This window comes from Sparus aurata, chromosome 13, assembly GCF_900880675.1.
Source record: "Sparus aurata chromosome 13, fSpaAur1.1, whole genome shotgun sequence".
In the NCBI taxonomy this organism is placed as follows: Eukaryota; Metazoa; Chordata; class Actinopteri; order Spariformes; family Sparidae; genus Sparus; species Sparus aurata.
In genome coordinates this window covers 18,397,631-18,541,809 of record NC_044199.1, presented here as the reverse complement: position 1 = coordinate 18,541,809, position 144,179 = coordinate 18,397,631, and the positions used below count along the sequence as shown (strand labels likewise).

The following is a 144,179-nucleotide window of genomic DNA, read 5'->3' as shown; positions in this document are numbered from 1 at the left end:
CATAAGTTCAGTTTCCATCTAGTCCATCAGTCTCTAGTCTGTTGGTCTATTATTTGGCCTTTGATCAGATCCATCTCAGGTTACAGTAACATTGTCATAAGCGGGTACATATAATCAGACATGTGAAGAGCTCAAGTGTTATATTGACAGTGGAAAGGTGAACACAGGCATAAGAAGTTCCACCGGCACAAATAATCAAAAACTGTCATTGGCAAAGTCACGCATCATTTTTGGAGAGCAAATAAAAAAGAAGGGTTCACTGAGCGATCAGAAAGATGTACTTTGGTCTGTCAGCTGGCTATATGTGGGTGGGGGGGGGGGATACCAGCACGCCAGGCACCTGGGTTACCAAAAATAAATCACTCCTTCATTCAATGTCTTGTAAATAACTTTAACTTTGCTCTGAGAGTTTTTAAATTGACCATTTCCCTTCAACTTGACAGACATTTGAGTGAAACAAGACTTCCTACCGCTGAGCCGTCACAGTAAGCTGGGGGAAAGTTGCTCTCTTCCTCCGCTAAGCCCACCGAGGGGTCACATGTGCGGCTGCGATTGAGGAGCATTAGTGCTCCATGGTAATCAAAGGCGGAGGATAGAGAAGGAGGGAAGCAGGGATATAAAGGGACTCGGTTGGGCGCCAAAGCGGCCCCCTCTGCACCCAGTGCCTTTTAATTAGGCTCACAGCAGGAGTGCTGCACCTACACACACGCCGCTCATCATTCACACACAGACGCATGCACGTGCACATTTAAACTGACAGTCTTGTGGCTTTTTCTGCTTCATTATTCCAGAGTATGTGTGATCTCCATTTCCTGTTAAATTGGGGGTTGGGATGTCTGCTGTCCCCGTGTTGTCAGGGGAGCAAAGAGGTTGTGTTCTGATGTTCTTTTCTTTCAGGTAATCCTGCTATGTCATGGGCTTTTTGTCTAACAAAGGGATTAGAGGTGTCATATATGTTCAGAGGCATCAATTTATGACCTCTAAGGTATAGCAAAGTCTGTATCTAATATCTGCCTCAGAAATGTGTGAATGCACATTCTAATTAATTTGATTGACATGTCTTCAGTTTGATAACTTATGGGCAAAACAATGTCTTGATTTGGTCAAGATGTGGAAATGATCATATTCTGGCTCACAGCTTTGAATTTTTTCCCCATGATAATTTGTTTTTTATTTAAATAAAGATCTGGAAAGTTGTGTTTTATGCTTTGTCAGTAATCGATCATTAAAAGATGGCAGGTCAAATCTTAGCTTTCTTAACAATTAAAGTGAAAGGGTCTACATCATTAATAGTGAATAGGAATTAACCCATAAATTCTCTTCTGTCTTGAAGAAGCCATCACAGCTGCATAGTAAAGCATAAACTTTAGTATGCTCGACTCATTAGATGTATTGACAGGATACATTTTTTTTTTTTTTTTTTGTACAACGAGCTTGCCATCTGCCTGGACTTCTTTGTCCACTGACATTTGCTCAATGACCTCTAACCTTGCAGGGAAATGTCACGACACTAAAAGTCACCCTGATACAACAGACCCCTGAAAAAACTTGTAAAAAAAAACAGGATAGAGTTGAATCCAAATCCACATTAAAACACATTTTAGAATAATTTCCCCATTGTAGAAAAACATCCCCTGACTAGAACAGTTGACTTTGGACGGTGGTAGGTTATAGCGGGGCTGTGATTTTTTTTCATGCCAGGTGCACACTTCATAGTTTATATCAGCTGAAGAGTGCTGACAGTGAATTACCATGCAGGCAGCAGAAGGAGGGGGGGTCTTCGATACATGAAGGTCATAACTGATACACTTTTATCCGTTTAATTTTCGTCACATTAAGGGGGGATTTAGTGTGAACACTCGTGAGATCATCGGAACTTTTCTTTGCGGACCTATGGGGAATATGAATTCTGAGTATAAGTGTATAACAACATTCGCTCATCTGTATAATTATTCAGCAGAGACATTAGCACCATCCAAGGCCATGTCAGTAACTCAGTTATTAGATGTCTTTGTACTCACAAGTGTGGAGCCAGTGGGTGGTGCAGAATTAGTGTCTGAACAGCTGAAGCCTGCTGGTATATTGTTTGGCTTTTATTTAATCAATCAGAGCTATTTCTTGTCCTTCCTCTGAACTCTGACTTTTAACCAGAAGCTCAGTTTATATCCAAAAAAAAGGGCACGTTCATTTATGACTTATTTATTGTCAGGTCGCTCTGTCATAAGTTTCGTCATAGTTATATTGTTATTATATGTCATTAGAAGTCCTGAGGCTGTTTTAATTAATTAATTAATTAACTAATTATAGGTAAAACCGTAAGAATATATTCATTTATTTTTAATTAGGTTCATTGAAAATTTCATCCAGGGGCCATCCTTTATACCTAATTATTCCATTTGTTCAGCTTCATCTTTCATGCTCTTTCTATAATAACATGACAGTGAAGCTCTCTTCAGTCCTTCTTTTTTTTTTCCTTTTTAGATTTTAACATTGAATGTTCAAACATAAAGCAGGTCACATCACACACACTGTTGGCCTTAGCTGTTAAATAATCACTCTGCACTTTAATTGTCATCTCAGATGCTTTCACCTCTTTTAAGTCTATAGATGCCAGACCAGATTTTTTCAGTCAAGCAACATTTCAACTGAATTCAGTACTCGAGCAGTATCTTAAACTCCTTTCATCAATTTTATTCAAGTGATACTTCAGCTTTACTTAGCATTTACACTTGAAATTAAATGTAACTCATTTTAGCACTTCTAACGGCTATTTGAACTTTTTTCTGGAATTTGAGGGCCCAACGTGGCCAGCATGAATCAATAATATGATATAAGTCATGCGGCTGGGCAACCAGCTGTACTGTAAATGTGCTGATCTAACTTAACTACTAGCTAAAGTTAGAGGGAATTTCTTTGCCATGCCAGGACCCGCAGAAAAATTGGGACGTCATGAAAGACGGAGTTGGCAAGCCAAGTAAATACATAATGACATAATTTTATTAGCACAGAAAGCTGCACCCAACAGCCTGGCTGAAGAGGCAAATGATGGCCAGGAGGCAAACGTTACAGATAACTTAAACAGCCAGGAGGAAGCTAGCGTCAGTGAAGGAGCAGCCACCTCCTGATAAAGAGGTCGATTTAGCAAAGATAGCAAAGACATTCATCAATCAATCAATCAATCAATCAGTCTTTATTTGTATAGCGCCAATTCACAACAAATGTCATCTAACGACATCCATGTGGAAGGAAGGACCCATTTACTGGAGCTTTTCTGGGGCCAGCCTGAGGCAAGGCGATATTCATGCAGCCTAGTCATACACAGAAGCAATTCAAAGTGCTTAACATATAGCCAAATTCAACATTCATGTTCAGCTCACCTGCCATGTCTGACTAAAAGACTCTTAGTTGTTATAGTAGTTAAATGGAGTTAATACATCTTAAGTGTGTAAGTGTTTTGTTACTTTGCTCCACTGTCAAACTTTTCCCTATAGTAGGCACCGATTATTGTCTCTTCCAGAGGGGGACAGCAGACAGCGAGGTGGCCTGGTCAGGTCAGCTGCAGAGGCTAATGGTGTATTGAGCTGTGGACAGGCTGTGGGTCAAGAGGCCTTGGTTGTTCAGCTGCTCCACACCTGTGCTCCAGCGGGAATAAGGTGGGGGGTGCGGTGGGTGGAGGATCTCAGCACTCCACCCCACTATAAAGACATACAATGATCCCCGGAGTCCATCTCTTCAACACCCTCATGAATCAGCCCCCCCAAAACAACACGTCACCGAGGGGGCTGCGGATCGAGAGACAGCGATGACCATTAGCAGTTCTTCAGTCATTCATGTCAACTGTTTTCCTTTGTCTTTTCACCGACGCCTGACATTCGGGGAATTGCAGCACAGTCCATATCGCCGACCGCAGGGACATCTAATGAGGGAGCCTGATTTGAGAGTAGACATTACCAAAGCTCTTCCTAAAATGAGGTACATGGGGTTGCCATGCCATGCTCAAAGTGCTGTCTAGCAATAACAATCAAAGAATCCAAATGTCCAAAACACCACGTTTAAAATGTGATTTATGAGTACAATTTGTGATGACATTGCAAACTATATCATCACCCACCAATTATTTGCTTCTTGGCTTAACATTCATGAGATGTTAATGAGATGAGGAATGTTCCTAATTCAGAACTGCCTGCGATGTTTAGATTTAATTTGGTAATTGTTCTCAGCTGCTGACCATTTTGGGCTGCGTAAAAACTTTCAGCTGCATTGGTTATGACACCATTTGCTTTTATCCCCAATCATGCAAAATAGCTTCACAGACAGGGAAACATCTGGAGAAAATGTTGATTTTCGGGAGAGGTTGGCCATCACTTTCGGTGCTTTAAGATTAACACAGATTCAAGAAGTTTTAAATCATTAGGTAGCTCACAGACAAGGAGCATGATCCATTAATTTCAACCCAGTTCACAAAACCACCCACCAGAAAAAGTATGGATGGGCTAGTTTTTGAAGTACCCAGAAGACAAAGGGCAGCTCTTGACTCCAGTGTGCTGCATTGTCACTCCCCAGTCTTCTTCTCGAGTGCTTGAACTTGGATTCCCTCACTCCCTCTCCCCCCCTCCTGCTTCCCTTCAAAGGCAGGGGGGCGTGACATGACTTTGGCCCTGACCCTGGGCCCTACCTGGATGTTTTGTTTGGAGCGGGTGGAGATCAGATGTTTTTGGTCATTACACCGCCTCTCATTAGGTCTCCTGTCTCGTCCAAATAGACCTAATGAGACAGTGCTTAATGTCCAGAGTCCCTCCCCGCTGCTGATTTAAGGAGGGTGTGTGTGTTAGGGTGCGTCGAGCCAAATTACCCCAACGTCTCGTTCAGTGATGGCACCTGGGCCCCCTTGTCGCTCGGGGGAGGTTAGCTCAGGGGTAGGGGAATCCACTGGGGGGCAGAGGCTGGGCCCAGCTGGAGGAAGTTAAAGAGCTAAATGCTGATTGGGGTGGATTGGATGAAAGGGGCGTTTGAGTTTCAGCATCAGGAGAGTCAACGGGGGACTCGTGGGGGTTCTTTTGTTTGAGGACATGTGGGAGAATCCGGCACAACTGTCCGATGGAAAATTCCAGAGTTGAGGAGAACGCATTGATTCAGAGTTTGTTGTAAAGGTTTAGCAAGAAAAAGCAGGTTCAGTGTTACTGAGATGCCAAGAATGTTAGTTTCACTCACGTACATAAAAAAAAAGAAATTATAAAAGGAAAACAAAAGTCATCACCATATATTTGTGCATTGTCAGAGAAAAGCGTTATAGTAATGTTCAACAAAGGGAACAAACACTTTAATTGAGTTGTTGTTCAATTATCGATTGGTCCTTTAAATCATTCTTTGAAGTATTTTTGGTGCACTTCATGACTTTAGTAGAGCTGACAGGGAAGGAGGAGAGACAGAAGCCCTTTTTAGATAGAAAAGACGGCACATTTGCTCCAAGGTAAGGACGGCAATTGGCGCCTCTGTCTTTCTAAAATGGAGGCGTAATATTCCTCCTTTTCCAAAAGCCGCCTCTGGGGTAGGCGTAAACATGTGACGTGACGTGAAGCACGATGTTAGGCTGTGAACAGTGACAACGAATTTGTCTTCAAAATAAGAGCTTTACATTGCACCCCATTGGAGTTTAGAACTGGGTTCTTAGCGGGGGGCTTTTAATTTGAAAGTGGTGACCATTCCCAGCTTGCCGCTACAACAACAAGCGGACAATGAAGACAGCTACAGAAACCGAGGAGACGCTAGCATCTCCTGGATCTCAGCGGCTGTCCAGTTGCTCATCTTAATGTCCGCGGATGAAGTGATGGACTGGCTGCTGTGATCAGCTGTTTCCTGGTTTTAAAACTCCCCAGCTGTGGGTCGCACAACAGTGCTCGTCATCGACACCTCCGCTCCACCCAGCTCACGCAGGGGCCGGCACATTGACGCCTCGTTTTTAGATAGCAGACGAGGCGGAAATAAGTGTACCCTCCGAGGCGGCAAATCGCCTGACAAAAACAGACCCCCAATTTGCCGGCCTCTGTCTAAAACCGCGGACGGAGCCGCCAAAAGGACGGGCAAATTGGCGGCTTGCTGCCCTGTCTAAAAACGGCTAGAGAGAGAGGAATGACATGCGACAAAGTAGCACCAATGACTTTAAATAATACTGTCTTTTCAGTATAGGAAGGTATGACATGCTAAATATATTACAGGAACAGTTCACCTAAAAATGAGAATTCCATCATGATCTACCTCCCAGTTGACCCCCCAAAACTGATTTGGCATTCAATTTAAATGACATGCTGTATGGAGCCATTTAAGTATGTTTGTATTGTTGCTGTTGATTTTATGTTTCAAAACAAGCCCCCCAGCTATTTCACTTCTTTAGGATAATGCTGCAACACTGTTCTACTGTGAAGCTCCAGAAATGTTTTATGGACTAAAGAAATGTCATTCCTCCTTCCATCTGCATAGGGGTGAGTAGATCTAGGCAAACATTTCTTTTAAACACTGGAGCTGTAGTTGAGGAGGGCACTGTGAACACTGACTGCATGTTGAACACTGACCTCAGGGTTGCTGATTCTATCCCCAGCACCCATGGGGATGTGTCCTTGAGCAAAACACTGAATACCTCATTTCTGTCGATTGGTTGGCCAGCACCATGAATGCTCAAACATGTAACAGAGATATAAAAATGCTTTGGACAAAAGTGTTATATAAAGGCAGTCCATTTAACAAGAGTGCAGGGCACACTAATAAGATACACAGGTGTTGAGTGTACGTAAAGCTTCATTATCCACTTAAAATATGAAGCTGTAGGCTACATGAAGCTGATAATTATCAAATCAAGGAATTACTTTGCGTATGTGTGCTGGTGCTACGTAAATAATCAGAAACCCTACCAACTTTACCAACTTTTAAATTATTGTTAACAAGCTCCAACAGTTGCACCGTGTCTGTGCAAGTGAGTGTCAGCAACAACATCAGCTTGGTTTCCTGTTGGAGAATCTAATTGGCCACGAGCGATGCAGTGCTGCACAGCAGGGCGCATTGCACCATTTTGAGCCCAATGCCCCATTTCTATTTTCATTCCTGTCACTCACGTCGGGCATTTTCAAAGCATAAAACTGGCTGAAGGGAGAGCACCAGGGGGCTGAAAGTTTCTGGTATGAGAACACACCATCTGTACGTGCTGTTGGCTGTACTGCATGTCATTTCATCTAAATATCACACACGAATAGTGTAAAATGTCTGTTTTCTGTTTATGAAGTAAAAATGTAAGAAGGAAAGCTACGGTGGCAACCTCGCCAATCTTTAGTGAAGAGTTTTAATCTCCAACCTGATCTCCAGCACACAGCTGATAGGTACCTGGTTTGATTTGGCCTACATTACATAACAGAATGCATATTTGAAGGGGCACTATGTAATTATGGAGAGGAAATTCTGAAAATCTGAATTTTAATATTTACAATATTAATGAATAATAAATACTCGAAAATAAAAATAAAAATCCATAACTGAATAATCATGCTGTTCTCAGAGGAAGATGAGGTCCCAAATCACTGTTTGAAACCAGAAAGATGGCCGGGTCTGCCACATATAAACAAAGTAAAACGGTATAAATTGTACTTTAAGGTCAGTTTGTTTATTCAGTTCTTTCAGTCATGAGAACAAAGACAGTTTGTTTATTTAGTTTGATTGGGCATAAAAATAAAAAAAAATCAGTTTTCCCCAAAACTACATAGTGCACCTTTAACATAGAGCGTCAATCTGCAGCAGTGAGTCAAACTCCACAGGCAGCAGGAACAGTATCCATATGCAAGGCACCGAGTCTACTGTCTGACTGAATTAAGCTAAGCCTGAAGCACCCGAGCAGTCTCTTCAGTATTATTTAGTGTCCAGGCAGCAGTTTGAGATTTACAGGAAGTGTGGAGGGTAGCCAGTATGTACTGTACAGGAGCTGGAATCAGCAGCAGTTGAGTCATTTTGTAGGGGTTGGTGGTACTGCACGGCCTCAGCAGTGAGAGCGCTGCGAGGAAAACATTTTATCAGCCACCACCTGCACTGCTTAAGGCAAGCTAAACTGTTCTCTTGAGTTTGTAACGGTATTTATGGTTGTGACACTTTCTCTTTGAGCACTGGCAGTTAGTTTGGCAAAATGTAAAAGCAAAAAGTGTTAAAAGCAAAAAGATTCTTCCTTTTTCTGCCAGCACTACAACAACGGATATTGCAGTTAAGTGTGTTAAACCTCCAGACCACCAGGCTGCACTTTATTGTATGTAAATGTAGATTTGTGCAAGTTTTCTTAGTCTTGTGTGAAAGTATAGTTACATGTTACAGCAAAAAGCACAGTTCAGAAAAGCAAAGTGCTCAACTACTTTGACGACTTTCTGTCTTAAGGACAGACTGCTCTGGCCTTTGTCTCAGGGTGATTTCCCCATCTGCTAGAAAGGCAGGGGGCGAGACATGATTTCTGCTGTGACTGCTCTGTCTCAGCCCGGTGTGCTTAAGATGACATGTCTACTGCAATCAGTATCAAGGAAGCAGCCCAAGTAATGGTCATTTCACACCTATCTGGTAATGATCCAATCAGAGCACTGGGATGATGGGGCATGAGATGACAGTGTGAAAAGCCTTCTCTAACACCGATGGCTCATACTGAGACACTTCATGGAGACAGACTGAATATGCATTAGCATTAAGTTTTTTTGTTTAAATGCATAATCTTTTTTTTTTAAATTGCTTTTAGCACCATTTTGTATTTGGATGAATCTTTAATGTGATGATACAAGAGCACACTGGTCTGCAAGGTCGAGAAGGCTTCCCCACGATGTTGGGGAGTTTAGCCGCGTGGACTGATCAATGAATCAGTTGATCAATAGTGCACAATCTATCAACTTTAGAAAGAAACTCATAAGGATTTCTTGAACTAGTTTCTATGGCACACTGCATTTAAAGAGCAGGATCCATTATGACTTATCAGTGTACCTGACACAACAGTTTAAACCCAGTCTTCACTTGCCTGAGGCTAATTAATTTCATACATACATGCACAGAAACACACTGAAATGCAACAAAAAAAAATGCAGCAAAGAACACGTTAAAAAATAAATATGATGAGTGTAGGTATTAAGCCATTCACATGAATATTACATTCCTGTAGAGCACTAATGGCACCATGTCACGCAGCTGCAGCCTAGAAACCATTCCACATTAAGACTTGTGAGTATGAGAATAGGCCGCCGTATCAAATGTCATTTGAATGCGTTTGTCTGATGACTTTTACCACCTTGAACTAAACAATAAAAGACCTGCAGGTGCAACCCTGACCATCCGATGGGCGAAGAAAGCACCGTCAAATTGAAGCTGACAGGCCGCACTTTCACTTCATAATCATCACCTCACGTCGCACATGTAAAGTAATGACTTTGGAGCCATAAGTAGGACTGCACTCAGATACGCTTAAATGAAAACCCTTCAGGGCATCCCTGGCACTGTCATTAATACTGAGGCTCATGGGTAACAGATGTGGCCCAATCAAAGATGAGCATTGAGACAAAATTAATCCATCACCCGACGGGGAGGGGAAAATTTATCTTGCAGCCTTCAGCAATACAAAGGTTGATTTTAGACCCCTTTTCACTTCAGTATACATTCCAACTTATGAAGATTGAATTTTTCAAATACAACTCAATATCATAATTTCACACCTATTAAATTAAAACTCAAAATCTCAATTTAAGCTTTGAAAATAATTTCCCGCATTTGAAACTTGAAAACTCAAATCATAAGACAATAGCTGTCCTTTCTCGCATAAATGACATTGCACTGATGAGGAAAATTACAATTTTCTAATGTGTAGTTGCAGAGAATAAGAACGATTCTTCCCACATGAAACTGAGCAACACAAAATTATGTCTACAGTCCACCTAGAGAAAATCAACAGTCGACAAAACTGATTAAGCACATCATCTCTCTGATGATAAGCCCTGGATTATGATCACCACCATTCTCTAATTAAAACAAAAGCTATTCTCAAAATTCCAATTCATGAGGCGTCAGCCGAGCTGCTGGTAGTGAAAGGTGAAGCCGGTGTCCTGAACATGTGCAAAAAAAGTCCCATCTCATTAAATTTAAGTTATGTCTGGACATGTCCATGTGATATAATGGCCATCTCTTGATGGTACATAGATTAACACAGATCCTCACTATTTTGTTCTGATGTGCTTTTAGGAATATTAAAATACAAATGAGGCCACAGAAGACTTGACCTTACCGATTTTGAATGTGCCAATTGGCAAATCCAGGCGCGGCACACTTTTCTAACACCTTCAGTAGTTCTCGTGGAGATCTCAGCTGATAATGCAGACCAGTACGCTACTTTAAAAAGGTGATTGTGAGTCTGAGCATTAAAATGAAATTAAGAAGAAAATAGTTCGCATGGCTTCGATTAGAAACACGACCTGATAGGAGAGTGCAAGAGGGAGTCTCCTAATTGGACAAGTTAAAAGCAGTCCACAATTTACATTATACACAATCCAAGGCTGATTTGAAAGTGAAGACAAAGACAAAAATTTCTAATTATTACCAGAACTTTAATTTGATTGGCAGAGCCACTTGCTGATTTCTGGTGTTTGGTTTTAAAATGCAATGAACAACTATTTATTCTAGGTATTTAATCTGCAAATACTTTCAGTTTAAATGTTAAAAGCAATATTGTTAATGTATCACACGTCAGTGTCAGAGGGGTTTGAGGGCAAAATTCTAGCAGTATTCCACTACTTTGTTAGTTCCATATCATTAAGCATATCGCTCTAGGAGTTGTCGCTGATGGGTTTATCCCCCTGCACATGTGGAGTGATGATTTTTTTCTTTGCGCCACTTACTGTACACATCCCTCTCTCAGCTCCCCATGTACGGTATACAACACCATCAGGACCTTAGCTCTGCTCCCAAAAGTCTGCGCTTTCTTCAGCTAATGCTGGTGCAGCACGGGTCCTAGGTCTTAGAGGGCTACGATAGCGCATGCTCAGATAGCGATTGAGATAGTCATTCTGATTTAAAAATATCAACCTCATGGTGGCACTAGAGGAAAAGTCAGGGATCACTAAATTCGTTAAGATTTATCCTTTGGGAACAATGTATGTCTGTGCAAAATGGCATGGCATTCTACCCAATACGAGTTGAGGTATAGTTGGTGTTGTGGAATTTTGGCTCACTTGACCGTTCAGGAGAGATGAAGAAGACTCAGAGACACCAAAGGCTTACTGCACAGAGTGTTGCCATGTTAATCCTAACGAGTCTTCCCAAGTGCAGTGCTTCCATACATGGTTATCAGTTTGATAACATAGCGAGGGAGGTGATGCAGCATCTCTCCCCTCTAACCAGAGGACTAAGAGGTAAAATAGGTCAGAGACACTTGGTCTGCTAACATAGATAGATCAAAGGCCTCCTTACGAGGTTTACGCAAACAGTTACCTTGGCTTGGAGAATCACATCTCTTCCGCAACAGTTGGTACTCCCAGCTAATAAATGTCAACCTAATGGTGAGAATGGTGAGGAAAAGTCAAAGGATCACCAAGGTCAGTAAGATTTGTCCAACTGATAAATGTTATCAAGTCCATCTGGTTGCTGAGATATCTCAGTCTGGACTAAACCTGGTCTATATGTTTTTAATACATTTCGGACAAAAACAAATCAAATCAATTTTGTTGTACAGCCCAAATCACAATCACAATAGATGTTGTGTGTACAGAACAAAATCACAGTGTATAAAGATTTCATTGAAAGCATATCTGATACAGGTAATTATATAGGTAAAGAGTCTGGATCCAGAAGACGATTGAGCAGACCAGGACATTGCCAAGTGATAATTGGCAATAAAAAGAAAACATCAGAATGAAGATGCATCACATTTCAAAGAACACAGATATTAGCAGAAAGTAAAACATGATCCATTGGAGCCTAGGGCATGACGATATAGATCCGTCATCATCTGAAGCAGTGGGAGCCAACAACAATGGAGCGTAAGAGGACGAGGATATATCTGGCTTTGGATACACACACACATGCTGGTTTTAATCTTTTCAGAGGACATGTTGACAATAATAAAAATACAGAATGTAGTTGGAATCATCATTTTATTTCAATCTCAATATGTATCACACTTTCAGGAAGTTTATCCAGCCCAAATGCAATCTGTCGTAAATAATACAAGATATTTCAGGCACCTTTTATCTCCTCCTGACAGCAGACATGACAGCTCACTGACAGCTAGAGCTATGACATGTAAAGGTTAGACTGTCCAGTGTTTCCTGTCTTTGACCTTTATTGGACAGCTCGAGTGTAGGCCTCATCTGAAAGGGATCTTACTGTCCCTTCGGCCAGGTCAGGACCTCACTGACCACACACACACACACACACACACACACACACACACACACAGAGCTAAACTCTGGACAGATGGCAGAGCAGGCTGGAATGAATTGGAGTCCCCGAGGGAAGCCAATCAAACATTGTCAAGGAAAAGATGAAGTAAACAATGACACAATCCATCAATTGGGCCATCAAATGAGCAATTACACTCAAAATTCAATAAAAGGTCTCATTCACTACCCAGAAGTGACAGTGACTTGCTAGATAGATTCAGCTCATATATGTGTTAAGACTTTCTAGATGAGTGTATTTGATGTACTGTGATACAGGTTATCTAGCAATTTAGATATATTGAGTTAGATATACTGTTTGTAGTAGTATGACAATTAAACAAGGGGCTGCTTTTGAGAGTCAGTGGTAGTCAGTATTGAAGTAAGCATGCATGCTGTGGCAGTTGCTATTGATATTAAAGGAGGGGAAGGGAGCTAGGTAGGTTGGGATGCCCTATATATGTCATCACCTAGTGAACTCTGTCTAAATACACTAGTTTAGCGGTGGAGCGATGTCACTCATGTACCATTTTGACGGTTGTTTTGAACACTTTTTTTTTTAGAGAAGACAGGGTTTTTTTGTTTGTTGACTATAGTATAGGCCTTGTTTTGTTTTATTGGTTTCATTACTTTGGCACTTCACCTCCCTCCTTTCCTCCCCCACATTTTGAAAAACCACGCTGTGAGTTTAAGTTCATCCTCATTAAACATTTAATGGATAATAACAAGGGGACACAACACCAGCTAATATTGCTATTAACAGCAAAAAATCCAGCTCGGCAACTCCAGTTTCTGGTAGCACTGCTGTCAGAGATTCTCCAAGTCTGTGAACTCACAGTTCTTCCAAAATGGATTCCCGTCATTTGGTGTTTTGATGGTGGAGAGCACTTTCTAACACCAAAACCCTTTAGTAGACCAGCTGGGTTCAAATCAAATTACTGTGAAGGCCTAAACATATGATTCATATCATTTTCATCTTCATCAGCCCATTTAGGCGCTCATTCTCTGTAAGGAGCATCAGATATATACTATCTTTTAGCGGGCAGTCACCCAAGACTTTAAACTAACTGCAATTTTACAGACGACAAACATGTTTAACAGCTCCTTATATGAAAAAAGAATACATTTACATTCATCAATATGAATAAATTATATTAAATGGATTTTTATTTTCATCATCATGAAAAATGAATCACAAGGAAACCAGTTATATAAATTTAATGTTGCAGCTGTTGAGCGGCTGACAATAAAAGAGGCTCCTGTAGCGCCTCCTGGAGGGTAGGAGGTCAAATCTCCTCAGGAAGCAGAGCTGCTTCAAGTGAACCATCAACAGTGGGAGGTAGGGTCCTTCCAGGTTGATCTGCAGTTGTTCATCTACTAACACGGCCTCTGTGAGAAAGAGCTAGAGGGCTCTAAGTTTTGGCTCTGGCAGTGGACAGTGAGGAAGTCAGTGCAAAACTTTACAGTTTCTCAAAGACTGGTTCAACATACTGATATGACAAAGGGATACAGCAGCAGATAAAAAGGGTTCTACAAAAACACTATGGTAAGGCCATGGTCAAGGTCTATCTGATCATTTTTTGATTACATTTTTGACTTTTGATATTTCATTTTTTTTCCAATTATATGACTAAATTACTACTTTATAGAATCTTTAATTGATTTTTGTTGTATGGTGTCTTTAGCCAAGAAATGTAGCATAACCTGGCAGTCGGGAGGATTGCAAGGTAACAACAGTCAATTAAAAGACTGAGGAACAAGAGGCAGGGTCTTTACCAAGCTGATCTCAGCACATGAGGAGAATTCACACACGGAAGAGCAGACTGACTGAGAGGTGTGAGGCAGCAGGGAAGTAGACCCTTTCACTGTCAAATGTGTTCTTTGATGGAGACACATGGCTATGTTTTGGATGTTTGCTTTTTTTTTTAAATCATCTAAAAATCATGGAGGATCAAAACTCAAACAAACTTCTGTTTCATGTTTTTTTCAGGCTTGAAGGACAGCAACTTTTGCTGGGGTTGGGAGGAGCATGATGAGTCAGTCAGTCAGAATATTTAGTAACAAGAGCCAGGGCTATCCACAGCAGAGAATGACACACACATATCAACATACTAGAAAGACGTAAGCTTCTGTTGGTGCTGTTTGGAGCAGAGAGGAAGGACTGTAGTAAACTGACAGGATATACTTTCTAAGATGTTTCCTGCCTGAGCTAAATCTAGTCGGATTTTTGTTGTATGGTGTTTGATGGCAAGAACTTCTCTTTTTCTGACGTCGGGAGGATTTCAAGGAGACCACAGGACTTAGTAAAGAAGACTTTTTCCAGGTTGATCTCAGCAGAGAAGGAGAACTGTCGACACATGTGGATCAGTAGAACAGCATGACTCGAGGGGGGATGAGGACAGTGTGGGAGGAACTTAAGGAGGATTTATTTTCCCAGGTTTTGTTCTCAGCAGGGAAGGAGAGCTCCTGACATGACTGAAACTATAACCAGGTTTGGGTAGAATATTTGAAGGACAAGGCAGAGCTGGAGAGGTTGTCGGAAGCTTTGTCCATCTTTAAGTCAGAGGTCACTGCATTGTCCACAACCAATTGGAAGTGCCTTGACAGCATGGCAGTAATAAGGATCTGTTTGGGCAGCAGGGACTTCCCACAGTCACAGAGAAAAACCTCCAAGACAGTAGTTTCTAACAGGAGGGAGAGAGGGAGGGGACAGGTTATGGTAGATGCTAAAGCAGGTTGCGGATATTGAGTTGCAGCGAGCCATTTTCAAGCCTAGGGTGAGCTGAAAAATGAATGCGTGCGTTGCAGGCATCGTCCATGTTGACTTCGACTGCAGACAGGTGGGAAAGGTTTGAAAGAGGGCTCTGCAGGAAGAAGTGCAGGGGGACTCAGGGTACATGTCTTCTGCCCCACAGAGGTAACTGAGGTAGTGCAGAGTGCTAAGGCACCTTACAACACCCGCACCTACCTTAGCAACCACACCAAACCACCTAACATTGTTTTTTAATTACTTTTCCCTCACCTTTCATTTAAAATTAACCAAACATTAATATAAATATTTTCGATATATTTACTAGAATAAGAGACTTGGTTTCGCATAGTGTGCCTGCTCGAAGTGGTGCTGAGGTCAAGTATTTGTGACTGTGCCTGCCTTAGATTGTCCTGAGGTTCTGCAGGGGGATCTTACCCGTCATAGGTGAACAAGACTTCCACACTTGACCTCTTCAAATTTGTGACATGGCCCTCTTTAGATGTGTAAACAATTGGAAAAATATCAAAACCAGTACTGCTTGAAGGAGAATCTAAAAGGGCCTGCCCTGATCAGTGCAGAAACAATACTTATGTGACTCAGCATCTCCCAAATGCCTCACTTTCTTCAGGTCAAATATGTATCAGCAACAGGTGTCTAAACTGTTGCCTTCATACTGACAGATATTTGGTCATTTATTTGTTATAGGGCCATTTCTGCGAATATTATGTTCGGTTCAGTGTCTTCTTGAAGGACACTTCACCTTTGCTGGTGAAGTGCTCTGGTAAAGAGGAGGAGAGAGCTGAAATACCAACAAGACATTAACATGTAAAGTAACCCAGGAGGATCTGCTCTATTAAGTAGTGATGTGGCAGTCATGTTTATTTTCTACTGCTTGGGGCTTCCCGGTTGCTCACCTAGTCGAGCTTGTCAGGTTAGGTCATGTTTTAGGTAAGGTTAGCTTAGGTCAGGTTAGCTTTACCTTATTTTAGCATTAGTGTGGGTTAGGTTAGCATCTGCTCAGTTAGGCTCAGTTATCATTAGCTTAGCTTAGGCTAGGATAGCATGAGCATAAGCATAGGCTAAGTTAGCATTACCTTAGGTTATGATTAGTTTTGGCTAGGGTGACAATTGGTTAGGTTAGGATAGGTCAGGTTAGCCTTAGGCTAAGTTAGATTAGCATTAGGTTTGGTTAGTTTAGCATTATTAGGTTTAGGTTTGGTTTTAGGTTGAGTTAGTTTGGGTTAGTTTAGGTGGTTTTAGGCTAGGTTAGGTTAGTATTATCATATGCAGGTTGTTTTGTTGTTTTGGGCTATCTTTGCTAAGGTTAGGTGGAGATTAGGTTATCTCAGCATCACCTTAGGTTAGCATAAGCTTTGGATAGGTTAGCATTAGGTTAGGAAAACTACTGGTTGTTTCATTATTTCTAGGTGGGTGCAAAGGTCTTTTTTAACTTGTATTCTTTGGCTTAAATGCAATGTATAGGATTTTGTGGCCGTATCATATTTTCATCTGGAATATTGAGTTGCTGGTAGAGTTGTAATTGTGGCCTCCTCTGGGACACTGGTTGTCCCTCTCTCTGTTTCAACCTTTCTCTTTTCTTCTCTCTCAGCTCTTGCCATCTTGCCAACTCCTGTCTGCTCCTCGTATATTGTTTGCAGTGTCCTGCAGGCCAATAGTTTTTGCTCCTTCTCCTGGTCAGTGCATCCTGAAACTAACAGCATTCACTCTTTGCGTTCCTGTCTTGCTGCTGTGGAGGCACAGAGGGAAATTTGCACTAAAAACACTTTAAGTGGAAGGTATATACTTGATTTGTAAGACATCTGAAGCATCACATTAGCTTTAGCTGAACTTTGGAATGTTTTTTTGACCCACAAAAGGCTGGTCTAAAGCCAAAGGTGCCATTACTTTGCTGCCGTTTAAAGGGCACATTACTCAGACGTGTGTGACCTTTTGATGTAAAGTCTAACATAGAACAGTAACTAACATGAAATACTAACCAATTCCTGTCGGCTAGTCAGAAGTTTTAAATAATTGATGAAGTGTATCCATTGTTCTTCATTGGCATGTTAAGGGGGAGATACGCATATCTTGAGGAGGAGGATTACTGCAGATAATGTCATTAATATTTTCCTCATTACAGACGTATTTCACCCACCTGCATCCCACCAAACTTTTAGGACCCATCTCACATTAACATTACACACAGAGGGCGACCAGCAACACTCTTCCTCAGTTAAATATCACTGTATTGTCTCACTTGCAGTCAAACAGAGTTGTTTAATCAACAGAATATTGTGAAACAATGGGGGCAGAGGGAGCATCCAGCAGCCAAAGACTAGACTAGACTCACCAGACTTGTCCCTCAGTGACGAGAGTGCCACTGTGTAATAGCAACATGGCAGTCCCTGGTGCACCCTGCCTTTAGAGCAGGGTGCACCAGGCGACGAGACTTGGATTGTTGCATTTCATGTTACGCCCAAAACACACCCATGACTAATTCAGATAAATGCTGCAGCTAGAATCTTTACATGAAGAAGCATATTATGCTAATCCTATCTCTCTCCATTGGCTTCCAATACCTGTCAGATCAGACTTTAAGGTACTGCTGATGATCAACAAAATTGTAAATGGGCTTGCGCCTGTCTGCCATCATTAAACCTTATTTATATTCCACCTTGTGCATTACACTCTCAGAATTCAGGGCTCCTGATAGTCCCCAGGGTTAGAAATAGGTAATCTGGCTGCAGGGCCTTTTCCTATCATGGCCTCTTCCTATGGTATCACCTCTCTTCATATATTAGACATCCTGACTCTATTGAGCCCTTTAAATCCAAACTAAAAACGTATTTAATTAACCTTTAATTAGTCCTTAATCTTCAATTGCTCAGCCCTAACACCTGTTACGATTACCTTTTTCACTTGGTTGGTCTCAGTCTCAATGACTCTCTTAACCTTATATTGGATTTCATGTTGTCTTACAAACAATAAAACAACAATCTTTCCACTTCTGCTAAACACTGCATTTCTCCGACTTGTGCTTTTGTTCGGTCTCTTTCCTTCTCTCTCTTTCTAACTTTATTCTCCTCCTCCTCCTCCTCCTCCTCCTCCCTCTCTCAATTCATTCAGGTTTTTTTCTGCTGGACCACCACGCCTCTGGAACCTCGTTCTCTTCTGGCTCTAACTGCCTCACATATTGACACTTCTGGATGGTCATACATATATCTATTGCTAATTATCTTGTGTGGCCTGTTCTCCTCCACGTCACCACAGTGGAGAGGAGGTTGTGTGACTGAGGCACCACTCGGCCATGTCTTGGCCTGCTCAGGCGTCCTCCTGGATCCACATTCTTCACTTTGATTTCATATAATATACATGTTATCAGATATTTCTGTCATTGAATTCTGTATTCACTGTGATTTTGTTGTACTGTTCTGTTCACGCAACATCTATTGCATGTCTGTCCAACTTGGAACAGGGATCCGTCCTCTGTGGCTTTATCTGCCTCTTCTATTTTTGTTTTTCCTGCTACATGTTTTTCATTTTCTCTTTTTTTCTGGGGAATTTGTATCCCAAGTATCAAAAGTACAAGTAAAGGTAATTTGAACATATATTTAAATGTATGTATGTACTGTATACTATGAGTCGATTATCAGTATTACTATAGAATCTGATATTTAGTATTTTTCTGATCATCTGAATCTTTTTTTTTGTATCTGATTAACAATAAAAAATGTAAAAATAAAAATTAAATTAAATGTGCTACTTTGGTTTTGATCTGATGCAGCATGGTATCTTAAACGTTACAGATAATTCCAAAATGTAGTTGAGTGGGAGTGTACAAAACAAATGAAAATACTCAAGTAAAATAAGCTACAATTACATCAAAATTGTACGTAATTAATTATAATAATTAGGTACATATATTCAGTTACATTTCAACACTGGTAAAAAAAAAGAAAAAAAAAAGAAAAGAAAAAAAAGGTGTTTTACCTAGCCCATAGACCAGTAAAAACAGTTCGCATCTTCCCGGGTGAGATGGCTGTCTGCCACTCTGGACAGTGACACCTGTCAGTGACGTGTGTCATTGCTGTCATGGCATCAGCACTGACTGTCACTGGCTCACATCTGCGGATATGAAGCAGGCCCATGTTTCTGAGGGGTTGTCCCACATTCATAACTACGCTCTGATTCATACAAGAGGTGAAATAAGGCGCCTGTTTGTCTGTTGTTGTTTTTTTTACCTGGATTGACAAACTCTTTCTTGGTTTCGACCTACACGGCTCCTCTCAGATCCACGCCGTGTCTTCCTCCATGCCTTGCAGCGTAAAGCACCGCACGTTCCCTTCCCTCCCCCTCCCCTTAGCAACAGAGGCAACATGGCGGCGTCCAGTAACGCGGAGCATTCTCCAGAGATATCGACGCCGTTAAAGATACCGAAAACCGAGGTGCCATCCCCCGAGTCGGAGGATTTGAGTGACAGTAATCAATACCACTCCAATTCCTCGACCCCCAACCGCTTCTCGCCTTTGAACGTGGGCTCAGGGACCGCGGGCCGGACGGCGGCCTCATCCTCCAACAGCTTCACGGCTTGTCGGGGGATGTCGTGGACACCATCCGAGACGAACGCCCTCATCGCGGTGTGGGGCAACGAGAGGCTGACCGAGGCGAGGATGCAGCAGCTGGAGGTCGCGGGCACCGTGTTCTCCGGTAAGGCCCCCGGACCTGCCATGTACGAGCGGGTGTCTAGAGCCTTGTCGGAGCTGGGATACGAGAGGACACCGTCCCAGTGCAGAGAGAGGATGAAGGTAAATAAGGTTGGCCGTACGTGTTCATCCTCCATCACCAGGACCTCCAGCCTCCCTCCGCTGTGAGACGGAGCCGGTGTCGCTAACAGCTGCTGGCCGGGGCTGGCATTATAGGCTGTTAGAGACCCGTAAGACTCAGAGAGGCTCACTGAAATAAGTCCACTCACATTTACATGATGCTCAGTAGTTGACATGCAACTGCAACACACTAAAGTGTCAGTCTGTTGACACTGATACATTTCTATTAGGCTTCGCCTGCTTTAGTTCACCTGACACTGTGTGATGTCTGCATACATCAGAATAAATAGTGGCCAAGTATTGCAATAAATACAACACAGGGTCTCAACTGATATGTATGCATTGTTCTAGTTAAGTTGAGCTGATGAGCTTAATGATGATCACCACACCAGTATCATACTTAACTTAACTTATTCTTTACATTTACCACCTTAAACTAAAGCTTTTGGTCATTCATCGAACCACCCACATATGATCAGAAAAGACAGCCAAAGGTTGTGTCAGTACTCCACATGAATGTGACATATCCATGAAATTGACACAGGTGTGTTAGATGTAACCATACCTTATTATCTTCAGCACTTCAGACAACATATTCTTTAACAGCTGAGGTCCGACAGATTAACATAAATTAGATTTAAGTAGATGTCCAGTAGCAGATAATTACAAAAAAAACAATCTAATTTCACTTTACATATTATTGTACGGAGTAATGATCTGATACTATTGCTATCTTTTTTTTTTTTATAAAGAAATGTATGTTTCTTCTCTGCATGGAACACCCTCTCATGCACTCGTGTAAGGGTTTAACTGTGAAAAAAAGAAAAATCTCAGCTGACACACCACCATGTTCAACATTTTTACTGGTGTTGTGAATGGATGCCGACCTCGGAGGCAACTAACGTGAATCGAGCGAGATTGCAAAAACCAGGTGCACTTACAAGTTCGTACAGCGGCTAAAGAGGGCTTACATTAAAATAGGAGGAGTCTCATAACAATCGGTGCATCTACAGGAGGGATGTAATACCATAGAGCGCCTCCGTCTCTCTGCAGAGCATGTGTGCGTGACGGTAGAGGAGAGGGAAAGAGGGAGGGCAGATTGTTTGCTTGTAAACAGAACATGGATAGCATCGTTCTCTTGGCCAGATCTAAGAAATTTAAGGTATGAAATGCAAAAATGAGTCGCCAAATATACTTCGGCAGCTGTTAATATACCTGGGCACTCCCGTCTAAGTAAAATGTATGAGTAGGAAACACTGGATTTGTTTGAGCTTCATTGTGCAGAAAATCATCATGAACACATCTGAAATTTCTATTACTGGCGAATCCCTCCCATCCTTCTCTGCAGTTTATTAAGTTTGGCTTCAACAGAAGCCAAGAGTATTGTTAGAGATGATTCTCACCCAGCAGCTCTTCTCTTTTGAGGATATAGCCCCTGGGAGGAGGTTCAGCCAACACTGTTTTACTGTAAATCTGAGCGCTTTGAAGTACATTCAAAGCTCCTGCAAAATACATTCCTTCAATAGTAAACCTCTGTCACTTTAACTGGGCTCTGTGTAACAATTTGTAGCAATTTATATGTATTAATCACCTTTTATTGGCCATATTAAAGTGGGTTTTAACCTGAGACCTTCCCATCTCTCTCAGTTGGCAATACAAGCCTGTGGATGATTTGTTTAAGTTGTTGAATGCTGCTGGACTGTGGATTTCTTTGTGAACTTGACAGTCCAAATGATGTCATTCTTTGCCCGTCCTTGAGTGCCTCTCTCCGCTGTGTTAACAGAGAGCAACAGTAGCTAACGTTGGTTTAAAAAAAAAACGCGGTCCGCTAACCCTCACTAATTGAGGGTAGAACGTGGAGAGAGATGTGGAGACACAGCCACAGCTTTACCACCGTAACAGAGTATTGGATAATCAATACTATTTCTCCTAATGGAGCTCAAGTGTTCTGCTTCATTTTGCCAACATGAAATAACCCACAAAGACATTTAATAATGTAAATTAGATGAGATATGGAACATGTGATGACATCACTGGTCCACTGAATTGCGAACCTCCGCATCGTTTTTATCTTTTGTATTAATGATACGTTCTTATGTATATGTCAGTTTTATTAGTAGTATGTTACGCTGAATGAGCTCATCATGGCCAATATGACATGTTGATTGAAAAGTCAAAAAGGTTAACTCATGTCAGCTTGCATTGTCATTCCAAGTATTGCCAATTTTTATGTCTGTGGGGGATCTTTTTAGAGTGAGTCCTAGTTTTCTGAGCCACTCTACTTTTATTGAGCTCTGTTAAACAATAAATGTAATAAGATAAAACTTGACATTGCTTTACCCTTATAATGTTTTCAAACAACTTCCTGAGAAAAAGAGGGTAAAAAAAATGACCCACGTTTCTTTCACAACTGTATTCAACACATACAGGAAGTGCTGAGTAATGACAGTAGCATTACTACCATGGCCTGCCTAATACCTGCTCCACTTGATAAGGTCAGTCTTTGGGAGAGATCAGATTCATACATTCCAAAATATTGTAGTCTAGAGGTAGACAAAAGAAACCTTTCTCCTTTTTAGACTTGCTGCAAGTGACCCTCCTTATAATGCCGTCATAGTGTAAAGTGATATCTCTAATCTTTCTGACTCTTTCTGTGACCATACTGTAGAACTCTCCCAACAAAGCTGACAGTGACTGAACAACAGCTGAGCGATTGCTCTAATTATCCTCCCATCACATACAGACGCTGCGCCGCTGCTACAGCCGAGTGAAGGAGCACGGCATCGGCAAGAGGAAGAGCAGCTACACCATAGAGCAGCTGGAGAAGGTGTTCGGTCAGGGAGGCTGGGACTCCCAGAGCTGTGCCCCAGTGCTGATCAACAGCAGTGGGCTGTATCAGGAGATGGAGTCCGATGGCAGCACCCTGGAAGACTTCTCCCAGGAGGATTGGTGCAACCAGGTGCTGGACTCTGCCTTCCAGGAGGGAGACATGGAGACTGGTGAGTGTGTAAGCAGGCAGAGGATAGAGAGAAATATGAATTCATGGGTTTGAGCTAATATGTTTGTTGTTTTCTCTCCAGACGAAATCCAGATGCCTAAAAACAGAGCTTTGCAGATTCAGGCAGAGCTGTCAGAACAAACCCAGTAAGTCAACTAGAGCAAAGTCTGACTTCCCTTTGAAAAGTAAAATGTTAGATGTGTTAGAAGTTGGGAATCGGCCTCATCATTGCAAATTGCTGTTGAAAAGCCGTCACTGTAAATTGTCTGGCATTACTCAGAATGGGTTGTAATTAGAACTGTTGCAGTTATCTCTTCCCAAATGAATTCTCAATCTGCCAGTTGAAAGAGATCAGGACCCTTTATTCTAAATACCGATGATCATAGTGCATAAAAAAAGAATGGAACAAAGATGGTCTTGGCTAAGTTTTTTTTTATAGAAAATGGGATTGATTCAAATTATTCTCAAGTTTTAATTCAAGAGCACTGCTGTCTGTCAGAGTGTCTTTTTTTTATACTACCACTGGGGGTCGCCAAAGTTGTTAAAATTCCTACATGCATCCACATCATGACCTCTTGGTGTTCTTTTGTACTCTAGCCCCTATAAACTGTGTAAAAATGGATCAAAAAGGGCAGAGATATAATTTGGTGGATCATTTTCTTTCACACATAAACTGAGTTTATCATAAGTAGAGATACTGATGTACAAATATTATGGGGGCTGAGCTCTTAAAAGAAAAATCTGGTGGCTTATTGAGCAAAAAATTAAACCAATAAATTGGACAGAGGTAAGAGAAATAATTTAATTATAACAACATGCATTTAACTTACACTGTGTGATTGGCCACTGCTTATATAGCACTTCTAGAATGGGAAAAGGTGTTGTATTAGCTTGTCATTGTTATGCATCTCGGCTTCTCTGCAGGAAAAGGGACATGATGCAGACTGTGATGCGCATCCTCGAGTCAGTGCAGCTGACATGGGAGCCCTTCCAGACATGGACTGAGTTCTCCCGGCTGCACCTTTCAAACAAACTGGCCATCTTTGGTGTGGGCTACAACACACGCTGGCGTGAGGAAGTGCGTTACCACTACGCTGAAATCAGCTCACAGGTGCCGCTAGGCAAGAGGCTCCGCGAATACTTCAACCCTGAGAAACCAGAGGGCCGCATCATCATGACCAAAGTTCAAAAGATGAACTGGAAGAGTGTCTACTACAAGTTTCTGGACATTACCATCAGTGAGGCGCGATGCCTAGAGCTGCACATGGAGGTGGACTGGATCCCTGTATCTCAGTCAAGGGTCGCAGGCTGCAGCAAAGGCACATCCCACTACCTCCTTCCTGGGGACATCCCCAAGTCCTATGGACTCTATGCTATTGGCTATGAGGAATTATCTTCCTCTAACAAGACCGCTCAGACCTCTTCCCAAGGTAATAGTGAAGACCATAGCTTACCTCAGTGCGAGTCAGAAAACGGGGCACAGTCTGATGGAGAAGGTGCAGGGAAAAGTGACAGGACTGGCATTAAAGTCACTTACTGCTACCTAGGCATAGCTGAGGATAGAACCATCCAGCAGTGTCTTTTCCAGCACTTTCAGGGTTCTGGAAAACACTATGTCCATGGTGAACCCTCCGCTGTGACGCGTTTACTGCAGGAGAACTGCCACGCTGCCGTCACAAGTCAGGATGAAGATGGAGGTGAAGGGTCACCTCAGTGTTTTGCCATTTACATAAAATTCATTGAGGTGGAGCTGGACTTCCTCTCAGCAGGCTCCCTGGTGGAGTGCCTCGAAACTGCTGTTGGTTATTCCTTGAAATACAACAACAAAGAAACATTGTAACTCCTCTCAGTGTTTCAGAGTTGACTAAAGATATAATTAACAAGTGTTACAGCCATTAAGGCAACATGAAAGGTGACCAATTGTTTCTGTTATAAAGCATGGATGTGTGCAAGAGTCTGGCATATTTTTGCAGCCTTTTCAGCTCTGTTTAACTCATTTTCATGAGACCATAATTAAGTCCAAGAGAATTACTTTGCGCAATATGACAAATGTATTGTGTAGAAATATGGGCTTAAATATTACAGAGCTGCAACATCCAAAAAATATGTACTTATTATTTTAGGCTATTGTGCACTAAAGGTTTATGCTGCTTGTTTAGTGTAGATAAATATTGCCTCATCAGGAAGTATGGGGATGGCAAGGTGACTACTGCAGTATGCATCTGTCTACCTCAGTAGGATGTAGCAAACAAGGCAGCGAGGGGACCATAGCTTGTATTTATTCTAAAACTGCCTTTACTTTGACTATTGAGGTCTGGACCTGAATTCACAACGGCTGATTCATGCCTTATGTTTTGCACTTGTGACTGGGCTGCAGCTGGGGATGCTTCCATGCAAATGACGGAGAAAATCGAAGAATTAGTTTTTGCCAATGCTGTGCAGATGGTTTTGCCAATGTAGATACCCTTTTATCCAGCAGGGTGAATGCTGGGTGCACTTCAAAACCCAACTGTCCGGCTGGATATGTTTACCTCTCCGTTTCACTTTCAGCACACAGAATGACACATGACACTGATTTGAACTAATTAACAATGGCTTACCATGGCTGAATTCAAATGGAACAGGTTCTGTTGTGTCCTTGTAAGGCTTATAAGCTGTAAAAAGATCACGTCAAAGTTTATCAGAGCGTCTCTACCACCTGCTGCCCTTTTATCGGCTGAGAGAGATTCACTTCTGCCTGTACTTGATTTAACTGGGGTTCCTTCCCTGGCACGATCAGATGGTCGGCATTTTTAGGCTATCTTGGTCATCTGGTTAGCAGCGCAATCAACCATGCTGCTGTTGTTCCTGGAACATCATAATTAATGTTTGTCCAGGACCATCATTGAAACTGACCAATCGTGTTTTTGGTAATCTCGTAACTTTGCGACTTGAGGAAAAAGGCTGGAAACATATACATGAGGGAGAATGTTAAACACATGTTTATTGTCTAGAAAGGGTGTGTTTTAATCCAACCATGTTTGCCTGAACCTAGGTAAGTACATTTGTCACCTAAACCTAACAAAGACTTTCTGTTACCTAAATCTAATATCTGAACAGAAAGAGCGACTACTGCACAATCTCCAATGCCATAATGGCTTGCTCCAGATGTGTTTCCCCAGCAATATGAATAATGGCACGGGGATATCAGATACATAGCTCTCGTGCTGATTCTCGTGTTTCTTTTATAGCTCTGATACACATTTCACATATCAAGTACTTGACTTGGTTGATGGTATATGAGTTTTGTTTCTGCACATGCAAAACATGTTGTAGACATCATTGAATTTGCTAAAATGTATGAAAGACTACCAGATCAGAATTGACATAATTGAAATGATACATTATTCCAATATGTGCTGGTGTTCAAGCATCTCTAGCTGCAGCTGTTGGGTGTTGGGTTTCAGTAGACTGACACTACAGAAGCTGTGTTGATGAGTTACCAGAACCTCCCACATTACTGACACGTTTAATGTGGTCTTACAGTTAACACACAATCAGGCCTGCGATTTTGGTAATGTACTCGCTTACAGGTGTGAACCAGGTCCAAGAGCACTGATCTAAGACTTGTTGACAGACTAAGACTGTAAGCTACAGAGGTTAACTCATCCTTGACCAACAATCAAACTGAATTCTTTATAAACATGGTTCCTGAGGTTATGTGCAATGTGCCAGGAAAAGGACTGTGTTGAGAAGAATCAAACAATGGATGAGTCCATATTGAATCTATGTATATGAAATCTACCTTATATATATATATAAATATATCTATAATATATATTTAAGAATATCAATGTTCTTGAGCATTCCGGCTTTTGCAGACTTGCAATTTTCATTTGTTTGGGTATACAGTATATAAAGATAAATATGATATTTTCTATTTTATTGGTTGACACCATGTCTTGTATGTGATTGTTTGGAAGTCACCGTCTTGTATGTTTACATGTTTGAAAAACAATAAATGGGGCACTCACTGTCATTTGCCACACAGTGAAAACGGGTTTGTGTGCATTTTTTTTAGCTGTAGGTTGGCTTAAGTACAGTATTGTACCTAGATGCTGTTAGATGTAGCATGTGCCTTTAGAAAGTCAGAATTACTTACTAATGAATTGTTCTATGTAATGTCCTCAATGTATTAAAGTATCTATCTATGTCTATTGAAATGCGTATACTTGGCTGAAAAAGGTGAGTGATGAAATGCCATGCTGATAGGAGTTGTTTTAGACATAGTCCTCAAAACATTGCTGGAGCAGTGAAATAGCACTATTTATGAAATATAAATGGTCCATACAGCTCATCCAGTGTGATCAAATTCTCCAGAAACCCCAAACTGATTCGAGAAGAAGTTCACACCCTCAAAGCATGGTCGAGCTCGAGACGGGTGCGTGATAATGCTTTTAGCTTAGCAACGACCAGCACACCTGCTTCCTCTCCTGAGCTCTATTTAGAAATAATAACCTTGTGTGAACCCACTGTCTTAATTGTTTTATTTGAAGTTCAATGAATGTTATGTGCGTTGGGTGTAATTTACAATGTGGCCATGAGATGGCCATATATAGCTATTGTTGAAAATCCTCAGATGAAAGAGTAAAAATGACTCTTGCCACTGTGGAATCTATTGCTTTAAAACTGATAAATACCGAACAAACACAAAACACAGGTTGACAGATTCGGAGTGCTGACCAAAAATTTCAAGGTTCCTCTGAGGAAGGCAAAGGCAACTGACACTGTGTATGTCTGTGATGTATGTGCAGAGAGACAATGCCACTGACCTTTTATAAACTCACCTTTGGAATCCTGGCTCACATCCAAAAAGCATGAACTGTACTGCCCTTTTGTTATAAATGAAAAGCCGCCGTCAGTTGGTCAATAATTGCGACATTAGAAAATATTTTTGACTCATACCTTACATACACACAAAGTGAATAAACATTTCATCATGCATTGCTTTTCTATATTTAATAGGCCTGTTTGCTTTCATTCACAGTGGTTTTCATTCATGCAGTATAATATTAAAGAAACACCTCCTGTAAATTCTAATCATCCATATCCCAAGTGTTTTGTCATCAATGCATTAGATTCATAGATCAAATTTATAATATGTTGTTTTCTGAACTGTGGATTATTGAAACCAAAATCTATTCTTAATTGTTTTTCTAGGGCAAACAGTAAAGACAAACGCCTCGAGAAATTAATCAGCTGGCTTTGAACGTAATTGTATTCTATATCTAAAAAGGAAATCACCTGAAGCTAAATGAAACTATACGCCTGAAGTGATCACAGTTCCTCTGCAGAATCCTCTGCATTTATACAGTATGTCCATGAGAAGAAGGACTGGTCTCGATCAGTTAGCAGGTCTGTGGCCTTTAAACCATGCTACTGTATCTAGGGCAGCGATAACCACTGTAAACCAATGATACTTTTATGCAGGTCTATGTCGATTTTGTGCATCCAGCATATAGAGTATAATCTGAGATAATCTGGTCAAAAAAACAATAGATTTGTCACATTGTGGTCCTCATACTGTTTCATCATCATCTGCTTATTTCATATTTGATCAAAGAAGGAATTCAGGTTTCAAATTGTTTATGTTGTGGGCATGCAACAGTCCAATAAGATGTTACTGTTCAACTCTAGAATGCACAGGATCAAGTAAATCAAGAATGTTTGCCATGAAATAAGTCTATAGGCTGGTCCCAAGCTTGAAATGAATAACATCTTTCCATGACCAGTGAAATTCCCCTGCACATCAGCACTCCTACCTCTCCAGGCTGTATGGAGCACCAGTCTTGATTCTCTTGAATAGCAATGGGCAACTACATATTCATGGTTTCTTCCACTGTATTTGAGACCACAGTGATATCTTCACTTTAATATAAATGCAGTTCTTCATTGTAGGACTTTCCATGGATATAATAAACTAGCTCCACAGGTGTACCACAATCATTTTATTTTAATGTTCGATGCTTAAATTAGACGTTAAACAGCAAACGACCCATGGTTTTGTTTGTGCTCACAATGTGCTCTATTTGTATGTGTATACAGTTGTTGATGGTCTTGCATGTATCTGTACATGTCATGCTGTTTAAACATGTGGTATATAAGGTACTGATAAGGTACTGATGCCAATAATTTGCTTGATTTTAAAAGTATAACAGAGTAGCTACAGTAGGTACGGAAAATGTCTCACACGTTTTGTGTTGATATTAGCAGGGTATGGTACTCTTTCGAAATTATACAATTCAAGGACTTTTCGACCACTTCTCAAGGGCAAATTATTTAAAAAACGAAGGGCCAATAATACATACAGATATTCACATTTACCAATCTAACACAGCACAATAATCAAGGGGGTCACACTGTGCTGAAACGTGGTTCGAAAGGTAGAATGGGGAGTTGCAGGCTTTTAAACTCTGTGTAGGAGAGTGAGCTCTGAGTTTCAGAGTTTCAAAAACTGGTGGGGACACGTCTCAGGCCTTCCCAGTGTAAATGACACTAATACTTGCTCCTAAACCTTTTGCTGCTATTATGCTCTGATTTAATATCTTCATATCTTATATATAACTATTCTCTGGAGTGGAGCCTCCTAGCCAGAGAATTTCACACTATTTTCCAACCACAGTTACACAAAGCATCTTGAATCCTGAGACTTCTGTTATTGACAGTAATGCTGTCAGCTCTGAGCCACTTGGCACTTCTTCCTGCAAATGATCTCTTTATTCTTATCAGAAAAGAAAGAAATTAGATGATGAATTGCCATGAGCAATATGTTTGACCTCCAGGTGTCAGGGCTGCTCATCATTCCACTAGACTTTGCTTTGCGCTTGGATTAGAAGTGTAGTTCAGAATCCAGTAAGCCTCTCTGCTCGCCCTGCTCAAATAATTTTTGCAGCAAAATAAAAACAGGCCTGTTTTGACAGCTCTCCCCTGACTGCTGTAGGTTTCAGCTGGAGGCCCCGATGCAATATACAACAACACAACAAAATCCTACTCACATAAGGCTTGGACCCTGCTTCTTTGGATTTAATCACAGGAATAACCCTTGCTCACCTCTCATAATTGAGCAGTCCTCCTGCATTAACCTCACCTTTGTTGCTGAGGCAACTGGGCAACCTTAGCAAATGAAATAAAGGGGTCTGACCACGTCGGAGAGCACAGGTCAGTCCATATTTTTACATCAGAGGGGTGAGCTCGCCTTGGGAATTCACGTCAAGCTGAGTCCAGTCTATTTCTCCGCTTTCAGACCCACGCCTCTTCACACATGATAGAACAGGAGCTGAAGATTTTCAAGGGGAGACTGGGGAAAAGGATGGAGCTTTAGTCGTGTGGGTTTGGAAATAGGCTTATTGCTGAAAAGCTTGAGCCAGGCTTTTCAAAACTGGCAAGACACACACGAATATGCCGGCCTAGAATCTGACGATACATCCTCCGTCTTGTTTAGAGGCAAATTCAAGTCCTAACAGGTCAGTGGTGGCAAATTCGAACTGGGACAGTGTTGGTGGAACGTGATTAAATTATTTCATAATCAATTCATTTAGCCTAGTTTCCTTTTTTATTTCTGACAGTGGTTCTCAAATTGGGGTTCAGGGACATCCAGTGGCCCTTGAGGGAGTTCCACAGGGTTCAACAGCAAAAAAGGGAAATCATTTATTTTCATTTAGGTCATGAAATTTAACCACTTTCTGTAAAAAAATATCTAAAAGCAAAAATCTTCCCATGTCAGATAGTGGGCCGTAGTGTAATTTGAGAAACTTGTCTTGGGTTAAGAGAATGATCTCCCCTGCCACTATAACAAGACTTGAATATCTGAGCTTCAGGTCTCCAAAGCATTGACTAATACATAAATGTAAGTGGGCTTGTCAGATATTTTGGATAGAAATGTAGCTTGACTGAGAGCTTCATGCTGAATTTTCCATGCTCTTTCCTATATGCACAGAGAAACTGGATTATGCCTGTATTAGTCCCACTGTCACTATGGCTCATAATGTTTTTGGTTTTGAGGACCACTGAGACACCCCCCCCCCCCCCCCCCCCCCCCCAAAGAATCGTTTTTGACATGTAGGCTAATCAGACTGTTCATTTTTACAGTCATTGTATCACACGCTTCATTGTGAAAATCTGCAACTGATAATTTTTAGAGCATGTTCAGAATAATGATTAAAGCTGTACGTGAAAATAAGTTTTTCCAGCTGCACATAACAAGAGGACAGGTGTACCTGCGTCAAGCTATACAAATACATGTGGCAAAACAACGGATGTCAGTGAATTAAGCTTTCAAAATAAGAGCGGGAAGTCTCCCACAGCATTCACCGAAAGGCTCTACATGAACAGGGAGTTTTTACTTTCGAGCTCGTCACCGGAACTTGTCATTCACATCGAGGCAAACTCGACGCCAGCTCGCGCGCTGAGGTGGCACTGCTCTCTCTCCCCCGTTCTCGCTCTAGGTCTCTCTCCCCCGCTCGCTCCCTCTCAGGAGGGGACACAGGATGACAACTTGCAGAGTTGTACTCGCCGCCGTCTCGATAACGACGGAGCCGCGGATGCACCCGAGCAGCAAGAGGAGGAGAGTCGCGGAGGACCCCCAGTGTCGGAGGTGCTGAGCCAAATTCACACATCACTTTATTAACCAGCTCAGAGGACAGATTCCAGCGGCGGCGGGATTAGACGGCGTCCACGTCCCCCCTTCACCTGAAGTGTCCCTTACCTTCTCCCGGAGAAGGTCTGTGTCGGGAGATTGGAGGGGGAAAAAAAAAAACTTGAAGGACTTGAAGAGCTTTGCCCGAGGCGACACAGAGCCCGCATACATAAAGCTGGGTGAAGGACATTAACACGGTGAGAAGTGGAAACTGGGGCTGCAGCGACCATGGAGGTCTGTACCACTTCGAGGAAACTTACTCTGCTCTCCTTCACCTTCCTGCTGGGGTTCTCAGGTCAGTGAGGAACTCATTTTACACATTTATTCAGAGGTGTGTTTTTTATACACGAATACATACACTTCACACACATTTATACTTTACATATATATTATAAACATGTTAAAACTAGACCTAAAACTGGACTAATGATGTGTCCCATGTATCCACATTCAGCAAGTGAAGGAGTGACAACACTTAGTACACTTTATCCATTTTAGCCTACTTTTTAAAAATTATCTCCACATTCCACTCTTCAGTATGTGACATGCATATTCTCAGATGATTGGTACCGAAACCATCCCCATCACAGCCTAATAACTAATTAAGAAATAACAGAAAATGTCAGTGTCTGGGGTTTTTGCTCTTGTATGTGTGCCATAGGATGGAGAGGTGGATTTAAAGCTGAAACACCTGTTTGTTTTTCGCAGGATTTGAAACAAGTGTGTTACACATGATTATGTCTTCCAGGGAAGAATAATCCCCTTATAGCCGCTGCAACATTGGCTCTGCCGTCACTCTCTCTAGCAATGTATTAAACCCCTACTTTCACTGATAGCTGTACAGTACACGCAGCCTACTTTCCCCCCATGTCTTTGATTTAGAAAAAATTGGGGCATGGCACAGCTGCTCAAGCATTTTGCAAATGTTTTAAGGAATGAGGAGTTTTAAATGATTAATTCAGGTGAAATTTTTAACAGCGCTGTCTAGCATCATTCTACTCTTTTACGGGGAAAGATTATGAAGATTTTTCAAAGGATGTTCTAGACAGATTTTCTCGAGAGAAGTTTTGTGAGTCAAATTTCGTCTCCATCACCAGAGGTCATGCAGAGGTACATTCAACAGACTATCATCTTCTTTAAATAGCAACAAGGGATATCTGTAAGTTCATATTCGTTTGGTCATGAATCTTGAATCACCATTTTATCGTTCCTCTTGTCTCAATCCGACTCTCAGCATGAACAGAAACTACACTTTGGGTTGATGGCGGTCATGAATACCTTGACGGTTCACTCTAAACTTGGCCGTAGACTTATATCAAGACTCTCTCATATGGAAGAACAGGAGATATCCATTTAAGTTAGACAGCTCTGTCTGCTCCAGGTGAGTGCATATTAGTTCCGACAGACAGGCTGGTGACTTTCATTCGGCCTGCGAGACATGAAAGCAAGCAGGAGCTTCACATTTTGCCTGTTTTTTCTCTTGGCTGCCCAAAGCCTGTGTGTGCTTTTCTGCCCTGTTGCCAAAACAATCACATGCGCTGACACAGGCAATCTCAGGCGTGCTTGTTACGCCCAGAGGGGAGGGGTATTACCTGAGAAACGCTACCATTTTACCACGCAGGCCCCTATTATGACATTATGGTTTTCACACCTTTAAGGCATTCCAAGGAGTGATTGCTAGTAATGTGTCCTTGTGAGTAATCTGGTGTTTTTTAACACCAGGCTGTGATTCAGTGTCACAGCACACCAGGACAATACAAGCACAGGAGCTGACCTTGACCTCAGCGTTTGACTCACCATCAATCGCCCTGCAGGTGTGTCCTGAAAACACTGAGCAGTCAAGATACAGAGAGGAAATGTTCATGAATAGCAGCCTGTGGCAACAGGAAAGCTGAACACTCCTTGTGTTCCTGATGTAGCCAAGCGCGTTAGAGCAGGAAGTGAGCGAATGTCCTCTTAAAAACACGATAGAACCTCATTTGATGTTTAAAGTAAAAAATCAGAGCGGTGGAGAATGTTATCAGACTGTCGACGTCAGAAGAAATTGATGAGTGATTTGTGATGACGTTAAGAAAAAGTCTACACACACTGACTTTTGACTGAGTGACTTACTCATCTGCATACTCTTTATACTAGAGTATGTGTATATATGTGTGTGTGTGCTTATATGTTATATGAAATATCATTCATTCACATTGGTTAATTTTACTCATTACGGAGTATAATTTAAAAAAGATATTTACTAGACAAATAATACACTTTTACACAATACTTAAGGAAGAAGAAACGCCTACCTTCCCTTTCTTAATGATAACATAATATATAGTAGATGCGAAATCTCTTCAAAAGCACTTCATAAATGCTAGGTCTGGACATTAAATTTGATCAAAAAGATATTAATATTGTGTCAATAATGTAGGAATTATTTTTACTTTCACTGAATATTGACAGTGATATTTTTGAAAGTCATCAATAAAATTGATATAATGACAGTCTGATAAGTTCAGAAAAGTACATCACTTAACTGAAATGCAGCCTTTAAAACCAGGAAAGGTTTTTGTTTGAGTGTCATATCATGATACTATAACAAGATCCAAAATCCTAAGACCATATAAAGTCTTATATCATAATAACTATATAATGTTATGTTGATATATTGCCCAGCCATAGAATAGAACAAATATAGTACATTTTACTCACAAGAACACGTGATAATCCTGTAAACAAATAAATAAACAAATAGATAAATAATTACCTGCCATGTGTATTAAAGACACGATGTAAGACTAACACTGTGTCCTGGTACATTGTTCAGGTAGAAACAGGTTACACACACAACACTGTTGGACACAAGAAAGGACCGCTGAAAATATACAGATTCACTCACTTTTTCAGTTCATTGTTACTTTTCTTAATTTGATTTTATGCCAAACTTCTTTCCCTCCTCCCAGCAGTTATGTCTTTTGTTGAATTCAACTTTTATTGCATAATAGTTAAATTTGCTTCCCAAACGCATGAACCCATTAGAATTGTCTCAGTAGAGTCGTGTTTGGATCAGCTAATTTGATTACATTAGCCTAGGTTCAATAGGCCGTGTGCCGAATTAAGCACTCTGTTCTGATTGCTTAGATGAATTTGCCCTCCTGTCAATTGTTCTTCAGCAAATTAACTCAAAAACCATCTACAGGCAGCATTTCATCTTTTTTCTAGTATTATTTAAATCTTGCTGGTAATTTTTGCATTAGAAATGTCTGGTTCGGGCTCATTCATGTTGCCTGGACAGCCTGATTAAATTACTTTAATATATGTCAGATAGTTAGAAAGATGGTGTGTTAGACAGGATAATAGTGGAGCGGTTTGAGTGATTACATTGACATTTGGTCTCCAGAAGTCTGGACAACCCCAGTTTGTACTATTTTTAGATGTTCCCAGCGCCAATAGTGTGCACTGGAACAATGTACATTTTTATTCCTAACATTGGCACTGTGTTTTAGTGGTGTGTGTGGGTCTGTGTGTGTGTGAGATGTGAAAGCATTTACATGAGCACAGGCGGTAATCTTGAAGCTAGACGTCCATTATCAAAGGCCAGTTGTTCAAGGCAACGATTTATAAGCCATGCCTTATCTCTCGACCGGCGATTGGACAGTTGCTCTTCTATTCTGGACACACCATCTGGCAAAAGAACATCTTCATTTGTTTTCCAGGTGGGTCCCACCGTGGACTTTACTTATTTAACAAGGTCAATCCATACAAGCTTCAAAGGCTCCATTGGAAAGGGAGGAAAGGAAAGCTGTGCTGCTGATGATTTTCAATGTCAGTGCTTGGTGATGGTGCTCAGAGTGGTGAATGAGAGGGTTGCAAGTGTTATTTTTAGCTGCATGTATGAATTTAACGCAACCTTAAACCTGGCTTAAAGCTTGGCACACTGACTTACTCTATAAATGACAAAATGACAACACTGGTTTGTTTCCTGTTTCACTCCCTATTGTTACCCTGACAACATTTCATCCTAGAATATATCATATGTCCCCTCAGACTGTAAAAGGGAGGTCCATGGAATGCAGTTTGCCCCAACTTACAGCTATGGCCTTATCTCTAATTGCCTATTTCTTAGAATAATACTAAATGGATGTGCGGCAAAGCCCCTTTCCACTTTGAGCTGGGATTACAGCAGTTTTGAAGCCAGTGGTTCTCATGTATGTGTCCCTAGCAACTGGTGCAATTTTGATTTGAGGAAGGAGATTGAGGGATTTATCAGTACATACGTAATGACAACGGTGCACTTTTTCCTCTCCGGTGGGGCAGTTTGCTGTCCAATCGTCAGTCTGTGCAAGTGTGCCAATGCCTCTTGTAATCCCATGTATTTACACCCACTGGCACTCTGAACAAGGCCCAGGAGAACAAGAACCTGAAGGGAGATTAGTGCAAGTTCATCCTCACTGACGGGTAAAGAGAGATCCATCACGGTGCAGGGGACATCATACATAGCTGCAAAATCTTACCAAGCTTCTCCATTTCTCGTATTATCTGAAACCCTCACCTTTCATTAACACGATTTGTTAAATCTCTTTGTTTAGCTTGCTCCTACACAGCCCGCCTACTTGTCATCATTTTGTGATTCTCTGTAGTTATTTATGATTCTGTGTTCATTTTGCATCTCTTTGTGGTCATTTTGTGTTTCTTTTAAGTGATTTTTCATTTCTTTATAGTCATTTTGCATTTCTTTGTCGTCATGTTGTGATTCTTTGTAGTTACTTTGTAGTTCTTTGTAGCACCTCTTACTAGTCGTTTTGATTCTTTGTATTCATTTTTTGTTTTAATTTGATTCTAAAAATACTGCAATTAAGCCCAGGGTCATGTAAACACCTTAATCTAATTATATTACCTTAATTAAAGTCACATTCACTGGATTAATGATGTGATTAAAGAATGTGGAGCACTCCAGCATTAGCTGCATATTTTAAAGGCTGCTCTGACCTCTAAAGACCATGTTCAGGCTAACCATCAGAGGTTTGACAAGTTGCAACTCCTGCCCCACATTCACTGAGTTACTACTATTTTTAAGTATACACATTTATAGTCTCAACATGAGATAAACTGTGGGAAAGCAGCATATGAGTAACAGTAACTATTAGCATGCTGCTTGGAGATGTCTGGATTGGTTACTGTCACTTGTGACTGCATGAAAATAGGAATTTGTGAATCACCTTCTATTGAAGTGCTATCAGCAATTATGTGATTGTGTGCCTGCAAACGCAGACAGTGAGTGAGAAGTGGTGACTCAGTGCCCTCCATGATATACATGTTGGGATGTGCAGATATGTTGGTTGTCCCTTTCCTGGGCTTTCTATGATGTCTCATCCATGGACCCAGAAGGAAAAAGGCCTTCCCTCAGGGGTCATGAGAAAGGCACTGGGCGACTTTCCCAACATTTGGCCCTGGCCTGGGGACTCTTAAAGGCACAGGCACACATACTTCCTGACTTCATCTTTCTCTTCCTCTTCCCCTTGTCGCTCTTTCTGTCCCTCCCCGTCTTCCTCTCTTGAAAAGGAAGAATCCAGCATGGGCAGAGGGTGTTTATATATTTTTTCTCCCATGAGTGATTGATTGATGGCTGGAGAGATGCCTGCAGGCTCTGATAGAAATCTCTGGTGGACAGTAAAACATGTTTTTGTGTATTGTTTTGCATATGGGCTACACAAACAGAGTTATTCCCAGCTGTGTCCTAGCCATTTACAACAATAATAGTTTCCCTCAACAAGGCGTCATGTAAATACAGACATACAGTGTATTTATAGAGACATCATCAATTCTGTTGGGTTTGTCCCAAGTCATAATGATGGCATGTGCTGCTCAATTGCTTAAGAGCAGGTAGTGTCTGCATCATCCTCATCTCCAACTAATTTGGGGTTACCCGTGATGCTGCTGTAACCAGGCTTTGACTGTACACTCGCCAATGACTATTAAAAGCCAAGCCAGCCATGGGAGGCTCATCAGGTTGTTCTTAAGGTCATTCTGGCTAATTTTCTGGGTATTCCCTTCTTCTAGCGGACTCTGCTTCTGGCTTAGTTCTGGAGTATAAAAGTAACCACTAATGATAACTGTTAAAACTATTGCTGCTAGGGACTTTAAGTACTGTAGAAGGATCCAACTTATAGAATGTAGTTAATTTAAAAGCAATTTATATATTGTAAAAAGTTATCACATAGAATATTAGGGACATGGTACATCCAAACAACGAGGTCAACAGAACCTGGAAAGGCTGTTGGAAGTGTTCTGAAAGAAGCAAGACGAGTTAGAGTGGTCAGAGAGAAAAGAGCATAGTATGCACTCCAGAGGAGTGAATCTTCACTGGCTTAATGATTCGATTCAATTACCTCTACTTTTTTATCATTTAGTACAAGTAGTGAGATAAATATAAACCTCTTTTATTTTGGAAGGCCCTTTAAAAATCAACTACTTCTTTTCAATACCAGTATGTCTGTGGTCCTTCTTAGTGCAAGAATATTACCAAAACAAAACATAAATCGGAAATAAATAATTTTCAAAAGCTCTGATTGAGTTCAGGATTCATCAGGACGCCTGCTTAGCTCCAAACAATTTTACTGTATGATCCTGAACCTTTTGTGTGACCTTTCGAATGTGTAAAAGAGCACAGAACATTGATTAACATTAGATCCTGACTAATCCCGTTGGCATGTTGGGAGATTTAAATAATTAATGAAGTTAAGCTGCTGCGCCTCATGTGTCTCTCTTAATAGGGTAATTGGAGTCTCATTTGTGTCTGCTCATTTGTGCCTGACAAAAAATGAGGTTATGTCCACATTGTATAGAATGTAATATTTTCCACATTAATGATGTATTACTTCACCAACCCACAATCCATTGTCTATTAATCTGAATGTTATTTATGACCTGACCCGACCTATCCGTAGTGGCTGCTGTGATCCAGACATCACTATAAGCAACTTATCTGTAAGAGTAAGAAAAATAGAACATAATAACCCCCAAAGTGCTGTGTGAAAAAAATGGCCAACTGACAAAAGTGGTATGTTAAGTTGTTGAACTGACACTGTAACCTCAGGAGGACAGGAAGACAATATTGCATTTTTGACGAAGGCTGTGAAACCACAACATGTCTGCTTACAAAAAAAAGCAAAGTGTTTTGTTTTGTTGAACACCCGTCTCAGTTATCTAATGGGTTTTGAAAGGGTCTCCTGAAGTCAAAGTTTTAAGATTTTTTTTTAGCCACAGGGGACCCCAGTTACCAAAACTCAAGGGCGTAACCATGGTATAGATATTTGGGGGGTCCAAATGAGAGCCCTTCCCCCAAATTTTGTTTTTTAAAGTACATTTCCCACAATTCTATGATATTTTATATATGAAAATTCACACATTTAGAAGTTTTGAGGACAACATTGACCATTTGAATTCACATGTAAAGGAATATTCTGTGAAATTGCATGGATTCCTACAGAATCAATATAAAGCTTCTCTTTAAATTCCCATTAAGTGAAAATCAATGTTTTTATCTCAAAGGTTTTGCTCTATATCTCACCTAGATGCCAGTATCAGGCCCAATGTTACTAGTTTTATTTACTGCTGACATGTAGGCCTAGGTCAAAACTAATGTTATCATGCTGTTTAAGTTCTCATTCAGATTTCTCACCTGATCATCTGTATCTCCAGAGCATGTCCCTGCCTGGCCACTGCTTTCACCGTGCCTCTCCCTGTGTCTCTGTGCTGCCTACACTGTGACCAGATACCATTATTTTACCAGAAGAACAATGGCTGAACTTGATGATCATTTTAATTTAATACATTGATTTTTCTGCTTGTGTTACTAGTTTATTTGTTTTAGCTAAATAGTAAGTGCATAAATAACAGTGTACAATGTACAGTAGTGTAGCCCCTTTCACACATGCACTGCTATTCTGAACTGATCTGGACATTACCTGGAGGAGCTGTATGTGTAACAAATGAGAGCAGTAACAGGGATGAGTTTATGTAGGAGATTTTCTTCATTGAAAATAAGGTTTTAAGCTCCAACAAACAGCTTTAAATTACGTAAATTAACACCTACATGGCATTAATGCCAGAATATGAATGTACTCTGTCACATAACTCCACTTACATGACAATTTGACTTGAAAAAGAAGTCAATCTTCTGCTGCCTCTTCCTTTTTGGCATTCATAATCATGCTGAATAATATCAAAATCAGTGGATGTTTCTAGAAAACTATCTGTCAGTTACCATTAACTTTGCCTGGCTTACCTGGCTTGGCCTAATCCATCTGGCTTGCTTAATATTAGCTAACATGCCACGAAGCAAGACAAAGTTATTTACAGACAAAATTCTACATTATGAACTAGTTAAACAACAGTTTCATATCCCCACTATGTTCGCTGTCTGCAGCAGCGAGTGACGGCAGCTCCGCTAGCATGTTATTGTTTACTTTCCCGGGCGGCCGGGACTAGTGGGTTTGATCAAATGGCTGTGATTGGCTTGATGGTTGTCAATCACTGTAACTTGACCAATGGGTTTTTCATGTATGGGGGAGCGACTCAGCTACTGAGGTGCGCTCCATTTCAGTATGCTATTACACCGCGAGGGCGAACAGTTTAATACCTTAGGATGGGCGCAACCAAGTTTACAATTGGGAGAGGGGGGTTCACACAATTGTGTTTTCCTTAAAAACGGAAATAAATATAAGAATAAATAAGAAATAACGAGACAGATGTTTTGACAGGGTTTATAAAAGAGTGCATATTTAACATATTTTTTTCTATATATTGGGGGGGACAGATTGCCATTTTCTCAATATTGGGGGGGACACGACCCCCTCAAAGAATGCATGGTTACGCCCATGCCAAAACTGGACTTTCAAGATGCCTGATATTGCTGAAGACTTTGTGGCAGCCATGCCTCCGAGTCAGACAAGATGACATCATGGCTGCGAACAAACGCAGCTTGCTTCCAGTGCCGTTGACAGATGTTGCAAGCAGAAGTCAACAACTGCAGCCACATATCCTCCTGACCTGTCCTTCAAAAAAAAAAAAAAAAAAAAGTAAATAAAGCTGTGGACAGACGGGAATTGAGGGCAGGGGCTTAGACAAGATAGCCTGTGTTAAATTATTCTTACTTGGAGGTACTTAGGTGGGGGTGGGGGGGTTAGAGCCTGATGCACTTATGACTTAAGAAACATTGACATAATCCTGGTTTTCTTCTTTAAATGTTTGGGCAGCTTATAATCACACTCTGCCAGTGAAGTATCCATGTGTGAGCTGCTGTGTTGTTTTATTTCCATTTCCCCTCTTTTCTGTCTTTCTTAAGAAGCTTTTAGAAAACAGCTCCCACATAAACCGTTCCGGCTAATCGTAGGGATGGACAGGTCAACAATGTCTGTTTAATTGTTGACGTACCATATCGAACAGCCACTAAATTTGTCCTCTTGTGGGACATGCTTATTTATACATCCAGAGCAGTGTCAGTAATAGGTGTGTTACCAATGTACGTCACTGAAGCCAAATTGGAAAGCTGTCATTGTATTCCATTGTATTCCCTTCCTGCTCTTACAGTTGAATAGCGGTGCTGAATAGAGGTGTTTTCCTGAGCAGTGAAAGAAAAAGGTCCATTAGACAGAACAGTGACATTGATTTGTGATATTGCGGTATCCAGGCATGTAGTTTTTATTTTTAAATCATTACCTGCAGGGTGTCCCTCAGGAAAATTTGCTCAGTCTAGGCAGTGAACTCTCTCATTTCATGCAGAATTGGGGTACGAATGGTGGTTGCATAAATCAGACTCATGTATCAGTTCTCTGTTATGCATCGGTTATTCTTTGCACAGTCTTTCCTGACAGGTTGACGTGCTGTTCTGATTTATTACTGAGAAGCTGAGATCAAACAATTGACAATCTGCTGGATCTCAGTCAGATACATTCTGATGCTTCTCACCCTCTTAACAATTTAGTTACTGGATGATGGTTTGAACATTAATGAGAATTTCCCAATCAAGTTATTTTTTTTTTGGCCTTGATTCCTTTAATATCCGCCTATACCAAGTCATATACCGACGTTTACCTCAATGACGCAGGGCAGCTGTGTCATAATCCCTTTTGTCATAAACAGGAACTGACACCTGTGTGCTGAGAAAAATGTCTTTGACATTAGCGGAAGTATAATTACAGTGTCCAAATGAGAGCCAGATGGAGGAATTGTGTATGAGGTGACACTGGCGGCAGGCAACTATGTGGAAAAAGTCATCATACTGAGACTATTAAGCCGAGAACCTGTGGGGCATCAGAGCTGTATTGGCGTTCTCAGCGAGGCAGAACGAGTGAAGGAGAGCCCTTAGAAAGACTGTGGGAGACACATGCTAGGTTTATGCCACTTGTCTCCTTCGGATACCACAAGGGGAAATCCCTCCCTGGACACTAACACTGCTAAAACTCATTGGTCTACAGCATCATGTCTAAGGCTCTCAAGTAGACATGTTTGATGCAGCTTAACCCCCCTCTCCTACTTAATCATTTTCTACATCTCCATGAATTTCATGTGTCAACCCGAGGGTTGGCAGTGGGCTTGTTATATGTACATTATATATTGTTGTACACACATGAAATGAATGACTTGCACAGAGGTAACAGATGCTCAGTCTTACTCAATCGAGTAAAGCATCCCCATGAAAAACAGGAATGTCACACACTGTAATGAGCACGTGTCTGGCAGTCTGATCAGAGGCATTTGGTATCTTTTACAAATCAACATTTTCTCATGTGACCGATCTCCAACTAACTTTAAAAAATCTGGCAGTTGTATACATTCGCTTAACCCTGCCTTGACAAGTACCTCCATCCCCAAACGCTAAACGCATGAATTTGGTTTGCAAGTAGTGTGATGCCATAAAGAATGAATACAGCATTCAGAGGCCACACTGAGAAAACCCAAACGTTCAAGTGATCAGGGGACAGGGACAAGTTTTTCCCATAGCCAAAAACCTTTTTCAAATAGGCTGCTGGAAATGTCTGTCTGTCTACATTTCCTGGTTTTAAAAAGCAAGCCCCATTGGATAGCCCTGCTGTTGACCCTACTTTCACACTGTATGCCACATGATGGCACTTTGCCAGTGGTACAACATGTTCCTGACACACACACACACACACACACACGTTTCTGTATTTAGTTAAACTTGACTGTGCTCAAGTGGGAGGAAAGGTGCATTCAGGAGGATGTTGGTAATGATCAAGCAGTACAGTGCAATTTGGTGTCAAGGATTACTGAGACCTCTCCTCCCCCCACACACACTCAGAAAAGGCCAAAGGCATACAGATCAAGGAGTCATCACATTCAGATCTATTTTGGTTGTTTAAAGCTTAAAGATCATATTAAATGTATCCAAGCTTTCAGTCAGAGACGTTCTTTACAGGAATAGTTTTAACTATACTTATCTGCATCCCTGCTCAGGGTAAGATGAGAGGAATCACATCACTCTCATGTCTGTACGCCACATATGACACTGCCAGCAGATTATTAGCCTAGTGTAGTATATGGAATGGAACCTTGTTGTTTTTACATTCTGGTTTCGTGCAGATTGAATAAACAAGATTTAATGTGTTGATTTGTGAGCTTTAGAGGTGCTGGTAGGGATTCTGTTTCTATTGTCATTAGATAGCTAGATACTTGCAGCTACCGATTACGTTACTTGCCCACCGCCTCCACTTCCATATTGCATTTCATTTTTAGTCGGACGACAGACAATGAAATTATCACCTGAAGGTGTCCGCTCCGTGCAGGAGTCGCACAGGAGTCAGATTCAATTTATCACGTGAATTCAACATTCACAATCATTTGAGTTTAAAGAAATGTGCAGAACTTGTCAAGTCAAATAACAGTACATACTATAGTTATGTTTCAGTGTTGAGGCAGCACACAAAAGCCATCAATTACACATGGTGCATATAAATTGCATTGTGAATTTGACTATGAATCCTTTAAGACCATATGTGGCAATTCTGCCTTTCCTGTACCAGGACAACTATTTGCCTTTAGAGAAGTCTTATAGTGGAAATGCTCCAGATTGTTCTTTCTATCGCAGCATTGCATTTGTGAAGCACACTGGCAGTTAAGATGAACAGGTGATCTGTACAGTGTAATTGCAATGAGCAAAGCTCTACTGACAACATTTTCCAGCACACTTCCAAATTAGGGCTGTCAAACGATAAATTTTTTTAATCACGATTAATCGCATTTTGTCCATAGTTAACTCGCGATTAAATGTACCTTAATGTATTTTTTTCATGTTCTGAATACTTTTAACAACATAAGAAAGGGCAAATATGCTTGCTTTATGAAAATGTATATTTAACACTCAGTCATTCAGGAAAATAAAAGGCTCAAAAAATATCCCCTTACCCTAAATGGGATCAAAACATGGTGATGTCAGCTCTTGGCGAGGTGGGGGAGCGGTGGGCTCTCTGCATCGGCGTTAAGAGGATGTTGCGTTAACGAGTTATTAACGGGTTAACTTTGACAGCCCTATTCCAAATACAACAAATGTAAGGTTTTGGGCCATGAAATCACCAAAGATAATTCCCCTCACCCTGAGACCTCCCTCTGTGTGGGACACACCATTGATTAAAGAAAACAGATCTACTTTCATTTGGTCTGTCATCATGTCCCACAGACTGAGGTGTCATTCACACACCCCAGGATGAGAAACACCATCCGTCAGCATGATAAATGACTGCACTATCAACCCAGAAAACTACAACCACAGCTCGTGCCCCTTACACTTAGCCCTACACCTCTATTTAGCATGTTCATGCCTATGGGTTGGTTGTCCTTATTCTTGGTGGGATGGATGCTTAGGGTGAAGTGTTGGTCCACATGGCCCTCCAAACAGGAGGTTTTTTGAGGCTCACATGAACTTCTGTCCTTCCAATGTATCGCAGTCATTTTCTATATATCACTACCAGATTCTTGATGTCTTGGGAGCTAACATGCTAGCTAGTTAACGTTACTTTTTTATTGCTGGCATTGATGGCATATAATGCCCAATTTTTAGCTTAACTCTAACAGTGAAACTGCTGCATTACCTGATTACTCTGATATAAGTGCAGTGGCAGGTTATGAGTACAGGTTGCTAATGTTAGCCTACAAAGCGCTGCTAGGGGCCATAAGGATTGTTACAATACCACAAAAGAAATCAACGCTGCTGAGGATGGTATATTAGAAATGTCCAGTTGTCATCAACGATGACCGCTGGTGTCTGACGGTCTTAAGGGCTTGTCCCTTTTCATAGCAGGAGATTTGAACCACTAACTCTTGTAAGGGGGCAAGGAGGTTCTTGAAAATTAGGTGTAAGGGTAAAAATTTGAAATGAGATTGAGCCAAACTGTCTTTAGCTTATCAACCAGATACTCCACAAACTGTAGCAAAGGTCTCTGCATCTCCGGAGCGAGAGCTCAGCTCACCTACGTGATTAGAGATAACAATGAAACTGGAGCCTTTCATGTAGGACTTGGGTAAGCCAGGGTTTTTTGTAGTCTCAGACCTTAAACTTCCATGCCCACCAGCATGGAAAAGTAGCCGCTCTATCGATCACGTAATTTCACAAGCTTGTGTCTGTGATGTTCCCGAGGGCAGGACCTCCTGTCAGCTCAGCACTCACTGCATTAAATGTGGCTCTGCTCTCTGCTGCACCTCAAGCCATTTCATTAATAATGTGCTGTCATTGCTTAGTGATTGAGAAAGCGTACGTTGTGTACATAAATACATACAATATATACCTCCTCTTTATTTGAAAGAAAAAAAAACAAACTGTGTGGCTTTTATCGGCATTATTAAATCTCTACCTCCTCCGTCCTCTTCCTCTTTGCCCTCTTCTTTTCCTCTTCATTTCCGTCCAAACCTTCCTCCTCCTCCTCCTCCTCCTCCTCCTACCCTTCATCTCATCTCTCCTGAGGGCTGCAGCTCCAGCATCTCATCAGCATCAGAGTCTCGGGTCAGCCGGGAGGGTTAGAGGAGGGGGGCTTTGTTACACCAGCATATGTGTGTGTGTGTGTGTGTGTGTGTGTGTGTGTGTGTTGGTCTGCAGTATATGACTATAGTGTGAATTCAGTCCTTCATCTTCAGTCCTCAGCCCAAAAATGTGATGTGTTTATTCCTCATTCTCTCAGATAATTTCTCCCTCCATCTCTCTTCTCTCTCCACTGGCCCATGCCTCCCTGGGTGGTGTATGTAATTATAAGCTCTTATCTATTTTTCTGTCACACACAACTACACTCCGGAGAGAGCTCAGTTGATGTCATTATCTCCAATAATGGCTCAGAGGTGCAGTCTCCCCTTCAGCCCTCCCTCCCCCATCCTCACCACACTCTGTCATATATACAGTATAATTGCTATTTATTGAAAATATCTCCCAGATCGCCGCCCTCCCCTGTACTTTCTTTTGGCCATTGCACCCTCTCCCATAGTCATTCATAGGAGTGGATATGTTTTAATATGCTGCTAATATGCTCCTTCTTCCAATATGTAGGGGGGATCTCCGCCAACACTGTCATAATTGGATTTCTCTTCTTCATTTTCAGTCCAAGTGACAACAGCCCTCAGAGAAAAAGTGTTTTCAACAGCTTATGTGCCAAAGTGCTTGAGACAGACTCCATGACACAAACGGACAGTGATTTGCACAGTCCATTTATCCATAACACGTCCACCAACTGAAATGACAAATCAAGGGGTTTGTCCGTGTTATCTACAGTGTATACAGTGTATTCTGATCTGACCTCCCGTCAGCAGGAAAGACTTGGTGCTGGGTGCATCCCACATCTGTTACAAATCAGCGTCAGTTTCTACACAGGAGAGGCGCTCAGAACTCACAAATATAGAAAACAGTCATGATTATGCACGTATAGTGTGAGTGAAATGTGTGTAGACAGTTGACTAATTGTGGGAGCGTATGCATTCATGTTAGTCACATATGTGACAGACAGCTGTAAAATCATGTAGACATGCTGTTATCTGAAGGCACATACAAAGACTTTGGGTTTGCAGAAAAACGGTTTGTGTTAAAATGACCATTGTCAATGGTTACAACACAACCCACATTGACTATTGGTTAGAAATCAGAGACTAACAGCAGTCCCCTGTTTTAAACTCCAATGCACTCATCCACTCCGGCCTCTTCTGTGCATGGACATCATCAGTCTATTACAATCACGATAACCACGCTCGCTAGAGGACCTTTTCACCTACATAAACTTTCACTTAAATAATGTTTTCAAATGACGACTGATTCTGTGTCCTTTTCGAAGGGAGCGGTTTTATTTGAGTTGTATTTTTGTCCTTGCAGGGAGACTTCCCATTACTTGCAGTAAATCCCCTCACAAAGCTAGTCCTCACATGCAACCATTGTTAATTGTGAGAGTCAAACAAGGATCTGTTGCCTACGGAATGGCTAGATTATTTTTCTCACATGTCTGACGCAAGCTCTATTTTCTGATTCTCCAGCCAAGAACAATGGCAACTAAACTGCCATGCAAGTACATCACAGGAAAGTGGAAAGGAGAACTTTGACTGAATGCTATGTGTTGTGTTGAATTTCGGCCCCCTCAAAGTGTCACAGTTGCCTTTGCTGTGTCCTCTACTGCCAGAAACACAAACATTACTCCTTCATTCATCTCTATTCTCTTGTATCTGTATGCAGTAGCACTACTGTACATGGGCTCTGACATACAGTACAGCAGAGCCACACAGAGCCCCCATAATCTCCCCTGCACATGTGTTTGAAGAGGTGGAAGTCTCTCAGCTGAATGCTAAACAGGATCTGTTAGGATTAGGGTTTGAGGCAGTTTAGCTTATTGCTGACTGTGTTTCAGAACTGGGATTGTGAGAATTGTCGCCACTTGAGCCACAGATTTCTCTAATGTCGCATGCAGAGTCGCGCTGAGCCACTCCAGGAGACATGGGCCCTTTTTCGTTTTAGAAAGCGCCAACAGACAGAAAGCCTTTCAGTTGAGTATCATCATTGATGTTTTGAGTGTTCATTAGTGACTGGTCATTATGTTCACTGATTTCCTGAGGCCAACCATCCGTGAGAGGCCATTAACCCCAGACATTAAGAGTAATTAGGCAAAGTACTCACTTTTTGTGCAGATATTTTCCGTGGATTGTTTATGTGGATGTATGCATGACATCCTGGAGGCAATTCTACATTAGTTAGGCAATTGACCTCTGGGTTTTCTATTTCTGTATTCCCAAGAACCTTGAATTCCTATATGCAGTGATGTAGGTTTGACTCAGTGAAAGTAAACGGTATTAAAGGGGAAAAAGGATGAAACATCAGTGGATGTATTAGTGCTAGGAGGGATCCTGTCAGATGGTGTAGGCCACACTCACTTGTACATATATTCTGCATGTATACATGCACACAAAGGCCTTATTAAATGTCTTCATCACTGTCATATGAGATGAAAATCCTCATTTAGATGCAACATGCTTTTTGTCCCTTTTGGAGACCATGCGCTGCGCTCACTTCACTCTCCCTTACTCTCGTCGCACACCCCCATATGGTTTCCGCGACACTCCCGCCAAATTCCCTCAATGGGAGCGCTTTAATCACGATGGCAGATTCATATATCCCCACCCCCTCTATCCGTGTGCTCACACACACACACACACACACACACTCACTCCTTTTAACACACATCCTCTGGGAGGACAAAAGGCAAGCCTCGTCTGATCCGTAATCGCTCTCTCGAGTCTCCCCCTCTCCACGTGCCTCCTCCGCTATCAGGATCATCAGGAAAATAACTTTACAGATTCTGTTTAATAACAGCATCGGCACGCACATGGAACCCACAGAGGAATACTGGTTTCTGTCTCATCTCCCCTCCTGACATTACCTGTCAGTGAGCAAGACATCACACAGCGAGGCGCAGGAGAAGCGATCAGAACTCCCCTTAACCGCCAAAACTTGTCGCTCATCTGTCTTTTACCTCCTCCCCCTGTTAAAAATAGACCCAAGCTGTCAAGTGCCAACTACAATTTTTTTCCATCTTTCTCTCCCCCACTCTCCTTCTTTTACTCACTTTCCTCAGCTGTCCATGAATCGCTGGCTGCAGCAGTTTTCCTGGTCATTACAAGCTAGGCGACAGTACCGTACACGGCTCGTCATTATAAACTGTTTTTCCCATTTCTCTCCATGTCGATCACTGCTAACATGTCTGCCTGTCAAGGCAGTGTGCAGAACAAGACAAATGACTTAAATATAAGGCACTATTAGAAAGAAGGTAGCCCGGCAGCCACACCTCTGATGCTGAATGTCAGTAAAGTGTCAGCTTTAAACAAGGTCTAATATATATACAGGTGAGTCATCAAGGCAACATGAGATGACTGACAAAGCTTCAAAGAAGTCAGTGCTGTGGTCCCGTAGGGAAAGTTGTGGAGCTGAAGGTGTGACATCATTTTCCACCTACTTAATTCAAAGAAATATTGTGCAGAAAGCTTCACACCTTGTATCCCATGGAAAGCAAAAGTGATACTGATTTTATTTGATGATTTGTATGTAAATGTAATTTCACAGCTACAGCGTACTTACGCACATGTGTACATTGATACTTGCAAGAGGGCTGTCACTTTCCTCAACAGTTTTGGTTGCATTATTCTGTTGTGCTTCATGTATAATACATAGATTTATTTTGAGGACAAACATATGTGGTGTCGTACCTAATATTGACATGACTGCATGCCTTCACTTAAGCTAAGAGTTTGATGAGCTGCTGCGCAACTGGCCACAAGAAATAAACGCAGCATAAAATAGTATTAACAGAAACATAAAAAAGTCTATTTCCTATTTTTATATAATCAAAAACCAAACAAAAAACATGCTCTGCACATGTGTTTGTTCATTACTGTTTTTTTCACGCTGCCTTGCGGCTTTTATTCTGTCAGCCCTGAAAAAAGATATGGCCTATCCCTATACAGTAGATATATCAGCCCATGCTGGTTATAAGATAATATTTATAGTGTTTTTTTTTGTTTGTTTGTTTTTGCAGTTTTGAGTAAGTCGGCAGCAGCTGAGCCGTTTTACATGCAGTAATATTATTTCCATGTAAGTTTGAGATTTAACCATATAAAATGTACTACATCTGTCAGGTGTTTATTCTAATCATCAATAAGCATGTGTGCCCCCCCCCCCCCCCCCCCCCCCCACACACACACACACACACACACACACATTTTCTCAACTGCAGCTTCAGTTTGTGTGTGTTGTGTGTGTTTCGAGCGGACTGATGTTATCTGTGGTACACGTGCTGCTCCTTAAAAATACAAAGCTGAGAATCAAAGTGAGGAAGGAATGTCCGCGGCTTTCATGAGGATAGCTGCTGATAAGGCTGTTGTCCTTCATCAGACATCTGTTTATTTTCCTCCATTAAAGTTTAGGACAGGAGTTATGCAATCAATTACTGGTACAAACAGCATGCATAATGTGTGATAAGACTGGAGACGTGTTCGCTCTGATGTACTTGTGAAGACCTCTGTGTACGCCCAAGTGTACAGATACAAACTTGTGGGCTTAGAAACACACACAGACACACACGCACACAGAATTTTAATCTTTGATTGTTATCACTAATGGATGGCTCAATTATCTTCCCGTCAGTCTTTGATGAATTGGTTATGTAAATGGTGGATGTCTGCATGTCCAGACAGATGCATGTGATTAATTTTAACACTGCCTCTGAAATGAACCATTTGTGAGTTTAGAGTTTCTAGAGCAACGTTTTATTAGAAGCCTCTAGTTGTTCTCTGTTTTCTAATCGGCAAACAGTTTAAGCTGTCAGGTCAGGTCAGGTCAGGTTTTGGCATTTAGTCAGGTAATAATGAGAAGATGTACTTTGCAGATGAGTTTGCAAAGTTCACAACGGAGTCTTGCAAAGTGCGGACGTTTTTACCATGAAGACATATAACAGCGTCCAACTTTGCAATTGTGATAAATTGGCTTTGTTAAAAAAATTATTATGAATGTAAAAAAGGAAAAAACATCCAGAACTGATTGTGACATTTAAAAGACGTTATTGGAGAGTGTGTCCAGAGATTATGCATCCACCCTCCCTTCGCTGTTTGTAGATGGACTGAACTATGTGTGGCCTCGTTTATGTGTTCCACCATCTCATTATCTGCTGACTAGATGGGAGTGGACTGAGACTAAGTGCGCTGAGGTTGATATTCTCCAAGCCGTGTTTAACTGGTGCTCAGTGGACTGATTTCAGCCCACAGTTACGCACACAGAGGTGGTGCGTGACACCTCCCGATGCTTTTCAATAAATCATAACCCCACAGAGAAGAGAACAGTTGCTGGTGTGATGTAAGACACGAGAGTAGGTCAAAACTTTGTATATGGCTGGACTGTGTAAGGTCAGTGTGCTCCTCAAGATGTGATTCTGATCCTGATTTAGATCAGTTCTATTATATTATAGAATATATATTAAAGAGCTCTAGACAATGGGAGAACTCCAGCACCCGATCCACACACGATTCTGTGCTACAGTAATGTTAGTACAAGTGTTGAAATGTTGTCATATTAAGCGACTTCCTCAGCAGATGTTTGCTCAGTATTCACGAAGATGATTTAGCTGCTGTCATGAGAGTTTCTGAAATTCCATCAAGTGATAACAGGTGATCAAACAAGGGGTAGCTGGACAAAGATGATCTTTGAAATTGGATATGAAATTGATCTTACTGCCTCCTAGTTTGGAGGCCTTTGACCCCTTCCCAGATAATGCTGTGAGCAGTCTGACAGCTAATGTTTATGATGTTCAGTCTTTCGTCATGGATCGCTCATTTCTTTCATACATTTTATTGATTTATTGAGTGTTACAACAAATCAATGAGAAAATATATCATGTGTAGCTACCCTCTAGACCAACACATAAAAGTGTTTTCTGATTTGACTCCACGTTCAACAGAATATGACTTCTGTGTCCAAAACTGTTACAATTTACTAGTGACATACATTTTATCATGTGACAGTTCTCTGGTTAGGGTTTAGTTAGGTTAAGGGAAAGTTTTTGGATGTGTTTAGTTGAAGTTAGGGGAACCTTCATCCTGATGTTATTATAATAACCATGTGGTTAACAGAGCAAACATGTTACATTCACAAAACGACAGACATTATAAACAGAGTGTGAAGAAACAACTGGTTATGTTATGTTTTGGTCCCCGGAATTACAGTTCTGGTCTAAGCCATTGTAAATCACCTCTGTGCTGTTTCCCCTGTCTTTAAAATGACCTCTGTCGATGGTGTTCAGACCCGATCGAGCCCCCTTGGCCACCGTTTCTTCACACGTTATGCGAAGTTGTGGTGCAGGCAGACTTCAGATCATCTTACCATAGATGTTCACACTCAGCGAAAAGGGCCACAGCTCCACGGCTAACTGGGCAACTTGCTAAAGGCAGCTAGGTGCTACAGCCAAAGATAGCTAAAGCAAAGAGTACAACAGCAGGTTTTGCTGCCACTTGTAGTTTTGGAGCTAACTCTGATTTCTGGCCATTTCTTACAAATTACACCTGTCAGGTTACTGGACAATCGTTTAGAAATCGGTTTAAAAAAAACATGTTTACTAATTGAAAATGGGAAAAACAAGCAGCTGTAAGCTCTTATGTTTGTTGACCCATCCATCCACCCCTATTTTGCTATTACACAGACTTGATCGCTCTACAACATCACCTGACCTCCCTCCTTAGCTCATGACACGCAAGAGTCAGAATTGCCATGACGTCTAGAGAGATTCGTCACTTGGAACGCAAATAAATGTATAAATTAAGTGACGGCTCCTCTTCCAAACTGTAATGGGGAAACTCTTCAGTCCTTTTCTCGCCTGCATGGCAAAATGCTTTTTTTTTTTTAATTTGAGGAGACATGACTCACTAAACTCATTGAAAGCCTAAGCTCCAAAACCTATGCAGTAGGATTTTTCTTAAAGAAGATTTTTTTTTTAAATGAAGGAGTTGAAAAGCTCTCTCCTCCCAATGTACTCCACACAACCTCCAATAAAGGAAGACTTTATAAAAGACTGCTTTTGGACCGACGTAGAAAACTGCTTAACCAAAGAGAAATTTGAAATGTAGAGGAGGCTGGGGTACATCAAGAGTTTTGGACCTAGTTTGCCAAAAGTATCTCGAACACCTCTGAAGGTGACCTCGTGGTCAAGCTGCTTTGGCAGAAACACAGTTTGCATTTTATCTGAGACAGAGGAAAGATGCAACAGAAGCATCTTAGTGAGACAGAAGCACTGAGGGAGGGAAAGAAAAGGAGGCAGACGACGCAAAAAAGATAAAGAAGATTTTGTTGTGAGTCAAGAGGTGGAGTTGAGGGCATGGAAAGAGAGAGAAATGAAGGGCAGGGGGAAAGTGGAGGAGGAGTGAGTACAAATGAAGAGTGCGGCAGATAGAGCCCGATACTGAGCTGGAGATTTGGCTGTTTAATCGAGTCGGTGAGGATTAGAGCCGGATTATGTAGGAATTGCTACATAGCAGCAAATTAGCCTGGTAGCTTTAATCTGAGAGGCGGACAAAGCCAAAGTACTTGACCAGACAGCAGTGTGTGTGTGTGTGTGTGTGTGTGTGTGTGTCTGTTATACATAAGTAATGAGGTGACATAGTTTATGGTGTCTGTTTAAACATACTGTGTCGAAGGAGGCAGTGACACAGACACACATACATGAAGTGATCCAGTTCTCCATTTGGACAGCATCAGAATCCTAACATTACATCTTACTGTTCATGGCTGTTACAAAATCTCTTTCTGTCACCTTCTCAGAAATATTTGCAAAAGACATTTCAAAGTGAAATCTTAGCTTTATACTGTACAAATTAAGGCTTCATTCACAGCTGCATTGGATTAGTTTATGGACAAGACGATGAATCAACAAGAGCTCAGGAGTGACCAGCCACTTTTTTAGTGACTCTCCCCCATCCTTTTCCCCCATTGCCCTTTCAGATATTCCTTATATAAAGACTTTTTAGCTTGGAACAAAGTCAACCAACTATGAGATGAATTGTGACCATGCATACAATTACTAACATTTGATTCAGAAATTTAGGAAAATCGAAGAAAGTAGTTATCTTATTTTGATATGTTATGCGAGTAGCATCACATACAATAAGTGGTATGAGTCATTTGCATAACATTATAATGTAATGTTTTAACCCAAAGTATGATCTTTTCCTAACCATTATCGATTTTTTTGGTGCCTTAACCTAACCAAACTCTGACCGTCACAACTAAAAGTAATATGTCACACTCTCTGAACTGATTGTCCGCAAGCTTTATCTTGACAGTCTAACTGAACCTTGTGTATTCTGTATTTTTGCTTTCTTGGCCTTTACTTAAATTCTACTACAACTGGACAGTGCATTTTAGGTTTATTGCTAACGTGATTGCTGAGACCTTAAGTTGCAAAACTGATGCTAGCTGACCAAACTGCTGTATTTGAAGAGTTAGGAGTGAGAATGTGTTAACAATAATTTAACAAGCAAAAGTGATTGATCTAGAAACAAATATGCAGATTTATCAATAATCAAATTAATGTATAGTTGCAGCCCTCTGGATTGCAGTGCATAAGTTATTTGAAAATAATAAGGTCATAATAATAAGGTCACAGACTAATATTGAATTAAAGATGTTACAGCAGCAGAATAGTAGGATTTTAGCCTAGTTCCTCTGATGTACAAACCCACAATCTGTCGATTACACCTTTAAAGATCATGAGAACTACAAGTCGAGAGAAATGTCCTGGTTTTATTTTTCCAGGTTATTAACTAAGTTCCTGTTAGAGATTCACTCCTAAAAACACTATATTTGGAATCTTTCCATAAACCACTGAGCTGTAAATGCGCTGGGGCAGCAAAAATTACCCCTAGTATCGACCTAAAACGAAGTGAGTAGTTCCAGTCCTGTGAACAGTCGAGCCCCAATGTAACCTGATCAGAGCAGGTAGGTCAGGCGACCATGGAGGCAGAAACAGTCCTGTGAGTCCCCCATACACATATATAGTGTAATCAGCATTGACATGCCACACACACACACACACACACACACACACACACACACACACACACACACACACACAGTGTAACACCCTCTGCTACACTGGTAGCAGGTTTATTGGCGGTGGAAGAGTAACATTGCCTGCCACTCACACCAACCTGACTGACTGTGCACCTCTCTAAATGAGGATAGATAGGGTGAAGAGGGGAGCAAAACATCTGAGTTATGACGTATTAATGCCTCAAAGATGTGTGTATGTGTGTGTAGGGGGTTATTACAGAGGAGAGGATGAAGTTGCTTACATAAGAGCTCATTTCCAGCCAACAGTAGCACCTTGAGCTGTTTTCCCTTGTGCTTTGCCTTAGTAGAGTGCCTCGTAGCCGTGGAGTGGCGACCGCCCTGTGTCCATTTAAATCACAGTCCCTTTACTAGGACCCAGCGTGTTGGAATTCCCGCCTCAGCGCTCGGCGGGACTTGCTAACAGTCTGCCGACAGCGTCTCAAATTTGCACATGCCACGCCACGCACACTTCACCACAGGGCTTGTGGGTAGTTGTTTTCTCAAGACCATGCCAAGGCAACTTATTCACTGTTAGCCAGGCACGTTTGTTTGCCGATCTTCCAACCCATTCTTCATCTTCTGTGGTGAGCTGGAAAGGGACAGAAAAGACTTGAGAAAGCTACAAGAACTATCAGAGCAGCTCTTTGTTAGTTCCCTTTGGGCTCTGAAAATTCAAACTATGTAAGGGCAAGACCCCCCGGAATGTTTTGAGTATGTCAGCTGATGATGTCACTGAGGCTCTTCCCTGACCACAAATATTATGTGGTTTAAAGTTCCAGCGTGTAGGATTTATGATGTTCTATTGGCAGAAATAGAATTGAATATATAGCTATAATCATATTAATTATGTTTCCGTCAGTGTATAGTCACTTGACAATAAGAATCATTGTGTTTTTGGTACCTTAGAATGAGCTTTTTATTTCTATGGGTGCTCTTCCATGGAGTCTGCTGTGTTTCTACAACAGCTAAGAAGAGACAAACCAAACACTGGCTCTGGAGAGGGTCTTTTAAATTTTCTGCACCCATCGTAGGTTCCCCCACACACTTTTCTAGATAGAGAGTTTATCATGTGTATTTTAAGGAAGATGGATTATTCTATTCCTTAATCCTGTGATGTTCTAGGCTTTACTCCTAATTGCATGTGCATCTTAAAATGCTGAATGTTTTTCGGATTAAAACTGAATTGAATATGCACACAACAGCTGTGCTCAAAATATGAGCCAAGTTATTTTCATTATGTGAGAAACATGAATGGATACGTTTTACCTTTACATTTACATTTAGGGCATTTAGCAGAGTGATCCTATGAACCATTGTATTGATTCTTAGACACAAGATATATTGATTCTTTAGGTTTGGACATGTGATTGGAGAAGCAAACAAAAGCCTCAAACATTTTTTTAAGATAGAGCTGTACAATTAGCCACGAGCGACAGGATTAGAACTGTTTGTACATTTCACTGTGTATAATGAGTGTAATTGCCTGCATACGACCACAAAGGATGTACAGTATTTTCAAAGCCCAGGATCCTATCTCCTAGCTGCCGAGGCCAAGCCTCTGCCTAGTGCCTTTCTCCACTGCTGATTTGTTTAACAGTTAAACAGCATAAGGGTAATTCCTCCACCCTTGGGACCCAGTGGGTAGATCAAGTGCGAACAACTCACTTCTGAGGCTGGAGCAGGATATAGCTATCACCATTGCCAATCGCGTAATTACAAGCACCTCCCAACGGATGCTCACTGTCGTTGGATGATCATTGTCTATGATGGCAGGCGTATGAACTGTGAGCCCCAAATGTTGAATGGCTTTTTAGGAGGGACAGCAACGTCCTGGAGAGTCCAGAGTGCTTGGTTCACTGGAAGGAGAGTGTCTTGCATTATGCATGGTGGTTGTTATTTTCATCACATGGGGCTGTCAGGCGTCATTGTCGTTCTTGCCCCGTCAGCACAAATTGCACTGTGTTCACAGATTGCTGTTTTGGTGTCTACTTCAGCCCTCTCCCCCTCTTACCCGCTCCATTTTTTTTCCTTCCCTCTTTACTTTATTTCACTCTGTTATGGAAATGGAGTCAGAGGGCCCTGTGGACTCCATTAACTGGCCCTGGCTCCAGAGTGGTTGTGGATCCTGGTTTCAGGGGGGCTCTAAGTTGAGCTGGTTATTGTGACAAAGCTAGCCCTTGCTGTCAGGCCACTCAGGAGAACGAGAGGGAGAAAGTGGCCCTGCTCTTGAGTCCATGCATTATTTCACACAGCAAGTGACAGCCCAGCACACAGGCACAAATGCCAACAGACGCCGGGGTGTCAGCTAGAGGTGTGCGTGTTGATGTGTGGATGTGTGTGTGTACACAGCATCCTGAATGTGAGTGTCGGTGTGCATGAGCTTCCGGCTTTACGATACTGTTAAATCTCGCAGCATACAGGACTCTTTGCTGCCAAATAACCTAGATTAAGGCTGGACACGATTTAGTGAAGTTGTTGGAAGAAATCTTTTGAGACCATGTCCGGGAAAAAAAAGAGCGTGTTGCAAAAAGAGCTCTTGCCAGGTCTCAAAGCACTCTTTACCAAAGTGTGGATAGCTTAAAATACAAGATGAGATACAAGCTTACAGGCAAAAATTTCCATGTTCAGTTGCCACTTGGATCCAGTTATTAGTCTTTTACTCCAGGTTCAAATTACGTTGTTTATTTCTCTGCAGCGAGCATTTTCTGATAAAACCTGTTTCCTGAAAGCATTTGAGAAATGACCTTCATCCTCTGAGCTATCTGTTTCTGTGCTGGTCTATAAAGGCTCATTTCCTGGAAGAGTACCTCATTCATTTGAAATGAGAATATGATGCATCATTAGCTTGTGGCTGCTGTGGCAATTTATGCCATAATTGGGGGCGAAACAGTAATGTAACATACTGATGAAATAGCTAACTAAAACAGTTATTTTTACCCTCATTTAACATGTTGTTTGGTGCAATGAAATCCTTTATCAACAGAGCCCAACTAAAGGTTTCTTCAATTACTGTTTGATTACTGAGTTAATCATTTATTTATTATGGTCATTTGGCCACAGCATTCAATCTCACGTTATCTGCAGGGAAGTTTTTCAGAAATAAGTACTAAGGAATAAAGTAATTGAAGAAACATTAAATGAAGTTTGACAGATTATTACTACTACTGTACACTTATCCAAATGAAAGGAATAGCCATAGGAAAACATGGTTGTATGGGTGTAATGAATGCTTGATTTGGACATAAGGGCATACTAACATCTACCCATGCACACAGTTGACAACATGTTGTATTCAATTTTCCCTCGGTTTGATATTCAGTAGACCTTGAGCACCATTATGCTGCAATCTCCCTATTTGGCCACCCCTTCAATTTGTTCCACCCAGAACCTGCTGATAAAGACACAAGTAAATAGAACTAGAGTGGGGAAAAAAAAGAATTGGGTGATAGAGGAAATAAAAGTGAAATCACAGTGACAGGAGAGAGATGGGTGTTGTCTATCTCCCTAGCATTGGCGATTAAGCAAGAAGGGCCTGCTGCTTGGATGTGTGTATTTGTGCACGTCTAACTATATGTGTGTGTTTGCACATTACATCCTAGCCTACTTCCTCTTTCCCCTCCTGACGTTCCACTTCCCGTCGCAGTGGCCTGGTGCTCCCAGATAAGGCCTTCCAGTGCATTCCTCCTTCCTGTCGTCGCTCTCCCCTCCATCCAACACCAATTCCAGCCCACAGTGATCAATCCCACCGATAACAGTTAGCCACCAACAAAAATAAATACATTCTGTCTTCTCCACATCTCAATACGAAAGGCACGAGGCTGTTTGTTGAATAACAGCCTCTATTGTAGAGGCAGGGTGGAGAAAATAACAACCAATCTTGGGGATTTTTCGAGCAGCGACGTATGGAGTTGTGAATGTGGAGTCTGCTGGCAAGTGCGACGTCTGAGTTGTACAGACCTCAGCTGCTCAGCAAGAGCAGATCAATATTACGTAACCTTTTGCGGGCAATTGTGGGCTACATTAAGGAATGGAAAACTTACATGCTGAAAGTGAGTTCGACCTCCGTCCTCCTCACTCAGCGGGGATTGTTAATGTGGCCGGTGTAACGGTGACACCACGCCCATCCTGCAACTGGATCTCTGCTGTGGTAGCTGGAGAAGAGACAGAAAGGGTCTGAACTCATGGGGAGAGTGTGTGTGACTTTCTGTCTCCTGTGTCTGCGTATGTACACGGGTGTACAGGTGCTTGGTAACTGGAGTCAGACCCCATTGTCCATTGTCCTGAGGGATTCTGCGTAGTAGAGCTGGCTGTGGCACATACAATGGCTTGATTTAGAAACAGGAGGCGTTTACCTGGACAGGAAAAGTATTGAGATAGTTACTTCTGCTACTTCACTGGATCAAACAGCAGCTGCTTCTCAAGGACTCTTTAATAGAGGAGTGAGGAGAGTGTTGGTGTGTGGGGAAGCAACTTGTGTTGTAGCCTGTTCCTTTAAAGAAGAGAAGAGGATCATTATCTAGCAGACTACTGAAATGGATAGGGGGGTATATAGTTCTTTGCTCATTACCCACATGTAGGACAGCTATTCAAGCCATGAACATTTCTGCCTGACATTTAACTGATATTGACATTTTGCTTTCCTTCATTAATCATTTCACTTCTTGTTTGAGGGAGCTTGTAACGGATGTTATCGAACCAGATTCGAGCACAGTACAGAATCTGGGAGTTTGTATTAAATGTACCTTAAATGCAAAGTAAAATAACCTTGCACTGGTGACCAAAAGAGTAAATTTGATGTTCCACCATTTTTTATTTTTTGCTCAACTGTACAAGCACAGGAATAACCCCTAGATAAGTAATGTTGGCATTACAAATGTCACTACCCCATTTCTGTTGTTTGAGATAGAGAACAACTGGCATACAAACATACCTGTATCTGTTGGTCATTCAGCTATCAGCTGATATAGGTTTATCATAGATATACATCAGCATCAGCATATATGTTCTCCAATATGCACTAATATAAAAACATTGTTTTTAAAGATTACAATGCAGAAGAAGATGCTTGGGGTAATTTATAATTAGGTAAGTCATTTGAGACTGTAAAAATTATTGAAAAATTGTTAAAAATCCTTCCTGTGTTCTGTATCTTTGTCATGAGTGTATGATAACCACAGCTGAGGGGAAAAAATTACAATCTCGTTGTACATTAGCAAATATAGGTATACTGGAATTTTTTCTCCTAATATCAGCATCACCCCTTAAAGTGGAGGACCAATAGGGCTCTACTTTAAGAGCACAGACGCCTCCTTTACTTTATTAATTTATTCATCATGGACAACAAATTAACAGAGCTAAGTCATTAAAGAGCGCTTCTGTGCTCTTGAACAGTCTAAATTTTGATAAATTAATCGGGGACAGTTGGGCTCCTGTGGCGAGGTAGAGTTGGTCATCTACTGATCACAGGGATGGTGGTTTGATCCCCGCCCCCTCCAGTACACATGTCGAAGTGTCTTCCGGCAAGATGCTGAACTTTGGGTTGCTCCCACGCCACTAACGTTGCACAAGCAAACTATGTCCCTAGTTGCCAATCCAAAGCCAGGCTACATGTTAGAAATCAGAATGGCTGACCAGCGTAAAAAAAAGGGTTCCTATCATTAGATCAGATTTCCATGCCAGGTGGGGTTGGGCCCAGTTTACCAGTGAGATGGAAACGGATGGTCGGCTGTGGTCTCTCCTTACAGGGAGCAGCCAAAGAACAGAAAAACATTTATCAGGGACAACAAACATTAATTTGCATCAACATGATGTACAGTTGTCAAATTTAGCCAACAGGCTAATTATCATCGACAGTCCCTCGGTTGGTTGATGTTGTCCATTCAAGTCTTCACATGACATGTGATGCATGCATTCACTCTTGAATATTTTATTAGTTATGTCAGCATGTATGAAAATTCTGCCGTACCATAAATAAGCCACACGTAAGACATGTGCCAGGTGTCTTATGTAGCAAAAATCAGAATGTCTGCAGTGTATACAGACAGAATTTCAGTCATTACATATCGCAGAACCCCTTTAATGCGGACCTGTTCTACTACTTGTAGCCTATAACCTTGTTTCATTCAAAAAAGAACCTTCTTCAACATTTACTCATTCAGTTGCATGGGCAGTGAGTCACGTCTGCCTCTTCCAGCTCTTTATTCTTGCCTCTGTGAGCTCAAGACACCACAGCAATGAAGTCTGCTCATGCTGACAGATCAGATCACATCACGGCAATTCTCATATAACCTCATGGGTTACCTGTTGTTCTCAGAGTTCACTCTCAGAGTTGTCTTTTGAAGCACAGATTTTATCTCTGAACTTGTAACCCTTTGTGCCATGTAAGTGTGACCTTGGAGACCTACCTTTTAGAGAGGCTCCCTGCAGGGAAAATCAATATCACCGTTTACATTACTTTATAAGATCTGTGTCAACAGACATTTGTTTAATGTAATGTTTTTTTCCACAGTTGTTTCTGCTGTTATGAACTCTTTTGTGTGTAACCTTGTTTCTGTTATCTTTTGTGTTTTCTAGTAGTACAGTGCAATATTATTTACTGTTGCTCCTGCTGACCTGTTCATTTCTTAAACCTTGTTTATGTCTTTTGATTTTGAAGAATGTTTTAACTTTACCTTCAAAAAGTGCCACACAAAAAAAACGCAAAGATTGCCTTCATGTTGCTGACTGATGGAAGGATCACACGAGGGAGGTGTGCAGCTTACAGTTTTCATCTGCGAAAATTAGCTGAATTTAAAGCTGAGAACTATGCCTTTTAACCATCCGATGTCTCTGATGCCTTGTGAACATAGAGTTACAGAGTGAAAGCGACACTTTGTAATGATTTGTAGTAATTTAAATGCATTAATGACTTTTTTTAACATGAGAAATTAGACCTTACCCGTCTCTCTCAGTTGCCTGTACAATCCTGTGGACAGTTTGTTGAAGTTGTCTATTGCTGCTGGACTTGAAGGACTCGCGTGAGATTTTCCACAACAGCCCAAAGGATGTGATTTTATGCATGCTCTCGAGTGTCTTGTCTCGGCGCCTCTTTGCCCCTCCAGTGGAGTCAGCTAACATAAACTAACAACTGTTCCACAGAGCCCCTTCAAATAATCCTGGTTAGCATGGTCAAAACTGTAGACTATAGAGAACCAGAGTCTACAGTTTTGACCATGTTTAAAGCATAAATTATAGCAATAATATCTTAAAAAAGATTTATTAGCCATGTTAGTGGTATGTCAGGCTGTTCACCACTTTAATCCACCACTGAACTGTGGAATGAATTGTCACTGACATTTAAAGTGAAACTCTCGCCAAAAAGCAACAGAGCCTTTATTTGTAATTGAAAATGAGTCAAACCTTCATGTAAAAGCATAATTACGACGAAATGACGGTGGCGCGCCAGAGATACAGCTACTAACGTGAGTTGTTCAAAAACCTTCTTTTTAGTAAACTCTGTGTACACAAACAATGTTCTCAATGCTTGTGTTCATGTGTAGAGACCCTTGTAATACTACGAGCAAAGTTTCATGGTGTGTCGAGCCTCTTAGTGTTTTAAAAATAGCGATTTTGATGCTAGCGTACGAGTGTCCCTGCACTCCATTGAAAATTAGCTTGCACGAAAACAAAACTACGGTAAATCTTAAAAGTGCCTCTTTCATCGTAATTATGCTTTTACACGAAGGTTTGACTCATATTCAATCACAAATAAAGCCTCGGTTGCTTTTTGGCGAGTTTCACTTTAAGTTCTGCACAGGAGGAACTGTAGTAACTCAGGGAATACCTTGGCCTTCCATGTAGTGCCATCATTACATCAAATTTTAGATTTAAATTATGATCAAATAGGTCTACCTTTAGAATTTACATCAGCTGTACTTGTGCTTTTTGCTAAATAGCAAGTGATGTAGTTCTTAAAAACACTAATAGATATTAGCTTAAATTTGCTAAATATAAGCATATTGTCAATGTTAGCATTTAGGTGGAATCTCTACTGTGCCAGAGTAGAGGCCTACCGAGTTGTGAACTGAACACAGAGTCAAGTTTTTCTTCCTTCACTCTCTACCCGCCCTGCTTCCATGTGTTGTTTCTGGCTACGTCACAGCTGTTATCTCATTGTTTGCACTTTGAAAAGGTCAACAGCCGCTGAGGTCACACTTAAAATATTTTGAACTTTGAGCGGGGCGCTTAGTGACAATTTCAAACTGTGTGCCATGCCAAGGAGAGTAGTTTTATGGTCTAGCTGGGCGCCACACCTCTCCCCATATGGAGAAAACCTGCACTGTTAGATGGTAGTGACAACAATTTTGTATTTATTTGATGGTGTAGCAAAATACACAACACACAAAATTCATGTGATTACTTTTTTGATGTAAAACCTGGTATAGCTGGCTTGGGCATATGTGCACGGAAATCTTCTGCAGCATTAATTAATGATGACCGATGATCTCAACATGTTAAGCACTCACAGCTTCAAGTGTCTTTTAATTTTTCTCTTTCTTCTGTATCTTGTTTGTGCTTTTAGAGAAAAATTATCATCTATCTCACTCACTCTTCATTAAAAGTACATCTGCTGATGACAGGCCAGCAGCGTGCTTGATGATTGATAACGCTTGACAACAGTGCAGCAAGGCTGTTGGTCTTAACTGTGGCAGCAGCAGCTAATATTTCTCATCGCAAGTTTGATTTCCATCAGTGACATGTTTACTGTCAGTCACTTTTATTTATAGCTGCTGGGGAAGTTTAATCAGTGACATGTGTTAGCAGGTGGATGTCAGGACTCAGTTCAATGTGGCTGTATGTAGGTGTCTGACTCCCAGTCCGTCTGTTGCTACCATCCCTCCACCCAACACCAGATGTGCTTGTCTCTTTGGGGAGCCTTACCTTTAGCACTGCCTTTGAACACTGATAGGATTAGCACTGTTGAGGCTTAGCACAGAGTCCTCGCCGCTTTGCCATCTAACCCAATCAACGCTGAGTGCAGAAGAGATGAGAGGAAGAGCTACCATGCCAACACCTCTGTCCACACACTTTTATATTGCAGCCACTTGCACACAAACTAAAATATACTATGCATTCTCACTCAGGGGAGCTCAGAGCAGTGTTTTTCTCTGTGAAATCAAATGTTATCATGTTTTTGCTTCATCTAGATGACTAAAGTAAGACATATCCTGCTGTGTTTACATTGATAAATGTGTACATGGATTTAAGGTGTCAATGCCAATATCCTGTAATTTGTCTGTGAGGCAATATACAGCTAGTGTGGCATGATAACAGCAATGCGGTGTAATTTTGTAATCATGTTAACTATGAGGAAAAAATATCACCTGTAGCCTAAAGCTATGTGATTGTTGTGTTACATTTCATGATTTAAGTTCTATGACGGTCGTATGTGTCTTCACATGTCAATGTATAACCACTGACATTTCTATTTTAACGGCAAATATCCTAAGTCTACAATTTAGACCTGTGTTGTGTTTTTGTATATTATATTAACAAAGCAAAGGAAGCAGATTACATTAATCTGCACCCAGCCCGTTATTGTCTCAGGTATATTATTCAGACACGGAGCAGTGTCCCGCAGAAGTACTCAGTTGGAAACAGGAAACATTTTTTTTGAAGAAAATGAGTGTGACTGCTTTGTAAATTGATGTTGATTGGCATAATTTTTGGATTACTTTCTAATGGTATGAAATCTAAATTGGGGGCTTATTTCTTAGGAATATATTCAATAGTGTAGTAGTATTATGACCTAAATTACATATAATAGCCTCAGACTATTATTTATAATGAAATAACTCATTAACTGCATGTGCTATCATAATGAGTTTATGTACAGTTGATTAGTGTGAAATAATGAGCCAGAGCTTTCCATAAGTGGCAGCTGCTGGCCAGACAGCAGACTTCTCGTTTAAGCCCTGCCAGCCACTTTATTATATTGATCTTTTACTCTAAAATAGTCTTGACTAACAAGTCACTTTAAAACAATGACAGCATGATGATGGACACCAGGGCTGCAGAAGAGCTCAGTGTAAGGAAAGCTCCTTCAACTCTTGCCAAACACAATGCATTGGAGATGAGAGCTGCCACACATTCAGAAAGACAGCATCTGATTCGTCGACACACTCAACCCAACAGATTATTGAATTGCCAGTGGATGGCAAACAACAATGCTCACAACAATTATAACAACGATCAAAACATCAGTTTCCAGTAAATTACAACATGATAGTCATCGTGGTATGTTTTGATAAACCTTACAGGCAAGGTGTCAGTAAGAATAAAAATGATAAAAAAAGGTCTAATAATTGTAAATACAAAAGTTCTGATGAGTCAGGAGTAGGTGTGAGTTCCATTGTTAATGGCTATGTAGAGACAATGTGGGCTGAAATGCACAAGGAGCCTCATTCTTTATAATAATTCATTAGATGTTTACAGTCAGGTAGAAAAACTCATTACAGTATGCTATAATTAATATCAGACTATGCAGTGGAATAGTTGCATTAGAATATGGCAGAAGCCATCAAATTTGGGCTTGTAAGGTTAACATTTTTCTCTGAGAGAGCAGAACGTCAGACTAACTAACGGCTGTCTACTACACATCCTTGAAAGCCCTGATGAGCATTCTGTACTGTATACAGGCGCTGACTTTGACACTTCTGACATTGTTTCTGATTTGGCCTACATGGAGGAGCTTGTGTAATTTTGATCAGGGAAGAACACTGAGCCCTCAAAAATATGAATGGAATCCATAGCTAAGATGTATATACAATAAATGTCTGTCTATCATGAGAATACAGAATGATAAAGTGTTGATTCTGTACTATGATCAGTGTCACTATTGTGTGCATTGCCATTAGTGTGGTAATGTCTGACTTTATGTCAGCGATATGGGCTGCATCGGGATAATTATAACCTCTCCAGTAACAACAATAATTACAGCATGAATATAGGTGCCCTCTCCAGGGGTTCATTGTATACAGTGTTCACAAATGCCTTTTATGGCCAGGCTGACCCGAACCCTCCTGAGAGCCACAACATCTATATGCAGCCATATAATTATGTAGCAGAATTGCTATTCTTATAATCCATTTTTCATACATTATCCCAGGGATGCTTATTATGACCTATGAGCCACACCCAGCTCCTGGACTCAGTCACGGAAAGGCAAACACTACTTCAGCTATTGACGCAAATGTTAAGCTTTGTGTGTATTGCCGAAATTATTTGTGACAGCCACAAAATCCGCTGAATACAGTGATAACATCAGTTATCTGCAGACAGACTGAGCCAGAGAGCAGCAGCAGTGAGTTTACAGTTTGTTATCAATTTATGAGTCTGATTCATTGTTTTCAAAACAAGAATGGCAATGCTTGTTTTACTGTAAGGCTCCAGAAAAGTATGAACTAGTCCAAGTTAAAAGTAAATTACAAGTATGTGAAATTACACCTTAACCCTGTTACACCTGTTAGTGTGAAACAGGTCATGTCAGTTTTCTTTTTGAGCCCTTGATGCATACACTTTATTTATACCAGTTTTAAGTCGTCTTGTGTAAAAAACACAGACACTGGAAAAAGATCTTTATGATCTTGTTATGTTTGAACTTCATGGAGTACAGTATATAGCAGCCAGTTATTGTCTCTGTATGTGTGTGTCTGTGTATATATATATATATATATATATATTTATACATATATATGTGTCGTCACTCCTGGCCCTCTGCCAACACATAGTTGACACTGAGCAAACTGGTATTTTTCTGTAAACATTCCACACAGTTCACAAATTTAACTTTGTCAGAGACGGATGTCCCTCTGAATAATCCGTCCACAAGTAGCTCTTAGATAGCTTATCATGAATACTCAAGGGACTGTTTCTCCTCTGTTTTCTCACTGTCTCTGGAGGCTAATACTCATCAAATATCCCAGCCATGCTGATTTAAAAGCTCAATCTTCCGTTTTTTGTTTTTTCCCATTTTTTGCTCAGATTCACTGTGGGCAAAGAAGATGATATTTCCATTGCACTGAGGCTGGAGGGGATATCAGAAACCAAACAGCAAAATAACCTTTTCCTCCAGGGACAGCGAACTTCGCTTGTCACTTCCCGCCTCTGAGAGGTCTTTTGTTTGTTTTTGATACCCCCACCCCCACTTGCTCTCTCTGGGATCGTGAGCTCACTAATTGGGATATGCAATGTCTTCTGTAAAAAGGAAAGACAGGATGTTATTGGAGGATGCTTTAGGCGCCCTAGTGCGGTATGGTGACATGATAGATATAACGCCGAATCAGTCAGCTAATCCCTCTGTATGTCTGTCACACATGTGAAGCAGCACTGATATGTAGGTTAGCTCTTTCTATGCAATTTCTTTACCAAAATTTGTACATTTGTGAGGTTTTCCTAATCAAGGGAAAACCTGCCAAAATAGGCAATTGACTCTTTTCCTGTTGCCAGTAAATGAGTTTTCCTCGGTTATTCAGATATGTCGTGTTCAACATCAGGAACATGCTGGGAAATAGAGAACAGTAAAACGCAGTATGGAGCAGGGTGGGAATTCACTTTTTTTTTTTTTTCAGGGGCACCAAGGCCACATGACAGGGCACAAAGAGCATTGAGTAAAATTCGATGATTTACCTTTCAGATTGATACCATAACATCCTAATATATAATAAGACATGAATTATGTGTTAAAACATTTTTTAATACCAATAAAATGTTACATTAGATAACAGTTTTTTTAAAGTAGGGTTAGGGTTAGGTGATTTTCGTGACACTACACTGAATATTAGTGAAGTTATTGCATATTTCTCCCAATGGAAATTCCCCAAAATTATGGCAATTTTTATGAAATTTTTTCCAAACAAACAGTTGTATAATAACCAGCATACAACCCAAACCATTGTTGTGTGGAGGGATTTTGGTGACACTACACTGAATAATAGTGAAGTTATTAAATATTTTTTGTAGTATCTATTTTTGGTGTTGCACTTTGTAGACGGTCCCTGCGCCCTCTTCTCACGGACGGCTGACCAATGTTAATGTCCAGCCGCTTGTTTAGATGAAAATACGGTTGTAGCTCGTTGTCTGCCTTACTACGGTAGGAAAGAGTCGCGATTGTGTTTTAACAATGTTTCGCTTATGAGTTATTGATCCGGGAAGTCTGTGAATATATTTCCAACTTTACCGGACTAAATCCTACCACATCAGTCAGTTATGTATCATATCAAAACCGGCTGAGCTCGCTTGCGCACCTGTGCTTTAAGTGTCGTTCTTTCGTTTTGAGAAGCTGCTGCTGTTTGAGAGGCTTTCACGTGAGATCATTAATGTGATGATGAGACTCCACCTGCACGAACCGTGAACTCACTGAAGTGACTGTAAGTGACTACTGTGCACTCAGGTGGCTGTAATTCAAGGCAAGCCCACTACACTGACCGGGCCAGGGGCACCAAGGCCACTGTGGCCGTATGATGATTTTTTTTTCTCAGGGCATCAAGGCCAAAGTGCGGGGCCGTGAAATTCCCACCCTGGTATGGAGGCCAGTGATAATGTTATGGTGGATTTATGTGTTTTTTAGTCCCTCTGTTTGAGCACTGCTTGAACAGAGACTGATGAAAAAGTATTTACAGTGCCTGGAACTTCACAAGGTGAAACATTTGTGTGTCAACTTGGGTGTAATTTTTACATCACTGCTGATTGGAGATGAAGCTTGGATATTTAGAGATGTTTTTGTACGTTAATTAGTGAGCTCTCAATTGACATGCTTGTAGGTGGATTTTTTTTACCTTGGGAAAGCACCAGAATAGCTGTGTCCCCGGCACATAATCATACCCAAACAACTGACTAGATCAATTTCCAGTAACATATGTTACCTAAGTTATGTTACGTAACATACATGACCGTGTCAGTAAGTTAAATCAACTTGCTGTTGACTTTTAGCTTCACACTGGGCATTAAAGTACTGTGTTTGTTTGAACCATCCATCTGTTCCCAAACTCCTCCTTATGCAGACTTGCCTTTTATACTACTTCATGTGACTTACTCCTTTGCTGCCGTAATAGTTACTACGGCCACTAGAGGTCACCACCTAACAAGATGTAAATATGGGTCATAAAAAGCTGCTTTCATGGTTTGCTTATATGGTAGTGTGGAAGTGCTCAACTTTGTATTTATATTTATCAGACATAGAACTCATTCTCTGCAAGAAAGCACGTTTTCCAAAATGTCAAACTTTGCTTTTAAAGCTTTATTTTCAAAATACCCTTAACAGCTCTGACAATTTTGTCCTTGACTAAGCTGCACCACAAGATTCCACATATCCACAGTTAGGGTGATTTCTTCTACACTGTGGTCAGTATTTCAAGCCTAATTGTTGCAGCAAACATACTGTTTGCACTCTAAAACTCACCAGTAATCCTCTTTTTAAGAGGCTTGATCCTTCTGTAAAGATTACGCTGTGTGTGTGCGTGTTTGTGTTTGAGTGTGTGTGTGTGTGTGTGTGTGTGTGTGTGTGTGTGTGTGTGCGCATGCGTGTGTGTTTTTACTAAAAGCATCACTAAAGTGTTGTGACATAGTGTGGGAAAACCACTGCATTTCTGAGAATGTAATAGAATCCAGCCCCTCATGATGGCCTGTCTCGTGCTCCTTGTTATGGTGGTTCTCATTTTAGAACCCGTCCCACTGCATCTCTATTTTTTCAAGGCTCATTATCATTGTTTCATCTGCTGTCTACCACCATTCTACTACTCTAGTTGTGATGCAGACTAGAAAATACCCTGTCATGTTTCTTTAATCAGTGGAGGAAAAGGAAAATATCAGCTGCTGTCGTTTGGTATTGTCACACAACAACATATGGTGACATTCAAACCAAGGAGAAGAGTTTTCACCACGTTCTTTCTTCTTTGGCATGTCAGGTTAAATTTGCACGTTAAGTTATTCTTCATCTTCGGTTAGCATCGCTATGCAGCTACACCTTATCCTCGCTCCTCCTCTGCCCCCCCAAACCCTATACACTATCAGTCTTTGTGTCAAACCAAGATGAATGCCTCTCCCTCTATCACTGCACAGCCCTTATCTTTGATTTCAAGCACAGGTCTCCTCTCTCCTTCCCCGTCTCTTTCAAGGATGTGCAAGACTAGGCTCTTAATTATGGAGAAACCCATTTCAGCACCAAAGAGTTACATCTTTAAAGATGTGTAACACCTAATAAAGCACTTAAAATAAGACCAAAGCTATGAATCCTAATGAGAGGAAGCTGTCAGAATCTGAAGATCCTTTGGGAAATTAAATGTTGGTGCGAAAAGTCAATCAAGATTGTTAGAGTCAGATGATGATGAGGGAGTGTGTCTTTCTGTCTTTTCACAGACCTGATTTCTGAGGTTTTTCTCCCTAATAAGGCATTCGGATTTCTTATACACACACTAAGCTAGCCATGCAAACATCAACATCTGGTCTTGCTAGTTCTGAGAGAGAGGAGGCGGACCGAGTGCAGGGTGTGCATTGCACCATAGGAGGACCAAATGGCGTCATTATGGACCTTGTCCGCTCCTTCAGTGCCAGAAAATCTGCTTTCATCTCCCTAAAAACCAAGTCCTTCCTCTGCTCTAGTGTCTTTAAAGTATAGCGCTCCACATTCTGCTGCTCCCTCAGGCTTGGTTGAATCAGCTTTTAGTGATGAAAGCATTTTGTCAGACAATGGTTCAAGTTAAAATGAAGGTTTATGTTGGCAATCACCATATCTAATCAGTTAGTTAGAACACATAGTGTTAGCTCAGAGCTCCACGCTCAGCTTGCAGCGGCACAAATGCAATATGGATCAAGTGATGCTGGGATAACACAACAACTGAACTCACACACACACACAACACATGCTCTGCACAAGATGGCATATATCAGAAACACCCAGCGCACACGGCTGTTTACTAGTCATCTGTTTATGTTACACACAATGGCCATATAGCTGTCCTCACTTCACTCATCTCCAGCAGAATCCCATCTCTCCTGGTTTCACTTAAGCACCTGTCAACCTCCAACCATGCCACCACATCTCTTTAATGGCTTCCACACACACACACACACACACACACAGTGGGCCACTAGAGAGAACACATCTCTGTCCATCTTCCCTGACACAACAGTCCCCTCATACCATAACGTTTCCCATCTTTTGATTAAAGTAGAGAAATGAGGGCTGGTCAGTATCTATATCAGCACACTCATTCTCTCTCTGTGCATCTCACACACATTCATGTAAGGTCATTCTCCAGTAGGCGGAGGAGGAAGGGAGTGTGGTAGAATAACCCTGGGCTGAATGCACCACGATCCAGTGGTGTCCTGAGTAGATCATAACCTGTCACCTGTCATCTTCCTGTATCATCAGACTGATCTCCACAGCTGTCAGCGACTCCCTGGACAAATCAATCTGTCTCTACTATATCTGTGTGCATGTGTGTGTGTGTTTGGAATGCTCTGTGGTATCACTATAAAGTCATATTACCAGTCTTACCACCCTCACTGTTGACAGTTTACAGTGTTTTTGTGCTTTCTGTGTGCCACTTCTCAGATTTTGAATGAATACAGGAAGTGCGGCCTCACACTTCTGTGTTATTCAGAACGACACTGATTAACCCAGGGAGGCAACACAGATACAGGTCAAACCAAAGTGGTATATTTATCACTGGCTCTTCCAGATGGCAACTTTTTTTGTGAATGACATGTTGACCTTTGCTTTATTTTGTACTGCATGAATTCTAAATGAATTTGTGGAACATCTTGAATGCATTAAATAGAGTCATTATGTGGCACCGTAAAGTTATGCATTTATTACATTTCCAAGTACCACAGCTGTTTGTATACAAATGACAGTTACAAAAATATCGTTGCTCTTTGTTTGAATATGTGGTGGACATCTATCCCAGCAGGCATTTCACATCAACCGATGGTATACTTGCCAACCCATTCAGTTCTCCCAGTGACCGCCATGTTTTATTGCCTCTTTGCGGTTTCCTCCTGGGATCACAAATCTTCAGTATTATTACATGGATTTATGACTAAATTTTACACCTATTTAGGTCTCATTATAACATGTTTCTAGCATTGTACAGCATGTATGAGCATAACTACAACTCCAAAAATCCACTGCTTTCACTCAGACAACAATACCGCTGTACTAATTGTTGTTTCTGGCATGCACATAACATACAATACTACAGGCTTTCAAGACAAATTAACAGTGCCATATCTTATAACATTTTGTTCAAATAGGACAACAGTATATTTGCTGACTGCAAGTCACTGTCATGCAATGCACTCTTGAAAGTAAGCTTACATTGGTGGTCCATTCACAGGTGTGTTGAAGAAGAATAATGTCAATATTTTTTAATTTACATATTAAGGTTTTGAATTTCAAGTTTGAACTAAGTATGGAGAAAGCCCTGTTAAATGATTTCAGACCTACTTTCCATCCTTATTTTGCACGTATGTCATTTTTCCACTACTGAAGTAGTGTAATAAAGGATCAAGTAGGTAAATAATTGTTTTTAACAATAAGCTAACATGAATCTACTGAAGGTCAGTGAGTCAGTATTCAAATGTTAAGTATGCAGCCAGTAAAGAGTGTGTCAAAGGCGGTTTGTGCCTCAGCGTGGGCTACTTCCTGTCTGACCTAACTACTGGACTTCACGTTAATGCTATGTACCAAGACAAACAGGCTAATCCCGGAATAAAGCTCCATCACAGCCCTATCAGGAGGCCCAGCTTTTTCCTCCCTGCCACCATCCACACAATGCAGAGGAAGTGTGTATGTGTGTGTAGAGGGGTGTGAGGCAGGCTTTGAGTTTTGTAGACGGTGTAAACTTTTGTGAAAAGACTGTGCAGTCCCAGTTTTAATCAACGAAAGCAGGACAGATTTAGACTTCCACTGTTAAGTTAGTGCCATGGCTGCAGGCATGACCCTCTTTTTTGTCTAAAGCTGGACTGGAATTGAGGTGCCATTGTGTTCGTGGCCTGATAAGACTGATCTTGTTGGATGGACAAGGTTGACTTTTTATCAGTAGTGTTCAATTAGGGCCCGAGGCTCTGTCAATTGACAGATTTTCAGTCATTTCTGCTCTCCAGCAGTTCCCATCATGTCTTGATCTGATTGGAGGCAGCTCCAATTAACCAAAGCGCTCTGTTCTCGCTAAAGGCTGCGATTAGAAACCAGTACATCACACTAGCACATGCATACTGCTGCATCGGAATCTGAAAAAAAGAGATACAAGAATAAGAATCCCACATAAAATATGCAGGAATGTGTCTGTTTCACGAGCTGTCACATTTCTCACCACTAATGGGCATGTTTGTCGCAGATAATATGGTTATGTAATCATTACAGTATTGCAAGTCAACAAGGTTTCATGTGAACATGACAGTATGATGATGTTTCTGTTATTGTGAAAACATAACTGTGCATTTATTGTGCAAATGATGTGTCTACATGTGTCACAATCTCTTGTGTATGGTGCAAAAGCTCAGATTACAGTTGTTCATTGGCTTTGAGCAGACTACAGTAATTATGTTTGTTGTGTAGGTGCCTTACAAAAACAGGGAACAATGAGGAGGAGTGAGGATGTTTTTTTTCAGAACACACCCTCAACCTCAACAATGGATTCAAATGATTTCCAACTATTGTTTCTGAGACTTTTGTCGGTGTAGGGGATCACAGAAAAATAGTCTATGTTTTTTATTAACTTTACGTTTTCTAGGTCACAAATAGAAAAAGAAAAGGTGTTGTTTTAAGATTTGTATTCACGATAAGTGTATCAGTACTGCCTTGCAGTAGCCTTGAAAGCCAATCAAAAAAACACACACCAAAAGCTGGTTAAGACATGATCTCTATGACCCTGTTCAGCTTACCCCGGGTTTAATGCATATAAGGCTTCTTTAAGTGCTAAACTACTATAATACTGTATTTCTTAGATTTAGTGTATCAATATTACATAAATATATCTCATTTTTGAAATACATTTTCAAAATGTAAACATTTTAAATTCATTTTGTGTCAGGTATCACAACCATATATTTGTTAAAGAAAAAAAAATGTTCCACGTTGTGCACAATTGTTCTACAATTTGGTCAAAGTGAAATCTGAACGGCGCCAAACGGGACTGAGACGCACAACAAAAACAGAACAAACAAGCTGACAGAGAGGGGTGGACAGGACATGGGTTGATTAACTGATGGGGCATAAGTGATCAAAGAAAAAGCGGCGGGACAACAGACAAAGGGAGGAAATGACAAGAAAAACACGACACTTGTTTCAGGACAGAACTTCAAAATAAAACAGGAAATAACTGAACCACAAACCATAACACTAACATGTTCAGAATGCCAATGCTGATGACAAAGCAGGTATTATAGTTACCATCTTCATCATCATAGTTTATCATGTTAGCTTGCTAAAACAGAAGTTTTCAAACTGGATTTCAAAGTCAGTAATGCAAAGATAGCGAAAGGGAGGAGAACGCTATTTATCATAGTTTAGGATTAGCACTTGCCTGAGCAGCGGTGGCTAAGACAAACAGCTAATGGAGGTACATGAATAAACTAGAGGATCATCAAAGTCAGTAGCATACATCATCTTGGAACCATAAATATCAAAATGACCAAAACTATGTGACAGTCCCTGTAGTACATGTTAAACCTTGGAGAGGTTGGAGAGAAAAAAATGATCTACTAGTGGTGCTAGAGGAGAGGACAGGATATCACCAAAGTCATTATGTGGGCATCATGAAAGTCTGAACAGAACTTCACAACAACACATCAAAAAGTTGTTGAGATAGTTCAGTCTGGACCAAAGTGGGGGGTGACCTACTGATTGATGTCATCTCCATTTTGCGATGGAAAACCAAAGAAAGCTGGGAAGTTCTCTATCACTCTGATTTTTTTTTTTTTTTTCATGAAACCGAATAGTGTCAGAAGGGAAACATGTAATACCTGGCAACTATTTCAACACTGCAAACATGCTGACCAAAGACAACATCCAAGTTCCCCTACTTGCTTGCTATTTTTGCACATACAAGGACAACAGAAACTTCCTTGCAGTGAAAGAGAGCGGTAGGAGAGTGTAGACTCTACATATCTCTCTACACATTAATGTAGTCAGTGTACAGGATGAATTTAGACACGCAAGCATTCAGTCTGCATCCCAAGAGACAGTAAGAGTCCAGCACTGGAGATGTGTATCACGGTAGGGCTGCACGATATTGGAAAAAACTGACATTGCGATTTTTTTTAACCCTGCGATATATATTGCGATATGAAAAAATACAGGAATTTTCATCAGATAACCTGAATAGCACTTTATGTTATGCTGCATTTCAAAATGATAAGCATTTATATTTCATATGAGCTCATTCATGCGTGCTTGCGCCCTCCCAGAACTTCCATTCCCCAGCTGACTTACTTTCATTTGTTGACACAGAACACGTGTTTGGTCAATATCATCCTTCTTGTAGCCGAAATAATTCCAGATAACTGACATTGCTTTTCTTTTTGGCACCAATGCTGTGTTCCGATATCCATACTTCCATAAACGTAGTACACTATCCACACTTACTAAGTACGCAGATTTCAGCAGGTGAGTATTGTTCCAAATCTAATACTCCGTGGTGCACTTACCGGAAATTACGATCGCGACAGCCACCGCGGCTCGTCGCCCGCCAAAAACATCCCGCTTTGAACGGTGAACATAAGACATCTACGGCTTTACTTTTTAACAATTACAATCCTACAATCCTGCAATATGGCTCCGCTGCAGGCGCTGTTGTCTCAGAAGCTATTTAAAAAAAAAAATCAGAGCGGAGCGCCTCTGCCTGGCTCCGCTTCTTCCGCTACGTAGACAAGATGATGGCCGTTGAGTGCGCAAAGTGTACATCGTTGCACACTCAACAATTTTGCCGTTATGAGTGCAACATCCGGGTCCTTTAAGTACACTTCTTTTCACCGCGATCGATATCGGAACACCCTACGTACTCAAACTAAGTATAGTAAGTACGGAAAGTATGGATATTGGAACACGGCACAAGTCTTCGTTTTTGCGATTTTCTCTTGTCCGTTGCTCAATGGTCAATGTTGGTACCAGCGACTCACTCCATGTGCAAGGGCATGGTCTGCTTAGGCACACTGATTAAGAACTAATGTGATTGGTGGATCACTGTGCATGCAGAGTCTGCATGCAGAGTCTGCATGCACAGTGTGTGTCAGGTACCCTTGAAATTAGATGAGTTCATTTGCGTCCTACATCGCAGGCTCTGCGATGTGACTATTGCACACACGTACATCGCGATGGCGATGCTTGAACAATATATCGTGCAGCCCTATATCACGGGTAGATTGAAAGTCATCGAAACACACTGCAGACTAGTGTTTGAACACACATGCAAACCTCTCCAGCTACAAACACACACACACTACTGACCCTCCTGGCCTCATACTATCTCTGCTCCCCAATTAAGCAGATGCTTCCCTCCTCCTCTCTCAGTGGATCCAGCTGATGAGTGGCTGGTAGTTTTGCAGCTCGAGGACAGAGACGACACATTCTTCTCATTGAGAGTCCCACCGCTGTGTCTCTCCTTTAATTATACTGGAAGGAGCGGCAGTCACACGCTTATCAGATGATGAGCTCTGCCTCGGTCGCTTGCCCTGAGCCCTCTTGGTGAAGAGGAAAGCTATATGTGTGTCTCCGTGTGTTTGACAGCTCTTACGATTTTCTATCACTGTGAGGACCAAATGTCTTTATAACAACAGTAATATTAAGAAAAACATCTAAAGTAAGCAGTTTTTGTATTTTAACTGTAATGGAATTACTTCTGCATCACATCTGTGTATGTGAGGAGTGAGTAAAGCATAACTATTAGTTGGTGGGAAACCAACAGCTAACATTGCCCATTTTTGCAGCAAAGCCCCCTAGTGGTTGAGTACAACCATGGTCTGTGTGGAAAAATACCTGTAGTTAACAGGCACACCATTCTCACTCCCAATGCATCAAATACAGCAGCCTGGTCAGTGTCTCTTTGCTTCTAAAGGCCCCCACACACCGCCCAGACTCAAACCAACAGCCAGCTGCCTTTATCCGACCACTCTGTTGCCTCTTGTCTGACCTGTTCAGCATAAAAGTTGCATTGAACACACCGCTTCAACGTGCTGCCAGAATCGTCGTACAGCTAACACACAACCAATCAGAGAATCCAGGGTTCTCCCCAGAAATTTTTAGTATAGCGGCGCACCGTCAGCTGGGGGTGGTGCGGACGCTCGTCACTGTCAGTCCGGGGGGGAGAGAAATGGACGCTCGATCGATCATCGCTGTCAGCCAGGGGCTCGTCGCCGTCAACCGGGGGACGGACGAACGGACGGACGGACGGACGGACGCTCGTCACCGTCAACCGCGGCAGCCCACAAACACCCGCTATAAAGCAGCTAACATTGTTGAGTATAGCGGCGCTGACCTAGCCGTATAGCGGCGCAGCGCCGTTGTTCCACCGTCTGGGGAGAACCCTGGAATCCAATGGTTCAGACGGCCGACAGCCAACCTTCTCAGACTTCACATGTTGAATCGGAGCAGACAACGTCCGCGCGGCTGCGAAAGCTTCCAACGCAGCTGAACACACCAAACAGATTTGTTCCCAACCTCGTCCAAGTCTCCCCAAACACTTCAGACGTCCAACCATTGGGCCAGTGTGTTCCTGCCTTAATTTTAACGCTGCAGGTACCCCTCTAGTGTCACTTCTTGAAGTGACACTGTGGGGTGTCTGGGGTTGTTAGATTTGGCACGTATGTGGATTTTCCTACATGCGTCCGAAAGTATGTCCTTTTCCTAAACTTAGCGAGTAGTTTTGGATTCTAAATCTAACCAAACTACAACTGTCTAAATTTGTGAATTCCAAAGTCCAAAAAGTCAGAATATGTCATAATATGTTAATTAAAGCTTTAATATGGTTGTGTAACCGCTTTTTGCACATTACGTATTATTGCTTACTTGACCGTGAAGCTCGTCACATTCAAAACATACACTAGATGGGCACATTTTGAAGCCTAAGTCCACTGGCCAAGCTGCGGCATTCCGGATTTCGGAGTGAGAACGTGTTGCAACAGGATACCTGGGCAGTTTGATACTGAATGATTTACTTCCAAGTCTGTATTTTTCAGTATTCCACTTTATTTATGTGCTTTTTCCCCCTCCAGTATTCGTCCTTCTCCTATGTTAGCATGAAATAGAGATATAAAAGCTGAATGTCAGGAACAGTTTGCTCTGAATGATTTTAAAGCAGATGTTTGGACTTGATTTGACTGCACCACTGATTTATAAGTGCGTCCTTTTTATTCTTCTCTCACTTTACTCTTATCTATAATTCATGACAAAATGCTTTTGTTCTGTCTGTTTTTAAATGTGCTGGTAATATTGCATGTGACGAAAAGACCCCTTTTTTCAGTGGAGCTAACCTTCTAGTCGTAAATCCAGTCTAAAAACTCTTATGTCACTAAACTAAATGGTTTTATTTCTATTGAAAACAAATTTAATTTGGAAGAAGTGTTTAAGTCTTGAAAATTAGAATTTTAAAGCTGCAATTATTTCCACCTACAGTACAGTACATAATACACACTGTTTTTAAAGGGATAGTTCGGGTTTTTTGAAGTGGGGTCATATAAAGTACATATCTATAGTCGGTCTGTTCCCTACCGTAATCACCGATCAGCGCAGCCTCAGTTTGGAGAAGTAGAGTGCCACTCCAGCCCAGACGCTCAGCTTTGTACTGCAGTGAACGGGGTCCAGAGAAAAAGCGAAATTAACCACCTAAAACAAGGCTCACCTTAGAAAATCTATATCAGTTCAAGTGTACGTTGTATAGGGAAAATTCACACCGCTTCACGTCGCTGTCAGACCAGCCTTTCTTTTGGCACTACATTTTCTTAACCGTAGAACCTCCGTATCCCTACGCAGTTACGCTAATGCGGAGGAATACGGAGAGTTAAGTTTCGTTTTTATCGAAAATAGACCTCTCGTCCAGCAGCTGGGCCTCGCGCTGTATTTCGCCGCTCGCAGATCATCTGTTGCCCAGTTGCGCTAATGCGTAGTGATACGGAGGTTCCACTTCAAAAAACCCAAACTATCCCTTTAAGTGGATGACCTCACTATGTGTGTAGTCTATCTTATTTATCTGTTCATTGAATCTATAGGTGGTGCTTGTTGGCTCATTTGTACTTAATGTGTACTGTTAAATATTAATACAATACATATTTTAACGCATGTGCTGGTGTGTGAAAGTAAAAGCCTCCAGCTGCGAATATGTGATGTTACAGTTGGTGTTTGACTAAATAATTCAATGCTGAATAGAAAACAGATTTCTGGTAACATGAATGCTTATCTGAAGTACAACACATCAAAGACTATTGTACGTTATTTTGTATGAATGGTTGGAAATGTGTATGCAGTGAAACAAATGGGTGGATCTCTGGGCAGCAAAGTTCAGATCTTAACTTGAGACAGCAAGTAAGTACAAAGAGCAAGGGATGTCTGTGAGTATAATATGTTGTTCAGATGCCAAGAGATCATGTGCTTTGAACCGATGTAGGTTATGAAGGTTATTTTTTTAAGTAATATTCTAAATGTTCTGTCACGTGGTAGATATTGGCCCCAAATGTCACACTATCTCTTTTTAGAGCCACACCTCAATCACATTGAAACAATTCATACACACATTGCTGCTTCAGCGGGAGTCAGTCTTTACAGTGGTGGCAGGCAGGATCTCTGGTGTCCTCTGTTAAGAAGTCATTCCTCAAAATCAAAAGCCTTGATGTTGATTTGAGGAAATATGATCCGAAAGAAAGGAAAAACAAAAGTTTTATTTTGAAGTTTAATAATCACACATTCATCAGGTCCATCATAATATTTCCATCTTAATTTCAGTCTGTTTGTTAGATAGTTCAGTGCAGTTCTGTCTTGTATTTTCCCAATGTTTCCAGTCCTATTACTTCTTTTCATTAACAGTCAGCAGTCACTCAGCTTTTATTTAGTCTCAGTTTAGTGTGGCTCAAATACAAAATTGTTTGTAATTTGATGTATTTATTATTATATTATTATTATTATTTGAATTCATTTTTTCATATTTTGTGAGCAGCTATATTTTTACATAAACCAATAAGGGTAGCAATAGCAACGTAAACTAATTTAACAAAAATGAATCAGTCGGCAGCTGATATAGTAAATAATCAAATATACGTACAAATCAGAGGAGGCTCGTCCATAGAGGCAGAGGAGGTTGGTCCTCCTCCATTTTTGAGAGGCAAGAGGAAGATAAATTTTTTTTTAAGAATGAGTAACTGGTTGAAATAAATCATTACCAAATCTCAGTATCATTTATAAAATATTATATATCCATATATGATATCATAAAAAAAAGTTTCTTCTTTGGAAGAAAATCCACTTAAAACGGTTGAACAGCGACAGCTGCAGACGGAGGAGACAGAGCAGTCTGTGAGAGAAACAGGGAGCAGGAGGGTGGGGGCTAGAGGAGGGCGGAGGGCTTCTGTCCTCCGTGGGAGGGATCTCCTTCCATTCACTCAATGCATTTTGGAATTTTTCAAGCTGATCTATGATTGGCTAAGACACGTAAAATGGCGCTAAGGGAGGACGTCCTCCCTTACCAATCAGCAACCACAATACAAGATTGACAGCAGGTTGGTCCAATAACAGTTCCCAAATTTCATTCTCACATTTATACAACCGTAAACAAAAAATACTTTTATGTATTTTACAGCTTTCACTGCCAGCCATGCTCGGACAAGAAATATGGAGTTTTCAGCGATATTGGAATGGGTTTCAAAGGAAATATAAGCAAATTTCTGAAAGAAAAAACTGTCCGGAGATATCAGAGCGAAGCAGTCAGAAAGATAATTCATAGTTTTCGTTTCATTCGTCCCAATTGAGGACATAATGTTAGCGCAGTGGATAGAGCAGTTACCTGCCACGCAGGTGACCGGGGAACGAATCCTGGTAGGTGCACACATTGGTATTTTTTTTTGTCTTGTATATTAGCCATTTAATAAAATGTTTTTTTAAAGAAGTCTTGTAAGTCATTATTTAATTGCTTAATTTTCATTGAATATAAGAAAGTAGGGATAAGTAGTTGACTTGTATAAAATAACATGACACCGTGGACTGGTTTTCCTCCTGTCCTCCCCAATTTTTTCAGTCACCAGCCACCACTGGTACAAATATTAGCTTTGGGTTACACCCTACTACCTAATTAAGTGTCACACTATGAAATGGTAATGTTAGCTAAAAAGGAGCTAATTGGTTATCAAATATGTTGTTTTACCCTGAAATATGGTGCAATGTGCCTCTGGATTTTCACTATTCTGCACCTTTATAGTTGCAGATCAGTTGGGAGCTGTGAAATGAGACAAGTTTTTCTCTATGTCGACCAGAAACCTGGGACACAGCAGTACAACATTTGAGCTTCAAGTGGTAGCTGTACTTATGTACTTGTCTGTTTGCCGATATTACATCCTCTTGATAACAACATTTGAGCTTCTCACCCTTAGCCTGAAGATGTGTGAATACGGTCTAAAAACTTTCAAACTGTATTTCTGCAAGTAGATTAACCTTTTCCATCTGCCTGAACATTGTTAATGTTGATTTAAATATTTATGAAGTGGCATGCCTTTTTCATTTGATCTCACTTTGATCGGTACTCACTCACTCACTCACTCACTCACTCACTCGTACTTTGATGACAGAAGAATCACCCATCTATAGTCAGATCCGGTGAATTCGGGATAAACCGTCCCATGAGTCCTGTCAGTAGTTTATCTCCATGGGAGATTTTGGCATCACTACTCCACCCAGCCTCCAGAGGAAGGACTCTGTTGTCCTCCATGAGGGACATCGTTGCACCACTGAACTACTTCTCATTGCTAATCATAAAGATTATATCACATGTCCCCATCCTTCCTCTGCCTTTGATTGCTCTTGTTCTCATCCTCTTGTTTCTCCACTTTCATTCTTTAATGAAGCCGCTGTAGAAATTACATTTTTCTTCAATTTTTGAAATAAGGATGAAGAAAGAAACTCACGTCTTTCCTATGGCATCGCATCTATTTCTCCAACTCACTCGCTATCGTCGTTTACTCAAAGTGACTGATAATTCCGTCAGAGGAAGTGACTGACCGACTCCACCCATCGTTTTAGCATGAATGTTGCAAGTTAAGGACACCCCCATCAAGGGCTGTTATCTCCAGTGAAGCCTTTAGAAGTAAACAGTCTCAATCTGAATGTTTCCGGTAATTAAGGCATTTTCACATACAGTGCAGACACACACACACACACACGCACAGCAAACAATTTTTAATCAAGGGAACATAGTGGCTCTGTTGTACCGCCACGGTGCTCAGTCATGTGTACAGTATACACTTGGCTCAGAGATTCAAACAGCCAAGTGTCATCTGAGTTTTTTTCCACACTGAGATATGGGCCCATAACATTCATCATCAAATGGTACACAAGATTGAGACTGCTTTTTTTCAGAACACCAGATTCAACTCGTACTGATGCATGAGTAATGTTTCACCAAGCTGGTTGTTTTCCAAAGAAACTGCTTGATTTTCCTGTCGATCTCAGCAACATTTCAAGTGACATTAGCGCAGTGTAAGCCAATTGTATTGTTTCAGTTCCAGGAAAGCGTTTAGTGTGAGTAAATAGAGTTACAGCGTATGTGTGTGTAATATCCTGCTATGTTAAACAAAAATAATTTGTGATACAGTTTTCAGCCTTCGTAACATCCAGGATACTGGAAATCTAGCTCACATAAAAGATTGATTGAACGGGTTATTATGCGTTGAGTTTCACCTGATATACAGTAATATGTGGTACTGGAGCAGCAGTCATGGCATTTCATTCTTTAAATATTAATAAAGTGTTTGTTATGTATGTGATTTTACAGACAATGCAACAGTCAGTTCTATATGACAGGCATGTCCTGTCAAAGCCAGTCTAGGTGTAGTGATCCTGATGTGGGTCTGCTAGGAATATTTCCTCTGCTCCTCTGTTGATGACTACAGTAGCAGCGGAGTGCCTCTACAAAGGACACAGACAGACGGCCAGATAGTATTATACTGAGATAAATATTTTTAATGTAAGAGGAAGGTAGAGTTGTATAAAGTCACAAAACGTAATACAGATAAGAGAGAAATAAACTTTATAAATCAACGATTCTTTTTAAATACTACGATGGTACTTTCAGAGCCGGACCACAACAACCAATGAGAGAAGCATCTCGGTAGCCAAGATTGCTGCCAAGCGAGGTTAAACATTCTGGCCCTTGAGGCTAACGTTAGCGCGCCTACTGCTGTGGGAAGAAACTTAAATCTAACCAGCAGTTCTCCCGACGAATAGAAAACCTGTGTTGACCGCTTCTCCCCACTCATCCAGACTCGTTTATCATTCCGCCTTTGTTTTTTTCCTCACTGCAACGCGTAACTGCAGCAAGTTGTTGCACCATGCTAAATCTCCATTTTGGTTACGTCTGCTTCCCCGTGAGATCGTGTGAGAGGGATTATGTATGAACCCAGCTTTCAGTCTGCAGACCCATGAAGCCAGGGTGCTGAAGCCAGGCCCCCCACTGCTGCACAGAACACTGTTCACCGTTTATTAAAAATGTTTTAATATTGAAAGTTTTTCATGTCCAGATTCAAAACTGCACTTCCTTTGGTGTGCAGTTAGATGCAGAAATGTGAGACATTGTATGGACAGTTCTACAGATTTGAGAATGACAGACAGACAGACTGAGATTTCTTGCTTTATAGTTTTTATTTTTATTTTTAAATGTTCTAAATAAAGTCATCATCATTATCTAATGAGTTATATTATGTAAATATATACTGTATGACATTTTGCTGATAGAAATTACATACAAGAATGTAAAATACTGTGCATTATAGGCTCATATCCAATGTCCTGACATGGATATTATAGGAATATAATCAGAAATAACATAAAGGACTTGGAGTGAGTGAAGCCATACTCAGATTTGATTTAGTACTTGCTTCTCAACCTCATACTGCTTTCATTTTTTCATGCAATCCTGCTATTTATATTGAGACGTTTCCTGCTACCCCCATGAAACATGTGAGGCATAGATCATTTTTATGTTTGGGTATTTTATATTTATTGAGTGGGAATTGCTAACCAGTATCACTGCTATGATTTCTTTTCCTAAATCCTTTTTTTTATTTGATACCAATCAAGTTAGTGTTGTTTTACTTATTTTCAGAGCTGCTTTGATTTTTTTCAGCAAATGAGCATACTTAAAGGGGTTGCCGTGGTCTAAAAATGTTTGGGAACCACTGCTTGTTCCAAAAGTGTTGGCCCCTCCATGAAGTCCCGTCATTAATGCACACTCACCTACAGTATAAAGCCCTGAAGATGAATGAAAGCGTGTCCACCTAACCATGAAACACCTTGTTAAATGAGACTAAGTGAAATTCACCCATTACCTCCAGTGAGATCCACTTGGAACCTCATTACACCCTTCATTCTCCTTACACTGAACAAACCCGCTCCCATCTGCCCTGCCATCAGTCAGCATGAAATATTTAAAGCCTGCACAATGGATTTCAGACCTCAACAGAGGGAAAGATTAAGCCTCACTGACCAAATTAAGGGTGAAGAGTGAACATTGTGAATATGATCACATAGGCCTGGTTCATTTCTCTATTTATCCCTTCATTTTCCATCTCTCCATACATTCATTCATCTTTTCCTCTGGTGGGATGCACTCTCATCGGAATCAGGGAGGATTTCTGTCAGGAAATCTTCTTAAAGCAGCACTTGGCAAGATTTTTAGGGAGAAAAAAAACACCAGTCTGATCAGGCTAAATCATGAAGAGCAGCCCATCTACACTAATGAGGAGCTGAAGATTTGGCCTATTTTACCCAATGAAATGTTGGTGTGTGGATGATCCCTGCTTGGGAGGTCTTGCAGTGTATGCACACCAAAGGTCACAAATTGCAGTTTTAGAAGAAAATACTACATTCTCTTAAGTCCACACTCAAAGGAATAATTTGACATTTTGAGAAAATTGATTTTTGCATTTTAGCCTTGTCCAACTTCCATTTGCAAGTGAAACAGATAATCTGGGTGCAAAGTAAGACGCAAAGGGGTTGTAATTACACTAGACTAGTTAGGTGTGTTGTGAACATAACATAAATTAAACCAATCAGACTGTCATCTCCCATTTTCTTTAAGAGGCATGTGTGCCAGGACCTCGAGCACTGATCGCAACAGTGGCGCTCTATGTAATCCTTGGCCACTGGACGCTCCGTCTGAGCCGTTTCCCAACCATCTGTCCTATTAACATCTCTGTTTGACTTCATATGAGCAAAAACACTTATATTTAACTGTGGTGGAGGTGCAGGAGGAGGAGGAGGAGGTGTTGCGCATCCAGTATCAGAATCAGAATCAGTATTCCTTTATTGTCCCACAAATGGGAAAATTTGTTTTCCACAACAGCCAAAGGACAGATTATTACAAAAAAAACAGTGTGGTAAATAAATAGTAATGCTAAATAGTAATGCGTGGATCAGGTAGGACGGGTCATAGAAATAATTATTCTGATTAATAGTGTATGGGATGTAGGTGGGTAAAATACGTATTTAATGAGGAACAATTTACCTGCAGTGCTCCCCCAACAATGAGAAAGTGCATCCTTCCATTAAAAGGGCCAGCATGCACATTATGCACAAGGCACAGCAGATTAACTTCATTAATTATTTAAATCTCCTGACTTGTCGACAGGATCGGTCAGGATCCAATGTTAAGAGATGTTCTATGTTCTTCTACACAGCGTAAGCTCAAACACACAGTTCAAATTTGTACGATAAAATTCTTTGGAATAAAGCAGCCGTCCTCATGACACATCTTGAGCTTCATCAAACCTGTCTAAAAGTATTTATTTCAGGAGATAAAAGTTGAAAACTGTTTCCTCTGGAGACTTTCCTCTGTCCTGTCCAGTTTATAACTACAGCTTTTAGTTCTGCTGCTTAAATATGCTATGATATTTGCTGCTGTTACTTCATGCATGGAAATGTTTAAATCACTGAAAGCAGCTGGGCCTGAAAATGACAACAGCGTTTGAGACCAGCAATGGCACTGACACTGCCCTGCTTAAGATAGTATGCATTCATACTAATTACACAAGTCAAAACATTTAAACTCTACTCACAGTGGAGTTCTCTGATTGCCTTGTGTTTGTCTGTCATAGCTTCCATGTCCCAGAAATTCTTCTGTCCATCTATCCATCCATCCATCCATCCATCCATCCATCCATCCATCCATCCATCCATCCATCCATCCTTCTCTCTGAGACTTTCCGCAGCCTCTCAGTGGAATCTCTTACAGGCTTATTGTAATCATCAGAGAGCTGCTCCAGAGTGACTCATTATGTTTATGTATAAGCCTCTTTCTATCATCTCTACATGACCACTGTTTCAACCATCCATCCATCAGTCACCACCTCTCCAGACAAGCGGTCTCACTCTAAGGCAAATCTTCTAAGGCTCTAAAGAGCAATTGACACAATGAATCTCTTCTTGTTGTTTTGCCGGCTCTTGTCCTTCCTTTGTCCTTTTTCTAAGGACATTTCCTTCTGTCATGGCACATCTCGTTTTTTTTCCTCCAACTCCTTCCCTACCTATGTCTCCATGATAATGTCTTGGCATGTGGGCTTTCTTTTTTTAACACCCTGTCTGTCTCTCTCATCGCTGTTACTATCAGCTATCCAGCCCCACATTGACAGAGAAAGTGATACCTACACCTACTCCCTGTGGAGATCTCTTTACATGGTGCATCGTTGTAGTTCTAATTTCAGCTGAGAAAGTTCATTAGAAATTGCACGACTTCATTAATTTAATATCAGCTGGATTTTTTTTGCCAGGGAAAAAATGATTATTTCCAATGCAAATCATCTTGAGCTTTCTTGATGTTTTGTACGACCTATATGCTTTTTTACTATTAAAGCAGCTTCATTGATATTTTTTAACAACACTGTACAGAATAACAATGTCAAGACAAGGTGAAAGGGGTAAAACGCTCGTAGTTATAAAACTGAAGAGAATTTAATCCTCAGCTCCTCTCGACTTCACATAGCCTTATAGTGAGTTTCAGATCATTATTTAGCTGTTGGCCACAACTTCACTGTTTGGGTACAGTCATTCCACCCTGCTTTTTTAGTGAAAAAGCTCTAAGAAACCAATGGTAAATTACCAGACAAACAGAAACAGTTAGACACAACCTGATGAAGCATCTAGCAGCTAATAAGCCTGATAGCCTTCAGGAGTTGTTTGAGACCTTAAACAGTGCGAGAAGAGAGGGAATATTGGACTTTAATTCCTCAGGTGGAAATAAACATGACATTAACTATAATGTCACTCCGTTAGCGCTGGATTTGTAAATAAGCGACTGTTTGCTAACCAGTTGACTTAAAGGACGATGTTACAGTATGTCAGTGTTGTGTTCACAACTCATTTTCACTGCCGCCAAGTGGCCAAAATTCAGCTAAATGAGGTTAAAATATTGTATTGTACTATAATAGGTAGGCTGTATATAAAAACTGAAATCAGTAAGAACCTTTTTCAACAATAGCACCTCACCACATCAATCTGTTGTTGTCTTTTCAGCTGATTTCCTTCAAGTTTCAGATTAAATATTGTGTTTCAGAGAAAAGCACGGATTAAGCAACCGGGACACGTCCTAAAATGCTGTTTCATTGTGAATTTAAAGCTGCACGTTGGAACTTTGGGTTGGTGGCCCCAAACGGCAGTGAGCCTGAGGCAGCTCTTTGAATACTGTGGACTTCAATACCCAGAAGTCATGTACCATGACATTAGCGGTTCAGGTTTCTTCTTTGTAGTGTCTAGCTGCTGCAGAGGTAGAGAAGAGGTTCAGCTATTAATGATGAGTCTGGACAGAACACCACTTCACACTTGTGAATTGGGCTTTGCACTTACATTTCATTGCATCACTTCCTGTGCATGAAGAAATATTCTTGTTAGTGACAATCATGACACCCAAACACGAGTACTAATTAGGAATGACTTGTTTTTCCCTGTTGCAGTACAGTGAAGTAGGTTAATACAGTATGCATGGTGCATTTGTGTGTAGAACTCTCCTGTGGCTTTAAAATGAGTACTTTTGGAGTGCAGTGTAGTGTGAGTAGAGTGAGGAGTGTTTGTGCATGTAAGTGAATGTCATGTGCTAGATGTCTACCTTTCTGCAGTAGTGTTCACATGAAGATCATCACACAACAAAACACTGAGAAATCCCATTGGTTTCAATACAATGTGCATACACCTGCCGCATTTCCACATCGCATGCTGTCTGATTAACACACTTAGTGAGACCGATCCTAATTAACTCAGGTATACCTTTTCTCAATGTTGAGTTTGTTATAAAGAATGTTATTTGAGTGAAAGAGAGTGAAAGACAAAGATATATCCTGTCTAGAGGAGAGGTGGAAAAAGAGAAGACCAGGGGGGAGGTTGTGAGGAGATAGTGATGGAGATGAAAAAAAAAACAAAATAAAAAAAAACAAAACTCTGTTTTTAATCATCATCTTATATTCATTGTCTTTTATAGTACCTATCTCTAATTAACTCTGTCATGATTGTTGGGATTGACAGAAAAGTAAAGTAAAGGCACAGACAGACACTTTCTGTTGACTTACAACATGATCCAAAGAAAAAATTATTTTCTCTTCCAAAGGATAGGCTGGCATTTATTATTAACTATTAACTAGAACTATTATTTACTGTTAGCATAGATTAGCAAAATCAGCCAGCCTAAGAAAAAATCCTAGATAAGAAAAAATTCATGAATGCCACAATCTTCGTAAAATCTTCGTAAGTGGGACTTAAGAACAAATTTGTTGGTAAGAACGGTTCATGAATGAGGCCCATTGTCTTAGTCAAACGTGTACTGTCAGTTATTTGAGTGTATGAAAGACTTTTTTTGACTGGGGATGCATTGAATCATTTTAAAATGGATATCACCCATAAAATGATTTTCAAAAGAAAAACAAGTATGTTTAAACCTGCAGGAAGTGCATTTCATGTTGTTTTTGTCTGAGTACCAAATGTGTTTTGGGTCTCTGCTGCCCCTCCCTGGTTGTTAATGTGCACTACATTTTATTCTGCCAGTGAACCCATGCATGCAGCACTTAATTTCAAATCACCTCTGTCTTCTTTTGTTGCCATTTTACAGCCTCACAAGCTTGTTCTTTGTTCTAGCTTATCGTTTAATGAGTGATTAAGATACTTAATGCAGTAATCAGCTAAATGTTCAAGTCATGAGAGATTCTTATTCTTTACAATAGTAAGCAGAATCCAAGTCAACTCGTTATTCCTCACTGGTTTCCCTTATAATAAACCAAAGATGTACCAATAGTGAAGAAGAAGACTTCATTAAGAAGATTATCCCAATGTGACTTCTTGTCCTTGTACTTGTGTATTGCTATATTCTGCTACTTTATACTTCCTCTCCGCTACATTTATTTGATAACTGTAGTTACTAGTTATTTTGCAGATTACACAGAGCCAAAGTAGTGCATTTTTAAATCAAGATTAAGATTATTATTTTTAAAGGCAATCAGATTAAGAATAAACAATCCTAATAATGATAATCAGCAAAATGCTGAATATTGAATCTGATTATCGGTTGACCCATACAGTACATACTGTACATAGTATGTGTAAATCTACATAAAATGTACTTTAACTTGTACTTTTTATACTCAGGTACATTCAGTATCAAATACTTTAAGACTTTAACTCAACTGCTATTTAAATGAGTGAATTTTACTTGTAGCAAAGTAATTTTCTAACATGATATCTTTACTTTATTCAAGTATGAGTTTTTGATACCTTTACAAGTTTACTGTTTAGTATGTGTGCTCCCATGTGTTCCAAGAAATTAATCTGACCTACTCTTAAGATCATTTTTACTGTGCCTGAGGTGAGGTGAATGTTTTGATATTTTTTGTAAAAGAACATTTAATTCTGGGGGATTAGTGCTATTCTGCTCCATTCCAAGCCTTTTACCCTCATAACGTCACGTATCAACGTCACATAAAGGCCCATATAAATCTCTGAGGTCAAATCTTTCAGAGATGAAAAATGGAAAGCTTTGTGGACATGCCAACTCACAGATTGACTTCTTGGAGTGACCTGGTTGAAACCGAAGTTGTGTCAGTTGTGTCAGTTGTTCCGGACTGTTTTTCTGCTCAACTGCACTGTTAGCCTGATGACAAATATCAGCTCAGAAGAAGAGTACTGTAGGATTATGAAGATTTACCCTCCACAAATTCTCACCTGCATGGATATTCTCCCAACTTTGGTTGGTAGGAACAGGAATTGTAATGTTTTTCATTATGATGAATAGACTCTCTAGCTGTTTCTATGCTGACCTTTTTAAAAGTATATTTGTGATATTTATATTGTAAAGATTTGCATTTGTCTTCTTGCAAAAGTGATTGCTTAGCAGAAAATAGTCTTTGGATATTGATTCTGTTATTATCATTTATGACATGTCACATTTAAATTGTAGTGTTATGTTATAATTAATGTGGGATCATATCATAACTTATCAAATTATGTGTGCTTGTGACATTTTAACACGGCATATGAAGTGACTACTTTTATTTAACGTTGCAGCCAAATGGTTGATAAAATAATATGAGATTCAAAATGTGTTGCGACTGCTGTGTCAGCGTTGTCAGTAAAGTTAAAAACTCAGATTAATCCAGGCCTACAATATAGCGCTTAGAATTAACATGACCTGGATGACTGAGAACCTTCATCAACGCAGATTAATTCATCTTTTCATCAGTAGGATTAAAAACTGATCAGTTTTGCAGAAGGGTCGAAATAACAGTTTTCCTTTCTCTTCCCTTCCCCTTTCTCCTTCCTCCATCCAGGCATTTGGGCCCAAATCCAGATGCCCCAAACCAGTATGGATGTGAACAAGGGTCAGAAGGTGGAGCTGAGAGCCTCCTACAACACAGATGCAAGCAGTGACCTGAGTCAGAACACTATCATCTGGAACTTTGTCACTGAAAGCACCCAACTGGTACGGAATTGAATGGGGGACCCTATGTACAGTCATACATGAGAATCATTGAAGTAATCTTGCTCCATATAGTACAGTATATAGGGATCAGCTGTAATATTATGTTTTATTTCTGTTTGTCCGTCTTCTGTGTCTGGGATATACAGTTATTAAGGGTGTTTTCTGTTCTTCCACTGTTAATCTGGCAAAGCTCTTCCTTTGTAAACCCTTAGAAATTAATCCAAGACAAAAAAGGCTTAAGCTTAAAGCTACATCATACTGTTGCAAGTCTATGTTTTGCTGTGTTAGGAAAGTGACACAGTAAAAAACACATTTATTGAATTATTTCATTAAGATAAACAAGTTTTTTTTCCAAATCTGATTATTTATGAAGTCACCGTTGCAGTAACATAGGAAACAAAGCGGAGGGGTTTTACGTAACAGGCCCAGCTGAACGACCCCCCTCCTTAAGCCTACATTGTTTTTGGTTTTCTTTTACACATTATCTGGAGACCTGGCCATGGCTCAGCTTACGGATCTTCTGATGTCAGATCATCGGGCTGTGCAGATGGACGACCCAAAAAAAACGATCACAATCAAAAAGAAAACAGGGGAAAAGGGAACTCAGAGAGCCAGGAGAGAAACAGTTGATTACAAGTGAGGCTTTTTGTTCATATGCCTGAACAGCCATCCAGCATCTCACTCTGCCTCACTGTCATTTGTAGCCAGAAAAGATGAGTCAAAAGAACAAACTCTCACTGCCTCAAAGCCAAACCTGGATGCCACAGTCTCTGCAGAGAGTTCTGCAGAGAATCCGCATGGCATTCAGTCTAGCAGCTAATGTGAGGTAATCACATTTAACAAACTAACTACTTAGTTGAAAATTGAAAGACTAGTTTGGCCTAGTTTGTGTCTCACATCTAACCTTACTGACCTCCACGTACTGACGCCTGACTGAAGTGGTAGTGACTCAGTCAGCACAGAAGTTTGTTGTTGTAGCCAGCTTTAATCAACTTCCACTCATTCAAACTCATTCTCATCTTCTGTTTCTGCACCTGCCTCGATTACTGTACTCCTTACTTATACATCCAGGCTACTGTATCCCATTTCTGTGTACTGCAGTGCAACACTGTGGCTTACTGATTTGGTCTGAACAGTTTCTGGAGCTCTGTGGCACAGGGGAACAAGGTAAATCAGGATTTGGATACACACCTATTATGTGTTAATATGATACACTCGTCAGGTTTGGTCTTCTCATGGGATTTGTTGACTATAAGAAAAACCCACTGCCAGTTAATGGGTCTGACTTCAATGTTGTTCCTGTTTTTCGGAGAAAGCAGGACACACTGAATGCTATGTATAGTTAAACATTGATACTATTCAGATTTAGATATATTAGATTTAACTTTTTTATGTTTCTGCCTTACATTATATTAAATTATATTATCCCTCACCACAACATGTCACATGTGTCACATCCCATTTTAGAGAAATTCAACCTAAGCCTTTTAAGTCTTTGAAAATCTAGGTTGAAATGGGCCACAAACAAGACTCAATGAGGAGACTTCGTTGGAGAACAAATTGTGTTCCATGTCAGTTTACTCTGTAAAGCCCTGGATTAACAGTTGGGTACGTCACATGCTGCGTGCTCGCTCGCTTGCATTTAGATCAGTCAATGAGTACAAAGCTGTGAAGTATGGACTGTAAAAAGCCATCACAGCACCCATAAGAAAGAACAGAAAGAAGCTGGACGGCTTCTATTCCACTGCTGACTATAGGACCACCACCAACACAATCAGCTCCACAGACAGCCTGCCAGATGACCTCAACACCTTTTACACCCTCTTCGAGACCTCCTGCCACACCACAGAGAGGAGGCACACACACACTGGGACCCGCCTCCCCCCCACCAACAGTCTAACCAGGCCAGGTACACAAAGTCCTGAGGACCATCAACCCCCGCAAGGCAGCCGAACCAGACAACATCCCTGGGCGGGCTCTCAGTGCCAACAAGCTGGCTGATGTTCTCACCACCATCTTCAACCTTTCCCTCAGCCACTGCATCATTCCTTCCTGCTTTAAGACCACAACCATCGCTTCACCAGACGCTATCGCTGCTGTTCTACACTATTCCCTCTCCCACCTGGAAAACAGAGACTCGTACATAAGGACGCTGTTTCGATACGTTCATCCCCTACAAACTCACCGTCAACTGTCTACACTTGGTCTGCACCCCACCCTCTGTGACTGACTCCTAGACTTTCTGACTGGCAGGCCTCGGTCTGTCAGGATTGAAAATAGGACTTCAACCAGCATTATCACGAACATTGGCACTCCACAAGGATGTGTCCTCAGTCCCATCCTCTACACCCTGTTCACCTACGAGTGTCGCCTCCCACAAAGACTGCCATCCTAAACTTTGCGGATGACACCGCAGTGATAGGATTCATCACTGGCGGGGATGAAGCAGCCTACAAGAGGGAGGTGGCCACTCTGGTGTCATGGTATGAGGACAGCAACCTCATCCACGACACAGATAAGACAAAGGATATGGTAGTAGACATGAGGTCGAAGAGGAGACCTCATTGGCCACTGTACATCCGGGAGGTTGAAGTATAGAGAGTGAGCAGCTTTAAATACCTGGGCGTCCACATCAGCGATGACCTCACTTGGTCACCCAACACCACACAGCTGGTAAAGAGGGCCCAACAGCAGCTATATTTTCTGAGGAGGTTGAGGAAGTTTGGCGTGTCGCCTGAGATCCTCAGCAACTTCTGCTGCATTGTTGAGAGCATCTTGACCGGCTGTATCACCGTCTGTTACGGCAGCACTTCTGCTTTGGACAAACGCCTGCAGAGAGCGATAAAGACTGCGGAGAAGATCAGCTGGACTCCACTGCCCTCTCTCCAGAGCATTTATCACCACAGAGTCCACAGGAGAGCTACCTCCATCCTCAAAGACCCCACCCATCCCCAGCACAGACTTTTCACACTTCTACCCTCAGGCCAGAGGTACAGAAGTGTTAAGTCCAAGACCACCACTAAAGAACTCTCTATTTCCCACTGCCATCAGACTCCTAAACAACAGATAGGAGTTTACAATCATGTTCTACCTCATAATTGTCCCAAGTTTACATTTTACATTTTCCACATGGAAAATTGCACTCTCAGATGCACTGTTTTATTATTATTATTATTATTATTGTTGTTGCTTTTTTCTTATTAATCACATGGGCCTTGCAAAAGTGCTTTACTTTGTATATTTCGGTTGTATATATTGCTTTTTATATCGTTGGCATTCTGCGGACAGCAATGGAAGAATTTCAATGAACAGAGAAACATGTAACAATCACAGTTTTGTTGTATTGAACGAGATGCTAAGATTAAAAATCTCTGATTCGTTTGACCTAGGATAAGCGCCAGATGCAGTCATGCTGACATGGATGTCATGAAACTGGTTCCACTGTTATTACTGTGTTATACCACTGTGTACAAATATGGACAAATACTGGTTCTTGACGTGTGTGCTCACAAGCCTGTTTTATTTCCTCTTTCTTTGAGTCTGACATTATCTTTCTGTTGTCTTTTCCAGATTGTCTCCTACACAAAAGACTCCATGAGTGTGGGCAGCTCCCAGTTTCAGGGTCGCGTTGGTTTCATCAGCAGCATGCCCTCACGTGACGTGTCCCTGTACATCAACAACACCCAGGAGTCTGACTCGGGACGCTACCTCTGTCAGATCATCATTCCTGGAAATCCCGGCTTCACTGCTGAGCTCAGTCTGGACGTGAAGGGTAAGAAACAGATTAAGCTTGAGAGGACGACACATTTCCTTCTTCTTGCCTAAACTGTAGTGATACTTATCACATTGACTTGACTCAGAAAGACTGGGTTACAGTTAATATGTTGCAAAAGATTTAACAAAATAAACATTTCTAATCTTCTCTTCTCAGTCCCTCCTGCTGTTCCCAAGTGCTCTCTATCAGGGAAGCCAGTGCTGAAGGGAAATGTGACTCTGAGCTGCACATCCAGCTCTGGGAAGCCCATTCCTATGTACAAGTGGCGGAAAGAGAGCCCCATTTCGGAAGTCTTCTTTTCACCCATGCTCAGTGAGTGGATGATCAGTAACAAATCATATTATTCAATCAGAAGTAAGGTTTATGCACCTGCCTGTGTTGCTGAAGTTGCTGAACAAGGAATGAATCCCTTGAGGTTGCGTGGTTTGCATTATTATCATTCTAGAATTCTGTTTGATCTCTTGGTACATTTCAGTGACGGTAATGTTGGCAGATCAGCTATCTTTAATATGATTTCTTTCTCATATATGGGTTTATTTGGGGGATTTAAGAGCAACTTTTGACATCAAAGCTAATCTAACATGTTTGCATTGAGAGTGTTTATGTGATGAAAGCATTTTAAAAAGATATTTGTATACTGTCATCAAACTCAAAAGTATTTACACCTGCCCTTATATTACTGCATTTCCAGATCACGTCAGGTTTATAGAAGCTTAATGAACCCCAGTTTTAGATTTTTCATGAAGTGATGACAGCGACGTGCTGTTATAGTACGAGATGCCTTTTTCTGATTTGGTCGAATCGTCTTCAGGAGGGGCATGGTTCATTTTAAAGGAATAATTCAACTTTTGGAGAAATAAGCTGTCTTTGTTGCCAAAAATAATGAGCATTTCTTTTTTCTTACCGTTTGGACAGAGCCAGGCTAGTTGCTTCCCCCTGCTTCCAGTTTTTACGCTGATAGCCTGCATGCCACAGCTTAAAATTTAAAGATCAGATATGAGAGTAGTGTTGATCTTCTCGTCTGTCTCTCTGAAGGACAGTGATTTGAATTAATTTACCCCAGTACTTTTCCTATTACAATGATGATGAATTGTCAAGTATTAATGATGCACAAAGTCTAATATATCAAAGCAATGGGTGCATCTTCAGTCTGATGAGGTCTTGTCATATGTGTCATGTTCTTGCAAATATGGAAGGAATAATGTGTGTGCATGCCTGCTTGACAGTAGTCCTATGTGTGCTGCACTGTTCTAGATGAGAAGACAGGCACTCTGAAGCTGAGCAACCTGAGCAGTAACATGTCGGGGAAGTACGTGTGCACAGCCAGTAACTCAGCCGGCTCAGAGACCTGCATTATCAACCTGGACATCGTCACCTGTACGTAGCACACAACAACACGACCAACCATCATATAGAACTGAAGTATAGTTCTATAAGTATAGAAGTTAGGAAATGATATGAAATGAATGAATGCATATTTACTGTATAATGCAACATTTCTAATCTTATCTTAGACTCACTTATTAACTTTGTTTAACAGTAAAAACCTTTCCAAAAAACAACGTGTACAATGTGTAGCGAGATGTGCATCGTTGTCATGTAGTCATTGTGTGTCCCGTGACTCCCTCCTGTAGCCACTAATGTGGGGATGATTGTTGGCGCCACGGTGGGCTCATTGGTTGGTGTCGGCTTCCTCCTCTTAATCTGTGTCGTGTATGTGCTGAAGAGGCGGAGAGACAATGAGGACGACTTGGCCAATGAAATCAAGTGAGTTATGTGGCTTACCTCCAGGTAGCCTTTAAATGAAAACTTGCTATGTTTACATTTACAGAATATTACATCATTAAAACACATGTCTGACAGATGATTAACTCTGTCTCTCTCAGAAAAGCCAAGAGTAATATTCAAAGGAGGAAGAAATGTACGGGACAATGATACACTCTGAATATGTCCCATCTAGGGCTGCAATTATTATCATTATCAAATCATATGATGATGGTTTTCTCACAATTGCTATGACGATAAAATGTCAGAAGATAGTGAAAAATGTCTGTTTTAATTTATGACAGTCTAAGGTGACATACTCAAATGTCTTGCTTTGTCGGAAATCTAAAGGTTGTCACTTTACTATGGTATAAAACAGAGAAAAGTCTCACATTGTAGAATCTGAAAGCAAATATAATATACAGTGCGTAGGTGTATATGGGCCATATCTAAAGCATGTCCAAGCAGCTACCACTGTGCTCACAAGTGACAGCTGCAGGATGAAATCAAACCCTTGATTGTATTAACTTAAAAAACAGGGAATTAAATGCTAAGAAATTCAGAATCAGGTATTTCTTCTTTAATATGTTACGTGGTGACGCTTAACTTCTTGTGTATGGTGTAAACAGTAAATTGACTGTGTGTCCGATCCACCCCCCAGGGAGGACGCTCAGGCTCCCAAACGAGTGTCCTGGGCTAAGAGCGGAATGGGTTCAGATATCATCTCCAAGAACGGCACACTGTCCTCCATAGCCTCCAGCCCACACCACAAAGAGTCATCCCACCACCACAACAACCACCACCACTTGCAGCAGTACCCTCAGCGCCCCCCATCGGATACAGCATCCATCATCACCGCCACGGGCAGCACGGCTGGCTACCGACCGTCCCGCCATCACGGCGCCTCCACCCCTACCCACTACAGCTACAACAACAACACCACCCTGCCGCGCGGACAGCCCGTCTCCTCTGAGGCCAGCACCAATGGGAGCTCCCTACCCAGACCAGAGCGCTACACCCAGCTGCCCCAGGCCCAGGTCCTGCCGCAGACCTACAGTCAGCAACAGCTGCAGCTCCAGGCTGCTCCCTCCCCACCACCGCTGCCCACCTCCACAGTCACAGCGTCCAACATCACCCGCATGGGAGGGGTGCCCATTATGGTGCCTGCACAGAACCAGGCCGGCTCTCTGGTCTAACACCTGCCAGTGCTGCTGACAAAAGCAGTGGAATTAAAGGAAACTCTTTAATTTCTATTTAGCAAAGAGTAGAAGAAATTGTCAACTTCACGTATTCGCACCATGAAGCTTCATGGCAAGACTTTCAGACAGACTGTTTACTTGCTTTAAGTATACTTACTGTATGTCTTTTATATTCTGTATGCACTGTAAACATAAAAAACTTTGTATAGATATGATTTTCATACATTTGTCCAGTATCATCTTTTCTACTTAATCAATTTTTCTTTTCAAAATTTTGCTTTTAAATGCCATATTATATATATTTTTTAATTCTGTCATACTAATTCTACAAAGTGGACATCAATTTATCATTTTATATGTATGCACATCTCACAGATGAAAATACAGATGAAATAAGAAGAAGATTATGCAAGTCGGCTGTACTTCATCCATCGTCTTTACCTAAAACTACCCAAGGGAGGAATTACTAAGACCACAACAGGTTAAAGCACTGCTTTATATCTATACTGTTCAGAGGAGGGAATGCTGCATAAAGGGAAGTTAGTGAGGACAGGGTGTAATATACAGTATTATGTTCCATAAATGAGTATATTGCTGCAGCAGACTTATGGACAGAGAGATAAGACAACATTATACACTTGATAAATTATCCTAATCCTTTTTTGTGTGTGTGGCTGTCCGTGGTTCATCTTATAAAATGCTCTTAGACTCAATTCTTTAAACACAGATTAGCAAAAGCTTCTTATAATATTGAGCACTATTCAGAACTGTAGGTTGGTGTCTTTGCAAATACACAAGTCCACACTTGAGTTGTAATGATTTAAAGTTGCCTGCAGCATTGAAGTTGTAAATACGATATTTATTTTCTGTTAGACGTGTGACATACATATGCATTTTGTTGGCCACAGCCTGAATTGAACATATGATGCAGGTAATACCTGTACATCTGCCTGCAACACGAAATTACGCTTGACGTAGCCTAGTTCATTCACTCAAAACAGTTCATGGAAATGAAACAGATATGCATTTTTACTTTTGGGGAGTTTTGCAAACTTTCAAAAGTTTGCATAATTTTCGCTTGACATTTTATGGAAGCATGGCTAATGACGCCAAGCTAAAGTAACAGGGACCAAAGACAATGACACCTGGCTGTAACATGCTACCAGCTCAAATGAAATGCCCTGAATTGGGGTATGATCAAAAACTGGCATGTTGACAACTTTGCTCACACAGCCAAGCGCAACAACACGGCATAACTTAGCAAGCCTTATTTAGTTAATAATTCAATGTTCAGCAGCAACAGAAAGTCCAGCTCAGCATCTGTCCGCAGTCTTTTTGTGTCCTTTTCGATCTCTTCCCCTCTGTCATAATGTCCATAGTGGCTGCAAGGCCCAGTTCTGAGAACTTCCTTCTCCAGGCAGTTTAGACACTCCCCGGCAGTGCTCTTATTAGAGTCAGCTAGCAGAACTATCTTGTAGTTGTAGTAAGCAGCAGTTACATTTTACTTTCAGGAATGTAATCCAGTTTCTGAAAACATTTTCATTCTCTGCCAAAAGCATTTTTTACACAAAAGTTATTTCCCATACGATTAACATTACCAAGAACTGGTAACAGGAAGCAGATGTGACTTTCTCTCAATCAAACATTCATATCCATATTTTAAGACTCTTGAAGGTGCCCAGTCTGATCCATCCCACCATGAGTAGATGATTGCTAATTTTGAACAACCTACAGTTGTTATACCAAAGAGAGTGTTAACACCAGAGTGTTATACCAAATACATTTTGTCCTGATACCAGTGATGTAGATAAGCCGTGGATCTTGGCTCAAAAGCATTGAACAAAAAAAATATTTCAATATTAAAACAATATCCTGTGTCACGCTCAATAAGAACAGCTGTAGCTCCTGATACATACAGTAGGTGACATAGAGGCTCTCTAAAAGACTGCTCCACTCAGTCATTGAGATTTTGACGTTGTTAAGGATGTTAGTTTAGCTTTTACATTCAAAACATCTTCATTGCAGAATCAGAATTTAAATGGCTACACACTTAAGGGTCTTACCACACTGACACTGCTAGGTATTCTGCAGTATTGTCGTCACACTGGAGCATATGCTTTTTGTTTTGTGTTTTTTTTCTGCATTTTTTTGTGTTTTGCGGGCACGATGTCAGTGTAACTATTCTGAATTGGATCATTTGTAACTTGATGATGCTGAAGGAAAACATAAGAGCATACATTAGAGAATATTTCTGATCATTGTCATCTTCGATAGAGCAGTGACAGAAAAACATGGTAACTGTATCTTGAAGCTTTGGTAGCTCTGTTTAGATTTGTATTGTTTTTAATACATTTGGGGAAAACGGAAAGGCATCCTGTGGGAAGTCGACGGTCTGGAGGAAATCATTTTGATGGGTAGAACTTAGACAGTCTTTACAGCTACAGTCCACAGGCTCATTGGGCTAACTACCAAGTGGGTCAATTAAAATGCATACATTAAAATGTATTCAAGACAAGCCTTTATTTTTTATACAGTATATGTGTATGTATAAGAGCACAGGAGCAGAGTTTATAAATAGTCAGTGTTTCCTGAACTAAAGAAGTGCTCAGTGTCAGTCGGTTAGAAACCATGATGGATTGTATGACTACTGTGGCCAAACTTGTGCTTAAGTATACAGTAGGGATATACTGTGGACATTCATGTGCAGTGTGCACTTGTATTCTCCATATTTATGTTCATGGAAATTGATTTGTATCATATTTTCAATTAAAAGAGAAATTATCAGTTGTGTGTGTTTTGTTCCAAAGTCTTCCAGAAAAAAAAAAAAAAAGACTCTTATATTACAGTGATCTTTTCTATTGCTCTGTAACACATTTCATAAACAAGGAGTATGTCCACAGATGTGTTTCCTAATAGATAATATTGTGCTCAGTCTAATCGATTGTGATATTGAATTTGATCTTTGGTAGTATTCAAGTTGTAAAAATCACTGCTGAAAATACTATAAATCTTCATGTAGCTGTTTTAATGAATTTCAAATACCAATGGTACGTATGTTTATTTGGGTCAAGAATACAGTTAGTTTGACATTCAGAGTTCATTGTGAGAGTTAAAGTCAGCCACCAGAGGGCAGCAAATTTACTTTGGAAAAAAAAAACATTAGTGGCGCACTGAGTGCTATCGAGTTTATCAGACCTTCAAATCATCCTATTTATAAAAATATTATTTGTTACACATTGTGAAACTCGAGCTCTTGACTCTTATTCATTAAATTGAGAGTAAACTTGGTTTAATGTTGCAGCTAAAGAAGCAGAGCCACAGAGAAGTAGCAGAAAAGGGTACGATAAATCACACAAATGAAGACCTCGTAGTCAAGAGAAGTTGTTGGGGAAATAAAGTGCCAGCTCATGGTTGAATCTCTTCATTTTTACTTTGAGATGTGTTCCTAAACCTTCCTATGGTTTTCTATTTGTTGCCTCAGGTTGTCCAGTTATGCTCAATATTGTATTATGTATTACAGTCATGATGTCAAATGATGACCCTGGTCAGTGTTTTTATTATCTACTAATACTCACTGACAATAATGGATAAATGGATATTACAGGGTCTAAACTTGAATCAAATAGAATGGAAAGTGTGGTGCTCATCTCTGTTTCACAAGACTCAAAAATCATAGAATAAAAAAAAAATGTATTTACTATTTCACTGACGTTTTGATTTTCCACCTTTCCACCGATGTAAAGTGTCACATTAAATGCAACGTTTTTGAACTATGTTGTTAATTTGAATAAATCCAGTAGATGTGTCATTAATTACAGGAGGCAGACAAACTCTTTTGTAATTAATTGGGTTTTTTTTGTGTATAATACTTGAATAATAAATGCCTAATATGTTTATGAAGTAAACCTTTGATTTTATTAAGTTACTTTATTTATTTATATCGACCCAACATGATAGAAACGCTTTACATTAAATGTGACAATTTACATTGAATCTGTATAATAAAATGAAATGGAAAATGTACAGTATTTTAGGGAAAAAATATGAACGTATGTTGGTTGTGTTCACCTTAGAATTGTTGGACAGTAATCCTTTTCTTTGTGTTTCTATACTCATTTGGCCCTATTTTGTCCTGACACAACAGCATTTAATTTATTTATTTTAAATATTTTATCAGAAGACATAAATCATCCAAAGAATCAAGTAAAATATTGTGTCACCCCCCAAAAAACATAATCCATGCTGTAGAATTAACCCTGCCCACATCTCTATGTAAAACTGGTTGTGCTAGTCTTCTCCCTACAGCTCAACAATCATGTCACCTGCTAAAATACAGAGACATAAAGAAGCACATGCACACACCGCAAGGGTAGAATGTTTATTAGAATTTGCGATTAGCAATGTAACATTCACCTACATGGCGCAAAGGAAGTCATAAATATGCTAATATGCAAATATGCACACCTTTATTGAAATGAGCTCATCTCATCAGGGCCTGATATATCCAAGGAAAACTCAGTGATACACCTCCATGTGGCTGAACAGGGTGGAATGCACAGAAGCCTGTCGCTCTGATGACACAGTAAATAAAAGTAGAAAATCTGCAACAGAGTTCATATCAAATATTTGAATAGAAACGAAAAGGAATTTCAAAAAAGTCAGAAGAGCACTGGATGTCCAGATGGGGAAGCAAAAAGAAGAAGAAAAACAAAGCTCTGTAATGCACTGCACTGCACCCGTTATAGTTGTGTGTTTCTTCTCATTCGCATGGAGCTACAGTACTAAGTTGGCAGAAAAAGGTGCATGGCTTTTGTATTCAAATGAATCACCGGTTTCATCTGAAACTATACAGGGAGATGCTCATGTGTGAATACAGTATGGCATATCATTTGATTTACAGTGTAGTCCTTATGAATCAACAGATAAGACAGTCAACAGAACTCAGTGGTTAAAGGTCAGTTTATGTGTAAGTGTCAAAACTTGGCAACATTTCGGTTAGAGGAAAACAAAGAAAAGTAAAAGAAGAAAAAAAAAAAAGAAACTATAAAGTAAAAAAAAAAAATGAAGGAAACAAAAGCAATGATGACACTGTATCCCTGTATCATAGTGGTGTTGTGATAGTTAATAGCATGTCATGCTCCATTAGTGAAGTCCTTTAAAGGTGGGACTGGCTTCCCACTTAACTATTCAGACGGCGGCCATTTTGGGTGTGGCCCGAGCTTAATGTGCAGGATAGGAGACGGTGAGCTCAGCGAAAGGCAGTAGTCATAGTCGAGGTGAATACAATAATGTCGATGGTGAGCATCCATGGTTGATAATGGTAAAAGGGGGGAGGTCATGCAGCTTGGGCCAGAGGCGAGGAGGGTTGCAAAAGCCCTCGGGGCAAGAATTCTCCGTTACACTGTGGCCCCTGGCCAGGCGGTGCTTTAGGTAGGACACAGGACTAGAGGGGGAACACAGTGGATAATCACGTTAGGATAATAAAGTTACTTCTGTCCAGTGATCTTCGTGGCAAAATGAGGAAGTTCAATTTTGCAGTAACTGAATTTACTAGATAATAGTCCAATCAGAGGATCACACTGTAATCGTCACTGTTGTGATTGTGTTGTCCTGTACAGTGTGGCAGGCTACACATGTCAATAAGTAAGGAAAACCTTATAATAAGCTGACTTTTTCTTCAACAATCACTTTGTAGGAATACACAAACTTGTGTTTTTGTGTTTTTGTGTTTACCTTTCAATATGTAGTCAGTTAGCAGTGTAGGCACCTTCTCACTGTCCTCCTTCATGGCATAAAGAACTAGGGGGAAGAAATAAAGTCTATCAGCTTGTTGAATACACTTTGAATTTGGTCCCACGTGTTCAGGGCTGGATACTTACTTTTTGTGAGCATCTGCAGGTCTTCAACAGATGGAGGGGTGCCTTTCTTCTCATACGGAATAACTGTGTTTAGATACTGAAAAGAGAGTTGAGATTCAGAGGGGTCAGTGCCATACTGGGATATTCAACAGTCAAGCTAAGATGTATTGATCAGACAATTTATGTGCTCGAAGCTTTCTTTCATTGACATAGCACATAATCTAAGAGAATTCCAAGCGATAATTAGACGTTTTGGGAAACACATTCATTCGCTTTGATATCCCTCTCACATCTGTCTGTTGAAGTCACAGCAAGAGGATGGTTAGTTCAGTTTAGCTTTAAGACCTGAAACAGGCTAACTGCTCTGTCTGTTAACATTTCTTTGCCGAGATTAGTCATAGAAATCCAAAGGGATTAAGTGCTTTTCCCAAAATGTTGAATAATTCCTTCAAAAGTTAGTGACTGTCATTCTGCACACTGCAAACATTTAAAGGAACAGTTCAGCCCAAACTGAAAATGAAGTCGTTATTATATCATACTTATCCCTATGCTGATGGAAAGTCAGGTGATGTTTCATTGACACATTAAGAGTATAAATAGCATCTTTTCAAGTCAAATTTGGATCTCCAGGCTTTCCTGAGACTTGGACGCCTGATAAGATGTATGGAGCCATTTTACGTTTTTTTTTTATGCTTTAAGTAAGTTCTAAAACAAAGCTACTTCAGCTGTTCAAGAGAATGCTGCAACGCTGTTTTTCTGCAAAGCTCTAGAACTGTTTTGTGGACTACAAAACTTCACTTGACTTTCCATCAGAACGGGGGTGAGCAGACAAAGACTGAATTTTTAGTTTTGGGTGAACTGCTCCTTTAAATCTTCAGCGTAGACTGAAAGGTTAAAGGTACAGTCTTTGATCTAAATGTAAATGCAAGGGTAACTCCGACACCGGAATGCAAATTACAGTATTAGAATTTGCTGTCGTTCCCACGCTCCTTGCCAGATTCTTGATTTTCTCAAAGGTTTGTTTACATCCAGTAATCCCTGCAAAATCTGTGGCAAAACAGACCTATAAATATGTTAACTGTGGTCAGCTGGGAAGAACACAATGCTGATTCATTTAAAAGTTAACCTTAATCGTCAGTGTGCCTGTAATCTATATGGACAAAAAGCATGGACATTTCTTGCAGTGTACCATAGCATATTGCTTACACTATCAACAGAGATCGAATTACACACAGCAGGCTGATCATCTCTGTATGACCTCAACTGAAGCACTGGTATAAATATAAGCAGTGCAGCTAGTGCAACTGCGTCGGGGCCCATGGCCAGAAAGCGCCCATGGCCTGGGCCGCCACCGCACAGCTGACGTAGGCTGTAAATCAGTTATGTCCACAGCTGTAACACACATGACAAAGCATCGAGAGTAGTGAACTCGCTTCATCCAATTAGTATTGCCACAGCAGTACAAGCACCTGCCAGGAGTCATGTCTGTCATAGTAAAACACATTTTGTGCTGTCAATATGATAAATGTACATATTACATACACACAGATACATGTTTATGATGAATAAATGAACCTATTTCAGTTAAATACCTTTTTATCATATGTAGCGATTGCTGTTGGATATCTATTTCATCAGCTGTATTTTGCAGCAGCAAGTAGCAAATCACAGCAAATCTAACTATATCTAAGTGCAGCTGTGTCACCCTTGAACCGTTTTTGAAACATCTGACCTGAACTCACCTGTTTGTCACTCCCTGTGCTCCCAAATGTCTGTCTGATGCCCGTCTGCAGGATGTTAGAGAGACCCTCCATGCTGAAACGCTGCAGGTCACAACCAGGAGACACACACACACACACACCCACACACACACACCATTATTAGCCAACAGACCAAGCTTGTGGTCATCAGTTCCTTGATCAAACTGCAGGATTGTCTCAAATCTGATGAAGAGTCATTTTTTTCCAAGCACAATTAAGAGCTTCAGACCTTATACAAACCAGTGTGTTTATATGGCATCTGTAGGATGAAGCCATCCATACATTCATACTACTTCACCAGCTCAGCCTCAGTCGCCAGATAAAAACACTGCTACTGTTTTGTATGGAGGGAAAATCCATTAAGTTATTCCTCTGCTTCTGTACAGGAGCAAACTAGACTGGGCTGTTATTGTATGAAGATGATGGGTCACTTCCACTTTAGGATGTTTCCTGGAAGACACATTCGAGGCTAATGGACCTGAGATCCATTATGCTAACAGTCAAAAGGAGGGGAGAGGGAGGGCTGTCAGGAAATGTGGTTTCACCTTTCTCTCATGTACATCGGAAGGATTAAACATGACAGTTGTAGATTTATGGGAAATTATTGCCAGATCTACCAAGGCTTTGGTGGACTAGGGTGGAAGGGTGGCTCTAGGGTGGATAAAAACTTGATGAAGGGCCCTTACAGTGGCTCAGTGTGCAAGAAAATGTGATGCAGTATAGGCATGGACTGCTTGTCAGTCGAGCTGATTATTAGGGCTGATATTCACAGTTTTTCTGAATATCTGTATCAGCATTTATTTGTGTTGGATTGCCAAAAGAATGAATACATTTAAAAACGCACTACTTGAAAATGCAGGCTCTGATGAAGCGTCCTTTCAAATACATGAAGTGAAATGAAAATATTAAGTAGCAGGAAATGGAAATACTGAAGCAAAGTACTTAACACTGATATGACACTGACAGTATGATACTTGAGTAAATTGTAATTGATTACATTCCATCACTGGTTATTCTCAACTTTGACACTAAGATTTGTACAGTGCCATAAAGGCTGCCCTACATGCTAAAAATTGAGTCGGCCTATTAATATAATATACCACAATAAACATAATACCACATTATTTTAATTAATACATCATTTTAATCTTAACCAGGATTTTGGAGTATTTCAGCATGAACTCTCCGGCCCATCGCATGCAGCCGGTGCCCCTTTAATTTTTTTTGGCCCTGCCCCTCACACAGCCTGAGTCTGCCCCCTGCTGGATTTACAAAGAACACACAGCAGGTTTCGAGCTTGCAGGTTGGGTATCATTGGTCAGTGATTGCAATGTGTATATCTCTCCTTATTGCCAATACATTTTAGCAGTGTTGGGGAGACTTAAATTACATGTAGTTGAACAACATAGCTTAACTACAATTTGCTGTAACTTGCTGGTAGTTAAACTACATTCATATTTTGTGCTGTGTCAAGTATTTCAACTACTTTTTGGGTCATTTTTTGTAGTTTAACTACTTGATTACAATTTTGGCAAATAAGATGAAATATTTTTTTAATAAAAAAAGGCCTATATAATATACATCTTATTGCTGTGTGTACCTTGAGTATATTTTGTCTTATGTCCTTTTTGTTTACCACAAGTGTGTACATTTCCTCCCGATGCATTAACAATTAATGAGCATAACCATTTTTCACAAGAGAGTTGGCCAAAGAAAAAAACTTTTTAATCAAGACGCCTTATTTCTTTGTATTTCTTTTCTGAGCTGCGCAATCTCATAGAAATCCCACCTGTGACCTGTGCCTATGAGTTCTCCTCCACTGACAGTGTGTGTCTGGAGGGCAGTACCAGGATCAGTTAAGGAGCTGACTGTGTAATGAGCTGCTGTCTCAGTAAATCAGGCACTGAATTCACACAGATTATGGCTGCAGAACACATTTGCACAAAGCCATTTTCCTAGTAAATCTTGTCGCATTGTGGCATAATTACTATATAAACTATGTAAACTATAATTACAAGATCTAAGAACTCTTATGTAAAGAGGGCTGATTTACGGCACACTCACGTGATGTAAATAATTAAAAGGTGCATTCAAGAGTGTCCCCCCTGCTTCTTACCTTGACGGGCATGGTCCCGGTCTTCTCAGTGGGGCCTGTATTCCCTGCATTCACAGTAGGAATCCCTCCCCCCTGCAGGCTCAGAGCCTTGTCCCGGCGCCGGCGTTTGCTGTTGTCTCGTTGCTCCCTCTGCCTGTTCTGCACCTCCATCAGGGCCGTGATGAACGTGTTCTTCACCTCTTTCTCAAACTCCAGCTCTTCACGCCGAGCCAGCTGGTTGACCAGCTCCTCTGAGTACTCGCGGATGGCCGCCTCCACCCGGTGCAGCAGTTCAACAAGTGCTGAGCTGGGCATCAGGCTTAGGCCTGCCGAGCAGATGAAGGGGGGGAGGGACAATGGGTTTGGTTTTGTGCAAAATTATTGTTTCATACACAGGTATTCAGACAGAATGCTCAAACATACAATAAGTATACCAACTGTGTGAATATGAGTACTGTATTTATATATGTATGTTTAAAATCTGTATTTAAAAAATATTCTGTTGTTGCGACAAACAAACTTCCCCATCTGCGGGACATTAAAGGGTTTCTGATTCTGATTCTGATTCTGATTCTGTAACATCAGTGGAGCTAATATTTACAGACAGATTCATTTGAATAGATTATAGGCACGATTAGGTGACAGTATGCAGTGTTTCATTGGGAAAAGGCAAATATAAGAGAAAACGATAGAAGAGGAGGAGGAGAATCGCTGACAAGATTGTCATCACTGCATAGGTGATGAAACAAAAATAAGACTGAATCTGAGAGTAAAAATCTTGCACAACAGATGGATGTGTCCCTGACCGTGGTGTCCACGCACTCATCATAACTGGGGTTCTTGTTGGATCTAATGTAAATAGAGATGATGGAGGGTCTTACCTTTGGTATTTCATGATGCTTAGTGACATGCTCAAGGAAAAATACTAACTGTAACCTAACTTTGGCCAGAAATGTCTTTTTTTTTTTTTTTTACATGAACAAGTGTGCAAGGAACATTTCTTTGATGGGAATGTATCCTGTTCACATCGCAGGTCAGCTGTGATACTCCTTCTACAACTGCTCCCAGTGTGTCAAATATGAAGCTGCATAAATTAAAAAAAAAAGTAACATGAATTATTTTACCTTCATAAGAGCAGTTGTTGTTGGAGGCCTGTGACAGCTGCCTGATCTCCTCCAGCAAGGAGGGGTTATTCCTGGATGAGCAGGGACTGCTCTCCTCTTCATCCTCTTCCTCAGTTTCCCCAGGATCTGGAGAGTTCTCCATCATCTCAACTATCTCCTCAATGACCTTGAGGAGAGAAAAAGGAGAGAGTAAGAGGGTTACATAGATGGAAGGATATAAGGAAATGAGTAGATGGACGGGAAAGAGATTAGGAAACAGGCGTAAGTAAACACACATCCATAACCGTCCATTTGCCAGTAGAGTGTGGCCACTAAAACGCCAACAGCCTCTTTTATAAGTGTACATATCATACTCTAATCCATTATTGATGTCTACACAGCCTGCAGCGATGTAAAGCAGCAGCAGAATTGGAATTAGGCAGGCGTCTGTCGAAACGCTTGTAACAGCACAATATAAGAGCAGTCCAGACAATATTTTAGCAACCTGTCAATTCAGGAGCATTGTCAAGACCTGATAATTTCTCTCATTCTATAATGGACAAACCCATTTTCATGCCTTGGTCTCCACTCATCTAGATTACCCGAACACCTAATCTCCAGATCGCCACAGAAATCAATTAACTGCCTCCTTTTCCAGATCTAGATAATTTAAGGACATTTTCCCCACTGTTTTTTCATGAAGGCACTGCTAGACCTTGACCCATTTATAGTCTGGGCCTTTTCATTCTTTACACTCTTGCTTGTAGTCTGTGGTCTGCCAACCAATGAGGAAGAAAGAGCCTGCGTAGAAAAGGCACTACTTGCCAAAAATGACAAGGCGATTATGGTAATTTCTACAAGCAAAATTACTATAAACATGCATTAGTTTGAAAAGAGGAACGTAATAGCTGAAAAGGACAAATGCACTACTCTGAGATGACTCTTATGCTACACCCTGCTTTCTTTAGTCACCATCAAAACAGACAGACTGCTGTTTGATCTGAAACATAGACACATACACACACCTGATCAGCTGTGATAAGAGGCTCTTCGTTCAGGCAGTTGGCATTGTCATTCTTCTCATTCATCTCCTCCTCCTCTTTTTCGTGGATCTGCAAAATGTGAGAGGAAACAACTGAGCCAAGCAACAAACAGATAGATACAGTATATCTTACCAAGAAAGAAAGGCAAGAGTAAAAAATAAATCGTTTTGGATTAGGATAATAAACTCAATCCCCAGTATTTTTCCTAAGCAACTGGATCATTGCCAGAGAGAGATCAGTCTTGGATTGCACTAATTTTGAAGTCTCGTGCTTAAATGTTTAAAGGTTTTACATTATTTAGTATCCCTTAAAAAGAAAAGTTTAATATTTCATTTGTAAACATGCTTTAATAGTTTATGCCTTATTTAATTAATTATGTATTTTCAATATTTTACTTTCACACAGATAGTGAAGTTATAATAATAACTTTAATATAATTATAATTTTAAGAAATATTTCACACATAGGCATGACAATGTTGTTGTTGTTTAATGGATCAAGACATTCATGACTCCCAGAGGATAAACCCAATTCATTTTGGTAAATGCCTGCCTTTTCTCTAGCAACATGAGCCGGTTGTTTTCACCTATTGAAATATCTCAAAAGCTACTACATGAATTAGAACAAACTTGTGTACAACCAGAAGTTGTCTCCTAATGATTTCGGTAAATGCCTGCCTTTTCCTCTTGCGCCATCATTGACATTTGAGGTTTTCTGTGAAAACTCCACAACTAATAGTTTAATTTTTATGACATTTGTGTCATCATTCACATCCCTCTCAGGGTGAATCGTCATCACAATTCACTATGAATCATAATGATGATCTCCTATGAACTAAAACCTGCATAACCTTCCCATCAGCCTCTTCTGTTCTTTGCTGTTAGCACTAATCAGTTAATGTTAGCAGTTAATGCTAAATCGAGATGGGGAAAATGGTAAACCATACACCTGCTAAAAGTCTGCATGTTACATGGTGATCATGTTAGCATGCTTGCATTAGCATTTAGCTCCAAGCACTGCTTTGCCAAATCTCAGGGAGCGACTAACATGGCCGCAGATTCTTATTACAGTGTTCACACAGCATAATACTGAGACAGCCCAGCCAAGTCTCACACAAAAGCATGACTCGATCCACGGACAGCATATAAGCATGTGTGTTTGCCTCAGCTAGGTTTGAAAAATACACGTGTGTATGAAGTTGCAGCACCAGCAGGGGGCAATAATTACAATCAAGTATTTGGTAGAATTGGCAGATAAGGGCAATGTGGCAGAAGAAACAATGAGAAGTATGCACTCATAAAACAGAAACAAGGAAACATGGTTTATATGGCTTCACCAAAGGATAGCTGTCATTTGTAAAAGTATTTCCTGGTGGGCTGTTTTTGTACTCGACCCTTTAGAATAAGAGAGAACAGCAGCAACTGGACTGAGGGCAGAGTCCGGCTGAAGATGTACAACCGTCTCCCTCTGGTGGAATAATGGTCTGTTCTGGCCCTGACCAGCCAAAACATGGTCTAGACTGCTAAATGCCTGATGCCCAGTTGTATGTGAGAGCTAATTAAAGGTGGGGAGGAAGACCTCTGCCGAAAGTAAGACCAGTCAGGGTTGGTTGAGCATGTCTGCAAGTGTCAGCATGGGATTAAGCCTCAGAGAGAATTAACCAGTTAGCTACTCAGCTTGGCTTGTCAAAATGAAAAATGATTGCACGGTGTACTTTCATTGACATTTAAAACTATAAAAGTAGTATCTTGTTTTCTCTGTTAACAAGTTGGACAGACATTTAGTATACTTTAATAAACCATTTGTAGCCAGCAGAAACACACATACAGTACAGACTACATATCCCTGCTCATCACTAAAAAAGAAACAAGGAAGAAAGTGACTATGAGAGCCATTTTCTGGGGTTGTGAGCATGTTTTCTGGGTCAGAGCTCTGAAGCTGTTTTTGTAAAACTGTGTTCATTTGAGCATAAAATGGGTAAATAAACAGTACAGTGGATCACACAATCAGTAAGTCATTTGTGATTAACACTTTTGGTGCACTTTAATACCATCCACTAGATACCAAGCTGTGCAGGACGTTAGATAAAATAACAATAGTTTGGACAGCATACTACTCCCAAAAAAACAAAAAAAAAACCTCTCTAAATAAAAAGAAAGAAAGATTTCTTATTGTTTATTTTTTAAAGATCTAATAGGACACTGATCTAAACAGAAAGAGGTAGAATGATATGTACCTCTTGGTCAGAAAGATTGCCGTTATGTCCCTCTGAGGCGGGGGCGTCCCAGGTGGTGATGTAGTTGTCCGTTAGAGCATCCCACACACTGCAAAACAACACAGACACACACACGACCACATGTAAGCAGGGTGAACCTCCAAGGACCACAACAAAATAGCAAAAACAAGCATAAAAACACAATTTTGGCCCCAGCTCTTGAGGCGGTGTACTATTTTAAGCTGGTGTTGCCACACACAGTGTAGTTAGACAGTTATATAAGAGCATTAAACTAGAGTTTGTTGTATTCTATCTTCCTGGTTATAAGGGGATCAACTCAGCCCTTTCTTCAGCAGTCTGCAACTCAGTCAATATTTCAATGTGGCAAGTCAATAATGGTAGTCCTTATGTATAGCTAGAGGCTGCAGAGAAACAATGCACAACAGGAAAAAAACACAGCTTACTACTCAGTAAAAGGTATCCTTAGCAGAGATTTAGATAAAGCTCCTCACATCATTGTGCCAGTGGTCCCTGACTATACCCCGGAGCAAGCGTCTGTCTGAGGAAGAATGACCTCAAACTGGGAGAGAAGTGTTCTTTGTGTTTTTTCCTCCTCCACTCAGAGGCTGGCCCAGGCATACTGCCCTGCTCCCAGTGGCACAGCCCACACCCGACACACAGTGGACACCATTCAGCTGACCGGCTTACCTCACCATCCCTGTCTGCATGCCACGGCTGCGTGCACCAGCACAAAAACAGGGACAACGTTTGAATACACTTAACCCTGAGACAAAAACTGTGTTTTTCATTGGCTGGGGCTAAAATAAAATAGACTGTCAATAGACTTTTTTTTATGCCAAATGATGATTCCACAGAAAAAAAAATTGTGTATAGAAATTAGATATAATAAACAATGACAGTTGCAAACACATACAGTGGTTTTAAACTTCTGTCATTACATTTTAAACTAAAGAAATACCACCTCTGATTACAAATTATTACTGTGAATGTAGATTTCAAACTTGAACAAAAATATGATAAAAATGCTAACAGTATAATGGTCAAACTGGCTAAAATGTTATAACAATAGTTTGGCACTTTTAAAAATGTAACTTTCTTGCTGAGACTTAGATAAGAATGCCAACACCACTCTCTGGAGGTTGATATAAATAGACATCCAGCAGTGTGTTTGAATTAACAAGCATTCACGTGTTTTAAAAAAAGCGGTTGCAAACAAATGGCTAAATGAGACGACAGAGGTGGTGTGGGTCATTAAATGACATGACGGTGAGCACGAGTTCCCATATACTCACTAGTCCATCTTTACAATTGGACTTTACCTGCAAACTATTCAAACGTTCTAACAAGTGTGCATGGTATAGTGAGAAGCTTAGCGGTGGTGATGCTGATGTCATGCGTCTATGACCACGCATTGGGTTCGAATTCTGGCTGAAGTGTCAGTATTTGATGGGGGAAAAAAATCAAATAATTTTCTCCAGAATCACCTCCCCCATTTATGCTTTAAAAATCATAAAAGTGGTGTTTATTTGGTAAGATTATCTTGCTGAACAAAACATGTAACAGAAGAAAGTGTCATAAACATTTTTGTTTGCCACAGAGATTATTTCCTGCAATAATTCAAAAATCCAGTTGAATAAGAATATAGGTTTTTGTAACAAAGGAACCAGGTCGATGCTTACTTCCAGGGAAAGCCACAAAAATGTGTCATCACGACAACAATCTATTAGCTAAGTTTATTTTAGCTTAGTTTAGCTAAGCATAGTGGTGGGAAACAGCTCTGTCCAAAGGTATATCCAAATGCTTACCGGCTGACCATGTCTAGTTATATCTTGCTTGTTTAGCCTACACCATACAAAAACTCAAATGTAAAAATGAAAATGAGTTGTTCACAGGTGCTTACGCAGGACTAACTTCTTAGAAGAACGGTCTGCTGGTAAACAGGCTTTTTTCCTTTGGACAAATAGATGCTAACTCCTTCTCCCTGTTTGAAGTGTAGGGGTAGAGCCAGCATTTTGTTGTTGGAAAGTCGCTGGTTTAATTCCCCTGGTCTGCATGTCGAAGATAATGAACCCCAAACTGCTCCTGTGCTGGCTGGCACCTTGCATGGCAGCCTCTGCCACCAGTGTATGGATGTATGTATGATGTACCACACTTTGGACAAAAGCATCTGCTTATATATATGTAAGTCTTAATGCTAAGCTAACAGGCTGTTGATTTATCAGGCTGTGTAAAGGACGGTGGTGAAATTGGTCTTCTCCTTTAAGTGAGTGTAATTACCCAAATATCAAACTTTCCCTTTAAATGAATGTGAGCGCTTTAAGTAATCTAAAAACCCACCTCATTAATATAATCTGATCTGTAAAAACCACAGTGAAAACCACAACACACGAACAGCTCATACTGCACGCATAACACAAGGACATGGTTTGGTCGTCTGGCCGGCAGGAACTGGAACTCCGTGTTTCAAAGCTGTCCTGCTGTGTTTGTTGGCCCGCAGCCACTGAAGAGAAATCATTCTGTTTAATATTCTACTTCTGCACTGGCTTGTCACTTTCACTCATATCTGCCTTTTTAATCAGGCAACTGCAGGGATTAAGACCAACATGTAAGACAGACTGTTGGAACCAAACTGCAGTTTTACAAACGGTACTTCATGATTATTTCTGCAGGTCTGTAAGAGTCTTCTGTTTTACATGAGTCACTTCATATGTGTCCTATACAGCATAACACCACACAAGATACTGAGCGTTATGAAAGAGCGGTGTCATAGTTTCTATTAATAGTTCTCTCTGTCTAACTGCCACAAAGGTGAATAAATATCTAGTCACTTGATTTGAAATCACAGCATGGATTGTTGCAAGAATTGGCATGAAATGAGGAGGAGGAACAATAAGACATTGTTAATGAGGCAAAAACTACAGAAGGGGTGGGGAACAGTGTGTTTATCTGACCTCACCATATCTATACTGGTTTCCGTATCTGTGCCACAACAAATTAGTGTATGGCATCAGGCTCATGTCCTGGTCGTAACACCAATAATCAGTCAAAGCTCCACAGACTCATTTTAACAGCAATTTAAGGCAGTTTGAAAAATCATGTGATTCCTCTCCAAAGACTCTCCCCTCACACCTACAGTCGGACTATTTTTAGCACAATTCATATCCACACAGTGTGAGGACGTGTGTGTTTTCCGACTCAGAGCCTCCTAGAAAAGGGAGGAGGGTCTGGCAGTCAGCTGGTGGAGAGGCAGAGACAGACCAGCAGATGAACAACACTGCACATTGAATAATTCAGCATGCAGTCTGACTGTGGTGCTGGGGAGGGTGGGGTCAAGCTGCTGATTGACTGGTTCTTTGGGATGTTGTGGTGTGTAACGTGTGGAAATATTTTGGCTATAGTCATGTGTGACGTGCTGGGTTGCTGAGCCACTGTTTCGGTCTTTAGAAGAGGCTGTGAATGACATTAATGGCAGCATCATAACGGAAGGAAAAACATCCATTTTATATGTGCTGAGGGAATCTTATTATTATATTTTATAGAGTTTTTAATTATTATTTGATTTTTGTATCACTTTATTACGTTCTTGATAACTAAGCAGTGCATCACAGAGCCCAACCAACCAAATGCAGGAATTTGCTGAAAGTATTCAAATAAAAATGCAATAAACAAACATAAGAAGCTCAGTTATCTGTTATAAAGACTGAGTGCCTGAAATTATTTCAGATACTCGCATCCTTGTGACATACTCTAGGTTGCTAATGAGAAGTTATTCCTATCTAGCATTTTGATGCAAAAACTAGTGCTTGTACTAGTAGCAAGGGCTAGTTCATGTATGTCGATTAAAAGATCAGACTATATCAGATCCGTTAAAGGTGTACTTTGTAAAAACGTGGCTAGATTTGTAGGCAGTTCCAAAAATATACACAAAAATGGCAAAGCACTAGAAATAGACAAGTCACCATAACTGCATCAGCATCTCTCTATAATATGCATGCATTACTAACAAGTAAGTAATTATCTACCTTTACCTTTACGTTCTATGTTATGTTACTCCTGACAGTGATGTTTAGGAAATCATGAAGAACCTGTGCAGTTCTCAGCTGGTCCAACATTCGTGGCAAACTTCAACTTTGGAGAAGAGGACCCAAATGTTCACCAGAAGTGGATTAAGAATTGTTTTTATCATGACTAGTTAATTAATATTAATATAATTGTAATTTTGACCCTCTGTGAATGTAGGCCCAGTTGGAATTTTGTCACCAGGCGATTAATAAAATATTCTTGAATACCATTATATATATATATATATATATATATATATATACATGCTGCTGTCACTGTCAGCAGGCAGCGGTGACATAAAATGACATTACACACAAACTGGTCATCAAAGAGGGCAGCGTATCACCAGAGTAACTGACAGCTGCTGCTCTTAGCTAGATATCCTTGGCTGTCATTAGAGTTAGCTAGTTAGCTCATGGCTCAGTGAGATGGGGAGTCAGTAGCCCTGCAGTATTTTATGTCTTGAAATCTTTTACATTTATTTTGTTCTAATACTACACCAAAAGCTGAAACAGGAAACTTAGCATACTTGCTGCTGGCAGATAGCGATGTGTCCCAGCTGAGACAAGTGGTATTATGGTGCAGGATGGGCTTGGGCTAGTTAGCTAGCTACCTGGTTAGCATGCTAACTTCAGTAGATATCTCTGCATCACAATAGATAGACATTGTTGACATACTGTAAAGTCAACAGTGTTGTTTCTCACATTCTGTTGATAATACCAGTTCATTTCAAGATTCTCGCCTTAGCCTATCATACAATTTGTGAAAATACATATTACTAGGCTCCAGAAAGATGGCTGAAAGCCCCAGAATATTTCCAGGAAGTGAACCTTTTCCTATGATTTTATTTCAAATTATATAAAGTAACTGTAACTGTGGTCACTCACTCTTCATCCTGCAGCCTCTCCTCTTCCTCCTGGCTGTGTGACTGGTTGCGTATGGGCGCCAGGCCTTCCGTCTTGGTGTTGTAATTGTGGAAGCAGACATTGAGCTTCTCGTCAAATTCGTTGACCAGGTCCTCCATCGACTTGAAGCTCATCATCTCAGAGAAGTTCTCCAGCTCAGAGAAGTCCTCGCGGGTGATGGAGGCCAGGGGAACAGTGGTGGTGGTGGTAGTGGAGTAAGAGGAGTGGTTGAGCTCTGGGTAGTCCAGCTCATCCATGGGGCATGGCCGGAGGTCATCAAACTCCTCATCCAAACACACAAGAGGGGCTTCCATGATGTCCCCTGTCTGTTGGTCTCTTAGCCCTGCACAAATAGAGTGGTTGCAATATAGTGTTTAATGCATTGAGTTTGCTAAATCAGCACAATGTTTAAAGTTTCATCAGCATTTCTTTAATGAGGCAAGGCTACTGCTGCAACAATGTGGTTAAGAGGAAAGACAAGATCAGACGAAGCACAGAAGTCTGTATCTGTCCCCATCTGGTAGATTGACCAATATCCCAGAAGGACTTATCTGGCACCTCCTAAATCATGCCTGCCTCAACTCATGTGGAATGGCACCATGTTGTCTAGACAAAGAGGAGATGGAGGTAAATGCGCCAGAAGGGGACCAAGTCCCAAAGGGAACCCAACCAGTTGGCTTTACTGGTAAACCGCAGCTAATTAAGTACCTCTAATGGGATTTACCTGATGAGGTTTCCAAGATTCTGGGACATGAAGTAATAGGAACATTAGTAAAGCATACATTATTTATAGTGCTTTCTGTAAGGGTTTTGGGATATGTATGTATATATATATTTATATATATATATATATATTCCTAATGTATTCCTCATGTAACTGTGTCAGATCATTTTAAAGCTGCTCAGAGAATGATTCTGATTAACAACATGGTCTCAACTTCCAATCTAAATCCAAGCATATTTATCACGTTGTAAAAATTACTTCTAAGGGTCGATTTTTACAGCACCATGGAACTTTTGGGTTTAAGAACAGATTTTTTTTTAAATTACCTCTAAATATATACTGTAAGGCAAGAAACCTTAATGTAGCTCTCTACATAGAGACAGGGAATCAGGAGGCCTAGGAGCTCTACATTTTAACTTTTATTTTTGCTTACAGGGTTATTTTTGCCTGCAGGATCTGGTATATTGAAGTGTTCTAATCAAAATCATTCAAGCAAAATTCAATGGAATTATGTTCAATTTACCAGTTTGTTCCATGTCACAGAAAGATTTGAAGACCTACAAAGACATTATTCTCGTTCTTTTTAATTATTAAATGGTGGGCAGGCTTTTTTTTTCTTCGCCTCAGTGGAGTTACAAATGAGTTCATACACTCATGGATATATTTAAAGAGGTGATCTCATACATGTGTGCATTCCGAGATCTTAAAAAGTCTTTAAATCTACTGTGTCCTCCTTTGTATCTCTTTCTACAGTTAAGGGCTTCGCTGCATACAGCAAGTTGGCCCATGGCAGAATGAATTACTAGCAAAAAAAATACTAGGGACAGTTTGGGGTAATGCTTTTAAGACTAAAATTATTGATCAATCTTCTACTATCAACTGGTTCATTATAAATGTGTGCACAGTATATTCTTCCCCTCTGATCACGAATTAAGTTGTTGGTGTCTCCATATTGAGCCGTGGTCCAATGGTACAGAGATAGGGTTCAGGAGTGTCAATAAGTTTCTATGTTTTGGAAAGAGATAAGCGTGGATACACACGAAATTACTGGTAAGGCTGTTTACTGTTTGCACAGTGCCCTTCTCCTATATTACGGGTTCTCAAGTGGCCGAGTAACACTGGTGTACCATGAGGCAGGTCCAGGTGTGCTGGGGGATTTTGTTACGACCACACATTATTATTGCAAAATACAACTATACAACCAGTAATGAATGTGTTTTAAATTGACATCAGTAAGTTGTATACAGTGACCTCCAGATACAGATAGAAATTATTTTAAAAAAAAAATCCTTTAAAATCTCAGCCTGTTTGAAGGAGGATGTTAATAGGGAAAATGTATCGCCTCTTGTGCAGAGCAGATCGCCTCATTTTTTATTTTGTAACCTGTCTGGTTTAAATTTGTGTGTTGCTGCTTTTATGTAGTGTTACAAAGTTTCAAATGAATTCTTGAATCATTCAATAAATATTTCTTCATTAATATACTTGTTCGTCAAATATTATTAAATACAAATGAGTATGTACGGGGGTAACAGAGAGTATGCAACACTTGTTATAGAGGCTTATTTGCACTGATATATGAATACAGGTTGGCACAAAAAGTTTGAAGACCACCTTCCAAAATGATGATTGTTTGTTTGAGGTTTTGATTGATTCTTTGTAGAGTTAATCAAACTGAGTAGAGTTTATAGAAATGCCCTACATAAGAGAAAGCAGCTCACAGTACCTGCATAAAATAATACTAATGGTCATTTATACTTGACTGTTTATGATAATAGAGTTTGGACTGTACATCCAATGCATGGGTAAAATAATGTGCCACAGGGCCTTTGTCAGTGATTGTAAAATGAAATCTAGTCATATGAATCAGATGTAAAACTGTAAAGGACTTACTGTTAATGCTGCGATCAGACTTTTAGGAGAAGTTATGCCTTAGTCAGGTTGTCAGACGCAGTGTAATTACACTAGTGAGGCCTGAATTTCATCTGCTGTGCCTTGCTGGACCGTGGCCTGGCGTAAGTGGGTGAGTACAGTGGAGTCCATTTAAAAACAAGCTTGTGCAAGCCTCTTCCTCCTCATCACACCACTCAGCAAAGTGCTCCTCCGTCAGCAGCCGGATATTGTTTTTCACGATCTCTTCCGCTTTCTCTCTAGCTCTCTCCATTCTAGATACAATATACTGCTTTGTGTTCTGTTTGGTTTTGTTGAATGAATTCATCTGTTTCATATTTGCCTTAAAACTTATTTTTAATTGCTTGGGAAAGGACTTTATGTTGAATAAATGCTGGCAGCACATAGATGAATCACCCCCTCTGTGTGACAGTGACTGACAACTCGTGTCTGACAGTAGATCCAATTAAGGTCGTTTGCTCTACTCAAATAAGAAGCATGGGCAGGGAAATTAGTGGCTCACTCTAACCTTGCCACAGGGACTCTTTGCATGAGGCACTGATGCACTGAAAATTTGGCAGGGTGTAAGATCACAAATTCAATTTCCTAATAGCACCTCCAGACGTGCAGTGGCCTTTTATTTACTGCTGGGCTGGTTGAGCAGAACGTATGTGGAAACCTCTGGAAAATGTGTTCTTAAAGGTAAGAGAGATATGAGGCCACAGCATCCACATGAGAGCTTACAACAGTGTGGATGGTGCAAAGGTGTTTGAGATGTGCAGGTATTGAATGGCTGCATAGTGTGTGTTTAGGATGTGTGTCAGCCCTTTTTTTTTATATGTGACCTTCACACAGAGAGTGGTGGTGGTCTCAGGTGTGTCCCTCAAGCATGCAGGTATGAAAGGAGCCAATCACAAGAGCTCATCAGAGGTCATTCAATGCAATGGAGCCAAAAAACTGATAATATTTTACCATGGGAGGGATGACCACATCTATAAGACTGAATGACAAATTGAACACCAATTCCATTGCAGATCTTTCAAAGCAGTTCATTTTATTTAGTGACCCTAAGCAGGAATGTACTGTAGTCTTAATTGTATTGAAAATACCTGTCAAATCATTAGGATTTTGTCCCACATTGATATAACTGAAATAGATCCCACATGAATTCAATTTTCAAGAAATCGTGGCAGAAATGAAAACCAAGCAAGTGCATGTCATCTGCTCATCAGAGGGAGAAAAAAAAAAGAGGAGAGTGGGGGAGGGAGAGAAGAGCAGGGAGCAGAGAGGAAGAAGAGATGGAGGAAACCATGGTTACAAGGCAGGGATGGAGGGAAGATGATGCACAGCAAGGACCTCAGAGGGGTCAGGACTGGAAGAGCGAACAGCAGGATGACGGGTAGAGGAGGAAGACAGATTACCTGCAGTCGATGTGATGCTGTTGTTATGGCTCGGCGTGTACAGGCAGGATCTTCTCAGACAAGGAGAATCTGTACCTAAGCCTCCCTCCGCTGCAAAAGCCACCGATGAGCAGCAGCAGCTACATTCATTCCAGAGTGAGAGACAGAGACGAGAGTCATGGAGGTAAAGATGGCAGCGTAGTGTGAGCTTTGGTCTGTATCCCTTCCTTCACCCGTTAGCCCACAGCCACTCTTATCTGTCCTCCCACAGCGCGTTGTTTTCCAATCAATAGGCAGCCAGCCCAGCTCGCACAGAGCCTGCGCACTGCCCGGCCTGTGACGATATCAGCTCACCCCCTCCTCTTCTTCCCCTCTCTATCCTCCCTTTCTCCCTTTGTCCCTGCCTCCTCCCTCCCTCCCTTACTCTGCCATCCCTGCACACATTAAATCCCCAATATTCATGAGAAGAGGAGGAGGAGGAGGAGCAGGAGCAGGAGGTTTGGGGGAAGGAAGGAGATGTGTTAGTAAGAAGGTAGCACATTGTTCATCCGTCTTTCTTGTATCCCTTTTACTGGATCACCAGCTTCCCCCATTGTCTTCTTTCTTGTTCTGCCACAGATCTGTGGAATAATATGTAGAGGAGAATGTATTATTTTTGAACCAGTGTGTTGTACTGCAAGGTGACAAAACAATAATAATAATAATAATAATAATAATAATAATAATAATATCATTATAGATAATATAGATTGACTAGCTGTGGAAACTGAGTGTCATGTTTGAACTTTAAATCAATAATACACTGCTAAGAAAAGATTATCAAACATATTTTCCACCACTTAACCACTTCAAATAACTCCTCATATAACTCCGCTATAGAAGGATATTTCATAGTGGTATATGAGATTCCTGTAATTAATAACCTTTATTTACTAATACTGGAGGGAGCATTGAGGGGTGACCAGCATTTACGGTGACATCAAGTTGAACAAGCAAAGAAAAGGAAAAACAATAATGAGTAGACATATCAACAAAGTAAAACCAGGCAGGTAAAAAGTCACTGCTCAATTAATACAAATTTAGAAAATGATGTAAGACAACTTTTAGTTGCAGAAAAAGCTAAACTCTGCAGTTATGCTACAAGATTTGATAGATACAATGAAATAGCCCATAGAGCTAACTGGAATTGGCCCCAGTAACCCCCCCGGAAAGAGGAGGATAAAACATCCCCACGACCCTCACGGAAAAAGCGGAAGAAAAAGGAGCGGAACGGAACGGACAGAACAATGAAATTATTAAAAGTAAAATAAAAATCTTCAAGATAAATGAATGTTAATAAAATGCAGTTACTTACAACAAATATGACTCTTGCTTAAGCGGTTTAAGATTATATTACTGGCCTCCTAATCCCCAAAGAACACATCTATACATTATTTTAAATATTTAAAGTACTTTTTCCATTTTTATTTTTATTCTTCTAAATGTATTTCATTGTCATAGATCATATTTTTAAAGCACATATATATTTATATGTTTATATTTCTCAGCCTCTATTCTCTATTGTATATTTATCATATCATTTATCTACAATGTCATATTTCTATTATAGAAGGAGCAACTGTAATGTAACTCAAAGACATGATACAGAAAAATGTATGCCTATGAAAAATGCCAAATCATCATGAACTTGATGTTGACCCCTCCCTCCCTCACAGCCTGTGCTACAAAATCTGCATAATCCATAATTTCAATCTGGGGTCGAGATTTAGCCCTCCTGTCTAAAAGCCCTCGGCCCGACGAGTGTAAACACGCGCACTCACATATTAACAGCTCACATGTTACTATCACACCCCGAGTGCACTCAGACTGGGAAACATTATAATATGGCTATCTTTGAGGTCTGGAACATCAACAAGCTCTGAGTTACAAGGAGATTTGACAGATTATGCTTTTCACAGCCTGATGGGTCTGAGAGAATCGAGAAAATATGCAGTCAGAGTTCAGTGATGCACACGTTTACTTTACACATTTCAAACAGTGACTTTATGATGTATTTTTGACTTTTTTACTGTGATTTCACTGATTAAATGCCATATTTTTTGAACACACCAAGCTGTTGATTGGGACAAAATTGAAAGTAAATCAGTGACAAAAGGTGTTTTTGTTCTTCAAAAATAGATACCATAATTTTAGAAATTGGCAGGCACATCCAACAGGCGAAGACAAAGAGAGAAGCTGCAGACTGATTCACAGTACGCATGACGTCAGTGCACAGGAGGTGCTGCGCCTACCTGCTCAGTAAAAGATGCCCTCCACTGTAAAAAGTGTCGTCATCGTTGGCGTAAAACACACATTTGGATACATCAACACCAACTAGCCAACCAACACCAACTTCATTAGTCTCTGTGGGCAGCTGCTTGTTCCACACACAACAAGACAAGAGGAGAAAGGAAGAAAGGAGATCTGGCCTGTCAGAGGCCTCCCATTACTACGGCAACATAGCTCACACAGCCCAGCATTGCATAGATGCTGGTTGCCATGGTTATACTGTAATTGTACTGGCGAAGGAATTACTCCAAAAGCAACACAGGGGAGCAAAAAGGACACAACTCTCACTTTGTGAACACCACCAGTGTTGGCTGTAAATGTACAGGCTGTGTTTGAGGAGGCGGGGCTCAGTATATGGCCTGATTTTGATGATGTTAGGTTAATAAGAGCAAATTGTACACACAATTTAAGTTCCTGTAGATATATAGGAATTGGCATCAGTCACATCTGATGGTAAATCTTTCTACTCTTTACATTTGTTGGGGTAAACCAGTCTGCAGACAAATTATGCGTATATTTGCAGCCTTTCAACGCTGACAGCTGTTAGATTATAATTAGATGGAGACAGAGTCAGTGTGTGTTCAGGTGTCACTGCACTCAAACAACTCAGTAGCTGATGCCACTGATTAGCACACCTTCAACCTGCTAATGAGCTCCAGTGAGGCCCAAACAATTTGGGGGACCACGGAAGACTGTTTGCCCTGATTTCAGTCAGTAAGATGTTCAAATCCCACACTCTGTAGGACTGGAAGTCTCAATCCCCAACTATGGTTTTATGGCTATAGGAGAGCTAAAACTATACAGATTAAAGAACACAACCTGATTGCAGCATACTGCAGCTGTCAGGGGTCCTAAATCCTAAGATTACAGTAAAGTAATTGTACTGTTCAACATTGACAAAATGAGATTAGTTCCTTCAGCTCGAGGGAATCTTTTAGTGTCCAATGCTGAAAATACATACATATACAGTAAATGTGCCAAATATAATTCATTGCTGTACTTGTTATTTTCAACTTAATATTTTCAAATAATAAACATGTAAATGTAAAGATACATCTGTTTTTAATCCATGAATCTCAAATGTATACCAGCAAATACAGTGCATTTTTGTCTTGTCTATTCAGCCTGTATTCTGCTGACATCTGCTGGTGATTATGGGGACATCCTAGAATATAGTATTAACCAGTGAGCCCTGGGTGCTCTCACTGCCTCCTCTGTAGCACTGTGCACTTGCACTGATGTGGCTCAACAAAAGAGGGCACCAGTGAAGTGTGATGTGTGTTGAAATATACATTGGAAGTTACTCCCAATCTCTGGCTTCTGGTCCAGATAATGCTAAATCCTTAAAATGAAAACATAACATGTTATCTCCCTAAATATAACATGAACTCACTGCAAGTGACACTGATGAGGTGAAGTTCATTATCAGCTTATATTAATATACAGGGCACAGCTTCATCATTCAAGTGTCATGGGACATTGTTTTCTATGTGATGTGTCTCAATGGTTCATGGTTTAGTGGTTCCCATGTCTAAAGAATGCAAAGCCAAACAGGTCCCCAGTAAACACAAGTCTTTATTAAATCTCTTCAGTAAATACACTGCTGTCAAAGGTTTCTGAATGTATGTTAGGATTTTTTTGATTCAACACCAAGCTATGCACTCACTGATACATGGACATTTTATTCACAGTGAACCTTCCTCTTAAAAACTTTATTACTATTGAGAGGGATGAGAGAATCTGTTCCCGTGTATAGTCTATTTAGGGTGACAGAAAGGTATGTATAAGTTATTGTTGGTAATAAGAAATGACAGATTATTAAAAAATTAAATTAAAAAAACAACATTACAGGGTATTTGATGTGTTGTTTACGATTTAGCCTTCATATTCTGATCAAAAGTATCTCATACAGTCTGATTTAGTATAGTACTACAGTACTGTGTGGTAGCAGGACGAACACACACCGCTGATTTATTAAATGATGATTGTCGTCATGATTGCTTCATTGTAAAATAAGGGATTGTTCAGAAACCTCTGACTTGCAGATGCTGTCAGCATATGTGGAAACATAGTTTCTTTCATTTCAAATGATAAAATATGTAAAAGATGCATTATTCAATCTATCGTCATAGTAGCCGTTATCTTCTCACAGGGTTGTCAATCCGGAAGCCTCCGCCAATGAAGTGAGGCTTGCTGCTCAGCTGGGGAAGAGGTTCCAGCTGCTCCACCTTGGTCTTGGTCCTCTGCTCACTAATAAGACACACAGAGCTCCAGGACATCAGAGAGAAAGCACACTCTCGCTGACTGCACGTTGCGTACATAAACTTAATTATGAACCAGTGTTAAAATATCAGACTAAGATTGCTATGACATAAAGCAAAACTCATCCTCACCTGTGGAGCTTTTTCTGTCTGAGGTACTTCTTCTTAACATTTGCTAGCTCATTCGCTAAACTTTGATTTTCACGTTTGTACTCGTTCATCCTGGAGTCGAGCATTCTCACCTCTGCTATCAATGCCTGTGGAATCAGAAGAAGACAAAAAAACAAGATTTTGTCATACAATGTAAGGAAGCAAAGAGGTAGCATGTTTTACCTGAAATCAGCTCCGGCCCCTCCTCTGATAAATGTTATTTATACAAATAAAAGCATTTATTTGGACAGCTAAATAGTGAGTTGTATTAGTGAAGCTCATCTGATCTTGAATAAAATAACTGTATCTACTCACAGGTCTTATGATCACAGATATAGTATGCACACATGTAGTTTGGTACTTTGCTTGCAATACACTGTACTTATGAGACTTCTTCATAATTAATTGCACTGACATTTAATGAAGAGACTTCATTAGAGAAAAATATTGTGAAACAAGAAAACAAAATATGAGAAGATACATGCTTTGACTGGGAAAAAAATTATGTGGGGAATGACCTTGAGCTTTTTAGTTCTCTCTCTGATGGTCCACTGGCACTGCTGGAGCTGCTCAGCTGCCTCTGGACCAGGCTGCCGGGCAAGGATGTGCTTCAGCTCCACATACAGCTTCTCCTTTTCCTTGGTGGGAAAATAGAAGCAAAGGAAGAATGAGTGAGTGAGCCTGATACCCAGTATCTTGTTTGTCTGTGCTGTTGAGCTCCATTATTTTGACTCAATTCCCACAAATATGTACGAGACTAGAGCATCAAATATGGTTTACTACCCGATGAAAATAGTCAGAAACAAATGAACTATTTACTCCTGTTTCAGTTGTGTATTGTTTGGTTTCCATCTTGTGATGAGATTTGTTGACATAACGAAAATTAAGAATATCACCAGGCAAAGCCTTTAACCTGTACTGACAAAATAGGTCATAGATGGAAGTTATGAGACCACAAGTAAAAGTTGGTAAACATGGTAAATAATAATTAATCCAACTTAATTTTTGTGATCATATAATTACAGTATGAAGAAAAATGACTGGACTGATGCAATGGCTATTAAATGAATCAAATCAATGGAATGAGCATAAAAGTCAAACCTTACACGTGGTCAAAATAAATCAATGATAATTATCTCTAGCTGTTATTCTTTATTGTTTTACAGGACAAGACACTTGAGGGTCTGCCAAACTTTGCTGCCACTGTCTCTTGGTGTCTCAACATGGCGACTGAATAAATAATCAATAATAATCACTTTCTCACTTGAATACAGTGACTTATGTCTCATTTACACTGCATGGTACAACTTGTCTCAATCCACTAGGAATTATTCTTTTACGTTTTTACCATGGTAAAGGCTGTGGATAATAGTGGGTACTTTTTTTGGTATCACATTGGTCGAGGTTACAAGTGAGCTAAGTCGATACTAAACCTGTAGGGTGAAAGCACTGCAGACCATGCAGTGGTCAAAGAGAATTGTCACATTTGCGACACAGAGCAACTAGAGTTGTTCCTCATCTGTTGTCTAACATAGGATTTCCAAAACTTATATTTTTTTCAAAAATAAAAAAACACATTTTTTTCAAACAAAGTTTGTCCCATGTTGTTGACGGACAACCACCCTTTCGATAAGCTCCATTATTACTGTGTTTGTGATCTGTTGAAGACAATGGCACAGCAGTTTCATGTATCATTGTTTGATGATCAGATAATAATCTTGGGTGGGTATGTGTGTGTGTGTGTGTGTGTGTGTGTGTGTGTGTGTTTACTTGTGTGTAAAGGGCACAGTGTCAATTGTTTACCTGTAATAGAAGTTCACGTTCCTCAAGTTCTCGGGTCTTGGCAATAAGTCGCTTTTGTAAGGACTGAATCTTTTGGATGAGTTCGTATTTGCCCGGGTCACTGCCCTGCAGGGGAGAAATTTACAAAATGTGAGGCTTACTCAGCTTGGGGTGTATGAGTGGCTTTACACATAAACTAGAACTGAAAATGTTCATGTCCCTGTGAGGTAAAAACAAACATCAGACAGGAGCTGTGATGGCTTCACCTCCAGTCGTCTCCATCGGTGAATATTTATGGGCTTCAGCTGTTCTTCGAGGACGCTGTTCCTCACCCTCTCTCTCAGCAGCTCCCTCTGGAGATGGAACAGCTCTCGTCTTAAAGCAAATGCAGAGAGCTTTACTGTATTTAATAGAAAAGAGTTTATATTTATAGGTTTTTGGAAGCTAGAAGTTAAAAGGAGGCCTACCTCTGACTCTCTCTCCACCTTGCTCCATTCTGTCTACTTCTCTAATCACTGCACTTTGCAGGTCACCTCATTCTTTCTTCTTCTCTACTCCATATTCCTCTCTCAGAGCAATTCACAGCTGACTGTCTTTGTTCAAACTATTCAACTTAATTTTCCCTCAATCGTCATCAGTCACCTCTTCTCTCCTTTACCTCAGGTCCTCTGTGTGGGGTACAGTCTTGTCTAGGATGCTCTTCTTGCACTGGAGCCTCTTGATCTCCACCTTAAGCAGGCGGATATCTTCCATCTTCTGGTTGTAGTGGAAGTCCCCCTTGCTCAGGATTGATTGCTGGATCCTGATCTTCTCATACAGCAGTGCAATCTCATCATTGCGGCGCAGCAGCTGTTTGCCCAGGTTGTCCCGCTCTCTGATAACCTTGAGTGAAGTTTCATCAACAAATAATTACACTGCATTCTCTTTCATTTTTTCAACCTCCCTCCTAACCCTCTTTCTGTACTACCTGTTCCAGTTGCTTCTTCTGTTGGACCTGCTCAGCATCAGCGTCGGCTATAATCTTCTGCAGTTTTTGCTGTTCTGCTTTCTGACTGTCAACACGCTGTTTTGTTTCTTCAAGCTGGAGCTTCATCAACTGAAGCTCTCCCTGTAGCAGGACACAGAAATGGGTGCAAGAGTGAAGAGTGTGAAGAGAGCCATGAAAATTTAGAAAAAAATGTTGAATAAAGTTATCAAAAGAGCTAAATTATAACAGTCAAAAGATGACAACTTAAAACCACACCCCACTGAGAACCAATGAGATGGGCTGCTCTACCTTGAGGGCCTCGTTATCCTTCTCTAAGCGTTTGTGTTCCTGCTGATCCTTGGCTAGGGCCATCTCCTTCCCAGTGATCTCATCTCTCAGTCTGGTGACCTGGTTGTTCATGGTCTTCATCTTCCTCTTCATCTCTGCAATCTCTTCCTGAGGCAGAGAGACACAGAGTATGGAAGGAAAGGATAATTACATACAGTACATATCATATAAATAGATAATAAACAATTGCAACCGGAAACGTGGGGGCATATATAGCCTCAGCCATCTTTTCAAAATGGCAAATATATCTCATTATAAAAGCAAGGAATCTCTGTCTGTCTGTGTGTCTGTCTATGTGTGTGTGTGTTCCTCAAATATCTCTGCGGATCAGGATCAGACTGACCTGAGACTTACAACATGGCTGCTGCGTGGTGTAAGGGTGTGCGACGTCGGATTTGTTTGGACTGCAATGATACCGTTAATAAATTATTTCATAAATGCTTTACCAATTCCGCTAGCATTGTCAACCGTTACCACCATAGCCACGTGAGCACCAGAGCCAACCACTGCACACCGTAGCCACGTGCGCACCAGAGCCAATCACTGCAGAGCTCAAGCCCACGACACACCTTAAGAAACAAGTGGATTTATGCCTGCAGCGGCGTGAGCTGGACTGGGATTTTGCCGGCGGTTCTTAATTAATGAGATTAAACAAGTCCGGACCGAGTCTGTTCCGGTCTGACGAGATCCGGATACGCAAGGACAACAAATTGGAATCGGAATCTGTGGATGTTCGTGTGTAGCTAGCGGCTAGCCCACCCACACGGACCACCTCCCGAGTCGACGGACCGGACGCACCGGCACGGCCAAAACCAGACTTAGGGTAAATAATGTCCGCCACGCTTTTTCGCGAACATTGCCGTCACGTTTGCTTTGTGTCTGGTGCAGGAAGAAACGGTAAAAACGGGCTTTTGTCACGAAAGTGTCCGCAAGCAGCAAGTTTGGTTGCTGAGGAACAGGGAAAGTTGTGTTAGGGACACCGGCGGTGATACAGAAAGCGACAGAGATGGCAAGTTTTGAGAGTTGAGAGATTTGTGACATATAGCGTGTTTGGAGTGTATAGTTAGTATGTTAAATAGTGTTTAGTGTAGTGTATTTAGTGTGTAGTGTAGTCGTTTTTTTGTGTTGTGAGTCAAAACAATGAGGAGACTGCAGAATGTGGAGCAGGCAGTGCAGCTCTTCACTGAGCTGAGGAGCCTGAGGCATTGCCTGCATTTAAATGTAAATAATTACATAGAACTTTGTAAATTTTAAAAACTTATGCACAAATTTAGCAAACAACAATTTATATTTGCTTTATAACTAATGCAATTGGTTCATTAAACATATTTGTGGTTTTCACAGTAAAAAATCTAACTTTTTCCTACTCTGATTTTATGCTATTTTTTGATTTTAGGTCCATAGTGATAATATAATATGTCAAAATGAAAAAACATATTTGTGGTTTTTACCGTAAAAAATCTAACTTTTTCCTACTCTGATTTTATGTTATTTTGTGGTTTTAGGTCCATAGTGTTAATATAATATGTCAAAATGAAAAAATAACTGTTCAGTCACACATGTGAGGTTGTGCTGAAAATAATGACACCAAACAAGGCAAGGTAAATAGTTTTTAAGGTGAAATATAATGGTATAATCAAAAGTAGTCAAAAACAACCAATTATATCCCTGACGTCCCACCTTCAAACACAACCTCATTTGGCCATCCATGAAAAAGCTACTTAACCTCCCACTTTTCTATAGGAATACATGCTTCCTACGGGTAATGCACTAGTAATATAAACACAAGGAACAACAGAAATGGAAGAAACATTCAAATCAATCCAGAAATAAGACAGCATTTTTGCCTTTCCACAGCCCATCATCTCAAAGTCAATGGGTATTTTGAATGGGGTTTTGGTTAAATGCCTGGAATAAGATCTGTGGTTAACACAAGCCAAGAGAGATTTTTACATTTGGTTCTACAACATAAAACACGTCAGTAACTAATAGCTTGATCAATTTATAGTAAAGTGTGTATAGCAGAAAGCTTAATGGTGGTGACGTCGAACTTATGTAACCGTGATGTGATTCTAAGGATTGTATTTATGCTTAAAAAAATCATAAAGGTGGTGTTCAATTGTGAAGATTATCCTGCTGAACTTGTGAGTATCATAAACTTGTTATCACCACAGAGTTATTTTCCTGAAATAAGCCAATGGAAAAAATTGGTAGGTAACTATCTCATTTTGATATGAGTTAAGTTATTTTCAGATTAATAAAACACGTTCTCACAATTTACAGACCATGGAAAATTATATTGATCTGGACAATAATTTCTTCTGTAACATAAAAGATAATAGCTGCTACTACACATGAGACAAGTATAATCGAATCATTCAGACAGAGTGAGAAAATGATCAAATATTGATGGTTAAGACCAAATATGGACATTGCTCTAAATGTGGCCTCAAATGTACCCATCTTTTTCGCCACTGACCCAAGGTCCCTTCCCCCAAAGTCTCACTCATACCATTAGATGAAACTTGGCAGCCCTGTTACAATTTGTGCAATTCAGTCCACAAATGACTCACAGACTAACTGATGCCTTCCTGGATAACTAACAAACTAAAGATCAGCCGAGGATTGCAAGAACAGATCAGTGGTACCTGAGCCTCGATGAGGTTTTTGCTGTAGAGGTTCCTTTCAGATATGACAGACTCCAGCAGGTTTTCTTGCTGTTTGAGCTTACACTCTGCCTCTGAGACCTTCTTCCTCCAATCAAATATCTCCATCTCTTTCACTTCAACGTCACTCATTTTCAGCTGCACCTGTGGAAAGAAGGAAAAGTCCACTCCGACTCTAAGGTTTCTCAACCGTGTTACAATAAATAATTGGAATCATCTTGTAATACTAAAATTAATATGAATAAAAACATGCAAAAAGTTAGCTCGTCTACAGAACCTGCCTTCTGCATGAGGTTACTGGTCTCATTGATGTAGCGGTCCCGTTCTTTCTCCAACTGTTGGATGATTTTGTGCTGCTTCTGGGCCTCCTGGCGGTAACCATTGATCTCATGTTCCAGAGTCTTCTTGTCCTGCTCGAGGAGCTTCACAATGCTCAGCTGTTTCTCAGTCGACTGTGCAGCTTTGATCATGTTCTGTTGAATGGGAATTGTTTTTAAAATATAATTAAACTGTATATTAGTATTACAGAAAATAGAAAATTGTGTGTTGATGAGGATACTGCAGATCACAAGATAAATACCCACGAGTTACATAAGTTACTGCTGCTCTCCACTGTCCACGATCATCAATGACACAGCATGTCTATATAGTAAAGTAGTATAGTATAGTAAAGTGCAACCACCTTTGTTTGCAAGGCACATTACAACACATACCTTATTTAAGATGTCTCGCTCACGGATCAGCTCATCTGTGGCTTTCTTGTCAGCTTCAACTTGCTTTTGGGAAGATTCAAGATCTGTGGAGGAACAAATTCAAGTACAGAGAAGCACTGTGAAGGAGAAACAAGATGAAATGGCAATACATATCAAAGGCTAGAACTGGGGTTAGACAGACAAGAAAACAAGAAAACTAAAACAGATGATTTACGGAAGCACAAATATGGGTAAAAAAATAAACCATTATTTGAAAAACACATGATGGTCAGTCCATAAACAAACAAACATCTGGGCTGAGAATCCTTGTTTTCCTCTCAAAAAGCACATATAGCTGTTGCCAGCTCCCGATGCTCTACCCATCACCCCTGTTACCTCTCTTCATGTAACAGTACATTTTTGGCCCTTTTTATCCCAAATTCCACTCTGATGATAATACTTGTCTGTTTGTTTTAAGATACAAGATTTTCTGAGGTTGCCTTTAAATCTATGAAAGTAGGGTTGGATGGTGGATTCTATAAAACAATCCAGACCATATACTTGCCCAGTTGATTGAATTGAGATCTGTGTTGGGCAAGTCACATCAAGTCGCTATTATTAGTTATTTTTATGTAAAAGTAATAACTTTTTAACACTTCAGTATATTACTGTCTGTGTAGAGTACTGAATAAGTACTAGTACTTTTGCTTGACTTTCACCAAAATAACCACAGAAGTACTAACAGGCATTATAGAATAAAAGAGAGGGCAATACTTTATAGTCTTAACAGGGCTCACCTCCAAAGCGCAGATATAGCTCATTCATGCATGTACATGCAGTGGTTACCACTATGTATTAAATTATATATGCTTATATTACAATAGTGCGATGATGAACAATTTAATAGCCACAACCTTTGTACATATACTAGAAACATGAATAGCCATGGACTCAGGAACGGGCAAACAAATAATACAGTACTTTAGGATAATTTTTCTGGGAGCACACTGGCACTTTTTTACATAAAATTGCAGGGTGGTAACACATTTCAACACAGTAACTGGAAAAATATCACTGTAACACGTATATTACTCTGTTACTGCTAATGTAATATATTATTTTTGTAGCATTTCCCTCAATGCTGTTTGAGATGAATGACAATGTCTAATGACTGATTCAATACAAGGTAGGAGTAAAACAAGATGACATCCTACCTCCAACTCTCTATGCAATACCTGTGAATGACCACAGATGATGAATTTGACTGGCTGTGTCTGATCTAGAGAACGTGTTAAATGTGGTTTGTCTGCCATATATTAAATGGAGATTAGCAAAAAAATCAAAGCAAAAACACATTTCAAAAAGAAACATACAGTAAGAAGTACACAAAGAATCAGTTTCATTTTAGATTATTTAAATGCATATTAGTACTTGAGTTTTCTCTTGATTAAATTATAACTTATGAGGTTGAATTTGGTCCCTTGTTGACACTGGGGGGGCTCTGGGATCATTGTGTTGGGAAATAAGGAACATTATTGTAATAATGACCTTGGCCATTTGCATATATCTGAATTTATATTCATGTATATCCCCTATTGTGCAGAGATTGCCAGATTCGCTTCCATTCAGTATAAAATCATCTATTCAAATGTCAGAGGATAGAAAATAGGAAGGTGTTTATGTGGATTTACACTATTCTGCATGGATAAAAGAGCTATATTAATTTTTTCAGGCAATGAATGGGCTCAATATCAGGAAGAATATACAGGAAGTATTTGTGTTGTTGTGGGAAATCTGCAATTGGGATTCAGGGTTGGCATGGTTCAGGTAAGGGGAAGGAGAAATAATCAGTCTTTCATTTAGCTTGATATTACACAGTCTTTCAAAAGACATTATGTGGTACATTCAAGTTGATTGATACTGTATGCATCCACCTGTAAATATATAAAATATTAAAAAAATTATATTTGCAAAAAAAATTATAAAGGAAAAAGGTTTAAAACCTGAACTCATAAACCCGTTTATACTACCATTACGTAATTGGTTGTAATAATATGCTCTAATGTTGTACTATCATCACTAAACACAGGATGAACATTTCCCTTAGTTTTCATCCTATCATGTCAGACTTCAGAACTCAACTAACTTTTAGACGTATGAGCTTATATGAACCAAGACAGGGCAGCACTGAGGAGACTGGAAACATAGCAGTGTATGGCTCGTGTCAGTCTCTCAATCTATTTGTTTGTTGTTGACAAAACATGGTATGCTCTCATACCCTTCTCCAGACCGGCGATCTGAGCCTTCAGTGTCTCTTTCTGTACATCCACATCAGCTTTCTGATCCTCCATCTGGTGCAACTTCTTCTGAATGGCTTCTCGCATCTTTGTTTGTTTTGCAATCTCCTGACGCATTTGACTGACCTCCTCTTCTCTCATCTGACAGGTGGGAGGGTTCCAGTGAAGTAATAGATGGGAAAAAAGGTTTTGAAAAAGGGTAAGATAACAGATGTTACAGCACTGAGGACTACAAATCAGGATTACTCTATCCCTCTGACCACAGCCCTAACACAACAGTTTAAAAAGTATACCTGTTTCTGACCTAGGGTCTTATTTATGGAACTCTACAGAATCCACGCTAAATGTTTGCATATGTTCAAATGAGGAAATGTAAGTACGGCAAAAAAGAATTTGATTTATATTTATAAAACCCAAATCAACTTGGAAATGTGTGCACATGGATCAGCCACGTATCACGCCCTCTAAAGTGCCATATTTAACCATATATGGTGGATGCAATGCACCTAATGAATGTAACTGTAAAGAAATGAGCCTGCTGATCAACTGTTATTTAGATTGAATCATAGCCATAAATGAGAGGAAGACAACGAAAATGTTTTGTTTTTTTTCCGGCGCAGAAAAACAAGGTGTTTATGGGTAAAGTGGAGGTTAAAAAACACTTGTTATTTCTTTTATTCGCATTGTCCTCCAGCAATGCATGGAGCATTACGCACGAGTGGCACCATAGTTTTCATTTTTTTACAGCAATCAAATTGACCGCTTCATATCCACTAAAGTGGTGATTGTGACAATGTTGTGTGACTTAACAATTAAGGTTTTAGCTATGCCTCTGTTTTACCACCCTCTCTCATTCACATTCAAAATCATGCATGCACAAGCACATACAAATACTCCCGACTGTAACACAATCAGGCATGTATGTTAACTTGATAGGCGAAGGTGTGTCTCTGTTGGTCAGTGTGTGTCAATGGACAAACGTGTACCTTGAGCTCATTTGTGTTCTGCTGGTTCTCCAATGACAGACGTTCTTTGACTGATGAGAGCTGCTCACACTCCTGCTGCAGCTTAGTATTCTTCACTTGCATCTGCTCCAGCTCCTTGGTGGATCGCTCATTCATGATCTGTCGCAGTCAGCGAAGAGATTTGATGTGTGGGAAGAAGTTTATTACACACTGCAGTACAGTAACAATATGTGATTAACCTCACAATTACATGTATGATAGTTTTTCAATGTTATGTTTAGCCACCCTAAATGGTAAAAGATGCACTCAAAATAGTGGTTTCCCATGTGTTAATTTGAATATAATAGTCATTAGGTTTATGTGATAACTTACTGATCTACATTTTGGTACCTAAACTAAACTAACCTAACTTATTTATATATACCAGACATGCAACTCAAGTCAATTGGTCAAAGTCTCAAGCAAGTGTTTTTTTTGTGTTGGGCAAGTCAAGCCAAGTCCCAAGTCATTATATATACACATTTGTGACAAATGAAGACAAAAATAAGGACAAGGCACAAGAGGTGAAATGGTTTGTGTGATAATGATGTGCATCATTTGCATTGGCCTATGCAGTCACCAGATCTTAACCAACTGAACACCTATGGGAGATTTTGGAGAAATGTGTGAGCGTTCTCACCGCTCGCTCCATTCTACCTTTAGCTCTTTGAGCTGCTGCTCCAGTCGCTGCTGCTCCTCTCTGGCCCTTTCACCCTGCAGATTCAGAGCCTTGATGTCCCCCATCTTGGCTTCCATGTCGACGTGCAGCTGCTTCACCTCCTTGTCCAGCTTGTCTTTCAACCTCATCTCTCGGGAAATCTCATTCTGCTGTACCTGGAGCTCCTGCTGGAGCTGGGTTTAGACAAACAGAAGAATTGGCATAAGAATTTGATTATATCTCATTGTATTTATGAGGGGCCCCACTGGCTTCAGAACAGCAGTTTGAATTCCTCCTGATACTGCTGGAACCCAACCACTGGAGCCACATGTGCTAGTGCTGGACCAAAAATCTGAATCCTCCTTATTTTTCTCTCCCTGTGTTATTCTTACTGTTGCGTTTATATTATTTTCATTTGTAATTGCCACTGTAATGCTTGCATTTTCTTGTGACACATTTTTTGGTATGTTGTGTGTATGTACAGCACTTTTAAACACTGTCTTTATAAGTGCTTATACTGTATAAATTTAGTTTATACTACTGGAACTAATCAGTAAAGATTTCCAGTTCAGTGAAATGTGTGTTATTGTGCTGTTAATGTTTAAGCACATTATTTATGTTGCCAAATTCACCATGTGCAGACTGAATGATGATGTAAAGATATTGCAAAACGAAATATGAATAACGTGAAAAATCTGAATTCTCTATACTCTACATGTCTGCTTAGCTCTTTCCGAATCTGCCACAGTTACAATAACCTTCTCGTGAATGAACCCTCAAGACAGATTTTTAGCAGTCAAGACTCCAGAGTCACGTAAAATCTTTAATTAATAGAGATTAATAATTTTAGAATAATCAGAACTACATAAAATATCAGCCTTTTGTCTACGAGAACTTGCTACTTATTTACCTGAGAAATACTCTCTAAGGCAGAATCTCGTTGGGCCTCGATCTGCTGCTGGGTTGCAGTGGCCTTGTTAAATTTTTCTCTCAGACCCTCCACATCTGTTAGCAGCTGGTCCTTCTCCTTAGTCAACTCCTCAATCATTTTCAGTTGATCACTGCAATAAACAAATCATAGTTAGTTCCATTTCCTTTACCTACACTATCCACGGTATAGATTATTAAGTGGAGGACAAACGACTCACCTCTGCTCTTGGTTTGTAGGGAAGCCAGTTTGTTGTTCTGCCTTTTTGATTAGGTTTGCAACTTCTTCTTTTACATTCCTGATTGTCTCTTTGTCCCTCTTCTCTTTATCATGAGCAGCATCAACCATTTTCCAAGCTTTATCAAGCTCCTACAGTAAAATCAAAGGAAAATCTTAGCAAAACCTTGTTGAGTCAGTGGAATCTGAGGAGTCCAGGGGGGAAAAATGTTTTAAAAATGTTTTACCAAAATGAACAAATAAAATAGAACTTTCTATATCAAACACAAAAATACAGCAATTTACATCTTGTTCACTGAGGGGTGCATAAATGTGCTCCATTGGAGGGCAAAAGCTTGAACTGAACCCCTGAGAGGCAAGAGAGAACAAAATTCTGGTGATACATTTAAGTCTGAGCAAAACTGTATACTCTCCTGTGCTTATGACTCAAATATTTGAAGGAAATATTTTGCCCTAAGAGTTTGTTTTTTTTTCTCACTTGCCTCTCAAGGCTTCCATAGTACCAGGATCTCCAGTTCCCTTAATTGAACTAACTTTCTGCTCAGATTATGAAAAAACATTAATAATCAGGGATCTTACAGACTTGAGGAGTAGTTTTACCTTACAAAAAATGTAACAGCATAATCAGCAATTAATATGATACTTTTTTTTCTTTGCCAAATCAGGGCAATAAATAGAAAAATAAATGAAGACTGCATTATATTGTCGTCTCATGTTTTGACAATAACACATACCCTCTTTAGTGAAGTAATTGTTGTTTCATCTTCCTGGGACAGCTTCAGGGCTGCTGCGACTTTAGTTGATGTGGACACAATCTCTGCATTCAGCTCCCTGCATTTGGACATGAGCCTCTTCTCATTCTCTCTGGACTTCTTAAGCGCATGGATGAGCTTCTCATACTCCACCCGGACCTTGTCCATGCTCTTGTCCCCAACCAGCTCATTGAGGACCATCTGGAATTCCTCCATTGACTCAAACATGTCCTCTCCTATTGGTCCTGTCTCCTGGAAATACAGCAAAGCAACAGACTGAGTGTGAAAATTTGTCATGGTTGAGAATGAACCCGTAAAACAGAAAACAGCATTTTTTCGTGCAATGCTCAATGTTGATATTTTGGGCTAATTTGCTTCCAAAACCTTTTCTTTTTTTCAGACTAGTGGGAAGAAAATTACCTAAATACACATAAAGGTATTTGAGTTCAAATTTCTGTTCTAGACATTTATGCAACTCGTGCATATTTGATTAGAAAGGCTTATATGCATATGTACACATACCATTTCAGAAATTGTGTAATAGAAAAAATAATTGCCTAAGAGCATACTTGTATTGTGAGGTTAACATGCAGTGTTGGGGAGTAACGAATTACATGTAACGACGTTACGTAATTTAATTACAAAATGTACGTAATTGTAATCCGTTACATTACTGGGAGAAAATATGTAATTAAATTACAGTTGCTTTTGGAAATTTCAATGATTACGACTTAAGTTACATTTGAAAAATCGCCGCAAAAGCTCGGATTTATCAAATAGTTTTTCGCCCCCCTGGATTCATGTTTGTTTTTAGTTATTTTCATATCAACATCCTCCTTCCAAAACTGACGCTTGTGATTGGCTCTGTCTGGTCATGTGCCATTCGACTCAACATACAAAACGCACGGCGGCAGTCAGACTCAGCAGCAACAGTGTCGGCGGCGCACAAGATGTTCCTGGGCTGGAAATACAAAAAACACTTAATACAGACAGAAGCCAGGCTTCCCTGTATTACAAAGGTAGCTCTCTTTTAACCCAATATAAAACACAGTTTAACACAACAGTTGTTGTTGCTCTAAAGCTTCATATTTAAAAGCAGCTCAATGTAGAGCTGTCAGAAATTAAAATCAGCCTCCTCTTGTCATATTTGCAGGAACACTGTTGCTTCAGGCTGTGATCAGGCTTTTTTGTATCGCTCATACTCTCTCCATTAAAACAACCTGCTCCTCTTGGCTGAAATCAGCCCGTTGTCGCTCCATTTAGTGAGGAAGTGAGCCTCCTTTGCAGCACAGGCCTAAGGTCAGACTCATATGGTTAAACCTTTGAACTGAAAGGTTAATCACACTATAGGTCTTAAAATGTGAAAATGGTTAGCAGTTGAGAGATTTCATTCAAAATAAAGAAAAGTAATCATTATGTAATCAAATGTAATTAGATACATTACTTTGAGAAAGTAATTGAAATAGTTACACTACTATTACATTTTCAACAGGGTAACTTGTAATTGTAACCAACTACATTTCCAAAGTAATCTTCCCAACACTGTTAACATGTATGTAACAGTGTTATCCTATCCTCTCACTGAAGTTGCATAGTGCAGAAACGACATAGGGGGTCAGAGTGGCTGTGACAGAGACACCATTCACCCTATTACAGGACACTACCATCAAAAATAATTTTGAAGCTGTTATTTTGAGGCTAATTTTGTCATAACATACAAAGAGTTTTACAATACATATATTTCAAGGTCTTTTCTCGAATGACTTTATTTTAGACTCTCTCCACTTCAGCAGTATAAAACTTCCCATTTTTTCATCATTTATAATCTGAATGTTTTTACAGAGAAGCTCATCGTTATCCTTATTTATAGACCATTTCATTGCTAAAAACATAGATATTTTTGAATGGCTATTTACAGCATTTTCTTTATTATGGATTCTTAAAAAAGTTGCAACCAAAATTCCTGCCATAAAACCTCTGACCCAATTACAGTATGTCAACAAAATGAAACAAGTTGACAGATTTGTAACCTGGCTTTATCAAGTGGTCAGATTTATGTTCTGTAACATTAATGCCAATAACTGCATTGTTTTACCCGATAATGCCACTTTATCATATCTAAACATAACATTTGTGAACACTTGTTAAACAAAAAAAGAATTGTTTCATTGAAATTAAGTAATCAACTAGGGCATTTTATGGTGAGAGTACTAGTTGCTCTGTAGTGCCTCCCCTTGACAGGCTGGTTCCTAGTCCTGTCCTCGTGAAATGGGAGACTCCACAGGTAATTGACAGACTTGATGAACTTAGACTTTACTATTACAAGTTATTAGACCCACCGCGGAAGTTATACACTTAACTCTTAGTTTAATGGTAATTTTTAAGTTTTGACTTCGTATTGAACCCTGTATGTTGCAGTCAGGGAGTTAAAAGTTAATAACGTTACAGATAGTAGTGAAATTGACGTTAACAAACATGCTAACACCACGGGGCCTGATGGACGTCAGATTTGCCAAATTTAAGCGTATTTTGCCGACAATAACTTGCTCCACTTTAACCAGCGTTATGTTACGTTACTTCATTAACATCAGCGTTAAGTCGCCATGTATCCAAACCCTTGGAAAGAACACTTACCTCCATTATATGAGTCAAAAAGTAAATTTACAGCTTTATAGGATTCGTCAATCCTTCCCTACAGGGTAACACGGTTTTGGTGTCTTCTTAATAGAGCTGTTGACATCGGTTTCTAGGCAACTACTGATCTCGCGAGAGAGAGAGAGAGGGAGAGAGAGAGAGAGAGAGAGAGAGAGAGAGAGAAAGCAACGGCATCAGTGGCATCTCCCTGCAGCAGTAGCAACAGAACTTTCCTGTTCAAAAACTCACAGACCTCAGAGTGTTAACTGCTGTATCATGATGTCTACCTGCTCTGAGACAATAGAATATCCACCAGCTGTAAAAAGCAAGACGGCAAGGAGCAAATATAAACAACAAGTTCTCCGGGAAAGACCAGAAACACTCTTTCTTGACCTGTATAAAGATGGGAGGGCATGTAATCTAATCTTCTACACTGATGAAGCTTATGCCTGGCTAGATGTCATCAGCTCCCACTACTCCTCAGTAAAAAGAACAGGGATCTGCAATGGATGGAAGATAAGTGTGTTTGAGGAAAATGACCCAGACAACACAGTCATAACAGTCAACCTGTTTAAAAATGGAACTGCCATGGTACAAGGACACCTGGCAAAGTTTGAAGATGTCTTCCCCGCTATGAAACTCAGGGCTCAAAAGGAGAAGGAACGTCTTACAAATACCCCACCAACCCATGGAAGCAAAACCTCCATCTCTTTCCCCACGTCTGACAGAGAGCCTGCAGACGCCGACACTGACCCTCCCCTACTGGAGCACCCAGAGGCTCTGAACATCATGAGGGAACAGTTCTCCCAGATGGAGATAGAGCTGGTACAGCTCAGGGAGCAGCTGGACCAACAGCAGCCTAACTCTCCCTCCTTCCAGGATACCCTGACCATCTTCAGGAGAGAACAGGAGGACATACTCAACGCTCGGTTGAGAGAGTTTCATCAGGACAGAGCCAGTCATAACAGAAAGCTGGACTACCTCAGTGAGGAGGTGAAGCAACTGAGAAGAGACAGAGACAGCTGTAGGGCAGAGATAGCAGCACTAAGAGAAGAGCTGCTGGAGAGGGACAGAACTCTGCTCAGTCTACAGGAGAGCCTGAGAACACAATGCTGTCTACCCACAGCCACCCCTCAGAGCCAGACCATCCCCACCCAAACCAGCCCTGCACCTGCTCAGCCTCCGCACAGCCCTACCCCTGGGAGCTCACCCCACCTACCTCAACAAGCTTCAGCCTCCAGCCACAGCCATGCTCACACCCCAGCACCAGTGGATTCAACTCCACACTCCACTGAGACTGCACAGGCACACAGAGGCAGAAGGGCTGAAATCATCCTGCTCATGGACTCCAACGGGAAGTTTCTAGATGAACAGACTCTTTTCCCAAGACACAGAGTCGAGAAGATCTGGTGCCCTAACACCCAGAGAGCCCTGGAGCTCTTGACCGTGGCTGAGCTGGGATCCCCCAGCCACATAATCATCCACACAGGCACCAACGACCTAAGGTCCCAACAGGAGAGAGTGGCAGACTCACTCAGGAGAATTATTGAAAAAGCCTCCACCACCTTCCCAACCAGCAAAATCATCATCTCCACCCTCCTGCCAAGAAGAGACTTCCACCCCCACACTATACACAGGGTGAACGCCAGCGTCTCCAGGGACTGTGCCCTAAAACCCAACATGTTCCTGGCTCACCACCCAACACTAGGTCCAGACTGCCTGTATGACCACGTACACCTATACAGAGAAGCAGTCCCCATCCTGGCCAAGACCCTGAAGGACATCGCCTTCAGCAGGAACCTCACCACCGCTCAGAGTAGCAATCGGCCAGCACAGACCCCACCCAGACCTTCTAGACCTCCAAGACCTCCCATAGCTCCTAGACACCACCAGCCCAGACTAGCAGCAAGGACACCGAGAACACTCCGGCCCTCGCAAGATCACCACCATCACCAACACACCCTGCAACCAAGGCAACACAGGCCCCCACAACCTAGACCCCCTCCCCCCCGCCTACTTCCAGCAGTACAGCCAGCTCTACAGGCACCCCAGCCTACTGGACAGAACTATGCTGAGGTTGTGAGAGGAGCGGCACCCCCACCCCCCACTGGTGACCTCAGGGAGATACAGTACATGCTACACCTGCTCTGCTCTAACCTCATAGCTAAGTAATAGATGAGCAGAGACAGAATCGTGAAATGTTTGAGATAAACTCATATACATACATACATACATACATCATACATCACACACTCTAAACTATCCCCCAACATCTCTTATTTAATCACATTTAATTGTTTATTTCTTGTTTTTGGTAATTTATTATTTGTTTTAGTGTTTATCTTATTTTTAAAACAGAACACATTCAAATATGAAATCCTTTCAAATAACATGTTGGAACATTCAAGGCCTTAGATCATCTGCTTTTGGTTTAAAAAGCCAAAATCCAGATTTTATTAGAGAAGTAAAAGACTCTGATATCACCGTCTTACAAGAGACATGGTACAGAGGAGACAGTTCCACTGGTTGTCCTTACGGTTTCGTCGAGATTATTATTCCATCAATTAAACTCCAAACAGTAACCCAGGGTAGGGACTCAGGAGGCATGATCATTTGGTATAGATCAGAACTAACCCACTCAATTGAAATAATCAAAAAAGTAGAATCCCATATTTGGCTGAAAATTAGCAAAGAAATAATATGTGCAGACCAACATGTCTACCTATGTGCTATTTACATACCCCCCTCAGAATCTCCATACTACAACGAAGATATTTTTTCCACTCTAGAGGGGGAAATAAACCAATTTAAAACTTTAGGAAATGTGCTAATCTGTGGGGACCTGAATGCTAGAACTGGAGAGAAAGCTGACACTATAAACATCCAGGGAGATCAGCACTCAGGCCTACCTGGAGAAACCTGCTTTCCTCTCCCCGAACTCCCCCCAAGACACAATTTTGATAAAATTACCAACACAAGCGGTACCCAGCTTTTACAGCTCTGCCGCACGCTGGGTCTGTATATAGTCAATGGTAGGTTACGAGGAGACTCTCTGGGCCGTTACACATTTAGTTCAGCTCTTGGCAGTAGTACGGTAGACTATGCAATAACAGATCTGGACCCAATGTCTCTCAGAGCTTTCACAGTCAACCCACTCACACCCCTCTCTGACCACAGCAAGATCACAGTCTACCTGAAGAGGGAACACAGTAACTATGAGGCCTCTAAACCCAGTGAACTGTACAACACCACACATTCATACACATGGAAATCAGACAGCATGGAGAGCTACCAAAAGGCATTTGAAAATTCCAAAATCCAATATTCAATCGATTTATTTCTTTCTGAAATATTTCCCCATAATAATGATGGTGTAAACACTGCTGTGGGCAAAATTAACGCAATTTTTGATAAATTGGCAAATTTATCAAACTTGAAAACATCTAATCATAAACCAAAACAGACACACAATAACAAATGGTTTGACAGCGACTGCAAAAATATAAGGAAAACTTTAAGAAAGTTATCAAACGAAAAACATAGAGACCCAAATAACCAAAATATACGCCTTCGTTACCACGACACCTTAAAACAATACAAACACACACTGAGAGCTAAGAAAGAACTACAGACCAGAACCCAGCTCTCTGAAATAGAAGAATCTTTAGAGTCAAACCAGTTCTGGCAGAAG

The 144,179-nt window shown here is 40.6% G+C and overlaps 4 protein-coding genes across 5 annotated transcripts; 2 read left to right on the top strand and 2 right to left on the bottom strand.

Annotated features, from left to right (window-relative positions):
- The first annotated feature begins 19,310 nt into the window (after positions 1 to 19,310).
- Positions 19,311 to 27,037, top strand: msantd2 (Myb/SANT DNA binding domain containing 2). Its single transcript, XM_030439020.1, has 4 exons — positions 19,311 to 19,985; positions 22,747 to 23,002; positions 23,084 to 23,147; positions 23,926 to 27,037. The coding sequence occupies exons 1-4, from the start codon at positions 19,557 to 19,559 to the stop codon at positions 24,839 to 24,841; spliced, it is 1,665 nt and encodes a 554-aa protein (XP_030294880.1). The 5' UTR covers positions 19,311 to 19,556; the 3' UTR covers positions 24,842 to 27,037.
- A 4,444-nt stretch (positions 27,038 to 31,481) lies between these two features.
- Positions 31,482 to 100,495, top strand: esama (endothelial cell adhesion molecule a). Its single transcript, XM_030437727.1, has 7 exons — positions 31,482 to 31,970; positions 90,822 to 90,973; positions 94,544 to 94,745; positions 94,905 to 95,060; positions 96,003 to 96,125; positions 96,383 to 96,515; positions 97,174 to 100,495. Exons 1-7 carry the CDS (start codon positions 31,904 to 31,906, stop codon positions 97,706 to 97,708), a joined length of 1,368 nt encoding a protein of 455 aa, XP_030293587.1. The 5' UTR covers positions 31,482 to 31,903; the 3' UTR covers positions 97,709 to 100,495.
- A 1,580-nt stretch (positions 100,496 to 102,075) lies between these two features.
- On the bottom strand, positions 102,076 to 121,144 carry fez1 (fasciculation and elongation protein zeta 1 (zygin I)). Its single transcript, XM_030437728.1, has 10 exons — positions 120,806 to 121,144; positions 116,756 to 117,116; positions 111,807 to 111,894; positions 109,553 to 109,639; positions 108,549 to 108,714; positions 107,446 to 107,750; positions 105,312 to 105,392; positions 103,591 to 103,666; positions 103,445 to 103,510; positions 102,076 to 103,154 (listed from the first exon to the last, which is right to left on the bottom strand). The coding sequence occupies exons 2-10, from the start codon at positions 117,085 to 117,087 to the stop codon at positions 103,138 to 103,140; spliced, it is 1,218 nt and encodes a 405-aa protein (XP_030293588.1). The 5' UTR covers positions 117,088 to 117,116; positions 120,806 to 121,144; the 3' UTR covers positions 102,076 to 103,137.
- Positions 121,145 to 124,669: 3,525 nt separating this feature from the next.
- On the bottom strand, positions 124,670 to 140,618 carry cfap58 (cilia and flagella associated protein 58). 2 transcript variants are annotated; one of them, XM_030439047.1, is made up of 18 exons: positions 140,489 to 140,618; positions 137,837 to 138,106; positions 137,086 to 137,234; positions 136,848 to 136,998; positions 135,937 to 136,131; positions 135,262 to 135,399; positions 134,257 to 134,416; positions 132,000 to 132,082; positions 131,568 to 131,759; positions 131,269 to 131,430; positions 128,582 to 128,728; positions 128,273 to 128,413; positions 127,964 to 128,187; positions 127,572 to 127,680; positions 127,327 to 127,431; positions 126,042 to 126,161; positions 125,506 to 125,630; positions 124,670 to 125,362 (listed from the first exon to the last, which is right to left on the bottom strand). In XM_030439047.1, exons 1-18 carry the CDS (start codon positions 140,492 to 140,494, stop codon positions 125,251 to 125,253), a joined length of 2,589 nt encoding a protein of 862 aa, XP_030294907.1. In that variant the 5' UTR covers positions 140,495 to 140,618; the 3' UTR covers positions 124,670 to 125,250. The 2 variants fall into 2 exon arrangements, 1 of the variants encoding a protein (XP_030294907.1); XR_003986557.1 differs by lacking the exons at positions 124,670 to 125,362; positions 125,506 to 125,630; positions 126,042 to 126,161 and having other exon boundaries at positions 127,572 to 127,658.
- Between the last annotated feature and the right edge of the window lie 3,561 nt (positions 140,619 to 144,179).

Bases quoted from the DNA above. Each gene is read 5' to 3' on its own strand.
- msantd2 (XM_030439020.1), top strand. From the start codon at position 19,557: ATGGCGGCGTCCAGTAACGCGGAGCATTCTCCAGAGATATCGACGCCG. The intron at 19,986-22,746 runs GTAAATAAGGTT...CATCACATACAG, and splicing joins AGTGCAGAGAGAGGATGAAG to ACGCTGCGCCGCTGCTACAG. The intron at 23,003-23,083 runs GTGAGTGTGTAA...TTTTCTCTCCAG, and splicing joins GGAGGGAGACATGGAGACTG to ACGAAATCCAGATGCCTAAA.
- esama (XM_030437727.1), top strand. From the start codon at position 31,904: ATGGAGGTCTGTACCACTTCGAGGAAACTTACTCTGCTCTCCTTCACC. The intron at 90,974-94,543 runs GTACGGAATTGA...TGTCTTTTCCAG, and splicing joins TCACTGAAAGCACCCAACTG to ATTGTCTCCTACACAAAAGA. The intron at 95,061-96,002 runs GTGAGTGGATGA...GCACTGTTCTAG, and splicing joins CTTCTTTTCACCCATGCTCA to ATGAGAAGACAGGCACTCTG.
- fez1 (XM_030437728.1), bottom strand. From the start codon at position 117,087: ATGGAAGCCCCTCTTGTGTGTTTGGATGAGGAGTTTGATGACCTCCGG. The intron at 105,393-107,445 runs GTAAGAAGCAGG...TGTGACCTGCAG, and splicing joins CCGGGACCATGCCCGTCAAG to CGTTTCAGCATGGAGGGTCT. The intron at 103,667-105,311 runs GTGAGTTCAGGT...CTCTCTTTTCAG, and splicing joins GCACAGGGAGTGACAAACAG to TATCTAAACACAGTTATTCC.
- cfap58 (XM_030439047.1), bottom strand. The intron at 137,235-137,836 runs GTATGTGTTATT...ATTTTACTGTAG, and splicing joins CAATTACTTCACTAAAGAGG to GAGCTTGATAAAGCTTGGAA. The intron at 127,432-127,571 runs GTGAAGCCATCA...TCTCCCCTGCAG, and splicing joins ACCGATGGAGACGACTGGAG to GGCAGTGACCCGGGCAAATA.